Source organism: Epargyreus clarus, unplaced genomic scaffold (assembly GCF_041222505.1).
Source record: "Epargyreus clarus isolate Ecla_fem2 unplaced genomic scaffold, WU_Ecla_fem_2.2 ptg000022l, whole genome shotgun sequence".
Lineage (NCBI taxonomy): Eukaryota > Metazoa > Arthropoda > Insecta > Lepidoptera > Hesperiidae > Epargyreus > Epargyreus clarus.
The window spans coordinates 2,744,469-2,846,180 of record NW_027332229.1 but is presented as its reverse complement, the minus strand read 5'-3'; the positions used below and the strand labels follow the sequence as shown (position 1 = coordinate 2,846,180).

The 101,712-nt window shown below is 36.7% G+C and overlaps 4 protein-coding genes across 4 annotated transcripts; 2 read left to right on the top strand and 2 right to left on the bottom strand.

The window, feature by feature from the left end:
* Positions 1-1,296: 1,296 nt before the first annotated feature.
* On the top strand, positions 1,297-78,256 carry LOC140751218 (uncharacterized). The gene is made up of 7 exons (XM_073085081.1): positions 1,297-1,311; positions 3,553-3,651; positions 4,178-4,356; positions 51,067-51,459; positions 54,013-54,234; positions 58,486-58,710; positions 77,838-78,256. Exons 1-7 carry the CDS (start codon positions 1,297-1,299, stop codon positions 78,028-78,030), a joined length of 1,326 nt encoding a protein of 441 aa, XP_072941182.1. The 3' UTR covers positions 78,031-78,256.
* A 7,513-nt stretch (positions 78,257-85,769) lies between these two features.
* Positions 85,770-90,363, bottom strand: LOC140751317 (uncharacterized). The gene is made up of 4 exons (XM_073085225.1): positions 89,471-90,363; positions 87,827-87,960; positions 86,979-87,090; positions 85,770-86,507 (listed from the first exon to the last, which is right to left on the bottom strand). The coding sequence occupies exons 1-4, from the start codon at positions 90,278-90,280 to the stop codon at positions 86,283-86,285; spliced, it is 1,281 nt and encodes a 426-aa protein (XP_072941326.1). The 5' UTR covers positions 90,281-90,363; the 3' UTR covers positions 85,770-86,282.
* A 3,060-nt stretch (positions 90,364-93,423) lies between these two features.
* Nop60B (dyskerin pseudouridine synthase 1 Nop60B) lies at positions 93,424-95,517 on the bottom strand. Its single transcript, XM_073085286.1, has one exon. The coding sequence runs from the start codon at positions 95,313-95,315 to the stop codon at positions 93,813-93,815; it is 1,503 nt and encodes a 500-aa protein (XP_072941387.1). The 5' UTR covers positions 95,316-95,517; the 3' UTR covers positions 93,424-93,812.
* A 366-nt stretch (positions 95,518-95,883) lies between these two features.
* Positions 95,884-97,591, top strand: Rpb8 (DNA-directed RNA polymerases I, II, and III subunit Rpb8). The gene is made up of 2 exons (XM_073085259.1): positions 95,884-96,299; positions 97,361-97,591. Exons 1-2 carry the CDS (start codon positions 96,007-96,009, stop codon positions 97,518-97,520), a joined length of 453 nt encoding a protein of 150 aa, XP_072941360.1. The 5' UTR covers positions 95,884-96,006; the 3' UTR covers positions 97,521-97,591.
* The last annotated feature ends 4,121 nt before the right edge of the window (positions 97,592-101,712 follow it).

The window sequence follows — 101,712 nt, the reverse complement described above, 5'->3', positions numbered from 1 at the left end:
CTTAGTCCTCAGAGGTAGCGGCGCATCTGTGACCGACCTCAGGTAGGAATATCTAATCCTATCTGAGGTTGATTACATGGCCATGGGCGGCAGTAGCAACTTACCATCAGGTGGACTGTATGCTCGTCTGCTACTCCTTTATTATAACAAAAAATATATTTGCAAAATGTCGATCGAATGTGTGGCGGAATTTATTCTACTCGCATTACTTCTTATGTGATAGTATTTTAACATTGGAAACATTACGATTATATTTATTCTCCTTAATTAGATCACGTTATCATAAAGTTACGTAAATGCACCAATCTTTTTCTAGACTAGATAAGAGATGTTTTATCTGTGACAAAATGTGTAAACAATTTAAGAGATTTTTGAAGGAAACTACCACTATACTTTAGCCACTTACCATCAGGTGGACTGTACGCTCGTCTGCTACTCCTATATTATAAAAAAAAAATGTGAGCCGTCACGGGACGCCTGGCAGATGTGAAACATCGACATTATTTTGTAAAAGTAATATGCAGAAAAGAACATATTGTGATAGGAACTAAATATATCATAATGATAAAATAAAATATTACGTTTTTTTTCCAGATAACGATGACTATTTATTGAATAAACATTTATTTTCATTAAATACAAAAATTTAGGAATTTATTTCAAATCGTGACTACTTAATTCGTTTAATCAGGAAGAGAATCGCACAGTCGATTGCGCATGGCGACGCGTCGCCACATCATACACACTACTGCATATAGACTATATATATATACCATCGTATAGCGTCGCGACGCGTCGCCACGGCATGCGTCGCCACGCCAGAAATCGGTTTTACGTGCGGCTATAGATGTTTCACATCAAAAACTTTTCGGACGTTTGGGAAAAATGCTTTGTAATATAGGAGTAGCAGGCTAGCATGCAGTCCACCTGGTAAGTGGGTATTACCGCCAGTAATGGCCTGTAATTAACTTCAGATTTGAATTGATTCCCATCTGAGGTCGGCCACAAAAGCGCCAATACACCTGCTGCAATGTCGCAGAAAAGTATGCCTCCCTTACCACACCTTAAAATAACAAGCAGAACAAATCAGAAATAGGTGTGGCGGTGGTGTCGCGAGAGTCGAACAGTGTTCTATCATCGTTCAAAATAATGAGTGATTTTGTACAAAACCGATAGATACCTACCTAATGGTCAAGATAGAAATATTGCAAGATTTGCAGAAAAAAATAAAGGTACCTATATGAGACGTGTAATTAGGGTTCCGTACCCAAAGGGTAAAAACGGAACCCTATTACTATGACTTCGCTGTCGGTCCGTCTGTCACAGGGCTATATCTCCGGAACCATAATAGATAGACACTTGATTTTTTTACAGGGGATGCATTACGGTGGCCGCTATAACAACAAATACTAAAAATGGCGTTGGGACAAAATACCTAGGTGTTATTGAAAATTTACGTATCATTCATCATCACCCCAACGCCATCTATTGTTGTGTCATATAACTAAGTATTGTTAAAATTGTGAAATGAATAAAAATAAGAATAAAATAATGAACATTTGGTGGTACGGAAGCCTCCATGTGCGAGTTCGACTCGTACTTGGCGAATCATTTTTAAGATCGTGAGTTCTTAAAATTAGAATACACAAAATTCGAGGCCCCATTACAAAGAATTTAACAGAAAAGCATTTCAATTATCAAAAGTTGAACGTAATTCTTTAGTGTGGTGAAAGCCAATATTTTCGCCTATCCGGGGCCCCTGAATTTGGGGCCCTGGGCGTGGGCCCCTTTACGAATAGAGTATTTTATATTCCCTTCACAAGCTCCACTTATAACCGGTTAGAGAAACAATATAAGTTGAGCGCAATTAAAATAGATGTTTAAATTTAGCAGCCCTGTACTAAAGTTATTTGCTCGATCTAGAAATAAGATAGCCTAAACAGCAATACTGTGCAATGAATATTTTATTACATGCCTATATTATTTCGAATTGCAAATAGTTTTGAGTTTCTATGTCTTTTAATCGACTTCTGAAAGAAAAGACGTATTTTATGATATAGGAATAACAGACGAGCACGCAGTCCACCTGACGGTATTATCAAAGAAAACAGACTAGTATGCATCTATCTTACGGTGGTTAACTGTGATCAACCCTAGATAAGATTAGATTACTACCTGAGGTTGGTATATGCGCCGCTACTTCTGGATTGATCTGGAAAGCCTCGGAAAAGTCTGTCTCCCTTACCACACCCTTCAAACCAGAACACAGCAGCGCTTATGTTGTAAGTTGGAAATTTGATAATTTAGCAAGGCAGCAATTGTCGTCAAGTATAAAACATAAATAGGCAAAAATTGGCTAACATTGATTATTTGACATTTTCCAAGCAATAGTTATATTTCGAACTTTAATAAGCAAAAATTGGCTAACATTTATTATACAAGCAATTTTCTTTTCCTTAAATCCAAAGCAGTGTAAAGATTCTACACTGGTCTGGAAATCAGCTGTATTTATTTTAGAAATGTTGGTCTGTCTGAACTTGGGTTCAGACTAACCCGCATACTACTACCACTTCTAAAGTTTTCTATCTTTTTATTTTAGCGTAGTAAATTTACAGAGGGTTTTAACTTCTCAGAGATCAGTATATCCTAACTAACATTATTAATGCTAAAGTGAGTTTGTTTGTTACACTTTCACGCCTTAACTACATAACCGATTGTCATCAAATTTTGTGGACACGTTGTCAGGGATTCAGAAAAAGACATAGGTTTTTGTCCTAGGTATAGATAAATATTGTCCCTGTAGTATCGGGACTAGAATAGGGCTACGGTATCCCCTGCCTGTCGTAAGAGGCGACCAAAAGGGAGCTTCTGGGGTCGTGGGTGCCAAGAGTGGGAGCTCGAACCGCCCGGCCAACGGCCACGGGAAGGACGGCGGTATGTGTGGTCGCATACCGTCGTACGCACCAGACGGAACGGTGAGCGATAAGCTCACCTGGGCGGAGCCCGACGGGGCAATGCGCTAAGAGGACTCCGGTTGCGTTCCTTTGGAGATCCCGGAGTCCTCTACGCAGCGCTGAGGATGGCCACCGGGGGGTTACCTATTTTATTTATTTAAATTACTTCTAAGGGGTTATAAAGTTTTACCGCTTTAAGTGCCTCAGCTTTTTTCTATAAACATTAAACGTGTCAAGTACTTGCCGTAAAAAAGACTAATAAAGTTTAAAAATTAAAACCACACTAAAATCGCACAAGGAAAATAGTTTAATCCTGATTCCTGACGACCTTGATGAGGTGAATGGGATAAAATTATTTAAATCGTGTATTGTCATCGGTTCTTGATAATTGTTAAATTTTTTTAATTAATCGGGCCGTTTAAAGTGGGTAAAAATCGAGTTCAAAGATTCCGTTACATACATACAGGTCAAGCTAATAAAAGCGTGTTAAAGAGGAGTTAAATTTTAGTTTTATATTATGTTATGGCTAGCACAAAGTTGCGGAAAATAACTAATTTTTAATCAAATAGCCCTATTAACTAATTTATTTTCATTTCAGATCAAAAATGGAGCTGAAATCGCCGAAAACGAAGAAAAAATCGCCAACTCGAGTCATATGTTGGAAGAAGATGCTGCGTACACACATCCTTCTGCTACTGTTGCTAGGGACTTCCACATGCCATGATGATTACCTAGACTTTGAATTAGGAACGAACAGTTCAAATTTGGAACACAGGTTACGACATAAACAAAGTGTTGCCAGTACTCTCAGTGATATCCGGTATTTGAGGCGCCATTTCGGCGAAGTTAACTTTGTGGTGAAAGACTTTCTTGTGGACGGTGAGATTGAGAATCGCGTGCATTTTAACGGAGTCACTGCGAAGGAGACGTTTGTCGGGGTTAATGGGTAAGTTTGTTTTGTAATTTTCATAGAACTACTACTAAGTAATTTTTGCGCACACACATACACATGCACGCAAGCATACACACACACGCGCACTCAAACACACATACACACATACTTTGACTCGCTGAAACACACACAGAGAGAGAGAGAGACACATGCAAGCACAAACACACACAAGCAAACACACAAACAGACGAACACGCACAAACACGAACGTGATCATACACACACACGCACACACACACGCAAGCACACACACCGATCAATATCTTGGAAGAACGTAACATTACGACATAAACAAAGTGTTGCCAGTACTCTGAGTGATATCCGGTATTTGAGGCGCCATTTCGGCGAAGTTAACTTTGTGGTGAAAGACTTTCTTGTGGACGGTGAGGTTGAGAACCGCGTGCATTTTAACGGAGTCACTGCGAAGGAGACGTTTGTCGGGGTTAATGGGTGAGTTTGAATGTGTTATGTAATTTTCGTAGAACTAGGACTAAGTCATTTTTGCGCACATACACACACAGACGCACACACACACACACATACACACAGACGCATAAAAGCATACACATAAACACGCGCAAACACAAACAGACGGACACATATTAACACGAACGCGGTCATACATACACACACACAGACTCGCGCATACACACACACACACACACAGACTCGCGCATACACACACACAGAGAGAGAAAGAGACCCGCGCATACACACACACCCACGCACGCTCGTTCACATCCACACGCTCAGACACACATAGGCACACCCACAGGCACATACACACATGCACACGCAACACACTCACGCGCCCGGACACTAACACACATGCGCTCACACAGAGAGACACTAAAACAGCCACACACACACACACTTCTTCGTTATTTTTTTAAAATATTTAATTGTAAATTATGACGTTATAATGTATTATTTATATAGGATATAAGATCGTAATGTCGGCATTTTTTTTAAGTATTACGTTTCAATGGGGCCCCAAATTTTCATCCGCACAGGGGCCCCGTATTATTTAAAACGAATAATTACTGACTCTATAATCAACTTTCTACTTTTATAGTATTAAAAAGTTTTCAAAACCATTGAACGGATGTTACAATCTCGGATCATTTCAATTCTGTAACCGTGTCCGGTATATATCTGTCGGCAGTTTGTACGTCTGTCCGTAAACAAGGTAATGTTACGCCATGGTGAAGCAATGGATATATTTAAACGGGTATAAAGTTGTACAGAATTGTAATTACTATAAAAATTGTAAAAGCTATATTGACATTCCAACAGATTTCAGGTCTGTGGTTAAAAACCTCACATTTTTTTATTTTTTTTATTTAATATAGGAGTAGCAGACGAGCATGCAGTCTACCTGATGGTAAGTGGCTACTGCCGCCCATGGACATCTGTAATCAACCCCAGATAGGATTAGATATTCCTACCTGAGGTCGGCCACAGATGCGCCACTACCCCTGAGGACTAAGCTGGAACGTCTCGGACAGTTATTATTAGGGTGAATAGGTGTGACGGTGATGCCGGAGTCGAATCACGAAAAATAGCTTTAATAACGTATATATAATAACGTATAACATTATAAATTAATAATCAGCTTTAAACAATTTTTGCCTATATACAAAATTTGTCGACTTATAGGCAATGTTTATCAAAATTTGCGAAAATTGATTAAAAAATATTATTACCAATAGACTCTAAAGTAGAAAAGAATAGAGTTTATTTACTATTTTGCAATTAAAGACTACATTTAGATAAAATTTCGGGTAAAACCTGTGCTAGGTTTACTACTCGTATATCTACACTAATATTATAAAGAGGAAAACTTTGTTTATTTGGTTGAAATGAATAGGCTCAAAAACTACTGGACCGATTTTAAAAATTGTTTCACCATTCGAAAGCTACATTATCCACGAGTAACATAGGCTATATTTTATATGAAATATATTTGATAAATAGATTTTGAGGCGGTACAAAGTTTGCCGGGTCAGCTAGTTATAAATAAATATTGTCTCAGATATTTTTCTCGAAATGTATCTTATTATAATTCAGCCCACAATATCTGTCTTTGCCGGCTAATCCCATATTCAGATCACATCTGGCTACAGATCCAAAAACTGTACACGAATGTTTAGTCTGTAAGTGACAATTTTTGAGAATTCTAGTTTGAAAATTCGGACAAGAATTACAATTTACATGTAGGTATTGTATAGAACAGTGATAGCATAGTGGTTAAGAAACTCGGTCTCTTGATCGAGGATTCCAAGATACAAATCTCAGACTCACCTCACCTCAGTATCACCTCTGATTTTTCAGTTATGTGCGTATTAGAAATTATAAAATGAAATATATTTATTTTATATAGGCCAACGGCGGCACTTACAAATTGTCAGTTACAATATTTTCTTATACTACTACCGGATTGGAACGCCACATCTACTGAGAAGATCCGGTAAGAAACTCAGTGGGTTGGTCTTTTTTAATTTTAATTTTTTTTTCTCTTTTTCCCTTTTTTTTAAATGCCATTATTTTTACATATAATTAATAAAGCATTAGCTCCAATTAATTATCACTTGATTGAATGGTGAAGGAAAACATCGTGAAAACTTACGCGCATGAAAGTTTTTGAAAAAATGTCAAAAGGTGTGTGAAGTCTACCAATACGCATTTGGCCAGCGCGATAAATGATTAATTGACCAAAAACCATCGTACAATAAGTTCAAAATTTAGGCCGAAATCCCTGGAACACGGATTGTTCGAAATCAGTTAATTATTTTTTAATTAAGCTCGCTAGTTTATAAATACACGTTACATTTACAATTGAACAAATCGAATCTAATTGTAGAGAGATTTGTGACAGAAATAACTGAGACGACATCTTGTCTCGTCTCAGCTACCGGAGATAATAAAAGATTGGTGCACACATACATAGTCGAAGGCGCTGCGGCACCACCGCCACACCTATCTTTGCCTATTAACAGCAGAGTTAAGCGCTGCTGTGTTCTGGTTTGAAGGGTGTGGTAAGGGACATACTTTTCCGAGGCGTTCCAGGTTAGTCCTCAGGAGTAGCGGCGCAACGTGGCCGACTTCAAGAAGGAATCCTAATACTAATCTCAGCTGGAATTGATCACATATGTCAATGGGCGAACATCCCGTACACCACTTATAAGTTACTAGCTGACCCGGCAATTGTGTTTCCATATAAAAAAAAAATGTTAAGGGTGAACAACCCTTATCACTTAGGGGTATGAAAAATAGATAGTCGATTCTCAGACATGAATATGCATATATTTGGTGAAAATCGGTAAAGCCGTTTCGGAGGAGTACGGTAACTAACATTGTGACACGAGAATTTTATATATAAGATAATATGTTAATGACCCATTAGTAAATGTTTGTATATAGTCAATGTATGCAACATTGTAACAGCTATTGTATCTATCTGTGATCATCTTAAAATAGTTCCTGACTTTTACACTCAGTTGCCAAGTGGAAACTGAATTCTTGTCATTAATATATCTAGTTTTTAGGGTTCCGTACTCAAAGAAAAAATCGGAAAAAGCAAAATAATAATAATAACTTTTTATTTCGAGAGACTGATGACTCATGTGGAAACGTTCCTGAGGTACCTGAGCACTATGACATGGGGCTCTACAAGGTGTAAAGAACTCTCCTTCTACGCCGGCGATGCATTGGCGACTCCTCTGGTGTTGCAAATGACCATAGGCGGCGGTGACTGCTTTCCACCAGGTAGCCCGTCTGCCATATCGTTAAGTTAAATTAAAAAAAAGTCGGAACCTAATACGACGCCTCCGCTGTCTGTCCGTCTGACTGGTTGTCACAGGGCTCTATCTCTTTACCGTAACAGATAGGAATCAAAATTTGGCCGATTTTTAAAGAGTATGTATAACGGTCACCGCTTCAACAAATACGAAAAATAAAACTTTATTTAAACAAATTTATACTCAACCGTATAAATGGGGGTCGCCATAGGTATAACAAACCCTTTTTTGAACGGTATAGGTAGGCAGGTCAAATTTTCACAATGCAATTACTTCGATAGTTGCTATGATGCCAAATACTGAATGTAAAAAAATGTCTGAGATGTCACACATAAGTCGAATCCTATACTCGGCCTGCCCACTCTCCGAGCGCTACGGTCTATAGCAAAAGTGTCGTGAGGATTTTTCGTGACGCTCGCCTAGCCCCCTTACCCAGCGTATAGATAAGGAACTTCGTTCAAAAAATAAATGAAAATTTCGTGGTACGGGACCCTCTATGTGCTTTTGACTCGCATTTGGCTAATTATTATAATATAGACGTAATACGTAGTAAACAAATAGGTATGCAGTCCAGCTGATGAAGTAGCCAATGCCGTATGGACATCTGTAATAAACCCAGATAAGATTAGGGTCCTACCTGAGGTCGGCCACGGTGTTGCTACCCCTGAGGACTAAGCTGGAACGCCTCGGAAAAGTATGTCTCTCTTACCACACTTCAAACCAGACCACAGCAGCGCTTGACACTGCTGTTATACCAGAAATAGGTGTGGCGGTGGTGCCAGAGTCGAACCATAAGGTTCTACCACCTACAAAATTCAATATAAGAATTTGATTTGGTTATGTAGCCAATAACAGCAGTGTTAAGCGTTTTTGTAATCTCAATTTTGAATTTCTTTGAGTATTCTTACAAATTATAGTAATATATTTAATGCTTATTTTGTAAAATTGCCGCATAAATAGCATAGATTAGTAAAGATTACTCACTCCTAACAAGCAAATGCACCCAGTTTTGAGAATAGAAATAGTTGCGTAGAAAAGGTTCTGCCACGTCTCCGTGCTAAAATATTTGAAATAATTATTTATTTATTATGTAAATTACGCAGTATTAGTTAATTATTCGTAAAATTTCTCTAAAAATGTTTTTATTTGTCAAGAATTCAAAAAAAGAACTTACTAATAACCCGTTTGTGGATTCATTCAATTTCAAGGCGGCGAAGTATCTTTACTAATCTATGGCTATACTATTTGCATTCCAAGTTCTTATTTTGTGAAAAGCAGGGAAAAATATAACCAAAATATAAAGGTGATATGACTAAAATCGAGGGAAATTAGAAACTAAATATAGATGTGATGGAACTAAAAACGGAAGCGTGTATCAATACACTTCGATCTTTGCACCGTATAAAAACAATTGCATAATACTTCGCGCCAAAAATAACGCGCGACGCCGCGTTGCAACTAGCGACATCTGTTAAGAAATGTTGATAATGGATTTGTTTTGCGCGGTTTCTTTAATACTAGCTGACCCGGCAAACTTTGTACCGCCTCAAAATCTATTTATCAAATATATTTCATATAAAATATAGCCTATGTTACTCGTGGATAATGTTGCTTTCGAATGGTGAAAGAATTTTTAAAATCGGTCCAGTAGTTTTTGAGCATATTCATTATTAGCTGACATCTATTTTCGTGTTTGAAAAATATTAAAAAAATGTAGATTTTACTCGTGGATAATGTAGCTTTCGAATGGTGAAAGAATTTTTAAAATCGGTCCAGTAGTTTTTGAGCATATTCATTATTAGCTGACATCTATTTTCGTGTTTGAAAAATATTAAAAAAATGTAGATTTTACTCGTGGATAATGTAGCTTTCGAATGGTGAAAGAATTTTTAAAATCGGTCCAGTAGTTTTTGAGCATATTCATTACTAGCTGACCCGGCAAAAATGTACCGCCTCAAAATCTATTTATCAAATATATTTCATATAATATATAGCCTCATTTACTCGTGGATAATGTTGCTTTCGAATGGTGAAAGAATTTTTAAAATCGGTCCAGTAGTTTTTGAGCATATTCATTATTAGCTGACATCTATTTTCGTGTTTGAAAAATATTAAAAAATGTAGTTTTTAGAGCATTTTCGAATGAAACAATATTTCTTCGTACTTTTTCTTCGATTTCGTGTTATTTTTGCACCACTTTACTGCGCATGTCGGCATTATTCCGCATAAATTACACCACTCAGCCATTTTGCCATTTGTGACTTTCTTCAATTACAAGGAGATATCTATACTTACCTATGAACATAGATTAGTAAAGATTACTCACTCCTAACTAGAAAATGTGCCCAGTTTTGAGAATTTAAATACTTGCGTAAAAAAGTTTTGCCACGTCTCCGTGCTAAAATATCCCTAAAATATTTGAAATAATTATTTATTTATTATGTAAATTCATGTAAATTACGCAGTATTAGTTATATATTCGTAAATTTGCTCTAAAAATGTTTTTATTTGTCAAGAATTCAAAAAAAGAACTTACGATAATAAGCCATTTGTGGCTTCATTCAATTTCAAGGCGGCAAAGTATCTTTACTAATCTATGCCTAATATTATAAATACTATTGAGTATATTTGCTACACTTTTACTGTAATTATATGTTTTATCTTCTTTTGAACCGCTGACAACGTAGATAGAAAATACAAAAAAATCATTTTTTTTATAATATAGGAGTAGCAGACGACCATGCAGTCCACCTGATGGTAATTGGCTACTGCCGCCCGTGGACATCTTTAGTTAACCCCAGATAGGATTAGATATTCCTACCTGAGGTCGGCCACAGATGCGCTGCTACCCTTGAGGACTAAACTGGAACGCCTCGGATAAGTATGTCCTCTTACCACACTTTAAACCAGAACACAGCAGCGCTTAACACTGCTGTTATAAAAGAAATGGGTGTGGCGGTGGTGCCGCCGGAGCCGAACCACAGAGTTCTACCACCTTCAAAAGTCAGTCATCAATCACCCTTCAACCGAAACGCAGAACTGCTTCACGCTTGAAATAGTGTGACGGTGGTACCTGAGCGCTATGGGGCTTTTGAAGAGGGTTGCAAAAAGAGTTTTCCTCCGAAGCCGGCGATGCATTGGCGACTCCTCTGATGTTGCAAATGACCATAGGCGACGGTGACTGCTTTCCACCAGGTAACCCGTCTGCCTTATCGTTAGGTATAAATATAGTAACAGTGATAGCCTAGTGGTTAAGAAACTCGGCCTCTCGATCGAGGGGCCCGAGGTTCCAATCCCAGGCACCTCTGATTTTTCAAAGTTATGTGCGCATTAGAAATTAATTATCACTTGCTAAACAGTGAAGGAAAACCGTGAGGAAACCTGCATACCCGAGAGATTTATAAAAAAAAAAGAAATCTCGAAAGTATGTGAAGTCTACCAATACGCACTTGGCCAGCGCGGTGGACTATGGCCTGATCCTTCTTACTCTGAGAGAAGATCCGTGCCCAGCAGTGGGACAGTAATGGGTTGATGAAGATAATAAATATAAAAAAAAACCTTATAGGTCCACGCCCAGCCGTGGGATTAAACAGTAATATTAGAATTTGAGTGTACTTCAACAAGAGATAAAGTGTTGTATGCATTTGTTTAGCTCGCTCATTCTGGGATGTAAAGGGCCTTGCACATAGGGTTGGTAGGCCTAAAATAATAAATTTATATTAAAACGAAAAAAGTTTCGAAATGAAGCGTTTTTATTTTTTATGTTTTCTCAAACGATACCATATCATAGGAGTGCGTAAATAATTGATACAGCACGAGTCGAACTCGCACATGTAGGGTTCCGTACCACCAGATTTTTAGGGTTCCGTACCCCAATGGTAAAAATGGAACCCTATTACTAAAACTTCGCTGTCTGTCCGTCTGTCACAGGGGTTTTTTTTTATAATATAGGAGTAGCAGACGAGCATGCAGTCCACCTGCTGGTAAGTGGCTACGGCCGCCCATGGACATCTGTAATCAACCCTAGATAGGATTAGATATTCCTACCTGAGGTCGGCCACAGATGCGCCGCTACCCCTAAGGACTAAGCAGGAACGCCTCGGAAAAGTCTGTCTCCCTTACCACACCCTTCAAAACAGAACACAGCAGCGCTTAACGCTGCTATTATAAGGCAGAAATAGATGTGGCGGTGGTGCCGCCGGAGTCGAACCACAAAGGGTTCTACCACCTTAAAAAAAATGGAATCCTATTACTAAGACTTCGCTGTCTGTTCGTCTGTCACAGGGTATTATAATAAAAACAAATAAGAACCATAAAACATATTTTAATATAGTTATTTTAAGTTGTTTACGTATCATTCAGCATCACCCCAACGCCATCTATTGTTGTCTCATATAACTAAGTATTGTTTAAAATAATAAAATGAATAAAAATAAGTAAAAAATAATGAACATTTGGTGGTACGGAAGTCTCCATGTGCGAGTTTGACTCGTACTTGGCGATTTTTTGATGTGAAACATCTATAGCCGCACGTAAAACCGATTTCTGGCGTGGCGACGCATGCCGTGGCGTATCGCCACGCGTCGCCACGCTATACGATGGTATATATATACAGTCTATATGCAGTAGTGTGTACGGTGTGGCGTCGCGTCGCCATGCGCAAAAATCGTATTTATTTTATCATTATGACATATTTAGTTCCTATCACAATATGTTCTTTTCTGCATATAACTTTTACGAAATAATGTCGATGTTTCACATCTGCCAGGCGTCCCGTGACGGCTCACATTGTTTTTTTTATTTGTTTTAGTATTTGAAAAAAAACAGCTATAGCTTAGGTTAACTGGTATGAAATTCAGTAGCAAGATAAGAAAATGTTCTTAAAACTCTATTATGTTACGATATATTGTATTGATGGTTAAATAAAATATAGTTCAAAAAACTAAAAAACACGCTTTTATGATAAAATTAACTAAAAAGTAGAAAATCTAAATGAATCTAGGAATCAATTAAGGAAGAGTAAATAGTATAATTGTGAAATAAATCTACAAAGTTTGAACGAAATCTGGCCGTTTAAAGTGGGTCAAAATCGCGCCCAAAGAAGTCGGTTACAAACATACAAACAAACATACAGGTGAAGCTAATAAAAAGCGTGTAAAATTGATTTATTTTATATACGAGGACCCCTATTATTAACTTTTAATTGAGTGTTTGTTATATCGGCCATAGACAAGGGATGCGACCTAATCGATATATCGATCCTCAAATATCGATAATATCAAAAGTTTCAACCGATATTATGTATAATTCAAGATTTTTGCAATAATTACATATGACGTGCTTTTCGCCGACATATTTCAAAGATTATTAATTTTGAACTTTTGTCCGTCAACTTATATATAAAAAACATAATTTTTTTGCAATCGATATTTCTATTTTTTCGATATGACATACCGGCTACCGATAGTAATTCAATGTCGTTAAAAATATCGATATTTTTAAATCAATACCATTGAAATTTGGATTTAAATTTCGAAATGTCATCACATCCCTAAGCTGTGCCCTACTGTGGGCTAAGATCCCCTGCCCATCAGTGGGCAACGCATTACACAACCCACACCTGACAGCCCTACATAAGTACAGTTGCACTCTTTCAGAATCACTCAAAAGGCGAGTCTTCAGTGAATATGGAACAAAACGGAGCTCTCTTCTAAATTAACGTTCTTTTTATAATTAAAGCAGTTTAATTAAAGCATTTATTCAGTATTAAACGTGAAACTAATTATACTTTAATAATTATACATAGTTTAAAAACTAAAAACCACGCTAAAATCGCACACGGAAAATCGTTAATCCTAATTCCTGACGATCCTGATGAGAAGAATGGGATAAAATTATTAAAATCGTGTATTGTCATCGGTTCTTGATAATTGTTCAAATCAATTCAAATTCAATTTTCAATCAATCGGACCGTTCAAAGTGGGTAAAAATCGAGTTCAAAGATTCAGTAACATACATACATACAGGACAAGCTAATAAAAAGGAAACTAAGGTAGAACTCTGTGGTTCGACTCTGGCGGCACCACTGCCACACCTATTTCTGTTATAACAGTAGTGTTAAAGCGCTGCTGTGTTCTGGTTTGAAGGGTGTGGTAAGACATACTTTTTCGAGGAGGAACTCCTTAATATTAATCCTCAGGGGCAGCAATACTATGGCCGACCTCAGGTAGGAAGCTAATCTTATCTGGGATTGATTATAGATGTCTGAGCGTGAGTAGCCACCATCAGATGGACTGTATACTCGTTTGCTATTTCGATATTATAATAAATAATAGTTTAAAAAAACTAAAAAAATACACTTTTTATAGAAAATCCAACTAAAAAATAGAAAATATTTTTTTTTAAATTTGAATTAAGAATAGTGTAAATAAGATAAAAATATTTTTTATTGTAAAAAAAGCGTGGGGTGCTTTTTAAGATATTATCAAAATGATAATACTTCTACAATATCTATCAATAAAATATTTATAACTATTGACACCATGCACCCCACGCTTTTTTTACAATAAAAAATATTTTTATCTTATTTACACTATTCTTAATTCAAATTTAAAAAAAAATATTTTCTATTTTTTAGTTGGATTTTCTATAAAAAGTGTATTTTTTTAGTTTTTTTAAACTATTATTTATTTTTCATTTTTTGGTCGAATTTTTTATAAAAGCGTATTTTTTAGTTTTTTTTAACTATTATTTATTTTTCATTTTTTAGTGATTATTTTAGCGATTATTTTAACGATTATTACGTAGCGTATTATCAAGTTTATCTTTCGAATCAGCATCAGCACCTTTGCTTAGCAGTGCAAAAATGAATATTGGGTCATTGTTTAACACAGCTGTATGAAGTGGTGTTTTACATTGGTGTTTATTTTTATTGTTAACGTGAAAATCCCAGAGGAGTTGTTGAATGACATCCGAATTGCCAATGCTAACTGCTTTCTTTCATAATTTATACCATATCCCAGGTCCTCTATCTTGGATAAAAGTAATCACGGAAAAAGGATGACAGAGCATCTTTTAAAAACAGGCGCTGATGGCAATACTCAAGAGAAAAACGGTCAACTGCTTTACATCTAGCCATTTCAAAAGGACGTCGACCAATCATCAATTTAATATTACAGCATGATGATGTTAATATCAAAAATAATTCTAGAATTTCTTCTCTTTGTGTTGCTGCTGCCTGCAGAGATTTTAAAACTGTTAGTAGTTTAATTAATTTTACAGCTCGGGTTAATAATATAAGTTGTGACTATGACGATGAGCTGAAATCATATATGCCTTTACATTTGGCAGCAAGCAATGGGAACAATGAAATAGTGGAAATCTTGTTAAAGGAAGGTGCAGATGTTGAAGTGCTGAATGAATAAGGATGATGAGACACCGCTTCATGATGCTATTAACAACGGACGCGTCGAAGTTGAGGTCAGGTCAGGTCAGGTCAGGTCAGGTCAGGTCAGGTCAGGTCAGGTCAGGTCAGGTCAGGTCAGGTTAGGTTAGTTTAGGTGATCGGCGCGCCTGGTAGATTCCTTTATTGGTCTTAACGCAGACCTTCCGGGTCTCAGGAAAACAAAAATCGCTGATCCTGATTATCCTAGTAAGGATAACGGGTCAGAATGTTTAAAATATTGAATTGTCATCGGTCCTTAATAAGTATGCCAAATTTCAAGTTAATCCGACGTTTTGAAGGGGGTTAAAATCATGTTCAAAGATTCCGTTACATACTAACATACCAACATACATACGTCTGAAGCTAATAAAAGCGTATTAAAAATAGTTACTTATATAATACTAGCTGACCTGGCAAACGTTGTGTTGCCATATAAATAAAACGATGTTAAGGATGAACAACCCTTATCACTTAGGGGTATGAAAAATAGATAGTAGCCGATTCTCAGACCTACTGAATATGTATATAAAATTTGGTGAAAATCGGTAAAGCCGTTTCGGAGGAGTAACGTAACTAACATTGTGACACGAAAATTTTATATATAAGATTTCGCTTTCGCTTATGTAATAATGTCTTTTAATTAGGCTCTATTGTTCTATAACGTCTAGAAAGAAGAATGCCCATTCTTGGTACTGATTTTTCTCATGCGTCAAAATGAAAGTAATATTAAAATTATTTTTTGATTTTTTTACATATTTTGTCGATCAGAATAGTTTCTTTGAACAGGGGATTCCATTTAAGATAAAATAAGACGAAATGTTGATTGTTGTTCTTAAAAATTAAAATGGCGGTATTTTATACTCGGAATTCATTATTTTAGGTTTTTAGGATTATTTTAGATTTTGTTTACCTACTACCTTTTAAAGTAAATGAAATATGTCAATTGAACTACATTATAGGTACCTACTATCAGTTAAAACCGACCATCAATCTATTGTCGGATATTTTCGATTTTGAGGTTATGTAACATTTCGGTAAATAACTTCAGAACCCGGGTGCTGGTTTAAAAAATAATTATTGGAGGTAGTATTTGCTTAATTATACATCGTCCACAACAAGTTTCAATTTGATGCAACTCTGGACGGCGGTCCATACTTTCATGGGCATTGTCCTTTGAATAAAATCATACTTAGCGTTGAGGTCGAAAATATTACGTAACTTAAGAAATTTTAATATTCACCCACTTTATGTCAACTATTTCGTAATTATTATATTATAATGTTTATAATATATTTATGATTAACAAACAAAAAATATGTGACATTTTAGAACATTTATTTTTAGTTTTTATTGTTACAGTGACCATAACAATACACAATGTTAAAGTTTAAATGTCTATCTATTACGGTTCCAGAGATAGAGCCCTGTGACAGACGGACAGACAGCGGAGGCTTAGTAATAGGGTTCCATTTTTACCCTTTGGGTACGGAACCCTAAAAACATATAATTATGTACCTAATTACGTAAACAGATGGCTATATAAGTACGTTAATATATTAAGAATGCGGGAAAAAGTTCAATTTATTATTTTAAAGAAAGTTGGTAGAACTCTGTTCGACTTCGGTGGCACCACCGCCACACCTATTTCTGTTATAACAGCAGTGTAGTGCTGCTGTGTTCTGGTTTGAAGTGTGGTAAGGGAGACGTTATCCGAAGTGTTCCAGCTTAGTCCTCAGGGGTAGCGGCGCATCTGTGGTCGACCTCAGGTAAGAATATCTTATTCTGTCTCACTGATACGGCAGTAGCCACTTACCATCAGGTGGAGCATGTTCGTCTGCTACTCCTATATTATAAAAAAAGGAATATCATACCTGGGGTTGATTACAGATGTCCATGGGCGGCAGTAGCCACTTACCATCAGGTGGAGCATGCTCGTCTGCTACTCCTATATTATAAAAAAAGGAATATCATACCTGGGGTTCATTACAGATGTCCATGGGCGGCAGTAGCCACTTACCATCAGGTGGAGCATGTTCGTCTGCTACTCCTATATTATAAAAAAAGGAATATCATACCTGGGGTTGATTACAGATGTCCATGGGCGGCAGTAGCCACTTACCATCAGGTGGAGCATGCTCGTCTGCTGCTCCTATATTATAAAAAAAAGAAATATCTAATCCTATCTGGGGTTGATTACAGGTGTCCATGGGCGGCAGTAGCCACTTACCATCAGGTGGAGCATGCTCGTCTGCTACTCCTATATTATAAAAAAAAGAAATATCTTATCCTATCTGGGGTTGATTACTGATCTATACGGCAGTAGCCACTTACCACCAGGTGGAGCATACTCGTCTGCTCCTATATTTTAAACACACGTAAAGATACGCCCCATATCACAGTCACTGCGCAAACACAATAGTGTGCGAAACTGACGTAAGGGTGCAGCCCTTTTCTGAATATTGTAGCTACGCAGGGTTGAAGATTTCTGACTTTTAGGCTTTTTCATAAAGATTATGGGGTTCGAGTCCCAGGTAATGTTTGGAAGTTATGTACGTGAATTTTATTAATTAGAAGTCCAGGGTTCAATTCCAAATCATTGATTTTTTAAGATATGTCTGTGACTCTATATTTTTACTAACTATTAAGTTAAGATTAAAATCTACTTCGCAACAATCCGCTACAAATATGTATGATGGTATATATTTTAAACCATGCAGTATGTACCTCCCTTACACAAAGGATGCGTGCAGATGCAAAAATTAAAAATATACACCACCATACATACCACCACCAACACGTGTTTCGCTCCAAAACGGAGCATCATCAGGGTAAGTTGACTCTACGATGGTTAATCGTTAAGAAAAGAAACGCCTGGTACAATTAACTATTTTACTAACTAGTCTATTCCTTTTTTTTTTGGGGGGAAACCTTCAAAAGGTACCCGGTGCCGTGGGAGCTACGCAGGTTTATGTGGGATTCTTACCGCACTAAAACCCCCCCGGTGGCCGTCCTCGGCGCTGCGTAGAGGGCTCCGGGATCTCCAAAGGAACGCAACCGGAGTCCTCTTAGCGCGTAACTAGTCTATTCCTAGGCTACATATTTTCGTAATTATGCACGTTAGACATTATTTTCTATTTGCGTAATGGTGAAGCAAATTTCCTACCTGAGGTCGGTATGCCACTACCCCTGAACACTAAGCTGGAACGGCTCAAAAAGTATGTCTCCCTTACCACACCCTTCAAACCAGAACACGGCAGCGCTTAACACTGCTGTTATGAGGCAGATAGGTGTGATTGTGGTGCTCCCGGAGTCGAACCGCAGACGGTTCTACCACCTTCAAATGTACGTCACATCCTTACGATTAAATAAGTCAAAACAAAAATCAATGGGTTGCACTCCGGGAGTGTCGGCAGAAGAACTTTCGAAATCTATAATAAACTAGTGGTGCGGCTTCGCCCCCGTTTAAAAGAAGATAATATGACATACTAACATACATAAAACTGAAAATTCGGACCTTCATTGCAACGAAAGTGGCACCATCTGGCGAAAATTGGTCGTACCAACTCTGGAACCTTCGTGGGCTCATGCACAACAACTTTGCTAAAGATCATCACTTGATCAAATGCATAGTTTACGATTCAATCCTTACTAATATCGATTAAAACAATCGATTTTTTTGGTACAAAAGATCGATTCTCTTATTAATAGATCTTAGATCGCCATCCCTAGTTCCCGTGGGCTTTCCGGGATAAAAACTACCCTATGTCCGTTCTCGGGTCTCAGACTATCTTTGTTCAACATTTCATTAAAATCGGTTCAGTGGTTTAGGCGTGAAGAAGAGACAACCAGACAGACAGACAGACAGAGTTACTTTCGGATTTATAATATTAGTAAGGATAAAAAATTTAGATGACACCCATTATTTTCTATTCCATTGTTTTATTTCGATCACCATATATTTTTCTATGCTGACATCGGATGACAACTTTACTTTTGCAGTTTGCTTTGCCGTCTCACGAATTTTATATCAGGGGTGTTACTACCATCTCTTAAAACAATGTTATTTTAACCATACTTTTACTTTTTTGCAGGATTTTTTTTTTATGCAAATTTTGTCAATTTCAGTTAGATTTATACAATGGATAGACGAAAAATTAAGAATTTTCAACTGTGTATGATGAATATTTTACTGTTTTAAGGAGGAAATAAAACTTTCCTGAACTAGGAACTAGAACTAACACGTGATCCTAGCGCGAGTTTAACATTTTTACCCATCACAAAAGTGCACAACGCCACTAAAAGATACACTTCAAAATGTACGCGTCGAATAGCTATCCTCTCTTTAGGAAGTCGGTTAAAAAGCGACTCTACCTTTTTTGAGGCAAATTGTAGTTTTATCCTGTTTGTTTTAAATAAGTGTATACTCAAGTGAGAATAAAATTATTTTCCTTCCTTGAACTTTATTATATTTCCTCATTATTTAGTATCAACGTTGACAGTAATATTATTAAATGCGTTGTAAATACCGAAATGATAATTTCGTTTGAATACCTACTGTCCTTCTGGGCACGGGTCTCCTCTCAGAATGAGAAGGATTAGGCCATAGTCCGCCGCGCTGGCCAAGTGCGTATTTGTAGACTTCACATACCTTTGAGAACTTTTTTAAAGATCAGTTATGTAGATTTCCTTGCGACGTGCCCTTCACCGTTTAATCAAGTGATAATTAATTTCTAACTTAACATAATATAACTTAATATAACATAACTTTGAACAATCAGATTTGGTGCCTAATTCAAACTTCACACCCCTAAATAGAAAAACCGAGTTTTTACCACTAGGCTATCACTGCTTTTATATTTGCAAAGAAGAAATTAATTTATTTTAAGAATTATTATTGCAGAGTATATTAATATAACATGTTTTCAGCTAGACCATATTTTTATTTAGCTCTATTTTAAAGGCCGCAAACGGTCAATTATATTGTGCAATATTGCGAATTTTGCGTTTATGCTTCCAGTAAATGAGTATGCAAAGGTTTTAAGCTGCTAGAACCAGTTCTTATACGGTGAAGGAAAACTTCGTAAGGAAACTTAAAATATCTTGCAAAGCTTTTCAAAGGTATGTGAAGTCTACCAATACGCACTTGGCCAGCGCGGTGGACTATGGCCTAATCCTTCTCATTCTGAGAGGAGACCCGTGCCCAGCAGTGGGTCAGTAATGGGTTGATGATCATGAATGAATGAATTAAGTGATAATTAAGTGTGGCGGTGGTGATAAAGTGAAGATAGAGCTTTAGTTGTGACGTCACAAAACCCAAAGTACAAGATGAAATTTTAAATAAAGTATTAGTTGTGACGTCACAAAAATCAAACTTGATCGCAATTTTACATGCCATTTAAGTTGTGACGTCACAAAATCAAAATCAAAAAGTGCGGTATTGTGCATGCATGCACCGCTTGCAAAATTTTATACATACTAAGTTGTGACGTCACAAACATCAAAATCAAAAATTGCGGTATTGTGCATGCATGCACCGCTTGCGAAATATTACACATACTAAGTTGTGACGTCACAAAATCAAAATCAAAAAGTGCGCTATTATGCATGCATGCACCGCTTGCGAAATATTACACAGGCTTTAAGTTGTGACGTCACAAAATCAAAATCAAAAAGTGCGCTATTAAGCATGCATGCACCGCTTGCGAAATTTGACACATACTAAGTTGTGACGTCACAAACATCAAAATCAAAAAGTGCGGTATTGTGCATGCATGCACCGCTTGCGAAATTTTTGAACAAACTTTAAGTTGTGACGTCACAAAATAAAAATCAAAAAGTGCGGTATTATGCATGCATGCACCGCTTGCGACCGGGGTCGCGGGAACCGGTCCCACCTGTTCTGGTGGCACCGAATCGCGTGATTAATTGCCACTCAGTTGTGACGTGTAGGGAATGCTGAGGATGTGGAATTTACATATTTTACTAAGAAACCTTTTTAATATTAATTGTTTGTATAATAGAATAGAATACACTTTATTGCACACTTTAGAATTTAACAGTAGTATAATCTATATAAATGACTGTTTATAAAATTATCGCGTGCTTAAAGGTAAAAGGGCCTATAACAAACGTAAAAATTTTTTACGTTTCAGATAATTTCAAACCGAATGGCAAAAAAAAAAATTTTTATGTGCCCTTTCAGCATAAATCCCTATTAACCCTTAGCTATAGGACCTTTTACCTTTAAGCACGCGTTATATTGTCCGTGACTTGTTAATATTGCAATATTAAATGTATACCTAACATTGCAGGTAGGTGACGTAAATAGAAGTATTTACGTCACCTACCTGAGAATCGAACCCGGAACCGTTCTAGTGCATTGTACGGGTCGTTTCACTTCTATATTACACACTTCAAAGTTAAAATGCAGCGCTTTTGTCAAATCTCCATAAGTGTGCATCCGGTCTAAGGCGCTTGTTTCATCGTAAAGCGATAGCGAGGAAGTATTCGTTGTGACGTCACAGATATCAGTGTTAAATAAAAAGTGCAGATAGAGCTTTAGTTGTGACGTCACAAAACCCAAAGTACTAGATGACATTTATACATCTGTTTCAAACGATTATTTGTTGTGACACTAGCACCCTCGTCGGTCAATGTCAAAAAGATCAAGTGTATTTTTATAGTATAGAAAAAAGTAGCAGACGAGCATGCCACTTGGTAGTAAGTGGCTATGGGCGCCCAAGGACATGTGAAATCAAGCCCAGATAAGATTACCTATATTCCTCCTTATTGTCCCTGTGGTTCCGGGACCAAAATAGGGCTACGGTATCCCCTACCTGTCGTAAGAGGGGACTATAAGGGGGCTTCCGGGGTTGTGGGCGGCAAGAGTGGGAGCTCGAACCGCCTGGCCAGCGACTGCGGCATGTGAAGGCAAGCTGTTGTACACACCAGAGGATGTGGCGAGCTTATGTTCACCTGGGCAGAGCCCAATGGGGCAACACGCTTAGAGGGCTCTGGATGCGTTCCCTGGAGATCCCGGGAGTCCTCAACGCAGTGCCGAAAACGGCCACCGGGGGGATTTTATTGCGGTAAGAATCCCACATAACGCCGTGTCGCTCCCACGGCATAGGGAATTTTGAAGGCTTCCCCCTCGTAAACAAAAGAAAAAGAAGAAGAAAGCTGTTCCGAGACCACAGAGAAATTCGTGAGAAAAGCTAACATGCCTGAGAGTAAAAAATAATTCTCAAAGGTGTTTGGCCAGCGCGGCGGACTATGGCCTATTCCTTCCCTCTTCAAGATATTCATAAGAAGATCTCTCGTTGAGGATATAAACCCTCAAACAGCGCAATATTCTCGCTCATAGTAGAACAAGGGCTTTCCCTCGCATCTCATCACTTAGGCCGTCCCTATGAAGGGTTTAAGAATGCATTCTAGCTTATATCTGTTGTTACAAATAAATATATATGCCTATAGTTAAGCTGTTTTTTAGATTTGTTGCCCAATGTTGGACTGTAGTTCCGGGACCAGAGGCTACGGTTTCCTCTGCCTGTCGTAAGAGGCGAGTAAAAGGGGGCTTCCGGGTTGCGGGCGGCAAGAGTGGGAGCTCAAACCGCCCGGACAGCGACCCCGGGAGGGACGGCGGTATGAGTGGTCGCATACCGTCGTGTACAACAGACGGTGTGGCGAGCGACATGCTCACCTGGACGGAGCCAGACGGGGCAACGCGCTAAAAGGACTCCGGTTGCGTTCCTTTGGAGATCCCGGAGTTCTTTACGCAGCGCCAAGGACGGCCACCGGGGGGTTTTAGTACGGTAAGAATCCGACATAACTCTGTGTCGCTCCCACAGCACCTTTCGAAGGTTTCCCCCTCTAAAACAAAAAAATAAATAAAAAGGCGTGATGTGTAATATTGGTTTTTCGGGGCCCCTCTTATGTCGGGTGCCTTAGGAACGGGGCCCCTGCGCTTATGAATGTACATACTTTAACAGTTAGTTATAAAAGGTATATAAAATTTAAATTAGATAAATTATGGTATTAATTTTCATTATGATAACCATTTTGAAAATTCAAAATGCGGCTAAGTTTCCAAGTTTCGGCTTTAGTCGGCAGTCCTCAAGAATGCCTCTGAATTATATTCAACTTTCAAAATGTAACAGCAACAAAACGAACCTAATTCGAATTTAAAAATCGATTAGTATAACATCAAAAAAGCTACCTGTAAAGGTAGAAAAACTATTTTTAATTGTATCGTATAAGATTTACGGTTCAAATGAAGGTGTCAGTGAAAATATATTATTAATTAAAAGTTCAAAAAGAATGGTATCCATTCCATTAGTAGGTGTCAATTATTTGAACGATAATGAATCGATTTATGATTCCCACTCAGCCAGACACGCAGGGCTGTGTATGCCCTTTCATATCTGTAGTAGTTTTGTGTTTTTGTTGATTTATCTGTGTGATTATTTGAAAGGTTTATTTTATGTAAATAATAAATGCTACTTGAGGGTCTGGCCCTCTGATTTAGAATAGCGTGAACTACCGCCGAGAAACTTGACGAATAACGATGAATTATGATCATTTATAAAAGCAGTGATAGCCTAGTGACTAAGAAACGCGGCCTCCGGATCAAGAGGTCCGAGGTTCAAATCCCAGGCACGCATGCACCTCTGATTTTTCAAAGTTATGTGCGTATTAGAAATTAATACACACTTGCTAAACTGTGAAGGAAAAAATCGTGAGGAACCCTGAGAGATTTATAAAAAAAAAAATGTGAGCCGTCACGGGACGCCTGGCAGATGTGAAACATCGACATTATTTTGTAAAAGTAATATGCAGAAAAGAACATATTGTGATAGGAACTAAATATGTCATAATGATAAAATAAAATATTACGATTTTTTTCCAGATAACGATGACTATTTATTGAATAAACATTTATTTTCATTAAATACAAAAATTTACGAATTTATTTCAAATCGTGATTACTTAATTCGTTTAATCAGTGACTTCGGTGATAGTTATTGCGCATGGCGACGCGTCGCCACACCGTACACACTACTGCATATAGACTGTATATATATACCATCGTATAGCGTGGCATGCGGCATGTAGCGTGGCATGCGTCGCCACGCCAGAAATCGGTTTTACGTGCGGCTATAGATGTTTCACATCAAAAACTCAAAGGTATGTGAAGTCTACCAATACGCACTTGGCCAGCGCGGTGGACTATGGCCTAATCCTTCTCATTCTAAGAGGAGACCCGTGCCCAGCAGTGGGACAGTAATGGGTTGATGATGAACTATAGTAAATAAATCTCTCATATAGTGGTAACCCTACAGAATTCTTAACTCGCTCCCACACTTGCCAGAACAATTCTTTCTCTAAAGATTCGTTCAAAGCAATGCGTTTGTACTTTGTTAATTTAATTTGCCTTATTAGTTAATATGTATGTAAAATCTTATTTTTTTATCATTCTTAATATAAATATACTTAATTAAGTTTAAAGAAATAAGTCGATAATAAGATACTAATGTTAACATGTTTCGAAGGTGGTAGAACCCTTTGTGGTTTGACTCCGGCGGCACCACCGCCACACCTATTTCTGCCTAATAACAGCGGCGTTGGGCGCTGCTGTGTTCCGGTTTGAGTGTGGTAAGGGAGACATGCTTTTCCGAGGCGTTCCAGCTTAGTCCTCAGGGGTAGCGGCGCATCTGTGACCAACCTCAGGTAGGAATATCTAATCCTATGTGGGGTTGATTATAGAAGTCCATGGGCGGCAGTAGCCACTTACCATCAGGTGGACTGCATGCTCGTCTGCTACTCCTATATTATAATAAAAAATATATATACAGGGTGAATTTTTGAAACGGGCCTTCATGGCGAAATCCCAAACTATAAGGATAAGCGAAAAACGCTTAAAGGAGTTACGAGGCCGATTTTGAAAAAACTAAAACTGCATCATTACTTTTTCAAAATATTTTCAAAAAAAAACGTGCAGTTCATTTAAAACTAACTAAACACTACTTCTTTAATCTTAATAGGTGTAACAGTTCTTAATAGATTTAAGAATTGAATAAAAAGATAGAAAGTTAACCTCGAAATTTTGAAAAATTCCAAACAGAAACTCCAGATATATATTATACTAGGTGACCCGGCAAACGTTGTGTTGCCATATAAATAAAAAAATGTTAAGGGTGAGCAACCCTTACCACTAAGGGGTATGAAAAATAGATAGTAGCCGATTCTCAGACCTACTAAATATCCTACTAAATATATATAAAATTTGGTCAAAATCGGTAAAGCCGTTTCGGAGGAGTACGGTAACTAACATTGTGACACGAGAATTTTATTAGAAGATGTACTTTAAGTTATCTGTTATATGATAACTTAATTCCTGACTATTTCTGTTGACTAATTTGAAACTATGTGGAGTTTCAATGATAGATACTCAAATAAAAATAAATTTAAAATTCTTCGAAAATAAAACAATTACCTATTTTTATAGAGGAAAATTTTGTAGATTTTTTGCTTTTACTTATGGAAATTACCTCTGACAGTATATTATAACAACATTTATTAAAATAATTAACACGGAAGAAATATAATAAACAAGAATAATAAATAATTAAATTAATTGCTTACGTTAATTAACGATATTTTTGTTAAAAAACTGTTATTTATGTTTGTTACGTGATACTTATTTATTTAAATCTATCTACCTTATAGAACAATTAGGTAAATAATTTTAAGGTGGTAGAGCCGTTAGTAGGTCGACTCCGGTACCACCACCGCTATGCATATATGACGCTATATTTCCTGATATGATCAATAAAAGAAATGTATAGTGTATCACAATACAAGATACAAATCAAATCATTTTTTTTATTCAAAATAAGTTCTTTACAGATATATATGTTTAATGTCAATACAACTACCACCACTTCACAAGGTGTTTCGTTATGGAAAAGAAACGGCGAAAGAAACTCCATAACACACATCTTTAAAAAAAAATGTTTTTTACAATGTCAACTTAACGTAATGGTACATGTGGAGCTGGGGCTAATTCAGACCACACCGTTTTGTCAGTCAAATAATCACTGTTTATAGTACGCTTTTTTACATAGCGTTTGTTTAACGACATGTTTGATTTTTTTTTACAGTTAGAGTAAGAGATATTTTTTATAAATATTTCAACTATAAATATTTTCTCTAATATTCATACAATAATGACAGCCCATAAAAAGTCAATCATCTCTCTCGCCTCGCCTCGCCTCACCTCGCCTCGCCTCACCTCGCCTCACCTCGCCTCGCCTCACCTCACCTGACCTCACCTCATCACGCCCATCTGTCATCGCACTCTACTCTGTAAAAAATTAAAGTGTCCATCTATTACGTTTCAGGAGATAGAACCCAGTGACAGACGGACAGATGAACAGACAGCGGAGGCTTAGTAATAGGTTTCCGTTTTTACCCTTTGGTTACGAAACCCTAAAAAAAGAAGTGTGGGGGCCCCTTTTTGTGGCCCCAGGATAGTAACCCCGCTTACACCAATGAGGCCCCGGTTATAGATATCTATCTAGACGTGATAAATTCAAAATCGCTCCCGCTCCCAATCCGCGTCGCTTTAGCCGGCAAGTGAAAGTGGCAATGACGACGCATTATCCCAAATTCGCTTGCAATTACAATAACTCATTTAACTATGAGTGGTACTCGATTGGAACTACCGTTAAATTTAACTATCATTTGACCTCTATTTTAATCGTATGTTGATTTCGTAAAGTAAACAAGCATGCAATACGGGGCCCCCGAGAGACAGGGGCCCCATGTGTTCGTGTTAAATGTTATTCACAATTTCATTAACATTCTTAGGTCGCAGTTATCGGGACATAATCGTTCCATAGTCCTCAGGGGTAGCGGCGCATCTTTGGCCGACCTCAGGTAGGAATATCTAACCCTACCTGGGGTTGATTACAGATGTCCATGGGCGGCAGTAGCCACTTACAGTCAGGTGGACTGCATGCTCGTCTGCTACTCCTATATTATAAACAAACCTAAAGGGTACGGAACCCTATTATTATGCCTCCAATGTCTGACCGTCTGTCACGGGGTTATATCTCTTGAGCCATAATATCATAGATAGATACTTGTTTTGTCTTACTTGCTGGCAAAAGCTGGTTACTCTTAGGTTCTCTGTACCTACCCTTAGTATGAGTTTTTACGTTTTTTACAAAAAAAGACTGTTTTTTTATTTGCTTAAGTATTTCCCATACATTTCCAATCGGTTCTGATACAGTCCGCTAGGGGCGCTGATTGGAAATGTATGGGCAAATACGTCATTTTTATAAAAAAGTAAGAACTCATACTAAGGGTACTGAACATGTGATATTCCTGCGCTTTTATCTTAGCATTCTAAGCATTCTAATCTGTCAAAAGATTTAAATTCTGAATATATTATTCGACATGACATTTCCTGTCAGAACTTTCTGATTTTAATTAAATTTGTTCTCGTCGGTCGAAAACCGGCCACATGTGTGTAACCTATTAGTTTACGGCGTTTCTCTATCTCACCATCATCAACCCATTACTGTCCCACTGCTGGGCACGGGTCTCCTCAGAATGAGAAAGATTAGGCCATAGTTCACCGCGCTTGCCAAGTGCGTACTGGTAGACTTTACATCAGTTTGAGATTTTTTTTTAATCTTTTAGGTATGTTTTCCTTCACCATATAAGCAAATGATAATTAATTTGTAATACGCACATAATTTTGAAAAATCAGACGTGCCTGGGATTTGAACCTCGGACCTCTCGATCGGGAGGCCGAGTTTCTTAACCACTAGGCTATCACTGCGTATACTACTCTGTCTGCACTCTAGGATCAAAATCCTTTGTCCTTCTACCTCCGGGACCAGAATAGGGTTACGGTATCTCCTGCCTGTCGTAAGAGGCGACTAAAAGGGGGCTTCTGGGGTTGCGGGCGGCAAGAGTGGGAGTTCGAACCGTCCAGCACGCGACCCCGGGAAGGACGGCGGTATGTGTGGCCGCATACCGTCGTAAACACCAGACGGTGTGTCAGCGCCTGGACTCACTTGGGCGGAGCCTGATGGCAACACGTTCAGAGGACGCGGTTGCGTTCCGTTGGAGATCCCGGAGTCCTCTTCGCAGCGGTGAGGATGGCCACCGTTTTGTGCGGTAAAATCCCACATAACCCCGTGCCGCTCGCACGACACCCCGGGTATCTTTTGAAGGTTTCCCCCTCGTCAAGGGGCGGTGGTGCCGGAAATTATGCCATAGAAGCATAACTTACAATAGACAAGTAATTTCAGGCCGACAAACGTCAGCTCTTTCAAAAATAATGAGATATTTAGTCTCAAAAATGATGTCCCTTCATAAGACAACGTGTACGTATTTGTTGAGCATGTTAGCCCATGACGCTCAATTTATATATTCTACAACAACAAGTCGTTACCGTGTTTCAGGGGACATGGTACGCCATCTCGTGTCTTCTTTGAAAGTGATGTGGAGGCAGTGTTCTCGTACGAAAATAAATGAAATAGAGTTGCCCACTAATATCGGTATATGACACAAAAATAAACAATATTCAATCTAGGCGACTTTTTTTTTCTTGATTTGATTGACCTATTTTTCACAGATTATTTCGTGACGAGCTTTCGATTTAGTAAACTGTGTTCATCCCAAAATAGTTCTAAATTATCAGGAATGTCTTAATTTGTAAACAATTTCTTAAAATTCGCCACTCTGCATCAAAGATCGGTAAAAAATCAGTATAATTTACATTCTCTAAATTTTTTTAACAAAAAATACAACCGACTTCTATGTCACTACAAAGTAAAAAATAATTGAAATAAATGTTGATTTAGTACATATATCTGAAGTCGGCGCTCAATATATTTCGTTGTGTGATGTGTCTGTGTCCCGTGCCAGACACAGCGCAAACATTTGAACACATGTTTGAACACAGTGAAGCACGGTTATTTGAGTATTTGTTCAAAGCTTGCTTCAAATATTTGCACTTTGCCATTTGGTGTCGATTTTCCGAACGTACATCAAAGCGATCAAACTTCAAGTATGTGTGGAGTCTGCTACGCATGCGCGTCCAGTTGCTAGGAGACCATGACATGAGTGACAGGATAAAAAAATAACCAAATAATTTTTAAAATGTGTGGGCAAAGTCTTTGTTCAAATATTTGTTAATATCTGGCACGGGCCTGTAACATTACATTGAGTAAAAACGGAGAGTAATGTAACTATTACATTGAAGAATGTTGCCTGGGACGGCATGAGCACCTTCGTAGAAGGTTGGTTACAGATGTTCGTATATTAAAATTCGTGGGCACTTGAACCTAATCAAAAACATCATCTTGTTTATGCATAAAAGGGAAAAATAATGTTCCATTTACTCGACCGTGGAGAGTAATGTGTTTCGATCATATACAGGGTGAATTTTTCAAACGGGCCTTCAGGGCCAAATCCGAAATTGTAAGCATTAGCGAAAAATGCTGAAAGGAGTTACGAGGCCGATTTTGATAAAAACTAAAACTGAATTGCTTTTTTTAAATATCTTTTTCCCTAGCCGGGAATCGACCGAGTTCATCTGATAGTGTCGCTTATAAGGATCAAATTATATGTCTCTTTATTTGGCACATCCTACAGTGCAAACGGATTTTTGACATATGAGGTGTCATTGAATTCGTCTAAATTGTGGGAGTGACAGAATACATACATTACTTTTCTCCCTTTTCAGTTTCTTTTTTACACGCTTTTTATTAGCTTCACCTGTATGTTTGTTTGTATGTTTGTAACCGACTTCTTTGGGCGCGATTTTGACCCACTTTAAACGGCCAGATTTCGTTCAAACTTTGTAGATTTATTTCACAATTATACTATTTACTGTTCCTTAATTGATTCCTAGATTCATTTAGATTTTCTACTTTTTAGTTAATTTTATCATAAAAGCGTGTTTTTTAGTTTTTTGAACTATATTTATTATTTTAAATCGGTTTTTTATATTTTATTTTTCTATTTTTTTGTAATAATAACTAACCAAAAATAATTTCTTCTATCCACATAAAATTTTCTATGATGTTTAACCATAAACAAGCAATCATAGACAATATTTTCTTTTATCTCTTTGGTTTAGAACACTGGATCGCTAATTGCTAAATGGAAATGTACACGCGATATGGCAATTGGTTGTTTAAACGAATTAAATTGGCGGCATTCTTGTATGAAATCTCTGTCTGTATTTGTCTTTGCGTATTATTGTGGAGGCTAATGTTTTTCGAGCGTATGTATTTTTGCATAATATCCATTCGTTCTTTGATACTTACGAGTAAAATGGCGCTTTTATAATAATCTTACAGGAAAAGTTTTTTCCCGGATTGACGAGGGTAATGTTTTTCGAGCATATGTTTGTACTTATTTATGTATGTTTTTTTTTATAATATAAGAGTAGCAGACGAGCATGCAGTCCACCTGACTGTAAGTGGCTACTGCCGCCCATGGACATCTGTAATTAACCCCAGATAGGATTAGATATTCCTACCTGAGGTCGGCCACAGGTGCGCCGCTACCCCTGAGGACTAAGCTGGAACGCCTCGGAAATGTATGTCTCCCGTACCACACCCTTCAAACCGGAACACAGCAGCGCCTAACACTGCTGTTATAAGACAGAAATAGGTGTGGCGGTGGTGCCGCCGGAGTCGAACCACAAAGGGTTCTACCACCTTCAGAATGTATGTCTCATTCTGTGGCACACCCTAAAGCCCAAACGGGTTCAAAAGATTAGACCTACCTAAAAACATTACCCTCTGCAGTCGGCTAAAAATATCTCAGACTTCATCAGTAGGTCCAAATTATCCACTGTTTTTCAAGAAAAATTCTTCTACCTCATAAAATTGTCTATGATTGAGATTATTAAAACCATAAACAATCAAAGACAATATTTTCACTTTTATCTCTTTGGTTAATGTCTAACATCGGATCGCTAATTGCTTAATTGAGATTTACACGCAATGACATAGATGAATTGGTCATTGAAATATCTTAAATGCCCACCATTTCATTCATTCCTCCTATTACCGGAGTAAATACAAATTTCCTATTGCGTCTTTACCCTAAAGGCACATGGGCCCGTACCCGGGGCCCCCGACGTAAGAGGGGCCCCGAAAACACAATAAACTCGTAATATTTCTAAATTAAAGTGCATTCATCATTCACCAAATTAGAAGTTTGACTTTTTAGGTCGGATTTGTTTTTTTCCTTATATCCAAACTAGCGAAAGTGAGTTTTATTGCTATTCTTTTACGCCCTACCTATTAAACCGATTTCCATGAAATTTTTTACACACGTGTTCCAGGGTCCAGAAAAGGACATAGGGTACCTTTTATCCCGGAAAAAGTAATGATCCCGAGGGATAGATAAAAACAATTATTGTTATAGACCCCTGAACGCGAGCGGAGACGCGGGTAAATGCTAGTGTATTTATAAAATTCAAACGAACATTACCGGAATAAATGCAATGTTTCAATTCCGTTTGCTCTAAGGTAACAGTGGCCCATGCCTAAGGGCCCCTGACGTAAGAGGGGCCCTAAAAACCAATAAACTCGTAAGATTATTAAATTAAAATGATGCTAAATGCTCATTAACAAAATTTTTATTGACTTTCTAGGTGGCCGAATATTTATTTTTCCTTAATTTATTTGTTATCCAAAATCCAAAAGCAAATCAGAAAAACATTATACGTTTTTCCATCCCTACGTAGTCTAGAGTAGGTTCACAGCTAATTCTAGTCTAACTTTCGTCAATTCGCAACAAGATTAGAGGACGGCTCCATTTGCGGCGGCCATTTCGGCTCAAACGTCAAACTTACAAAATGGATTCCGCGCTCCCGTGGGATTTCAGTATTGTCTCTGTTTTGCTAATTGTATTAACTTTGCCTTGTAAATCTGGTGATGTATGCTTAAACTATGTTTAGGCTTAGTGACTGTGTTTAAACTTTTATCATTTCATAATTGAAGGTAGTGAATGAAGGTAGAACTTTGTGGTGTGACTCCGGCGGCACCACCGCCATATCTATTTCCTCATAACAGCAGTGTTAATCGCTGCTGTGTTCTGGTTAGAAGGGTGTAAGGGAGACATACTTTTCCGAGGCGTTCCAGCTTAGTCTTCAGGGGTAGCGGTGCACGTGTGGCCGACCTTAGGTAGGAATATCGAATACTATCTGGGATGGATTACAGATGTCCATGTGCGGCAGCTTACCATTAGGTGGAGCATGCTCGTCTGCTACTCCTATATTATAAAAAAAAATATCCTAACTAATATTACGAGTGTGAGTTTGTTGCACTTTCACGCCTTACCGATTGTCATTAAATTTTGTACACACGTTGTCAGGGGTTCAGTAAAGGACATAGGGTACTTTATTTCGAAAAATAATAGCGTTTCTAAGGGATAGATGAAAACCTCTGATTACGTGCGAAGCCGCGGGTGAGAGCTAGTATTTTTAATAAAAGCGTATGTATATCCAATTTTAGGTCTTAATAAGGAGCCGATATTTTTGTTTTTGAATTAATTTGGTGCTTCTTTTTACATCATCATCAACCCATTACTGTCCCGCTGGGCACGGGTGTCCTCTCAGAATGAGAAGGATTAGGCCATAGTCCACCGCGCTGGCCAAGTGCGTATTGGTAGACTTCACATACCTTTGAAATTTTGTTTTTTAATTTTCAGGTATGATTTTTTCACACAAATGTTTTACGGATTGTTATCTCTGCTATCAATATCTAAAGTCAATAGAGAATGCAATGCTTTAGCAAAGCCGAGATCATTCAACTATAGAAAAAGTTGCACAAAAAAGTCGTGGCTACTCGGGTACTTAAAATGACGCTTTTGTAATCTTGTAAGTAACGTTTTTCGAGTGTATGTATGTTTTGTTTTTAATATAAGAGAAGCAGATGTTGCAGTCCACCTGATGGTATAGTTCGCGCCAACCTGCTAGTCCGCTCTGAAGTTGTTGCGACCAGGTTAGGTACCTGGGATGTCACATCGATCGCTCGCTGCACATGGTGCCTCAGGTGAACCACGTCATTCACCAGGCCCGTGCTGCACGGGCGATGCTCCGACCGGTGTTGTCATCTCAGCTGCCGACATCCACCAAACTAAGGGTGTACAAGACGTACATCCGATCCCGGTTAACCTACGCGGCGCCTGCATGGTACGCGTTGGTGGCAAAGTCGAACCGCAAACGTATCCAAGCGCAGCAGAACCAGGCCCTACGTGCTATCGTGGGTGCCGGTCGCTACGTGCGGAACGATGTGGTGGCGCGTGACCTCAGGGTTCCGACCGTCGAGGAGTTCGTGAGGACGCTGTCGGTGCGAATGTTCGCGAAAGCCGACAACGGCCCACACTCCCACCTGAGGGGCATCGCGCCGCTTCACGCTCGTCCTCCTGACGGGCGCCCGCTCCCTAGGGAGCTCATGGGCTAGGATCCCCAGAACATCTAGGGGAGTCCGTCAACCCCACCCGGGGCAGCGCGAAGACCGCCAGCCACCCCCCCCCCCCCACAATTATATCCGAAAGTCCGCCTAACGGCGGAACATAGCACCGGGGGCAGTCGACCCCTTGAGAATTGCCCGGGTAAAGAGGGAGACCTCGAGACCCGTACACCCCACTCCTGGAGGCCCCCCAGGCCACAGAGTAGGACGCCCACTTTGCTTGCTTGCTTGCGACCAGGTGCGACCAGAATATCAATAACATGAACACCTACTTTTCCGAGGCATTCCAGCTTAGTCCTCAGGGCTAGTGGCGCATCTTTGGCCGACTTAGTAGGAATCTAATGTCTAGGGTTGATTATAGTTATACATCAGAAAATCAATCAAAAATCAAAATCAAAAGAAAAGAAAAAGAAATACATGGACAGTAGCCACTTATACTCCGCGTAAAACTGCTAGTCCGCTCTAAATATAGAAACGAATCGCGTCGTCATAGCAAATTGTATGACTACACCTGCTCTCAGCTTCAGAGCGGACTAGTACTTTGGCAGGGACTATATTATTAACTATTATTATTACTATGTAACCAAAGTGTCACAAACCATTTAATAAAGTTACTATTAAGTTATTAACTAGTCATCAAACAATGTGATTACAAACAATGTGGTTACATCAAACGGTATCGTATACCGCTAGACCCTGACATTCCACACCGATATATAACACTGACACTGATGTTAACAAGACATTAACATAGTTAGTTAACTTACGTTTTAACTTAACTTTTACACATAAAAAAAACTAAATAGGTAATATTATTTAAGGGTAGAACTCTAGACCTATTTTAGCCTAATAACAGTGTTAATGCTGCTGTGTTCTGGTTTGAAGGGTGTGGTAAGGGGGACATACTTTTCCGAGTTCCAACTTAGTCCTCAGGGGTAGCGGCGACTCTGTGGTCTACTTCTAGTAGGAATCTAATCTTATCTGGGGTTGATTACAGATGTCCTTGGGCCAAATGCCACTTACTATGCTACCACCTACCATGCATGCTCGTCTACTACTAAAGTGCTATTATTTTTCAAAGTTATGTGCGTATTAGAAATTAATTATCACTTGCTTCAACGGTGAAGGAAAACGTCGTGAGAACTGCATACTTGCGAGATTTATAAAAAAACTCTAAGATGTGTGAAGTCTAACACACTTCACCAGCGCGGTGGACTATGGCCTAATCCTTCTCATTCTAAAAGGACCCGTGCCCAGCGAGACAGTAATTTTATTGACAAACTAGTTGACCCGGCAAACTTTGTACCGCCTCAAAATCTATTTATCAATTATATTTCATATAAAATATAGCCTATGTTACTCATGGATAATGTAGCTTTCGAATGGTGAAAGAATTTTTAAAATCGGTCCAGTAGCTTTTGAGCCTATTCATTACAATCAAACAAACAAAGTTTTCCTCTTCATAATATTAGTATAGATAACCTGCGCAGGAGTGGAACCAAATACAGCAGCATTTTAGCCACCATCCTACGGTACTGTGACGGTACAGTGACTGCTACTTTTTTCACCATTATATGAATCACTACCGGAGATAAAAAACAACTGAGTGACCGAATTTAATCATCTTCTTCGGTTTTTGTTCGAATACTTTCTCGGTTTGGAGTTTTTATATGATACTACTATTTTGGAGTTATTTCTGGTTACGCGTCAAAAATACACCGAAGGTCGCTATACCATAGAGCAGCGTTTCCCAACCTTTTACAGTCCACGGACCCTTAGGAAATCAAGCACAGTTTCAGTTTCAGTTCACGGACCCCCTTTATAAAATAAACAGCAAAAAAAACGGATTATCACGGAGTATTTATTTTAGTTATTACAGATACAAAAAAAAAACAAATACAGAAGGTAATTATAACTGTTTATTATGAAAAATATGAAGGTTGGTGTTGCTTTTTTGGTGTATTTGTATTTGTTTTTTGTACAAACAAGAGTAGAGAATGCCTTTTCACGTTGGTATGTGGTTGAAAAAAGCAGTAAAGCGGCCCTTTTTCCTTTAATGAGTGATTTGTGTAAGGTCCACAGATGACACCGCGGACCCCCATACATAAACTCGCGGACCCCCGGGGGTCCGCGGACCACAGGTTGGGAAACGCGGCCATAGAGCACTAATAAATAATTTTTGAAAAATCCTTAAAAGTAGAGATTGATAACTAGTATTTAATTACATGCCTCAGCAGCAGTGATAGGCTAGTGTTTAAAAAACTTGGCCTCCCGATCGAGGGGTCCGAGGTTCAAATCCCAGGCACGACGCACCTCTAATTTTTCAAAGTTGTGTTATTAAAAAATTATAATATACACCACCATACATACCACCACCTAGGTGGTGGTTAGGTATTAGTGGTAAGTATGGTGATGTATATTTTTAATTTTTTGCATCTGCACGCATCCTTTGTGGGAGGGAGGGTGGCGCATACTGCATGGTTTTAAAAAATACCATCATACATATTTGTAGCGGATTGTTGCGAAATAGTTTTAATCTTAACTTAATAATAATCATTTGCTTAAACGGCGAAGGAAAACATCATGAGGGAACCTGCATACCCGAGAAATTAAAAAAAAAAGTTTTCAAAGGTATGTGAAGCCTACCAATTCGCAGCGCGGTGGAATATGGCCAAATCCTTCTCATTCTGAGAGGAGACCCGTGCGCCGCAGTGGGACAGTAATGGGTTGATAATAATAGAAGTTTATTACTGTTTTATTTTCCGTGTTGAAGTACTGGTATTATTTAAACACTGTGCTAAGCATCTCAGAGTAGCAGAGTGCATAATGCAGTAAGCAGTGGACCACAGCCCCTAATCTTTATTGCCGCGACCGCGTCCCAGACGGATTGTAGCGCGAACACTTACATTGTACTACTTACGATTTATAATGTTACTAGAGTTATTTACTTAGGATTTTGCCTTCAAAATAGCTTACTAGATGAGCACAAAGAAAATATTCTTTAATATTCATGCCCCATGGAACTAAAAATGGTCGGAAAGCTTATAATTAATAAGTCAGTCATATTTAAAAAATATATATATAAAAATTTGTTAGTCATCGATTGTAAATAAATGTTTTTTTTTTATCTTATATGTTGTTGTTATTTGTTAATATTATCTTTGATAAAACGTCAAGATTCAACAAATATTCACAACGACAAATTCAGACTGCAACAATAACAACATATAAGTATTTGTTTGAAACAGAGTGCATAATGCAGTAAGCAGTGGACCACAGCCCCTAATCTTTATTGCCGCGACCGCGTCCCAGACGGATTGTAGCGCGAACACTTTCATTGTACTACTTAGTTACTCGTACTTAGTTACTTTACTTAGCGCTCATTCATAAATTACGTATTCACTATTCCCCATTCCGTATGAATTACAAGCTCTTACGGCCTTACGCAGTCCGAGGTTCAAATCCCATACAGATTTGGTAGTCTGGTAGTTTTTTAAATAATTGGCCAATTGGAAGTCTAACTCGCACGTGGACGGTTTTGTACCACCGAAATTTTATTTCTTTTTTATTTTTAGTATTTGTTGTTATAAAAGCAACTATTATACATACTCTGTTAAAAAATCAAGTGTCTATCTACTATGGTCCCAGAGATAGAGCCCTGTGACTGAATACTAAAAATAAAATAAATTTGAATATTAAAGTCGAAAATACAACAAATCGGTATTTTTCGGCATTTTTCGATCTAACTGTTAAATACGGTTTAAACCGTACAAGGGAGACGGATGAAATTTTTACAATTCGTTTACTACTAACTGGTATTATAATAAATACAAATAAGAACCATAAATTATATTTTAATATAGTTATTTTAATTTTATTATACGTTTTTTACGTATCATTCATCATCACCCCAACGCCATCTTTTGTTGTAAGTATTGTTGAAAATAATAAAATGAATAAAAATAAGTAAAAAATAATGAATGGTGGTACGGAAGCCTCCATGTGCGAGTTCGACTCGTACTTGGCGAATTATTGATTTTTAAAGGAGACCCGTGCCCAGCTTAGGGACAATAATGGTTTAATGATAATAATATAATGAAGGTGGTAGAACCCTTTGTGGTTCGACTCCGGCGGCACCACCGCCACACCGATTTCTGCCTAATAACAGCAGTGTTAGGCGCTGCTGTGTTCCGTTTTGAAGGGTGTGGTAAGGGAGACATACTTTTCCGAGGCGTTCCAGCTTGGTCCTCATGGGTAGCGGCGCATCTGTGGCCGACCTCAGGTAGGAATATCTAATCCTATCTGGGGTTGATTACAGATGTCCATGGCCGGCAGTAGCCACTTACCATCAGGTGAGCTGTATGCTCGTCTGCTACTCCTTTAATATAAAAAAAACCCTGTACCCAATTCGACTTTTGTATAATTACACTTCTTTATTTTCATTTTGAATATTACCGCCGAAACGTGTATTACCTGTCATGGCGCGCGCATGACGTCAGTAATGACAACCAAACGTCAGTTATAGATACTGACGTCATCCCATGTTTGAGATCACGTGGTAAGAAGCGAAAATTATAGTTCATTTATTTTATTATTATAAATACAAGTTAAATGTATGCGATTTACTAGTTTAATAATTTTAGGAGTTTTAATGTGTAGAACTATAAAAAACATAATTTGTATTGATTATCAATCAGTGTTTACACCCAAATATAGTCCTGTTAATGGACTTTCTACTGTATTTTAATTCCTCTAGGTTCGAATTAAAAACGGCAGGTGTGACCATAGATATGAGAATGTCAAAGATACAAAATGTCAGAATGAATTCATGACCGAAATTGATTTGCGCATGTGTGGCAATAATAAAATTGATATATATTAATTTGACATTACATCTAACTATGAAATATATGTAAGTATTTATTGATAGTAAGACAAATTAGTATCTGTAATAAATGTGTATGGGACCAATTAATATGATATTACGCCCATTATTGCTTAAACTTTGTGAAATAAACTTAATGATGAAATAAACTTTGTGAAATTGTGTTTTCTTGTAAAAATTTCCAGAATTTGACAATAGAGCACAATAGAGCAAGCCAATTTTGTAATAAAAATCAGCACTAAAATTAAGCCTATTAATTTTACTAAAATATAATAATTATAGTTTAAAAACTAAAAACCACGCTAAAATCGCACAAGAAAAATTGTTAATCCTGATACCTGACGATCCTGATGAGGTGAATGGTATAAAATTATTTAAATCGTGTATTGTCATCGGTTCTTGATAATTGTTCAAAATTTTAAATTAATTGGACCGTTCAAAGTGAGTGAAAATCGAGTTCAAAGATTCCGTTACATACATACATACAGGTCCAGCTAATAAAAGCGTGGTAAAACACCCTGTAGCCGGGGGTGCTTAAGGCCAATTCAAAAACAAATTGACACGACATTACTTTTCTAGACATCTCTTTCTCTCTAGTAGATTGTTTATATGGGTTCACATATCGCTTTCTCAGTATTTCTTGCTCTTACCGTCTATGGGTATATAGTGTTACCATGGATAAATCTATAGGGGTGACCATAGACATAGAATGTCATATAAGTGGGTGTTGCCATCATTTGGGCTTTTATCTCATTGGGCATACTTATCTACGTTTGATTACATTCAAAGGAGACAGATGGCGCTCTCTAAATCCTGAAACACGCTAACGACTTGTGTTCGTAGAAGGTATAAGAGGGTGGTACATTTGTATTGAATTTATTTATAGGTGACTGTAACTCAGGGTAATCTTTACGCTATTTTTGACAACGCCTCCTTGAGGTGTTTATTGGTACATGGTCAGGTCGGAGGTACCCACTTCTGCCTAACAGCAGTGTTAAGCGCTGCTGTGGTCTGGTTTGAAGGGTGTGGTAAGGGAGACATACTTATCCGAGGCATTCCAAAGTCCTCAGGGTAGCGACGCATCTGTGGCCGACCTCAGGTAGGAATCTAATCCTATCTGGGGTGATTACAGATGTCCATAGCGGGAGTAGCCACTTACCATCAGGAGGACTGCATCGTTTGCAATTTAAATTAAAAATATCAAGTAGCGATTAAATTTCATAAAACTATGAATATTTTTAAAGGCTTAAATAATATATTGACAACCGATTTAAATGCAATATATAGAGTGGAGCAAAATTAATCACCCGATTTTGTTTTTGAATAACTTTTGTACTGAATAAAAAAAGTGATTTTGAGAATTAGAAATCTTTACCAGGGAGCTTTATTCAGGGAGCTTTTTTTGCTAATTAGAAAATATGATATCTGTCAAGTGTCTTCCAGCGTTGACACAAATTTGCGTCCGTTTTATGTATTTTCCATGACTTTCCTTAAGATTTCCCGGCGGTAACACTGCATTCCAGTCGAATATTCTTCTTAAGTACCAACTGTACCTATCTTATATATAAAATTCTCGTGTCACAATGTTAGTTACCGTACTCCTCCGAAACGGCTTTACTGATTTTCACCAAATTTTGTATGGATATTCAGTAGGTCTGAGAATCGACTACTATCTATTTTTCATACCCCTAAGTGATAAGGGTTGTTCATTCTTAACATTTTTTGTTTAAATGGCAACACAACGTTTGTCGGGTCAGCTAGTATCTATTAATTTAATTTTAAAACTTTCTCAGAATATTTATATAGGATTTCTTTTTGCCGTCTCTTTAATTTATTTGCAATATAATAAGTACAATATCGATAAAACATTAAATTATATTGTTGCGTCAAGATAGTCATCGCTACATAGGAAGAAAGAAACACTTGGAAGAAGCATTGCAACTTAAATAATACCTCATCATCATCATCAACCCATTACTGTCCCACTACTAGGCACGGGTCTCCTCTCAGAATGAGAGGGATTAGGCCATAGTCCACCGCGCTGGCCAAGTGCGAATTGGTAGACTTCACATACCTCTGAGAACATTTTTTAAGATCTCTCAGATATGAAGGTTTCCTCACGATGTTTTCCTTCACCGTTTAACCTAGTGATAATTAATTTCTAATACGCACATAACTTTGAAAAACTTTACGTGCCAGGGATTTGAACCTCGGACTACTAGATCAAGAGGCCGAGTTTCTTGACCACTAGGCTATCACTGCTAATAAAAAGTACATAATAACTACCAATACTACGTAAGACTAAGTTGGAAAGCCTCGGAAAAAATTCTCCCTTACCACACCCTTCGAAGCAGAAAATAGCAGCACTTAACACTGCTGTTATAACAGAAATAGGTGTGGCGGTGTTGCCCGCGAACCACATTCTCTACCCCTTCAAAATTTACTATGATGCCGCCTAAACGGTCAATTATATTGTGCAATATTACGAATTGTGCAATATTATTGACTATTTAGGGTTAATATTGAAAACTGCGAAATTTTGCGCGAATTAAATTTTTCTTGCTCTATATTTTTTATTGCCGTATAGGTATTGCGCAATATTTTTCTATATCAATACTTATTTCCGGCTTAACACGAAACCATTGTGCAACTCGTATTATTGCGCAATATAATTGCACGTTTGGATTCAGATCTTATTATAAGAAGTATTGTACAATGTTATTGTAGGTCTATTATTATAGGGGCTGCCTAACAGGAAGTAATAATAATTATACCGAGGGTTATTTACTTTCCATTCGTACACTAGATGGCGCTCGCAAAAACCCTGAAACGCGCTAACAACATGTTCACGTAGATTGTATAAGAGCGGGCTCTGAAGTAGTGAGGTCGTGTGAAACCCGTTTTTAAAAAATCGGTCCAGTAGTTTTTACTATTTTTGAAAGTGCTGCCTTAAGGTGCCTTCGGGTGCTTAATGGTCAGCATAAGAGTTGCTGTAGGAGAATTAGGGATGTCCGAAATGAAAAAATATCGATATCGGCGTCGATATATCGAGGAAAAATATCGATGTTTGTCGTACGGATACGAAATTTGTGGTCTTTCGTACCTACGAGATTTTGAAATTTGAAATAAAAGATGGTATAGGGAAGTCCGAAGTGAAATAATTTTCGGTATAAATTATAATATCAAAAAATATAACTTTTTTCATAATTTTCGATATTGGATATTTTGTATCGATATATCGCATCAAAATATATCGGCAAAAAAAACAATTTATCGAATTAAAATATCGATATTTTTTCAACATCCCTAACGAGATTTCTCGTAGTAATACGAGATATATAGTGTTTCGTACGTCTACAGTTGGGAACCCTGTTTAGAACAGTGAGAGTTTATGTAAAAGAAAACATCTACAGTTGTCAACCCTGTTTACAGTGTTGCCAATTTAGCGTCATTTTCCTTTGTTGGTAGAAAATAAAAATGATAACTTTTGTATAAAGCGCTTATTCAATTAGCATCAGTATTGCCAGTGTTAATGAATAATGCGGCGCAGTGTTGCAAATTTAGTGACTTTGTCGGCTAGAACTGGTGTCTTTGGACTTTTGGAAAAAATTGAGGCTAATTTTCCTTTGTTGTACGAAAATAGAAATGACAACTTTTGCATAAAGCTTGTACATACTCAGCATCAGTATTGCCAGTGTTCATTTAGCGCAGTGTGTTCATTAACCAAAAATGACGTCATTCGCGCCCCGTTAGCGTATCAGACAAGATGGCCGACTGCAGTATTTTGTACTTTTATTTAATTGAAAATATAATAAATTTTAAAGTTTTGTTGAGAATTCTTTCAATATATTGTGTTTTCTTAAAACATTTATTCTTTAATTTTTTAATACTGTCATCATGCAATTATCTGTGTTTTAAATTGTCATAATTATTACTTGAATCCAACATTTTTTTCTTCATCTTTTATTTCTTTCGACGTTTTTACCTGGGTACGGTACACAAAAAAGCTACCAAATTGCTGTCCATAGCTGTTTTTAGTAGCTGGCAACAATCTCCGTTGCATAGCGACAATAATTATATATTATTTTCAATAGATGGCGCTAACATACCTCTGAAACACGCTAACGACATGTTCTTGGAGACTGTATAAGAGCTCGATAAAACTTGTAGTTTATCAAGATATACAAAAATACAATCCAGTTTACTTATTACAATTACAACGACAACGACGTGTTAATCTATTTTTGACAGTGTAGCCCGTCAGGGCTGCCAGAATTGAGTTATGACTGGCCGTTTGTCCACCGTCGTCACGGTCCCGTGACGTCACCGAGACAAACGGAGACGTCACTGAGACAAACGGAGACGTCACCGAGACAAACGGAGACGTCACCGAGACAAACGGAGACGTCACCGAGATTATTCCGGGCCGATTTTAATATGACGTGACGGTATAGTTTTGTCCACCGCGACCGATATCGTCGGTTTACATAACCCCTTCGCCCCCACGACACTGGGTACCTTGTAAAGGTTTCCCCCTTATTAAAAAAAAGGCTTGGTATTGGTTAGGTTAGGTTGGACCATAAAATAAAATAGAAAACTAACCGAGTAGGGCGCGGCAGCGCTCTGCGAGCGGGTGGCTGTTTGTCCACTGCACCGACACCGAGCCGATACCGAGAACGAGATTATTTCGGGCCGATTTTAATATGACGTGACGGCGATAGTTTGCCCACCGCGTCCGATATCGTCGGTTTAGTTTGTTCCAGCTGTCACTCGTGTGACGGCGGTGTATGGACAAGTTCCAATGTGTTTTATATTGCCGGCACATCGGCCCGTCGAAATTTATAAAGTTCAAACATACCTTACCGGGGAAGGTATGCAATTTTAAGTTGTAGATTAGATGTAGTCCTGTCCCTGTAGTTCCGGGACTAGAATAGGGCTACGGTAACTCCTGCCTGTCGTAAGAGGTGACTAAAAGGGGGCTTCCGGGGTTGCGGGCGGCAAGAGTGGGAGCTCGAACCGTCCAGTAAGCCATCCCGGGAAGGACGGCGGTATGTGTGGTCGCATACCGTCGTAAACACCAGATGGTGCAGGAGGAGCAAACGCTCTCCCAGGGCAGAGCCCGATCGGGGCATCGCGCTTGGAGGACTCCGGTTGTGTTCCCTCGGAGATCCCGGAGTTCTCCAAGAAGCGTTGAGGACGACCACCGGGGGGGGGGGGTAATTGCGGTAAAATCCCACATAAGGCGTCGCTCCCACGTCGTCGGGTACCTTTTGAAGGTTTCCCCCTCGTAAACAAAAAAAAAAGGTATAAAATCACTTAATAATATTTAAAACAACTGAAAAAAGTCGAAATAATTTTTCGATTATTATTAAGATTTAATTTCAATGGAAACAATTGAGAAATATCAATAATTTCTAATAACTTAAATACTTAACATAGATTAGTAAAGATTACTCACTCCTAACAAGAAAATGTACCCAGTTTTGAGAATTGAAATAGTTGCGTAAAAAAGTTTTGCCACGTCTCCGTGCTAAAATGTCCCTAAAATATATGAAATAATTATTTATTTCTTATGTAAATTACACAGTATTAGTTATTTATTTGTAAATTTTCTCTAAAAATGTTTTTATTTGTCAAGAATTCAAAAAAAGAACTTACTAATAAGCCGTTTGTGGCTTCATTCAATTTCAAGGCGGCGAAGTATCTTTACTAATCTATGCTTAACTCTATCAAAATAACACTACATCGCGCCAAAAGTTCTGTCATTAAATATTCTTTTTAAACCGACCCTCGATAGTTGCCATAATTACATTATGAATTGCGAAGCATAGAGACGATAGAGTGCTCTATGCATCCCTCTGATATTATATTTTTTTTAAAACATTCTGTCAGTCTAATTCTATCATTTTGTTGTTATTGTACTAACAACTGGGCAGGGGTTCCTTCTCAAAAGAGTGAAGGCCATTGAATAAAGGAAAAGTAGACTTTACACATTTTTAGAACTTTTTAAAAATCTCTCAGGCTTCCTCACGACGTTTTCCTTTACCGCTAAAACGAGTTGCAATTTATTTCCACTAAGCCCATCGAATAATTAGAGCCTGTGATTCAAACTTGGACTCGCGGGTTTTAGCCTGAATTTTGTACATACCACAGCTTAAAATATTTATAAACTAGCTGACCCGGCAAACTTTGTACCGCCTCAAAATCTATATTTCAAATATATTCATATAAAATACAGCCTAAGTTACTCGTGGATAATGTAGCTTTCGAATGGTGAAAGAATTTTTAAAATCGGTCCAGTAGTTTTTGAGCCTATTCATTACAATCAAACAAACAAACAAAGTTTTCCTCTTTATAATATTAGTATAGATGTATGTATTAACACGTCAGATACCAAGACATTACGCAGTAGGGTCGTCCCCTAACCCGAAGCAATCACGGTTCATTTAACAATTCTGTTGCGCCATTATTTTTCTATTGACATCCCTATTTCGTACTGGCATGCACGAAATTTTGTGAAATAAAAATAAAATAAAACTAATTTTTTGCCCGCGGCTTCGCCCGCGTTTAAAAGAAAATAATATAACATACCTACTAACATACATAAAACTGAAAAGTCGTACCTTCAACTTTGTTAAAAATCATCACTTGATCAAATGCAGTTAAATGTAGTTTACGATTCAATCCTTACTAATATCGATTAAAATAATCGATGTTTTCGGTCCAAAACATCGATTCTCCGATTAATCGATCTTAGATCGCCATCGCCTAGTTCCCGTGGGATTTCCAAGATGAAAACTATCCTATGTCCTTTCTCGGGTCTCAGACTATCTTTGTACAAAATTTCATTAAAATCGGTTCAGTGGTTTAGGCGTGAAGAAGAGACAACCAGACAGACAGACAGACAGACAGAGTTACTTTCAGATTTATAATATTAGTAAGGATAATTTAGCGTTAAAGTTGGTTGGACAACCAAGGTTGTTTTGGACGTCTCGACTGTTGTACAGCTGCGATTGAGTATGCCTATTAACAGTGTTGCTAAGAAAATTGTGTCTGAAAAAACAGGTCTGTGATTTTAAATTAATATTTTATGTAGAAAAAGCCTAAACACTTTTAATTCCGTGTTAAATTACAATCAAAGAGTATTAAAGATTGGGAACTTATCTTATATTACTATCCTCGCGCTTCTTTATTTTAATACAAATTCTTTAATTACTATTTTCAAAACATATACATAGTAGGGAACTGAAGCAACTGTCCCTGTAGTCCCGGGACTAGAATAGGACTACGGTATCCCCTGCCTGTCGTAAGAGGCGACTAAAAGAGGGCTTCCGGGGTTGCGGGCGGCAAGAGTGGGAGCTCGAACCGTCCAGCAAGCGACCCCGGGAAGGACGGCGGTATGTGTGGTCGCATGCTGTCGTAAACACCGGGTGTGCGAGAGAAAGTTCTCACCCAGGGCATAGCCTAATAGGGGCATCGCACTTCCAGGACTCCAGTTGTGTTCTATCAGAGATCCTGGAGTTCTCCACCAAGCGCTGAGGACGGCCATCTGGGTTTAGTGCGGTAAAAATCGCACATAACCCAACGACGCTCGCTACGGCGTCGGGTACTTTTTGAAGGTTTCCCTCTGAACTTCCTCCCGTGAACAGAAGGGTACGAAATAACACTTCTCTACATGACTACACCCTACAAAAGGGTGGCATCCCTATGCACTTAATGTATCTGTAGCCCGCTAATTGCCACATGTAACTGATATTTTAATCTGATTCCGATATACGAATCTGGGGTTATGCGGGGCGGCCATTTTGGTCAACGGCCATTTTGTTGTATGTGACATTTAATTTCTTTTTTTAATTTAGTAGTTTAATGATATTTCGTTTATTTTTTTTAAGTAGTAGTATAGTCCGCGTAAAACTAGTAGTCCGCTCTGAATATAGAAATGATGACTACACCTGCTCGCAACAACTTCAGAGTGGACTAGCAGTTTTTGAGGAAACCTAAATAAGAAAAGATTTTCATAAAATTCTTAGTGTCAAAATGATAGACTTTTATCATTTTGATTTTTTTCCATCGCTTTTTTTCAGATTATTCTGATTTTTAACACGCTTTTATTAGCTTGGGTTGTATGTATGTATGTAACTATGTAACGGAATCTTTGAACTCAATTTCTATCCACTTTGAACGTTCAGATTAATTCAAAATTTTGAATAATTATCAAAAACCGATGACTACACCTGCTCGCAACAACTTCAGAGTGGACTAACAGTTTGGCGCGCTCATACAGTTGTTTCTATGGTGATTTGTTTAGGAAACCTAAATAAGAACAGTTTTTCATAAAATTCCATGGACCATGGCCACGGCCATGGACATCTGTCATCAACCCCAGATAAGATAAGAGTACTACCTTAGATTGGCAACAAATACGCTATTCCTGACGACTAAGCTGGAACGCCTCGGAGAACCTCGGAAAAGTATGTCCCCCATACCACACCCTTCAAACCAGAACACGGCAGCGCATAACACTGCTGCTATAACAGAAAAGGTGTGGCGGTGCTGCCGGAGTCGAACCACAAAGAATTCTACTTTTAAATGTTATCTGATGTTAGTACATAATATTAAAAAAAAATGTGAGCCGTCACGGGACGCCTGGCAGATGTGAAACATCGACATTATTTTGTAAAAGTAATATGCAGAAAAGAACATATTGTGATAGGAACTAAATATGTCATAATGATAAAATAAAATATTACGATTGCGCATGGCGACGCGTCGCCACACCGTACACACTACTGCATATAGACTGTATATATATATATATACCATCGTATAACGTGGCGACGCGTCGTCACGGCAGAAATCGGTTTTACGTGCGGCTATAGATTTTTCACATCAAAACGAGCCACCACAAAACCAAATTCACTTTTTGACTTAAAAGTTTGCACCCTTATTTGCTGAGGGCAAACCCTTTAAGACGCTTTTCGTATTTATTCTACGGCGTATTTATTTTTAAGCTTAAACAGTCAATGGGAAGGATTCTTTTACTATCTTATATATAAAATTCTCGTGTCACAATGTTAGTTACCGTACTCCTCCGAAACGACTTTACCGATTTTCACCAAATTTTATATGCATATTCAGTACGTCTGAAAATCGGCTACTATCTATTTTTCATACCAGCTATTTCTGTTATACCAGCAGCGCTTAACACTGCTGGTATAACAGAAATAGGTGTGGCGGTGGTTCCGCCGTCGAACCACAGAGGGTTCTACCTTCAACCAACCGAGTATCCAAATTGTACTTAGCCCTTTACTTAAAGTAACCCCTAGAACGCCTCGGAACATAGCACATTCCACGAGTATATTTATACTAATATTATAAAGAGGAAAACTTTGTTTGTTTGATTGTAATGAATAGGCTCAAAAACTACTGGACCGATTTTAAAAATACTTTCACCATTCGAAAGCTACATTATCCACGAGTAACATAGGCTATATTTTATATGAAATATATTTGATAAATAGATTTTGAGGCGGTACAAAGTTTGCCGGGTCAGCTAGTCTATCATAAGACAAACCGGATCGTATTAAGCATGAAATATTTGAAATCATTGCCAAAATCTAGCACAATTAAATTATTATTGTGTTTCCGCTTCTAATGTTTTCATACGTAATACTTGGCAGGTTGACAAAGTATTAATAACGAGATATTATTATCTATTGTTTATTAACAGATATTATAGAGCTGCATAACCATAATCAAAAGTATCGGATATCTTTTCTCTATATCATCATCATCATCAACCCATTACTGTCCCACTGCTGGGCACGGGTCTCTCAGAATGAGAAGGATTAGGCCATAGTCCATCGCGCTGGACAAGTACGTATTGATAGACTTCACAAACCTTTGAAAACTTTTTTTTTTGTAAGATTCCTGTCTCTTCTCCGTTTAAGCTAGTTAAATAATGACTAATACGCACATAATGACAAAAATCGATTTATTTTTATTTTCATTCATAGCTGCCATAGAAATGCATTGTGAAAATTTGAAGTGTTTTGAACAGTTCAATATATTAAACGAAAATTGCCAAAAAATATGGTTTATTTTACGGCAACCCCATTTATTTTGAACCTTTTTTATTTTTATATACTTGGTGTTCTTTTCATGATGTTATTTTTATTATAATAAGTTCCCATTTACATAGTCCCTGGCTGGTACAGTCCGCGTAAAACTGCTAGTCCGCTCCGAATATAGAAATGAATCGCGTCGCCATAGCAAATTGTATGACTACACCTGCTCGCAACTTCAGAGCGGACTAGCAGTTTGGCGCGAACTATACCTAACAGTTAATTAATTACTAATTGTATGTAAAAATGATGGCATTAAAAAAGAGAATAATTATTATTAAAAAAAAAACCAAACCCACTGAGTTTCTTACCGGATCTTCTCAGTAGAGGTCGCGTTCCGATCCGGTAGTAGTTTAAGAAAAATATTGTACCTGACAATTTGTAAGTGCCGTCGTTGGTTTACACAAAATAAATATACACATTTCATTTCATTTCATCATTTCATTTCATTTCAGTTGTAAATTGGTCGAAATAGTTTTATTATTTCCATTGGGAGTTAAAATTCTTCTTGACCCCATAATCCCTGAGCAAATGTGACAATTGACAATAGAATTGACAACTAATTCAGACCCTTTTAAATACACCCTCTGCAACCACCCCTTGTTGTAACGGATATGGGTACAAGACACCCAATTGAACCTGTCATTGTCATGGTCTTTTCAATATTTAATCTGTGACCGAGTTATATTTTAACATGCTTTTATTAGCTTGGGTTGTGTCTATCTATGTATGTAACGGAATCTTTGAACTCGATTTTTAACAACTTTGAACGGTCCGATTAGTTTAAAATTTTGTACAATTATGAAGATTTTACATAATACTAGCTGATCCGGCAAACGATGTGTTGCCAAAAAAAAATGTTTAGGGTGAACAACCCTTATCACTTAGAGGTATGAAAAATAGGGCGATTCTCAGATCTACTGAATATGCATATAAAATTTGGGGAAAATCGGTAAAGCCAAGGCCAAGTACGTATTGTTAGACTTCACATACTAAAACATTTTTTTTAAGATTTCTCAGCTATGCAGGTTTCCTCACGATGTTTTCCTTCGCCGTTGAAGCAAGTGATAATTAATTTCTAATACGCACATAACTTTGAATTCAGAGTGCAAATCCCAGGGATTTGAACCTCGGTAAGAAGGTGGTAGAACCCTTTGTGGTTCGACTCCGGCGACACCACGGCCACACCTATTTCTGCCTAATAATAGCAGTGTTAGGCGCTGCTACGAGTATGTTCCGGTTTGAAGGGGTGGTAAGGGAGACAGACTTTTCCGAGGCGTTCCAGCTTAGTCCTCAGGGGTAGCAGCGCTTCTGTGGCCGACCTCAGGTCTGGTTCAGATAGGAATATCTATTCTTATCTGGGGTTGATTACAGATGTCCATGGGCGGCAGTAGCCACTTACCATCAGGTGGACTGCATGCTCGTCTGCTACTCCTACATTATAAGTTTCTACTACATTATAAGGCCGAGTTTCTTAACTACTAAGCTTTTACTGCTGTAGCAATTGAATGGCATTCCATAACTAACTAGGTTATAGGCACCCCTTGTCACGGATAAATAATAATTGATATGTTGTCCACAGATATTGACAGGTTGAATTGAGTGTCCCTATAATATCTTGTTTGGTGTGAACAGCGAAGCAGGACTTGGTCAAACACGAGAAATAAAAATAATAAAACAGCGGATGTGACGTCAGATCCAGAAAATAAGAATTTTGGGTGTTGTTTCTGTGTCTATACGTACATAAAATTTTACAAACGCAATGACGTCACGCGTCAGACTACTTTTTTTTGCGCACAATTTTTTTCTAGCTTATATTTTTAAATACTATATTTCGTCAAATTAAATGTTACCAGCTCAGCTAGGGCCGTAATTCATCGTAATACAATGTTGAAAGCAAAGAAAGAGTACCGTTATTACGATAAACTTTCCAATCGGTAATGAGAACACAGTTTAGGCGTTGCTTTGTTTAGAGCAATTAATTTGTCTTTCGATAAATAATGGTTGATTTGGTACGTTTCTCAATTTTAATATTTAACGGGCTCTCACGATACGCGGTTTTTTATAATATAGGAGTAGCAGACGAGCATGCAGGTCTGATGCATCATTGTAAGTCCGCGCCAAACTGCTAGTCCACTCTGAAGTTGTTGCGAGCAGGTGTAGTCATACAATTTGCTATGGCGACGCGATTCATTTCTATATACAGAGCGGACTAGCAGTTTTATGCGGACTACATCATTCTCTTGATGACGTCATTTTAAATTCAATATGGCGGAAAAACTATTTTTAGGGGTACCTATGATACATAAAAACATCTGAAACGAAAACGAAAAACAAAATAAAAGTAACTCAAAAACTACTTAAAAACTTCATTAATATAAATTTATTTTTGTTACAGAAGCGGCCTGAAACTCCGTCAGCTGACAGATGGCCGCCATCTTGTCCAAGTAATCTACACGTCAGAGGGCGTTATCCAAGACTGCGAATATATTACAGAGAAAAAATCTGCCAAAAACTTTCTCAGAACATTACGAAAAGAGTTGAAACTTGCGTTGGACGAGGAAAGTTTTAGGATATCACAGAAAGTACAAGATAGCCCCGAAGAAGAGCGGTACGTCCGCCATTTTGGGAACATGACGTTTCACTTGTTACAAGGGGGTGAAAAACTGCCGCCAGATGTCGCTACATGGTTTAATTATGACAGATTAAAAACAGAATGCATGGAACGGCATCGAGAGATGACGTACATGATGGAACTTAAAAATAAAGTCGGCGAAAATACTCTTGCCAGGTAAAAACTAGATATTTAATAAATATAGGTAAGAAGTTATGCTTCTTTGGCGTATTAATAACGACACGACTATTACATCATGCTTTTTTTAATAAAATATTTTAGTTCTAGACCTACTTCGGTGGGAGCCTTTCATGCAAAATTTGCAATATGTAGCCAAGTTCATGGTCGATTTTATTTGTCAGTTTTTGTCAAACAATTACTCTCATTTTTCCCATACGCTTTAAAAGAAGTATAACTTTCGACATATACATTTTGTATAGCACTACGCACTTTGCATTTTCATGTCTAAATTTTACCATTAAATTCCTGCGAACGTCAATGCAACGACCTCTATGTCTCTAAACATTATCATTTGTAAATAACAAATATATGTTTCGTAATAGGTAAAATGGAAATAAATTTAACTTTAATGTTGATAAAAAATAAATTAACACGTTTATTATTTTTTCAATCATCAATGACGTCATAAAATACCCTTATGTATAAGGTAGAATATTGCCCAAATTTTAAAAGAAGTGTAACTTGGTTTCCACTGGGGTGTGGGGTATTCTGCCTAAATCTTCAGAAATACCTTTCATGGATTATAATTAAACAAATCTGAAGGATATTAATTAAAATAACATACAATAGCTTATTTAGACATTGTATCTTTGGATACAAAACTGCGGCTGCGTTGTAACGTATGGGCCAATACGATTTCCTAGTTCTGACACAATCCGCTAGGGGCGCTGATTGGAATTTGTATGGGCAAATACGTAAACGAATACCAACAGTCATATTTGTCGAAACGTAAAATCTCATGGTAAGGGTACAGAACAATGTTTAATTAAAATCATTGGCCTGAAATCATATGAAAATATATTTGTGTACAGGTACTATAATACTACGCATAGATACTGAGAGACTGCTCAGTAGCGTCCTCTATAACTTTATGACATAACATCCGACAGCACTATGGATAAATTTACACTCCTACTTCGTCTATGGAGAATATATGTATATTAGTAAAATACTTGATTACCAGTACATAAATTATGATATGAAATACTCGATATAATGTAAAACGCGTCTTGTTACTTGAAATAAATATATATTATGATGTAACTCACTTGAATAATACAAATGTTATCGCGGCTCAGTAGCGACCTCTACATGTTTGAACCGACCCGTATCTGGTTATTCAAACAACATTCTAGTTCTCATATTGCCTTTAAAATCACATCAATCATTACCATTCTTTCACTGTGAACTAATTATCTTTTCTATTTTATTTCTACGCTCATTACTATCACACACATCCATCTTCATTATGCATTTTAAGTTAATAGTCATGCTTCCGTCATTCATAATTCATAAAATCTGTTGGGAAAGGTAGCACAGATAAATTATATATTTGAAATCGAGACAACTGGTAGGTTTAAAGGTGGTAGAACCCTCTAGTAGTAGTAGATCGACTCCGGTGGCACCACCGCCAGCAGTGTTAAGCTGCTGTGTTCTGGTTTGAAGGGTGTGGTAAGGGAGACTTAATATGTACTTTTCCGATGAAGAGAGTCTAGGAGAGGCGACAACGAAAGAGGGAAAAAAACCGCCAGTTTGAACTTACTTAGATGCACTTTTGTATATTATTTCGCGGCGTTCTTCTTCAGCTCATTTCTTCAGCTTAAGAGTTTTCATCTCGGTCCTACGGTATTTAAATTTGGTTGCAAACAAGTTAAAATTGTTTTTACAAAAATGCCAAAAGAATGTCCTTTTACAAAAATCGGTCACCGCACAAGTCTACCATGTAATTCCTGGGTTCAAGTGTGTAATTAATTGGGTTCTGTGTCAAAAAATTATAGCTTACAAAAACTAGAAAAATCCGCCATTTTGACCATACCACGCCATTTCGTGTAGAGCACGTCATGGTCACGTATGGTGATCTAATGATGAAAATCGCTGAAGCCTGTTTTAAAAACATGCCAAAATAAATATCGTTTTCGACAAATGTCAATACACAACGTTTATGCAAAAGTTTCTGGGTTCGAGTCCTGGGGTGTGAACAGTGTTTTAACTTAAAGCACTTAAAAAATGTACTCCACAAAAATCGGAAAAAAAAGAAAAATACGCCATTTTGAATTGACTTGGACGCCATTTACTTTTACTGGGTTCATACATGTTGCATTTATTGGGTTCATACATGCTTTAGAGTTTTTGCTTCGATGCTAGAGAATTTTAGCTAGTTTCGTTGAAACGGCCTAAAATAGAAAATCAATATAGCTTGTTTTAAAAAATACCAAAAAAGAATGTCTTTTTTGATAAATTGATAATTTTTCACGCTATTATTTGTCACCACATCGATGTGCCTCGTAAAAGGTGCTGGGTTCGAGTCCTGGGATGTAATTTGGGTATTCTAAAATAAATAATTGGTGTACAAAAATCGAAAAAAAAGAAGAAACAATCCGCCATTTTGTACTGACGAGGACGCCATTTCGTACCACCTCAAACAGAATATCCACAAGAATAAAAAAAACATCCGCCATTTTGTACTGACTTGGACGCCATTTCGCATAGGTCGCGGCGTTCCTTACGGGAGAATTTCATAATGCCGGGCACGAAGTGGTGCGGGGCTGGGCAGCTGGCGGAGCGGTACAGCGAGCTGGGGCCCGATAGGGCCGAGGACCGCTGCTGTAGGGCCCACGATAACTGCGGACTGAACATCGGCGCGTTTAAGCGCAGGTTCGGCCTGTTCAACTTTAGGCCCTTCACGCTCTCGCACTGCCGATGCGATAGGAGGTTGGTTTTTGTTTTTTGTTTCTTTTGTTTTTTCTTTTTCGTATTTCATTTTAGAAGTGCTGAAAAGTGGCACTTTTTAATTTCGAATATATTTATTTTTTATTAATTTAAGAGTGCTTAAAATAGCACTGAAATAAACACTTATTCATTCTTTTATTTTTTTAAGTGCTTAAGAAGTGGCACTTTTTATTTTTAATTTAAACAGTGTATAAAATAACGCTGGCTTTTCTGTTCTTTTTTCTTTTTTAAATTATATTGCGCAAAAGTGATTTGATAAGTAGGTTACTTCTTTCAGAGAATTTAGATAAACTGGTTCTTCTAGGGTAGATTAACTAAAGTGACAACGACATGTCGCATTAGTCCGAATCCATCATAATCTTATTCAGAGCCTTAGGAAACCCCTAAGATTAATTCCTATTCAGGGCCGTTAAATGTTTTTTGAGAAGTAACCTTGGTTAATTATGAGTTGTGTCTGAGTCCACACTATAACTGCGGACTGAACATCGGCGCGTTTAAGCGCAGGTTCGGGCTGTTCAACTTTAGGCCCTTCACGCTCTCGCACTGCCGATGCGATAGGAGGTTGGTTTTTGTTTTATTTATTTATTTTGTCTTTTTTCTTGCTTAAGCAGTAATTCGTGCTACTGCTGAGGCTATAGAAGGTAGGTTTTTGTTATATATGTATATATTTCTTTATTTATTTTAATTTCTACTCGTATTTTAGACATTTTTGTGTCTAAAAAAGGGAACGTTGTTTATTGTTTTTTTAATAGGGGGTGGATTTTTTTTGTCTATTTATTTTATAAAAAAGTGTTCTTGGTTACTTGTTTGGACGTGTTTATATTGTATGTGAAACTATATCTTGTTTTAGATTAGATAAACTAAAGTTTCATTTTTGTTTTTTTGTTGCTTAAGCAGTAACCCATGTTACTCCTGAGACTATAGGTTTTATTTTTGTTATTTACGTATCTATTTTTTATCCTATTTTAGACACTTGTGTCTATTTCAGACACTTTTGTGTTTATAAAAGATTTTTTTTTTGTTATTTTTGTATTAGATGGCCGATCCGTAGAAGTCGGTTTTTGTTTCGTTCGTTTTCTTTTTGAAGTGCTTAAAATAATCAATTTAATTTAAGTTTAAAATTGACATTTAAATGCCGATTTTTTTTTGTCAAAACATCGGATAGAATCATTATAAATAACAGGTGTAACTAGTCGAATTTCGATCTTAGATAGGTGAAAATAGAATAGCTTTATCCTTCACTAGCTGGACCGGCAAACTTGTACCGCCTCAAAATCTATTTATCAAATAAATTTCATATAAAATATAGCCTATGTTACTCGTGGATAATGTAGCTTTCGAATGGTGAAAGAATTTTAAAAATCGGTCCAGAAGTTTTTGAGCCTATTCATTACAATCAAACAAACAAACAAAGTGTTCCTCTTTATAATATTAGTATAGATAACTGGATTAAAGAAGAAAGACTCATATTGTTTTTTTTCTAAGACTAGGCCTATACTAACAAACTTACTAAAAACGAACTCCAGATTCTTAAACTAACACGGCGCCATCTACCGCTCTAAGATCCGAATTCCGAGTACAGATAACAATTAAGATACCCTCAGAATTTTAATTGCGGTGCTCCATCATAAACTTTATGTCCACATCGTTATTAGCCGTATCCGAGAACTTAATGCAGATGTTATGTTTGTTTTATTGTTTCTTTCTTATTTTCTTTCTTTTAATTTAAAGGTTTTTTTAAGATTGAAGATCGTAATGATCATCTTTAAGCAACTTCATACAGAATTATAAAATACTAGTAACCCGCCCGCGCTTCGCACGGGTAGAATAAATGTCTATTATTTTTTTCGTAGTGAGCTATCAGCTTTTTGGAGGTGGTAGAACCCTTTGTGGTTAGTCTTCGTCGGCACCACCGCCACACCTATTTCTGTTATAACAGCAGTATTAAGCGCTGCTGTTTTGTAGTTCCAAAGGTGTAAGGGAGACATACTTTTCCGGGGCGTTCCAGATTAGTCATGTTGGTACCTTACCTGACCTGATTAGTTTTATCAGTCTACCTTTACGGGGTTGATTACAAATGTCCATGGGCGGCAGTAGCCACTTACGATCAGGTGGACTGCATGCTCGACTACTATTCCTTTATTATAAAAAGAATGTGGTATTCCATCATAAACTTTATGTCCACATTATTAGCCGTATCCGAGAACTTAATGCAGATGTTATGTTTGTTTTATTGTTTCTTTCTTATTTTCTTTCTTTTGATTAAGTTTTTTTTTAGATTGAAGTAAATGATGGTAATGATCATCTTTAAGCAACTTTATACAGAATTATAAAATACTAGTAACCCGCCCGCGCTTCGCAGGGGTAGAAAAGAATAAATGTCTATTATTTTTTTCGTAGTGAGCTATCAGCTTTAAAGGTGGTAGAACCCTTGGTGGTTAGTCTCCATCGGCACCACCGCCACACCTATTTCTGTTATAACAGTAGTATTAAGCGCTGCTGTTTTGTAGATTGAAGGGGAGACATACTTTTCCGGGGCGTTCCAGATTAGTCATGTTGGTATTACCTTACCTGACCTGATTAGTTTTATCAGTCTACCTTTACGGGGTTGATTACACATGTCCATGGGCGGCAGTAGCCACTTACGATCAGGTGGACTGCATCCTTATCTGCTACTCTCATATTATAAAAAAATCTAATAAAAAGTTTTTTTTTACTTAGTACAATTTGTATTCCTAATTATTTGAATTTAACACTTAACAGAGAAAGTTACTTTGAACCTTACTTATCAATTAACTTACTATTACATACACGCAGTAAAACGATAAACCGAGATCTATGGATCATTTACGTTAGCAGCCATCTTAGATAGGGATGCGAGTTGAAGTATCGATGTAAATATCGATTTATGTCTAACGTCTTATTTTTTTGTTGACGAGGGGGAAACCTTCAACAGGTACCCGGTGCCGTGGAAGCGATACATCTATTTCATCGATAAACTGATACTATCGAAAATTACTACGCGATGTTATCGATACATTGATAAAAAAATAGTCTTCGCTTACAAATATAAAAAAAAAAAATATTATTTTTTTACTCACTTAGGACTACCATTTTTACCACGACTTACTTATAATAAAACTTTGTATAAAAAAATTACGAAATTTTTATTTTTTTCAAATAACGTCATTTTAAATCTTTGAAGATTTGATTTGATTTTTTTTTTCAATATGATACCTAATATCATATTGCCAATGTTTTTTACATCCATATTTGAGGTATGATATTATCGATATCTTGGTATCGCATCCCTAATCTTAGATTTATTACGCGTTCGGATGTATGATGGATTTACGGCGATCCGCGCCATCGAAATTTTATTATTTTACGCAACTATATCGTTGGTGGTCTAATCTTACGTTCAAAATTGGAAGAGGTTGAGACAACGTTGGCATTATGTCCGTTAAAGTTAAAAAAAAAGTATTAAGTTTCAAATAACTCAAAAAAAAACAACGGAAGCAGTCGTAGATTTTACGTTTTCTGATACCTGAAACGTTATGTACGTTACAAAATTTAAAAAATTGTGGTCAAAGATTCCGTTACATACAAACATTTAGGTCAAGCTAAAACTAACAATCACGCTATAACAGTTATTGAGACTAAAAAAGCAATAATTGTTGCAATCTAGTAACTTTGCGATGAACTTTCTCTAAGGCGCTCAAACAATATCGCCTCGAAAATCGTTAATCCTGAGGATGTTGATAAGGACAATGGTACAAAATTATTAAAATTGTATACTGTCATCGGTTTTTGATAATTCTTCAAAATTTTGAATTAAACTGAACGTTCAAAGTGGATAGAAATTAGGTTCAAAGATTCCGTTACATAGTTACATACATACATATAACCCTAGCTAATAAAAGCGTGTTAAAAAATCGTAATGATTAAAAAAGTTGTAAGAGGTCGCATCAAAGGCGTTACGTTTTAAAATGAAGAGAGGTTAATGCATTGACGTTAGCATTTTACATCAATGGCTGAAAATAAAAAAAACAAAAGTAAGTACCTACTTTGCATAATGAAAAAAAAATAAGATTGACGTTGGCATCAACATATCAACGCCTATAAAATTAAAAAAAACATCAAAGTAAGTAAACAAAGCATTGCATTGACGTTGGCACAAACTAAACCTTCCCACAAAAAAAAAGGAAAAATTCAAAAATCGAACGCTCACAGAAAAAAGCGCGACGCGATGGAGTTGCTCCGGGTCCCCGGTACGAAGTGGTGCGGCAAGGGGTTCTCTGCCACGCACTACTCGCAGCTCGGCGGCTACACGAGGACGGATAGGTGTTGCCGGGTCCACGACCTGAGATGCCCCTTCTGGATTGGCGGTATGGAGAAGAAGTACGGGCTCTATAACTGGCGGGTGAACACGCTTATGCACTGCCGCTGCGATGAAAGGTAACAACAGGAATTAGAAAATTAGAATTAGTTAGAAACCTAAATGGGTAATAGAAATTAGTAATGAGAAAATTAGAGCACATAGTTTGGGTATGTACGGTAGGCATAGATTAGTAAAGATTACTCATTCCTAACAAGAAAATGTAACCAGTTTTGACAGTTGAAATTTTCACTGTCAACTATTTTCGTGTTTCGTGTAGTTTTTAGAACATTTACGAATAAAACGATATTTCTCTGCACTTTTGTCTTCGATTTCGTGTTGTTTTTGCACCACTTAACTGCACATGTCGGCATTGTTCCGCGTTAAATTACACCACGACAGTCGGAGACGTAATGGGAAAACAGTCAGCCCTCTTACATGTGTCAGCTATTTAATGTCTTCCTTCAATTACATGGCGGTGAGATATCTTTACTTATCTGTGACGGTAGGCATAATATGCACATATTATGTGAACTGAACCCTACCGCCAATTCACATTATAGTCCGTGCGCTGTAGCATGGTATAGTCTGCGCCAAACTTCTAGTCCGCTTTGAAGTTGTTGCGCGAAGTGTAGTCAGATAGTAGTAGTATAGTAGTAAGTGTGGTCGAACACAACATAAGATTTATTTTTTTCAGATCACAATTTACACGTCACATTAAATTAACGAAAAAACAAAAAAAAACCTGGGGAAATTAAAATATCAAGCATGCTGGCAACAAATAACCGTTTTCAAAAACCGCCAAATGCACAGAAAAGTTTGTCGGACTATAAATTTGTCGAAATTAAATGTCGATAAAGATTTGCGCCTTAGGTATAGTCCGCGCCAAAATGCTAGTCCGCTCTGAAGTTGTTCACAATTCAATACACGCTTTATATTAGCTTCACTTGTATGTTTGTCAGTGAGTAACTCCGTTTTTCAGTAGAAAGAAATCAACATACATCTTTATCTTACCCTGCATGTATGAAAGAATGAAATAGAATACTTTCTACTTTTTATTATCATAAAAGCGTGTTTTTTTAGTTTTTTGAACTATATTTATTTCTATATTCAGAGCGGACTAGCAGTTTCACACGGACTATAGCAATGTAGAAAGTATAATACTATCAAGGCTAATAAAATAATTATAATTGACGCATAAAATTAATCGTAAAATATCCAAGCGATCTCCATTAATCATTAAATTGTAAAACTGTTAATTAATTAAGAAATGCCTATGTGACAATTAAAAAATAATATTTTATTATTAATTACAATTTCGGTGTTTTATTTTCATAATTAATTAGTGTGCATGTGTAGCGGTAATGTTTGTGTGTTTGTTTTGCTGTAATACTATATTTAGTGGGAGATCAATAACCATACGTAAGAAATAAATACAGAGAGATTTGTAACACATCCTCTATTTATAAAAATGAATGTCTTTTTTTTATAATATAGGAGTAGCAGACGAGCATGCAATCCACCTGATGGTAAGTGGCTACTGCCGCCCATGGGCATCTGTAATTAACCCTAGGATTAGATATTCCTACCTAAGGTCGGCCATAGATGCGCCGTTTACCCCTGAGAACTAAGTTGGAACGCCTCGGAAAAATCTGTCTCCCGTACAACCGGAACACAGCAGCGCTTAACACTGCTGTTATGAGGCAGAAATAGGTGTGCCGCCGGAGTCGAACCACAAAAGGTTCTACCACCTTCAAATGTTCAAATGTCTGTATGTCCTTTATAGAATCCTATACTATACATTTATTTGAACATATGATGATCTTTAGCAAAGTTGTTGTCCATGAGCCCACGAAGGTTTCTGAGGTACGACCAATTTTCGACAGATGGTGCCACTGTCATTCCAATGAAGGTACACATTTTCAGTTATATGTATGTCATGTAATTTTTTTTATAACGCGGGCGAAACCGCGGGCTCTACTAGTATAGGTATATTTTTTATAACATTAAAATAGCCAACGAGCATGCAGTCCACCTGATGGTAAGCGGTCACTGCTGTCTAACGTCAACCCATTACTGTCCCACTGCTGGGCACAAGTTTCCTCATACAATGAGAGAGGCAAGGCTATAGTCCACCGCACTGGCCAAGTACGAATTGACAGACTTCACACACCTTTGACAACTGTCCCCATGACGTTTTTGTAAATAATAATTAATTAATAACACGCACATAACTTTAAAACAGTCTGGGTTCAGAATTTTAGACCACCCGATGGAGCATGAGAGGCCAAATTATCACTAGGGTAGGCTTTACTACTGATTTTCTCTACTTTGACGAATCCAACGACATCTCATATGTCAAGATCCGTCAAGCCATTTGGGCTGCAGCATACCAAAGAATGAGACTCTGTATTCGTCATCATCAACCCATTATTGTCCCACTGGGCACGGGTCTCCTCTTAGAAGGAAAAGGATTAGGCCATAGTCCACAGCTGGCCAAGTGCGTATTGGTAGACTTCACATACCTTTGAAATTTTTTGTTTACAAATCTCTCAGGTATGCAGGTTTCCTCGCGATGTTTTCCTTCCCCGTTTTAGCAAGTGATAATTAACTTCTAATTTAACCAGAGATGCGTGCCTGAGATTTGAACTTCGGACCCCTCGATCGAGAGATCGATTCTTAACCACTAGGCTATCCCATCCCCCTGCATTCCGATAAAGGTTACCTCAAATCCTGTTTTCAAAATAAAGGAAATTATATCTAAAATGTTGATTCCTTATAAAACGTATCTTGAAAGTCCTCACATTAATAGACCCATCTTCTTGATGACCCAACTAAAAAACATATAAAATAAATGGTCTGTAAATGAAATAGAAAAAATAAAATAATGCATCACTTCCCTGTCGCCGACAAGATAAGCGCATCGGTTTGGGACAGAGACGTGAATGGAGACGGTGGTTATAAAATAATTATAGTTCAAAAAACTAAAAAACACGCTTTTATGATAAAATCAACTAAAAAGTAGAAAATAATTTTCAATCTAAGAATCAATTAAGGAACTGTAAATAGTATAATTGTAGTACACTTTTTCCACAATTATACTATTTACTGTTCCTTAATTGATTCTTAGATTGAAAATTATTTTCTACTTTTTAGTTGATTTTATCATAAAAGCGTGTTTTTTAGTTTTTTGAACTATAATTATTTATTAATTTTTAGTATTTCTCGTTATAGCGACCACCATTATTCATCGTTTGTAAAAAAATCAAGATTTAAGAGATAAAGCCCAACGACAGACGAACAGACCGCAGAGGGTTTCGTTTTAACCTTTGAGTACGGAATCCTAAAAATCATTCTACAAGAGCGCATTATAGATATGTTTCAGAACATTTGAGTTATAGGGAAATAACATTATTATTTTCTAAACTAAAAATCACGATATAAAAGTTACGCCTATTGAAACTAAATAGCAATAATTATTTGCAATCTAAAGTTGCGATGAACTTTGCTGAAGGTGTTTGAAAAATCTCGCCTCGAAAATCGTTAATCCAGAGGATGTTGATAAGGACAATGGTACAAAACTATTAATGTTTAAAATATTGAATTGTCATCGGTCCTTAATAAGTATGCCAAATTTCGAGTTAATCCGACGTTTTGAAGGGGGTTAAAATCATGTTCAAAGATTCCGTCACATACTAACATACCAACATACCAACATACATACGTCTGAAGCTAATAAAAGCGTGTTAATAAATAGTAGTGACACGGGTCTTTACTCGCGTAGGGATGGCGTTTCTTTCCGAAAAAGATCGATTCAAATGGAAGTGTGATAAATCGATTCACAAAAAAAATGGAAATAAAGAATAGATTCTCAAAAATCGAATTTTAATTATTTAGGATGGCATATCGAATCACTGAATCGATCCCATTACTGGAGATCGATTAAAATTACATTGTTTTATGTCCAAAAGACCGATTCTTCGATTAATCGATCTCAGATCGCCAACCCTACTCCCGTTAAGAAATTCCATTAGGTCTTCAACGTAATAAAAATAAAACCCTTTGTGGTTCAACTTTGGCACCACCGTCTCACCTGTTTCTGTCCTAAAATAGCAGTGCTAAGCACTGCTATGTTTCGGATTTAAGGATGTGGTGAGTGACATATCTATAGAATAGCAGGACTTTTAAAATGCCATGGGCCACCGCTTAAAAGTGACCAACAATGTGTATAAGTCAGCGAACAATAAATCTCTTTATATGCTTGTAGGTATGAGCATGAATAAAACGAGTCGCCAGGACCAAACAATCACAAAATCACGTATTCGTGAGCGGAAATAATATTAAATAACTCATTTAAGAATAGCATTTAAAAAACATGAATAATACTTATATTATTTTTGTAATGAATAATAATTTTATAACTAAATCCCACTCCACAGAACCGCTGTTCCGATGGACAATTACAAAAAGTCCGATACTATCTCGCGTACCTCCTAATTGCTGTCTATAAATTAGTTTGGTCTGCAACGATATCCGTTTGAAACAAGACTATATGGAGACGACTGGAATTTATTGAAAATATTTTTTCTTTTGTTTTTTTTTCTATAATATTTTTAATATATATTTTTTTCTATAATAGCAGACGAGCATGCAGTCCCGCTGATGGTAAGTGGCTACTGCCGTATGGACAAATGTAATCAACCCCAGATAGGATTAGATTCGTACCTAATGTCGGCCACAGATGCGCCAATACCCTGGAGGACTAAGCTGGAACGCCTCGGAAAGGTATGTCTCCTTAACCACACGCTTCAAACCAGAACACAGCAGCGCTTAACACTGCTGTTGTAACAGAAATAGGTGTGGCGGTGGTGCCGGAGTCGAACCACAAGGGGTTCTACCACCAAACATTGATAAGGTCACAAGGTACAAGTCACACACTTCCACTGAAACGCAAAAACTATTTCACGCTAGAAATAGTTGTGACTGTAGTACCTTCTCAGTTTCTATACCGGTTCTACTACCTTTCAAAATCTTTTCCTTTTCTCCTTGTAGCTATTCCAGCTATTAAAGGCAAAAATAACCACCAATTACTGAGAGATACTTTATCTACCTCTTAATTAAACATTAAAATGTCCCCTCAAAATATCGTATGAATCTCGAAAATTGGTATTGTTCCTGCGCACTCAATTTTCAATATCTTCACGCCTTCATAACTTTGAGAGGCACTAAATTCGTCTCGTGTTTTTCAAGCACGACAACTTGACACTACGACGCCATTTTGCGCCGCGATGTTCGGAATTCAAAAATCGCGCGCGCGGTTCACTGCGCGCGTAATGGCGTGTGAACCATAGACTAAACAGGTGTCAATTTACTTTTTTTAATGAAACTGTATAAGTGAAGGTTTTGATGTTTTATTTTTATCCTTTATAATTTTGCTTTTAAAAAGATAGTTTGAAAAATTAAGGGAGAAGATCACTATTCTATTTTCATTACTTTGAGTCGCATTTTTTTGTATACGTATCTACCTATTCATATACATTGTATCTATTGACACAAAAAATATATATTAATGTGTGAGAAATAATGTGTAAATGTAATATTAGTATTCGGTTTTCGAAGAACCAGTTTCAGTCAGTTGAAAAGCTATTTAAAACTATTTATTTACAAAATCAATAAAAATAAACGTCAAATAAAAAACATCCCTATTTATAATTTCCCAAGCATAACAAAGAAACGAAAATGGCATCCCTGTTCGCGCGAAAACCGCTGTCATAGCTGTCAGCGCCATCGCCGCCATCTTGCCGTTATCGGTACGCTTGGCAGGATTTATAATGTGTGAATAATGCGCTGAGGTTAAATACGTGGCTGACAATACATAAATTATGAACGTCAAAATAAAATGGGGATTCTTTGTGATAGTTCGCTGTTTAGTCAATCGGAAGCCTATTGTGTGGCTTTGTGACTTTATAATGCTTCGAGGTTGTGATCTTATTTTAATGTATTTGGCGCACTAGGTTACTTAGTCAAGGCTTCTAATATTTTCTCAAGGGAAGGGTGCGTCAATTAATTACGTGATTTTGGCAATTACGTGATAATTGTCAAAATAATTTGAAGGTGGTAGAACCCTTTGTGGTTCGACTCCGGCGGCACCACCGCCACACCTATTTCTACCTAATAACTGCAGTGTTAGGTGCTGCTGTGTTCCGGTTTGAAGGGTGTGTAAGGGAGAAAGACTTTTCCGAGGCATTCCAGCTTAGTCCTCAGGGGTAGCGGCGCATCTGTGGCGGACCTCAGGTAGGAATATCTAATCCTATCTGGGGTTTATTACAGATGTCCATGGGCGGCAGTAGCCACTTACCATCAGGTGGACGGCATGCTCGTCTGCTACTCTTATATTATAAAAAAAAAAGAAAAAAAAAATTACGTGCTATTTTCTGTGAATCTTATCTCTGATGCGTCAATGGATGAAATTTAGCCCAAATCTAGCCGTCGTCCTATTTGAGATTTGTCGTTCATTTTCCCCATAGACTTAGAATTTTTTCGCTAATGCTTTTCCCCTTAATCGCACATGAGATTGTTTGAAAATTCATTTTTTTAGTGTTTGTTTAATACTTTTGTTGGGTAATTTATCCCATTTTTTCGCAATTTTAGACAGTTTCTTGTGGAAAAAAATGGATATCCACATTTTCCAAGACCACTTTCTGTATTTATTCCCCCTTCCCCTTTAAATGTTTTACTTAAATAATGGATTCCCTCAAACCCTAAACTCTAAAACATCCTAATTATAAAGCTATGAATTCGAAAAAGTGTTCAAATGGCGGACTTTTTGTAATTTACTCTAGACCTTTTTATTTCCCTCTCGCTCCTTTTCTATAAAGTGTGAGCAAGAAGCATACAAAAGTAACTATTTTGAATTAAATTATTTAAAGAAACAAGTTTTTATCCCTCTAGATAAAATCAAAGATCGGTCCATTCGATATAACATTTCCGACAATCATTACTGTAAAAAGCTAATAAAAGGCTAATAAAAAGCTCTATGGTGCTTTGAATCTTCTTCTCCATAACGAAACACCTTGTGAAGTGGTGGTAGTTGTATTGACATTCAAAAAGTGCTCTGTAAAGAACCTATTTTGAATAAAAAAAATTGATTTGATTGGATATGGTTGAATTGTGATTTAATAGATTAGGGTGAATTGGTTATATTTTTTTGTTAATTTTTTTTTTATAATATGAGAGTAGCAGACGAGCATGCAGTCCACCTGATGGTAAGTGACTACTGCCGCCCATGGACATCTGTAATCAACCCCAGATAGGATTAGATATTCCTACCTGAGGTCGGCCACAGATGCGCCGCTACCCCTGAGGACTAAGCTGGAACGCCTCGGAAAAGTCTATCTCCCTTACCACACCCTTCAAACCGGAACACAGCTGCGAAAATTTTACAATGTTATTTTTACAATGTATGCGATAGCCCCTATAATAGTAAATACTAAAAATAAAAAAAGTTATTTAAAAACCGATATTTTCCGTTCCAAGTATTGAAATTCAAGTGTCTATCTATTACGGTTCAAGAGATAGAGCCCTGTGACGGACAGACAGCGGAGGCTTAGTAATTAGGTTCTGTTTTACCCTTTGGGAACGGATCCCTAAAAATAATAAGTTACTTAAGACTTAAGTCGAAGGTAGAACCTTTGTGGTTCGACTCCGGCGGCACAACCGCCACAGCTATTTCTGCCTTATAACAGCAGTGTTTATAGCTGCTGTGTTTTGGTTTGAAAGGTGTGGTTAGAGAACATACTTTTCCGAGGCGTTCCAGCTTAGTCCTCAGGGGTAGCGGCGCATCTGTGGCCGACCTTAGGTAGGAATATCTAATCCTATCTGGGTTGGATTACAGATGTCCATGGGCGGCAGTAGCCACTTACCATCAGGTGGACTGTATGCTCGTCTGCTACTATTATATTATAAAAAAGTCATGTAACTCTACTTTTTAACCGACGTCCTAAAGAAGATCTATTCGTCGCGTTTATATAATTTTTCAGCGATATTTCGCGGACACTATTGTATGCGGCTAGTTTCACAGCGGGTCCCATTACGTGGAAACTAGAGAAAATTTGAAAATTTTCTCTAGTTTTCCCGGAAAATCTGAAAAATCCGATTTCATATACATTTAAATAACTCTGGTATTGCTTAACCATTCTCAGTTTTCTTTTTTCATTTTTAGAATAAAATACCCAAACTTATTTTTACATTTCTGCAACCATCTAATGAGAAACTTATAGCCATGTTAGGTTTTCCGCATTCTATACCAAATAACAAACAATGCTAAGTATGTTTAGATTGTTTAGTTTAAGCCTAAATAGGTAGATATTGACATCCTAAGCTGTTAGTGTTAAAACATGCTACTTAGACACAGTTATACTGTTTGGTAAAACTAACTTTACAAATACTGAAGTGTAAACTTACTTAAGTCTTAACTCTCGGCTAATCATCATCTTTAAGTTTTAGCTTCCTGATTTTTTCTTGATTACTTTGACTGCCAAATCTCCCACTCCACGGGAATAAATTTGGAAATGTATATCGAATTTTATATGAGGACAGAATAAAATTAACGTCCAATGTATTTATTTTATTTAAGAAAGTAAGTTTTATATTTTATATTGATAAAAATTGATAAAAGTTGTATATTGACAGATTTCTGATAGAAAAGTTTAGTAATCTGTTTAATAACAATAATTTATTGTGATTGGTTATTGTGTTAGGCAACTCAGTCTAGCATTAAATTTCAAATTTAAATATATTAAATTTCAATGATTCATTTTTTTTATGTCTTGACAAATTTTTAATCATTTATGTTTTAATTTATTTATCTTAACTATGTTTTTTTCTTCTCTTCATATTGTTCTGTTGATATAAATAATTAATTATACTTTAAATTCGTGATATTAGAGTTTTTATAGACTGTAGTTATGATAATACTACTCCTACTAGCTATGTTACTCGCTTTCTGTATTGGCATGCTGTCTTCACCTATAATTGTAATGACACTTCCTCTTTTCTCTGTATTTCTGATTGGTGTACATTAATGTTGGTTACCTAATATGAGGTGTCGTTGGATTCGTCTAAATTGTGGGAGTGGCATAAGCTATCTTTTAAGCAATACGATTATTTATAATAATTCTCTAGTTGTTTTCTAATTGATAAACTCATATTGATATTACAACGTTTTTACTTCTCGTACCTATGTACCTACATATTAATACATCATTTAAATTATCGGCAGACGATCGAGATTTAAGTTTAAATATTTATTCGGCAATTTATTTAACGAATTATTCGACAAACCTCGACAAACACTACCCTCTACACACTAAAACACAGCACTTTACTACAAAACGAAACAAAGACCTTATAGGGGCGTTGAGAAATTTGCACCAATCAATGTACCATTTTCCTTTACGGATTTCTCACTATTGACCAAAGAAATAAAACAGTAGCTGACCAGCACTTCGGCTAACGACTCAAAAAAAACAACTTAAGACCGTTTGGGGTTGCAAATCCTGCTAAGACCCGTATTTGGGTGTAACTAAGCCACTTATGCTTAGGGTAGGGTGGGGTGGGCTGTCGATATTTGTTGTCGATAAATGTGGTTTAGGTAGCTAGCTACCTTAGTAGTTGAGATTGGTCTTTCGAGGAAGTTCGAGGTTCGAATCTCAGGTACTGATTTTTACCACGCTTTTATTAGTTTGACCAAAGTTAGATTTTAGGCAATTATTGCCTAGAAAAATTCGATTTTGGCTAGGCAAAAATTTGGTTCAGATTATTATTACAATATCACTTAAAGTATAGTTCGCGCCAAACTTCTAGTCCGCTCTGAAGTTGTTGCGAGCAGGTATACTCCTACAATGCTACGGCGACGCGATTCATTCCTATATTCAGAGCGGACTAGCAGTTTTACGCGGACTACAACAAAGTTTCATTTTTGAAAATAATCTCAACATTCGAACTTTGCTAGGCAAAAATTTGATTCAGATTAAATTATTGAGTACAGTACTTAAAGTATTACTACTACTTATAAGTAAACTATATTATTCTCAATGGTTCTGCAGAAGGAGCTGCTTACCAAATATACCAAGTAGTCTTGCCAACTTGCCATAATGTTAATTATACTGCATTTCTAGTTTCTGATGTATGGAACGATTTACATGGAATTATATCAGTAAAAGACATTTTAGTTCAGTAGCGTAGTGTTGGGGGCCCCAGCATATTAGTTGGGGCCCCCAAAATATTTTTATTTTACTTAATTTTGAAGTGAAAACTTGTTTAACTTTTGTGATGTGTTTTTCCCGGTAAGTGCGCACTGTTTAAGTGAAAATGTATATAATACTAGTGGTGCCGGCGGCTTCGCCCGCATTTTAAAGAAATAATATGACATACATAAAACGGAAAATTTGTACCTGCATTGGAATGACAGCGGTGCCATTGTCGAAAATTGGTCTTACCAACTCCCAAACTCTCGTGGGCTCTTGGACAACATCTTTGCTAAAGACCATCACTTGATCAAATGCATAGTTTCCGATTCTATAACTACTTACGAATTAAAAATTAATTAAAAAAACCTTTTCCCACGGACTAAATTGTGAATCTAAACAATTCTCAAATCCCCTTGAATACACACAACAAATTTCATCAAAATCAGTCCAGTCGTTTAGGAGGAGTTCAGTGACATACACACGCACATAAGAAGTATATATATATATATATATATATATATATAAAGATTTAACACAGTTACACATACGGGGCCCTGTATCATTGATACGGCGGTATAAGTAGACAGGAGGAATATTAACATCCCCGAGTTGTTACCAATTGGTTGCTTAGAAAACCTATATGTCAAACGTCAATCCATCCAATAGGTGTATGAAAGATTTGTATGGAAAAAAATAAAGCTACATAAATATTGGTTTTAATAAATATATTTTAAGACATATTTTAATTCTAATTTTTATCCCAATTTTAATAAGTATTGCACGACTCATGATGCGAAGCATCAGAGAGTGCTTTACGATCGAAAAATTTTTTTCGCTTCATTTTGGCGGCTATTTTTATTATTATAGCCTTGATAGTTCACGGAATCAAGATATTTTGCATACTATTGTCGAGATAATTTAATGGAGATTAATTCCATACTTTTTAAAAATTGATTAACTGCAATAGAATTGAAAAAAAAACACCAAAATAGGTCAAAAAATTTTCCTGTCCGTCATGTGTGAAACCTGAAAACACTGTAACTTGTGAAAAAATCCATCATTTGAATTTTTTTTTTTTTTTTAAATTCTAATCGACGATTGTAGGTCACTGAATGCGTATGATTAATTAATTCAGTGTCGTTTAATTGCAATTAATAAAAAACGAAAACTACAAGACTGTATATCTATAGATATTATGTACATTTATTCCACCAGGGGCGCTTGTGCAGTACCTTCTTCCTACTACAGCTGTTTTTTCGGCAATTAATTTTGAACGACTTAAGTTTTTTTTTTGTTATATTTCATAATTAAATAAGCATTATGAGTCGTGCACTTTTGGATTTTCCAAACTTTTTGAAATTTAAATTCAAATTATTTAATTGCTAGAACACAGATATTGTTATTAGACAGAAATTATGTACATACTACAGTCCAGTGTGATTTACCTGTATAAGGTTTGCAAATACATCATCATCATCTACCCCTTACCGTCCCACTGCTGGGCACGGATCTCCTCCCGTAATGAGAAGGATTAGGCCATAGTCCACCGCGCTGGCCAAGTGCGTATTGGTAGACTTCACATACCTGTGAAAACTTTTTTAAGATTCCTCAGGTATACAGGTTTCCTCACGATGTTTTCCTTCGCCGTTTAAGCAAGTGACAATTAACTTCTAATTCTTATTTTTAAACCCTGAGTCTGAAACATTAAAATAAATAATATTGTATCTATCGATTTAAATCTATGTATATTTATCGTATAAGGTATCGATATCCGCATACCATCTCTAGAGTTGACCGCGACTTTGCCAAATGGAGAAATAGCAAAAATGGTGCTAAGAAACCAATGCACACAAAGAAATTGTACATTGTAAGATTAATTGCCTTAATTAATATATAATGGTGCATTTCGAAGAATCCTTTGTGGTTCGACTCCGGCGGCACCACCGCAACACCTATTTCTGTTATAACAGCAGTGTTAAGCGCTGTATTCTGGTTTGAAGGGTGTAGTAAGGGAGACATACTGTTTCGAGGCGTTCCAGCTTAATCCTCAGGGGAAGCGGCGAAGTGACCGACCTCTGGTAGGAATCTAATCCTATCTGGGGTTGATTACAGATGTCCATGTGCGGCAGTGGCTACTTACTATCAGGTGGACTGCATGCTCGTCTGCTACTCCTATATTATAAAAAAATGTATAACAGTAGTTAAAACTAGTGGTTGAAAACTCCGCCTCGAGAACGAGGGGTCCATTATTGTCCCACTGCTGGGCACGGGTCTCCTCACAGAATGAGAGGGATTAGGCCATAGTCCACCGCGCTGGTCAAGTGCGTATTGGTAGACTTCACATACCTGTGAAAACTTTTTATGATTTCTTAGGTATGCAGGTTTCCTTCACCGTTTAAGCAAGTGATAACTGGACGTAGTTATGCAAAATGGATCGAACCCACAAAAACCGTTAGATTTTTTATTTTGAAATATACAGATACCAACCATAATTAAGCGATGTAACTTGGACTAAAATACCTATTTTCTCAAAAGCTAGTTTTTGTGGTTGGATCTATTTTGCATAACTACGTCCAATTAATTTCTAATACGCACATAACTTCGAAAAATCAGAGGTGCCTGGGATTTGAACCTCGGACCCTTCGAACGAGAGGTCGAGTTTCTTAAACACTAGGCTTTACTTATATTAAAAGATTGATTACGTAGTTATTATTAAACTAGCATAAAATAAAAAAATAGTGCTACTATTGTTTATTACGCCATCTATCATCATGTTTCCGAAACAATTTAATTCCAAAAAGTCCGATAGATGGCGTTATACAAGTGCCTGAAACGCGCTAACGAGTGTACGACGTAGATTGTATAAAGGGCCTGAAAAATATTATTGATTCTGCTACACGATTGTCTTGCAGGCAACGTGACCACTTAACATCGTATTTTTTCTACAGCAAACGGCGTGAAACCCGATTGCTTATAATGCTTTAGAAGGTTTGAGGTAGAGATGGGTAAAGGTGCGCAAAATATATCACTAAAGTCAAAAGTGAAAAGACAGAGATATGAGAGATATATCTTTTGAACTCAGTGATATATATCACTCTTTTAGCTCACTAGCTCACTTTAGCTCAGTAGCTCTGTAACGATATAAGCGACATTTTATATCAGTATTTCAGAGAATCAGATCAAAATGTTTTGACAGCATTTTTGATTCCTATAATTAATACAAAACTGGCAAGAAATTATATGTTAATTTCTCAGCCAACACTATTTGTATATCCCTGTTTTCATATTAGTTTTAGCAAAGAAAAAATATTTTAAATTAGTGTTTAATACGTAATGCATTTGACTCAAATCAGACTCTCTCAGTCAATCGCTCATTTGACTCACAACTCATTCGCCAGCGAGTATAAAACTGTTGAGTTGAAGAAGATCTTATATCCGGAATCGTATGGTCCTATGAACTCAACCATGTGACGCGGATATAAAGATATAATTCAAAATCGTCGGAGTTGATGAGTGATTAGCTCTTTGGTGAAGATATATATCTTTTATATCACCCACTCGCGAGCTACTCAATTCTATTTTGAAGTAGAGATGGGTTGTACTATGTAAATTTGGGACTAGGTATGCCTGTTCCCTAGTATTTAAAATTAAAATACGTGATCCAGAAACCTGTTCCACCTAGTCCCATAAAGTCTCATTAGTTAGTACAATTTGGTTTGGACTATGTACATATTAAAAGTTGGACTAGGTCCGACCTAGTCCGGTAAAATACCTAGTCCCTGAACCTGTTCCAGTATAAACGCCTCACCTCTAGTGGTAAGGGAGACATACTTATCCGAGGCGTTCCAGCTTAGTTCCAGAAGTAGCGGCGCATCTATGAGCGATGTCTGGTAGAAGAATATATAATCCTTTCTGGGGTTGATTATATATGTCCATGGGCGGCAGTAGCCACTTACCATCAGGTGGACTGCATGCTCGTCTGCTATTCCTATATTATAAAAAAAATGCATTTATGTCAGTCCGTGCTGCCCAAACGGCTTGACAGATTTTAACATATGATTATATTTTTAAAATAGAATTGTTTTTTTTTTATCACTTTGTTGTAAGTGAACTAAACTCGAATTTCCGTTACATTTTCCACTACCTCTATTTATTCTGCCCAGTGCATACAAAGGGCCCTCGGCTCGTTAGCGAAGGGCTTTGTCAGCTTCTACTAATCCGAACTCGATACAAACGTTAAGAAACAAACGCTCAAAGGTTCTTTGTGGTTTATTTCGATTAATGATCGGTTTTGCGAGTGTAGTGTATATGTACCTATGTATGTATGTATGTATGTATGTATGTATGTGCGTGTGTATGTATGTGTCTATAGGAAGGCGGTATTGCCGCATATTGTTATTTGCTTAGTTATAGTCCGCTCCAAACTGCTAGTCCGCTCTGAAGTTGTTGCGATCAGGTGTGATACAATTTGCTATGGCGACGCGATTCATTTATATATTCAGAGCGGACTAGCAGTTTGTTTTATGGTGTCCAGCCATTAAATATAATATAGGAGTAGCAGACGAACATGCAGTCCACCTGATGGTAAGTGGCTACTGCCGCCCATGGACATCTGTAATCAACCCCAGATAAAATTAGATTCCTATCCAAAGTCAGCCACAGATGCATTTCTACATTTGAGGACTAAGCTGGAAAGCCTCGGAAAAGTATATCTCCCTAGTCTCCCTACTACACCCTTTCCTAAGATCGACCACAGATGCGCCGCTACTTCTGAGAGCTAAGTCGGTAAAGGATCTCCCTTACCACACCCTTCAAACCAGAACACAGCAGCTTAACACTGCTGTTATGACAGAAATAGGTGTGGCGGTGGTGCCGGAGTCGAACCACAGGATTCTACTTACAAATTCAATAATTTATCTTTAACAAGCTATACTGGTCGGTTTTGGCGTGACATTCCAGAAATACCCAGACATTAAGGCGTTTCGTTTCAAGGAATCATTCTTCGATTCTTATTTTGGAATTCCAAAGTTTATCGATTTGCTAAACTGTTGCAAGATTTATATGAATATTTTAAGCTACTTTGATGCTGCGATTTAGTGTAAAATTTAGGTTTTCTCATTTTGTGTGTTAACTTTAGTCACTTTTAACATCATGATGTCTTGTGTATTGAAATTGATTATCATTTGCTAAACGGCGAAGGAAAACATCGTGAGGAAACCTGCGTACCTGACAGATTTATAAAATAAAAATAATCTCAAAGGTATGTGAAGTCTACCAATACGCACTTGGCCAGCGCGGTGGACTATGACCTAATCCTTCTCATTATGAGAGGAGACACGTGCCCAGCAGTGGGACAGTGATGGGTTAATGATCATGATTCCAGTAAAGATAATTTGTGTTATATGAGATGCTTCAAGGCAATACATTAGGCCCCATTTTATTTTTGGTATTGGTAGAATTTTACATACTTTTGAGATTTATTTCTATAAATCTCTCAGATATGCAGGTTTCCTCGCGATGATTTCCTTCACCGTTTAACCAAGTGATAATTAATTTCTAATAGGCACATTATTTTGAAAAATCAGAGGTGCCTAGGATTTGAACTTCGGACCCCTCGATGGAGAGGCCGAGTTTCTTAACCACTAGGCTATCACTGTTACTGGAATATTGATCTAGAATCGTTACTTTCTATTTGAGAAGCATTACTTTAGATAGAGATAGTATCAGCCGTTTCAAGTTTACTTATAAGGACTGGTAGAGACTATGTCAAATGCTTTCGATGGATCTAAGAATATAGAATATAGGTTGATTTAAAGATGTTTTCGATAGGTAAGGAAAGAAAAGAGTCTACTTTTTACTAATTTAAGTATATTGAGGCTCGTTATTAATAATCGATCTATCGAAAGATAGAAAGACAGTTTATAGTAGGAAATAGTTAATAACTAACTTCTGAAATCAATCCGAAATGGAATCAAACGTACAGCCGTATGAAATTTTGAATGGAAATCTTAAGGGGGGGGGGGGGGGGAAGAGGCGTCCGCCCCGGGCCTTCGATCCTGGGGAATGAAATTAAATTTAATGAAATATATTTATTTTGTATAGGCCAACGACGGCACTTACAAATTGTCAGTCTCAATATTTTTCTTAAACTACTACCGGATCGGAACGCGACCTCTACTGAGAAGATCCGGTAAGAAACTCAGTAGGTTTGTCTCTTTTTTTTTATAAAAATTATTCTCTTTTTTTTAATGCCATCATTTTTAAATGTAATTAATAAAGCATTAGCTCCAGTATCTTGCTTTACATTTATCTAAAAAAGAAGTTTGTACAGCAAGATACGCTACACTTTGACATTTTTTAATTAATTTGGCTGTTTTATCATCAATATAAACAGAAGTTTTTTAATAAGCTTTACGACGAAGTTTGATTTTGATTATTATAACCAAAATATTGTTTAATAATTATTATATGTTTTATTCCGATAATAAATTTATAACTAAATAACAAGAAATTATTAAAGCTAAAATATATACAAATTATTTCTAATTAACAATATATACAATCAAGAGTAAAAAAGATAAAATCATAGATTTTTGCACATGCGTTTCATAAATAACGTAAATGGACACTCAGAAATGAAATCAATAAAATGTGTACCTATTAAAGGAGACAAATATTTTGGTCTTGCATATCTACACTAATATTATAAAGAGGAAAACTTTGTTTGTTTGTTTGATTGTAATGAATAGGCTCAAAAACTGCTGGACCGATTTTAAAAATTCTTTCACCATTCGAAAGCTACATTATCCACGAGTAACAAAGGCTATATTTTATATGAAATATATTTGATAAATAGATTTTGAGGCTGTACAAAATTTGCCGGGTCAGCCAGTAAAAAATAAACTGTTCTTTAGGAACAGATGGCTCAAAAATAAACCACCACGATTGAGAAAAATGCTGACAAAATACGCGATAAAATTTCAATAAAATCGACAGTTAGTAAGAGTACATACTCAACCATTTATTTTATGTGGACCATAAAGACTTCTATAAAAGCTGCAGTTGAGTAATAATCTGTGCCATAATTTTCACAGATAAAGTAAGATCAAATGGCGGGAACTTCGTATGGAATAAAAATGTCTTTTTTTATGAAAATTAAAAATAAATATAGTTCAAAAAACTAAAAAATACGCTTTTGTCATAAATCAACTAAAGAGTAGAAAATAATTTTCTATCTGGGATTCAATTAAGGAACAGTAAATGGTATAAATGTGAAAAAAGCGTGGGATGCTCTCGTATTTATCAGTTTTCGAAAAGCGCCCCACACTTTTTCCACAATTATATTATTTACTGTTCCTTAATTGATTCCTAGATTGAAAAATATTTTCTACTTTTTAGTTGATTTTATCATAAAAGCGTGTTTTTTAGTTTTTTGTACTATATTTATTTTATTAATTTTTAGTATTTGTTGTTATAGCGGCCACCATGTTTCAGAAAAAATGAGTTATAGGGAAATAACATTATTATTTTCATAACGGTACAGTCCGCGTAATACTAGTCAACTTCAGAGCGGACTAGCAGTTTGGCGCAGACTATAATAGGGTCCCGTTTTTACCCTTTGGGCACGGAACCCTAAAACACATTGTTAATATTTTTACAACATTGATATTAAATTCGAATAGCAATCTGCCATTCCCTTAGACATTTTCGCTTGCACACATTCCCAACAATAACTGACCGCTAACAGCGGTGCCACACATCATTCAACTTTATGATGTTTTAAATCGTAAATTGCCGCCAAAACGCCATTTTGACGTTTTAATGTTTTCCTTTCGTGCCTTTTGCAAAGTAAGCTCAGATTATATAAATATATATCTATCTATACTAATATTATAAAGAGGCAAAGTTTGTTTGTTTGTTTGTTTGGTTGTAATGAATAGGCTCAAAAACTACTGGACCGATTTTAAAATTTCTTTCACCATTCGAAAGCTACATTATCCACGAGTAACATAAGCTATATTTTATATGAAATATATTTGATAAATAGATTTTGAGGCTGTACAAAGTTTGCCGGATCAGCTAGTGAAGCAATAATAGTTGGCGTCATTTGTGTATGTTTCTCGTTTAAATCAGTGTAAAAGAATAGAAATGTCGCGATTTTGAATTACAATTTTTATTATGATAATTTATATTAACATAAGTTAGTTACGAACGAAATGCTTTGAGTTTTTTTTTATTATATATAGTCCGCGCCAAAGTGCTAGTCCATCCGAAGTTGTTGCGAGCAGGTGTAGTTGCAATTTGCTATGGCAACGCTTCATTTCTATATTCAGAGCGGACTAGCAGTTTTATGCGGACTATACCTACTGACCGTAGTGCGGTCGGACGACCAAAATTATCTTGGTATGTGGTCAGGTAGACGACCAAATTTGCAATTGAATACTACTTTGGTAAATAGCGTTCCTACCTTTGGAAAAAAAATAAACAGTTTTCAGGAGTCATAATAATCAAAAATATTTTATTTAATACGAAATATATTTTTGTTTTTAATTAATTTATATAAAATTTTATATTTGTGTATACTCTTATCTTTCTTACCTTACATAAACTAAAAACTAAATTAGATTTATTTATTAATTCTTTAAAATAATTGACAGTGTATAATTAATTCTATCTTGACTGTGTTACAATAGATATAATTATTACTATTAATTTAAAAATATTTGTTTAATAATGATAAAGATATTTCGGTGTTAAAAAATAAAATTGTAAATATTATATTGCAATACCCTAGCAGGGTGCATGCTTGCACTATATTTAATTAGACCTATGATAATAAGCATGAGCAATAAAGAATTTGAATTTGAATTTGATTTAAATATGTGTTTTCTTTAATTCACAGATACAACCATAATTGTTATTTTTTCATAATTTAATATTTTTTTCATAATTTTCAGGTTTCGCGCATGCCTCAAACTGGCGGACACGTCAGTCTCAAACATGGTGGGGAAACTGTTCTTCAATGTTATCCAAACAAAGTGCTTCGTATTAAAACCGGTGAAGATCTGCACACAACGGTCTTGGTGGGGAAAATGCTTACGACGGGATAAAGTGAGACAAGCTTTCTTAAGAGATAACTTGTCTTATTAGCTCTCTTTTGCTTAAACGTGGTCAAAGTTACTTTAGAATTTATGATTGTATGATACTTAACTATTTAAGACTTAAGATTTTCGGAATGAACTTACTTGGCTGTATAATTAAAATATTGTTGATGTAGGCGATTGAAATACTTAATATTGTTACTTAAGTTTTGTATATACTTGGCTGTATGGTTGAAACCACTGGTCTGAACTCTGAAGAAAGATATACATCGCAGCATCTTCGCATTCAAATAAAACAATCTTGGCTGTATGATCATAATTATTTATTGAAACTATTGTTATAAAAAAAACTTTTCACACAGACCACAGACTAAGTTCAAAATAGTAGTTCGGACCAAGTTGCATGTTGGTTGTGTCAATGTTGGTTTTTGCGTCTGTTGGTTAATGCTCTAATATTTACGCTAATCATTACAATTCGCGGTAAAAATCGATTAATAATAATTTCTTTTTACATATTTCTGACTAAATTATTGTGACAATTTCAGTATAGAATATGTAGATACATAATATAAAATCTAATACGTATGTATTTTACGGGAATGCAGTATTTATCTAATGTAATAACTAATAAGCTATGGGTCTTATCTGCTTATGGGAAATGAATATAATTTTATTCTGATAATATTTCCTCATAAGAAAATTATTTATGATTTTACTGGTACTTAAAATAAAGTTTTTTAATCATATATATGAATAAGAAAGATTTATCAGATTATGTTTGATATAGGGTTTTTACAGAAAATATCCCAGTGACTCGATTTTGTTTGTAATGTCAATTTTATATGATGATTTGATGAAAGATAATAAAGTTTGGAAAATCCAAAAGTGCACGACTCATAATGCTCATTTAATTATGAAATATAAAAAAAAAAAAAACTTAAGTCGTTCAAAATTAATTGCCGAAAAAACAGCTGTAGTAGGAAGAAGGTACTGCACAAGCGCCCCTGGTGGAATAAATGTACATAATATCTATAGATATACAGTCTTGTAGTTTTTTTTTTTATTAATTGCAATTAAACGACACTGAATTAATTAATCATTCGCATTCAGTGACCTACAATCGTCGATTAGAATTTTTAAAATTTTTTTTTAACTCAAATGATGGATTTTTTCACAAGTTATAGTGTTTTCAGGTTTCACACATGACGGACAGGAAAATTTTTTGACCTATTTTGGTGTTTTTTTCCAATTCTATTGCAGTAAATCAATTTTTAAAAAGTATGGAATTAATCTCCATTAAATTATCTCGACAATAGTATGCAAAATATCTTGATTCCGTGAACTATCAAGGCTATAATAATAAAAATAGCCGCCAAAATGAAGCGAAAAAAATTTTTCGATCGTAAAGCACTCTCTGATGCTTCGCATCATGAGTCGTGCAATAAACTTTCCCGCCAATTTCCTTGATGATCTAAGGAGCGGCCATTTTGCACTTATATGCAACGTTCAAAAATCTAGGTCTATAAGAGGAAGCTTATAGCCCTAGATTTTTTTGAACTTTGCAGATAAGTATAAAAAGTTTTAAAAAATCTGCGGATTTTCCTTTTAAAATTAATAATATATTAAACAGAGTTATATTTCAATTTTTTTTACTGTTAAAAAGGAAAATATACCTCCATTACAATAATTTTATCCAGTGATTATTTATTTTATTTTTACATTTATTTTTTGTCTATAATAAATTTTCCGTTGTATTATTTTATAATAAATCATACGGTAAATGTAAAAAGGTATGTTTCCAGTAAATACAGTTACGATAATAATATTTAATTATTGTAAATAATTGTATAGTATGTCAATATTTCGATGTGTAGACTTTAGACTAATGTTTCATAGATGGCGTTGATAATTTATTTTGTTGTATAGTCCGCGCCAAACTGCTAGTCCGCTCTGAAGTTGTTGCGAGCTGGTGTAGTACATTTTGTTATGGCGACGCGACTCATTTCTATATTCAAAGCGGACTAGCAGTTTGACGCGGACTATAAGATGTTCCTTATCGTGTAGATGGAATAAATGTAACTAAGTCTTAGATGAGTAAAATACATAGATTGATCACTCCTAACAATAAAGTGTAAACAGTTTTGATAATTGAAATAGTTGCGTAAATAAAGTGTTGCCACGTCTCCGTGCTAAAATGTCCCTGAAATGTTTGAAATTTTTTTTTATTACGTAAATTACGCAGTATTATTGATTCATACGTATTTTTTCTATAATCAAAATAATAAAAGACCCTTTTGTGGCTTCATTCAATTTCAAGGCGGTGAAGTATCTTTCTATTTTACTTATCAAAACTGTAAGTATTGACTTACAAGTGTATGGGTATGGGTCTAACTAAAACATTATATTATTAATATCATGCAGTCCATCTGGTGGTAAATAGTTACTGCAGATCATACATCTTCAAAAGTGGAAGAACACGTTGGTTCGACTCCAGCGGCACCACCGCCACACCTATTTTATAACCGCCACGCCTCATAACAGTAGCATTACCATGAGTTTACAAAAGCATTACTCGCTAGCGACTGCGTAAAATAAATGTATGAAAAATTGTACAGCGCCTCTGGTGGTTACTCGTAGAAGTAAAATCCGTAGTGACGTAACTCGATACGTAAAAAACCTATCGAAATCAAATCGCTAGCGAATGTCATTATGATCTATTGCCATACAAATTCGGTCCCATGAGTCATTATTTGACAGACGTTGTCAAGAAATACCGTAACGATAGTAGTTATGTTATTCACTAGCAAAATGACAATAGTTTTCTATTTACAATTTCTATAGTGGCGTTTCTATGCCAACTCATGGTAGTGCTACTGCAGTGTTAAGCGTCAACGTAAGGGTGGTGAGCAGGAAATTCGGGTCTCGAGGGTACCCTCTTTGCCCGGGCAGATTCTCAGGTGGTCAAATGCCCCCTGGATTTATAATATTTATTCATAATAATATAATGTTATTAAAAACATTATAATATAATGAACAAGTATCAAAAATGGACCAACCCCACTGTTAAGTGGGTGGTTCGGTACTTGTCGCGTCGTTACCGAGCGGACGCTGTTGTTAAGCGCTGCTGTTCTGGTTTGACATACTTTTACGAGGCATTCCAGCCTAGTCCTAAGAGATATGCGCATATGTAGCCGACCTCAGGTAGGAATCTAATCTTATCTTGGGTTGATTACAGATGTCCACGTACGTGCAAAATGTGGAATGAACTTCCTCCTGAGGTATTCCCTCAGGACTATGACATGGGGCTCTTCAAGAGGGGTGTAATAAGAGCTCTCCTTCAAAGCCGGCGATGCATTGGCGACTCCTCTGGTGTTGCAAATGTCCATAGGCGACGGTGACTGCTTTCCACCAGGTAGCCCGTCTGCCTTATCGTTAGGTTACATATTAAAAAAAAAAGAAACGGCAGTAGCCACTTGCCATCACGAGGACTGCATGTTCTTTTGCTAGCTTATCTCATAAAAAAGATTCTTCATAACGGTATTTAAGTGATTACTTATTTTTTTTATTGTTTATTATTTCTGGAATTACTACTAGACCCAAATATTCTGTACTAAGTCAATGCAATAAGTAAGAATGTAATTTATAGTATTATAAGTACAACCATTAAAATATTTATCATACATTTAAAAAGTGACACTATTATGAGAAAACCGTTAAAATTTTGAATAAAAAATAACCGACACAAAAATAAAATGTAATGTTTATTTTCATATTTATGATCGGTAGTATATAAAATTTAGACTATGGTCTTGCTATTGTGTAGTTACATTGTTGTCAAAACAAATTATAACTCATGATTTTTCCGAATACTGTCTGAAAACACTTGCAAACAGCGCGCGATCCCAGCATATTGGCTCACAGGGGTAATTTTGTTAAATTAGCCCACTTTTTTTCTAACTGCAGTATTTATTGTATAGTTCGACATATGCGATCTGCTACCCCATGGCAGAGAGGAATCTATGTAGGTTTCTCCACGAAAAAAAAACTAACCAAGGACGACCTTTTTTTTTTCTCGATGGGGAAACCTTCAAAAGGTACCCGACGACGTGGGAGCGACGCCGGGTTATGTGGGACTTTTACCGCACTAAAACCCCCCCGGTGGCCGTCCTAAACGCTTGTTGGAGAACTCCGGGATCTCCAACGGAACACAACCGGAGCCCTCCAAGCGCGATGCCCAACGGACTCTATCCTGGGGGAGCAGTTTTCGCTCCTCCCACACCATGTAGTGTTTACGACGGTATGCGACACATACCGCCGTCCTTCCCGGGGTCGCTTGCTGGACGGTTCGAGCTCCCACTCTTGCCACCCGCAACCCCGGAAGCCCCCTTTTAGTCGCCTCCTACGACAGGCAGGGGATACCGTAGCCCTATTCTAGTCCCGGAACTACAGGGACAAAACCAAGTACAACCTGGACTCGAAGGTGATCCCCCTGGGACCGCGCCAGACTATCGACTTTCGGCAATATGTGCTCAAGAATGTCCGAATATCAAGAGGTATAAAACTAATAAGTACTACTACTGTGGCGAACCATTTGCAGTTTTTTGTTCATGTCCATAACTGTAATTATAAGGCTGACCGCCTAATGGCTATTATCATGAGCAATAGTTGCGTAAGCAACCACTTTGTTGCTTAAGCACCTAAGCAGTTGATCTGCTATTTAGAAATCTCTTTGAGCGACCGACAAGCGATACATTTTTGAGTTTATTCTAAAAAAATTGTCAACATTCGATTGCCTACGCGTCTGTATAAATGTATAATAAGCGACTAAATAGTCGCCGAACAAGTCTTGAGTCGCGTACGTCGGTTATTAATATGCAATTTATCCAGGGCTTTCGACATTTGGACAATGGGCATGATGACAGTATTAAAAAATCGAAGAATAAATGATTTACTTAGAAACAATATGTTGAAAGCATTCTCAAAAATAGCCTAGTTTTAATAAAAACCTTAGGATTAATTATATTTTCAATAAAATAATGCAGTCGGCCATCTTGTCTAAAACGCTAATCGGGGCGAAATTATGTCATTTTTTAGGCGTGTCACCGTATTGCTTGAACTTTTGTATGGGATATTGAAGCGTGACGTCACTCGCGGACGCCACGACACCCTTGAGCGTTTTCGCGCTTAATTCAAAATTTGTTTTAAAAATGCTAATATTTCCGTTAATACTGAATTTATTGCCGAAATAATACGATTTTTGGAATCAGTAGACATATACCTACATTATAGAAGGGGACTTCAAAATTTGTCATCATGCCCATTACTTACTATAAATTGTCGATCTTTGGTAGGCAACATATGGATAGATTGAGTATCAATAACGGGCATTAATCGCTAAAACTACCAGTTGCTCAAGCCATAGTAGCCAATGAGTCATCATCATCAACCCATTACTGTCCCACTGCTGGGCACGGGTCTCCTCTCAGAATGTGAAGAATAGGTCATAGTCCACCGCGCTTGCCAAGTGCCGATGAATGATCAGCATAATTTGTACCTGTTGTTTTTTGGACATATTTTTTATTTAGTACTCGACTCGACGTCTCTTTAGATCAATGGTTATCTTATTCAACTTCTTCTAGAAGAATAACTCAGTGGTTGTAAAAAGATTATGTATTGATATAGTTTAAGTAAGGTAAACTGGGGTAAGATCAACACTGGAATAAAATCATTTGACGAAATTTTCAGATTAATTTGATAATATCATATATGTATATTTTCTAAATATGATGTTACTTGTATAAATAATGTGTGTGTATACTAATGCACGTATAGTCCGCGTAAAACTGCTAGTCCGCTTTGAATATAGAAATGAATCGCGTCGCCATAGCAAATTGTATGACTACACCTGCTCGCAACAACTTCAGAGCCGACTAGCAGTTTGGCGCGGTCTATAAAGTCTTCTGTGCCGAAGTTTCACTCCAAAATATCTCAAATTACTCTACAATTTTAGTCAGTGCCGCTCTTACCCCAACTTACCCTAATTAGCGGTTAAAAAATCGAAGTTCCTGTATTTGACAATATTTGTGTAGTTATAACGTGAATGTGGATTTATTGATGTCTATAGTACGTAAAAATAAGGCTCCTAATAAGAATATAGTCTTCTGTACATTTAACTTTGTGATTTCATCTAAATGCCTTCCTTCTTCAACAGTCGTAGAGACCGCTCCAAACTTCTAGTCTGCTCTGAATATAGAAACGAGTCGCGTCGCAACAGCAAATTGTAGATATTAGCGGGACGAAGACAGCGAAGGCACCCTCCGCTGCCCGCTCACGCCAGTGTTGCGTCAGTGTGTCCTTACTGGTGCTACGGAGTATATGCTTGTAGTTGTGTTCGACCGCATTGGCTCTGTCTTCCCCTGCGTGCAACAACTTCAGAGCGGACTAGAAACTTGGCGCGGACTATACCACGAAGAATCCATTGTAATTATACTGGACATAACTATGTTTTTGTTTATTTTTTGTGATCATCCTAAATAAACATTGCACCGGAGAAAATAAATGATATTTGAAATTTTGTGAAGTGCCGACAAAGTTTTCTGTGCGTGTGGCAGGGGCGCCACTGGCCATCATAATGTTGCTAGGTTGTGCAAACTACTTAAGAAATGGGAAGTTTTAAACGCTATATTTATTCATATTTAATTTATTATTACGAATCTCAAAAAAAATGTATTAAATTATTAATTTATTGACAAATACCATAAGTTCTAGTTTTTAAGTTTATTTTATGGAATTAACTCAAACAAAACTAAAAAAATACCTATGGAAATTAAAGATTCGTTCATGTAGCTGAGAACAAATTATTTTTCCGAAAGCTACCACACGCACAGTTAAATTCGTTGGACTATAGAACTGTTTTTAAAGCAGATTTAGTCCAACTTAGACCTCAGAGGTAGAAACTCTGTAACCGATTTTAAGAACTAGTTGATCTATTCGAAGTTCAGGTTTTTTTTATTTATAGGAGTAGCAGACGAGCATGCACTCCACTAGATGGTAAAGCTACGGCCGCCCATGGACATCTGTAATCAAGCCCAGATAAAATTAGATTCCCACGTTAGGTCGGGAATAGTTGCGCTTGCTACCCCTGAGGACTAAGCTGGAACGCCTCGGAAAAGTATGTCTCCCTTACCACATGTTACGGTATAAATTACCAATGAAGGCAAGGACTAATTTTAAAAAATAATGAGGCCGGAATTCTGAGCTTTTCATTGCAAAATATGTTACCTAAAGCAATAAATGTATGTACTATGTAGACAGATGATAAAATATTAATTGACATGTCAAAGCAATAAGATAGATAATAAATATGTATTTAAAGTGGTATTACGTGTTTTCTTCATCCTTATGTTACAATGTTGGACATGAATACTATAATAATCTTTTGGAGAGAAATAAACATTAGTGCAAATAGTAATAGTGCAATTTTCTTCAGCACCTTGAGTTCAATTTGCATTTCTTTTATAAAAAACAAAAACATTTATATTATTCCAATTATCTTTTAATTGCAAAAAAATATAATATTCGGCCTATAAATATTCGATATAATAAAATCAATTCCTTCATTGTAAAAATATATAATTTCAGTGTACAAATTCACACGTTAGCGCTTAATATATGAGTTTGTCATAGATTAGTAAAGAAACTTCGCCGCCTTGAAATTGAATGAAGCCACAAACGGCTTATTTGTAAGTTCTTTTTTTGAATTCTTGACAAATAAAAACATTTTTAGAGAAAATTTACGAATAAATAACTAATACTGCGTAATTTACATAATAAACAAATAATTATTTCAAATATTTTAGGGACATTTTAGCACGGAGACATGGCAAAACTTTTTTACGCAACTATTTCAATTGTCAGAACTGGTTACGTTTTCTTGTTAGGAGTGAGTAACCTTTACTAATCTATGGAGTTTGTACTGGATCAGTCTGTTTCAAGTTCTGTTTTAGGATATCTGCGTGTTTTCTTGCCGCGTGGCGTTGTAAACCTTTCTTGCGGGAGTAGATGGCACCACAGAGAGTACACTTTTTCAATATGAGAAAATCTTAATATGACAAAACAAATTTCCACAGATTAAAACAGATTCCCGCCAATTAACAACATTTTTTTTGTATAAAAGACAAAACCATATTTATATTATTCAAATTATATTTTAATTGTAAAAAATATGATATTCAGCCTATAAATATTCGATATAATAAAATAATTCCTTTATTGTATTTAAATTTAAGCATACATATTCATTCACACATTAGCGCCTAATATCTGAGTTTGTACTGGATCAGTCTGTTTCAAGTTCTGTTTTAGGATATCTGCGTGTTTTCTCGCGGAGTGACGTTGCAACCCTTTCTTACGGGAGTAGATGGCGCCACAGAGCGTACACTGGTGTTTCTGGGCCGGCGCATGGGCCGATGCTATGTGCTCCGCTAGGCTTATCTTGTATCCAAACTTCTTGCTGCAAATTGCGCACTGGAAAAATAAATACATACTTATAATTATTTAGATGTAGACACAGACATCTTTACTAATATTATAAATCCGAAAGTACTCCGTCTGTCTGTCTGTCTGGTTGTCTCTTCTTCACGCCCAAACCACTGAACCGATTTTAATGAAATTTTGTACAAAGATAGTCTGAGACCCGAGAAAGGATATAGGATAGTTTTTATCCCGGAAGTCCCATGGAAACTAGGGATGGCGATTTAAGAACGATTAATCGGAGAATCGATTTTTTGGACCCAAAACATCGATTATTTTAATCGATATTAGTAAGGATTGAATCGTAAACTATGCACTTGATCAAGTGATGATCCTTAGCAAAGTTGAAGGTACGAATTTTCAGTTTTATGTATGTTAGTATGTTATATTATTTTCTTTTAAACGCGGGCGAAGCCGCGGGCAAAAACTAGTTACTTATATTACATGTCGTAATAACAATATTACCTCGAACTGCTTGATGCCCAGGTGTCGCCTGCGGTGCGCCCGCAGGTTGGAGCTGGACACGCACCGCTGTGGACACACATCGCACTTGTAAGGCCGCTCGCCCGTGTGTTTTCTGCAATAAAGTTAACAACATTATTAATCCTTAAAACTGTTAGGGAGCATCCATTAGTTACGTGAGATGTTTTTAGCGATTTTCCGAAACCCCCCGAATAGGTGAGATGTCGACAGATCCGCCTCAACCCCCTCCCCTCTCCTAAAATCACGTAATATTTTTCAAGGTCTGTTTCAAGTGTCAATGCATTAGATTGATTTAAAAAATCTCGACTCGACAGAAAATCGACTCACCCCCATATAAATGCGCCAAATACATGGTGGGAAATCCTCCCCTACAAAAACTCTCAACATGTTGCAAAACTCCGAACTGAGACTGTCGGAGCGCAGCCGCTGCCCGGGCGTGATTATCCAGGCTACAGGAAGATCTCAATGTTCTGATTGCATTGGCCAAATACGAATTGGGAAACCACTCACATAATTTTGATCTATTTAGGATTCTGTATCCAAAGGATTTAAAACAGGGCCTGATCTGTCTTTCTTGCTGCTGCCCATGGACATCGGCAATTAACCCCAGACAAGACTAGATTCCCACCTAATGTCGGCCACAGATGCACTGCTACTCCTGAACACAAGGCTTAAATGCCTCGGAAAAGCATGCCTCACATACTAGACACTTCAAACCAGAACACAGCAGCGCTTAACACTACTGTTATAACAGAAATAGGTGTGGCGGTGGTGCCGCCGGAGTCGAACCACAGAGAGCTCTACCACCTTTAAATGTAATTAAATTTTACCTCAAATGTACATTAAGTGATGATTTCTGGACAAAGCGAAGGTTGCAGTACGAGCACTCATGTCTTTTCACCCCCATGTGGATCATTATGTGTTTCTGGAGATAGTCCTGCCGGAGGAAGACATTCCCACAAGTCTGAAATGAGAATAATAGGTATTTTTTATAATATAGGAGTAGCAGACGAGCATGTAGTCTACCTGATGGTGAAAGGCTACTGCCGTGTACAAACATCTGTAATCAGCATTGATAATATTACATTTATAGTATGATTTATAGTATGTATGATATTTGAAGGTGGTAGAACCCTCTGTGGTTCGACTCCGGCGGCACCACCGCCACACCTATTTCTACCTAATAACAGCAGTGTTAGGTGCTGCTGTGTTCCGGTTTGAAGGGTGTGGTAAGGGAGACAGACTTTTCCGAGGCGTTCCAGCTTAGTCCTCAGGGGTAGCGGCGCATCTGTGGCCGACCTCAGGTAGGAATATCTAATCCTATCTGGGGTTGATTACAGATGTCCATGGGCGGCAATAGCCACTTACCATCAGGTGGACTGCATGCTCGTCTGCTACTCCTATATAAAAAAAAAAAAAAAAAAATTGTCGTATGATTTTATAGTATCAATAATATTAGATTTCATACTATAAAGCACCCACAGATTTCTATCTGACCTTGGCCATAGATGTGCCGCTACCCCTGAGGACTAAGCAGGAATGGGTATGAAAGTATGTCTCGGTTACCACACTCTTCAAACCAGAACACAGCAGCGCTTAACACTGCTGTTATAACAGAAATAGGTGTGGTTGTGGTGCTGCTGGAGTCGAACCACAGCAGGTTCTATCACCTTTAAAGTCCACCTGTGTAAGTTAGATGTTATCCACACCATTCCACAAAAATGCAAGAACTTAACAGTGTGTCAGTGTGATTCTAACATCATTTCAATAAATGTGACAATGGTAAAGTCCACTCCAAACTTCTAGTCTGCTTTGAAGTTGTTGCAAGCAGGGATAGTCAGACATACAATACATACAACTACAAGCATATACTCCGTAACAACAGTAAGGGCACACTAACACAGTTATGTACCCGTGGACGAGAGCAGGCAACGTCGGGGGTCAGACACGTGTTGGGGGGCCGCTCTGTTTTTGTCCCGCTAATATGTATTTGCTGTTGCGACGCGACTAAATATCCAGAGCAGACTAGAAGTTTGGCATAAACTCTACGTCCCTGGTCATACCCTTGATTTTACCATTTTTTTTTTTATTACACTTTATTGACCAATAAAAATGTAGTGGTACAATAGGCGGACTTAATGCTAAGTAGCATTTTCTACCAGTCAACCTTAAGGATGTGCAGAAAATATAAAGGCGGCGCAAGATACCTGTTAATGTTAATAATTGAAAGAAGAGAAAGAGAAAAAAAAGAATAAAAAAAAAAGAATAGAAGGATAGAAAGATAAAGTCAAACATGAGAATATAAAGAAAAGAGAGAGAAAAAAAGGACATGTAAATAGATATATAACAATTAAATAGTTAACTATGATAAACAAAGAGCAAATATAAAATGTAATTATTTAAGTTTATGACTTTACCATTACCATTTATGACTGACTTATAATTGTTAAAGTAGATTCTAATACAAACCTCACCTCACATACAAAATGATTGTCAATAGAATCATGTGTAGACATATGATCTTTCAAATCATCTTTAGTTTTGTACGACGCATCACATTTCCTGCATTTAAATATGTTTTCTGAGCTCTCTACCACATCACTCTCCTTCCCCGCATGATACCGCATATGCGCTTCATACAACTTACGGACGGGGAGGAATCGACTGCATATGGGACACTTGTAACCTTCTTTCAATGCTTTACAGAAATTAGTTTCATGACTCGTACGTGTTCGAGTATTTTTGAACCTTTTTTCACAACCGAAGCATTTGTATAGGCCATTTTCGATGCCATGGCACTCTGAGTTGTGGTTTTTGAAGTTAGTGGTATCGTCGAATTGTGAACAGCAAATAAAACAGTAGTTTTCCGATTTTGATTTTTTTCCTTTTAATTTCGCTTTGAACTTTTTTGTTTTCGAATTTGTGTCTTTATCGTCGAAATCGGTGTCAAATTCGTTCTTTACTTCATTCTTAACGTCTGTTAAACCTTTATTTAAAATATCACGTAATTTACAATCGGCGTCTTTGCAAAAAGTTTTGAACGTGTAAAACTTTTTTAATAGCTCAAAGCATTGATCACAGATTCTATTCGGGTAATTATCACACAATTCCAAATTCAAACAGTCCTTTATTATGTCTACCACCTCGATTTTAACTCCGTTCAAGTTTATGGTGTTATTAACGATTTCTGTATACGAGTTTTTCTTCCAGCAAAGTCTACAAACATCGCCTTGTAAGAAATATTCGTACGATTTGATTAAAAGCGTATTTACTGTGAATTCCATAAGAAAATTTTGGAATTAAAAAGTAATATTATAGACGAGTTATTTACAAAACAATATCAATGACATCGATACAAATATAAACAAATTTGAGAAAATGACATATATATATTTTTTTAATGGTGTTTTACGGCTTTGGCCTTTCAGCCTACACTGACATAATATGTGAGGCACTTTACTTCAGTTATGTGCTACTTTACTTTAGTCTGATGTAAGTCCTCAGAATAATTAAAATATTTACTCTGAGCTATATTCTCATATTTGGTATGCTGGTGAAGAACTTACAAGAGCGTAAAATAATGAGCACACTTATCTTTTTTATAGTTAACGATTTTTTTTGAAATAGTTCTAGCGATTTTAAATAAAGCGGATAGAAAAAATGCTTCTCTATTATACGCTCTAATTTTAAAGATGGTAGGGCAAATCTAAGAGTATAGTAATGGGCAAATATGATACGCTCGAGGAGGTACAAACTTCCCAATGCCTCTATTTCTAGCATGAAGCAGTTCTGCTTTTTGGTGAAGTGCCACAATATTATTTCCATAGCTATATAGCATGCTAACTGACCCGGCAAACTTTGTACCGCCCTAAAATCTATTTATCAAATATATTTCATATAAAATGTAGCCTATGTTACTCGCGGATAATGTAGCTTTCGAATGGTGAAAGAATTTTTAAAATCAGTCCAGTTGTTTTTGAACCTATTCATTACAATCAAACAAAGTTTTCCTCTTTATAATATTATTATTAGTATAGAAGTATAGATTAGCTACGTATCGGCATTTGATAAGTATTTTATTAATGTAAGGTATCGGCAGAGACTTGAATATAATGTTTAAATATTGAGGCTTTATCTTACTAATGTTAAAAAATAGTTTGGAGTGTAAGGTCAAAAACTTAAATATAAAAATAAAACAGCACTTTGTTAGACGATTTTTAATGTCGACAAACATTAATCTTACATCTATAAACCTTTAACTTATACGAACTTAATCTAAAACATTTATAAAAAAAAAATGCTACTGTTCTCACTGACACAACTCGACATGAAGAATGTTATAACCCGTAAAATTCTAATTTTAATGTAGTAACGTTACTAGAACGTAATTTTACAAGAAATGACTTAAGCACTTTTGTCACAGTTCATTATTTTTCAATATTTTTAGTATTCTTTCAATAAAAATGTAATAAAAACGACTTTCGTAAGAGCGGGAGTTAGAAATACCGCTATTTTTATTACAATCTTATTCGAATCATTTTATTTTGACATTTTTTTTAAATGCTGAATACACTAATAAAAAAGGTAATTTTGAGTAATAGCGCTTATAGTCTCCGTATTATCGATATTACCCCACTTTACCTTCATTAGGGAAATACAATACCACAGACATATAGACAGACATACATACATACGGATTTAACATACACCATACCATATGAGCGTTAAAACTAAAATAAAAACTTACAAAAATGTATTCTGTAATCTTAAAAAACATTCAATCATTCAAAATCAAGAAATCTACACTTGCGTTTACATATGTGACAAATTTTGGCCGATTTTTTAATATAGAGAAACTACAATATAGAGAAATAGTTATATACATTGTATTATTAAATTTCCCCGCACTAAAATCTTTATAATCTGTCCCGAGCCTGTGAAAATAACTTCCAAAATTAGAAGCCACAAACCTAGTAAAGTCCGCGTAAACTGCTAGTCCGCTCCGAATATAGAAATGAATCGCGTCGCCATAGCAAATTGTATGACTACACCTGCTCGCAACAACTTCAGAGCGGACTAGCAGTTTGGCGCGGCCTATACCCATTCTCATGGAAAGAAATAATTAAAGAGAAGATTAAAAAGAGAAACAATTTAAAAATGTTGACCGTAATTCTTAGCAGATAAGTGTCGTGGAAACGAATATATTGGCCTTTTGGGACCCTTGGTGCGGAACCCCTTATGCCCTTCGTGTAGACGCTATGCGCGGGTCAACCTGTAATTATTTATCTCTTCTCATTGTCTTCAGTATAATGAATATATAGAAATTATTTACTTTGATAGTGGTTTTTAAGTGCCCTCATTTTGATTTATGGGCCCCACGCTAGCTTTATCCAGCACTGATTGATACCTAACTTTATAATAATCTTAAACTCTCTTGATTTTTCTTTATTACAACATCAAGTTTGTCTTGGACATTCGAATTCACTTATTTAAGTTGCTTATATACCTAAAGTCTAGAGTATATACCTATTTTAGAATAAAATCCCTAGATTTTTCAATAAGAAACATATAATTTGACAAAAAAATCGTTCATCATCAAAAAAACTGTAAGAACTTCTAATAATTCTTATGATTACCATACCGGTCTAGATTTTCCGGCTTCTACCCCGGCGAGGTAAACATCTCAATTATGACAGAATCGTAATATAAGAGCGTAAATTTTATATTTATTTTAACGAATTTACTGGCCATTGGTGTAGATTTGACCATAATCATTTCAAAATCTGTTTATTTTTCTGATAACACTACAGTACGTAGCTACCTAACAAGTCATATAAAATATAAAAAAAATAGGTACCAATATGTTTAATCTTAATCTATATAAAATATAGATATTTCTATACATAGGTATAGCATATACATCAATAGTGTTGTAATGTGGCCAGTATTATGTAATATATGTATATATTTTGAAGCTGTGAGTGTGTCCTACAAAGACAAAGTAAAAAACTGCATATATTTACCATATTTAGGTAAAAATTGTATTTTAACTTCATGTTTAAACATTGAGTAGTATAACTATAAAGCAGTGTTTTTCAAACTTCATAATAACATGACCCCTTGCTATTAAATAAAGTATATGTTAAATTTTGCAATCTGCTTCTGTTAGTTATTTCTATTGTATTTTATTGTATTACAAATATTAAATCTGTATATTTTTTATTTAAAGTCATAATTAGAACTCATTTTAATACATAAGGGAGATATACTTTTATGAGGCATTACAGCTTAGTTCTCAGGGGTAGCGGCGCATCTGTGGACGACCTCATGTAGGAATCAAAATTTATCTGGAATTGATTATATAGCCCATGGGCGGCAGTAGCCACTTACCATCAGTTGGACTGCATGCTCGTCTTCTACTGCTATATTATAAAAAAAACATACTTAAATCTCAAACAGACATATTTTATATTGATTAATAAGTAGCCTTTAATAACATTTTGTTGTTTAAAATATGTTTATTCACTTCAAATTTCCCTTTTCTCTTTTTAAGCAACCTTCTTATAGAGACTTTGCGACCCCCCAGGGGGTCAGGATCAAACACTTTGAAAAACACTGCAATAATTTGTAAAATCATGTTACACATATATTGTATGTTATCATATTGTTATATCATGGCAAATGACTTATATAACAAGTTTGATTGAAATTTAAACATAGGAAAGTGACAATTACAGATTTGATTGAAGATTGCCACTTAATACAGAGTAAATCTTAAAGTAATCTATATCATAAGTCCTTCTTAACTAAAACACATCACTCATCCTCCTTCTCCTGATGCTTATCTTTTTTCTTCTTTTTCTTTTTTTCTTTTCTTACTGAATCGTCTCCTGCTTCTGCTTCTTCCGCCGGCGCTTCTGTTGCTTCTGTTGCTTCCTCATCACGCTTCTTTTTCTTTTTCTTCTTCTCTGATTTCACTTCAACCGAGTTGTTAGGGTCATCAGCATTTGCTGTGCTGGCTGTCCTCTTCCTACCAGCCTCATCAGGTTCCCCATTCTCCGACTTGTCCTTGTAGTCTACATAACTGTTTAGCCATTCTTTTGGAGTGTTCTCATTAGGTTTGCCATGTTTGTCCAATTTTCCTTGCTGTATCAGGATTTTCTTTTGAGCTGCTTTCGGACCCAGGCCCCATTTCCTTGGGTATGTATCACGTTCCATTATAACTCGTTTGAGCTTCGCTGCAACCCCGTGGTCACAGGATGCGATTGTTGACGTGGTCATAAGCGCTACGGCTAACGCAACAGCCTCACCTTTTGTGGTGACTATGACGATCTCCTGATCGACTTCGATACCATCCTCGTATCTCAAAATACCAGGTACGAGGACTTTGGCTCCGTAGCAGACCGCATTGACAGCACTGTCCTTTATAAAGATCCTCTTATGAGCAATCAGTAACCCTTCTAAAGGTTTGATTACTCGACGAAGATAGGTCTCATCTTTGTGGTTTTCGTATGCCCATTGAGCATCTAAGATGTCATGCATCGTGACCATTCCTTCCTTCTCTCCCTGGATACCAGACCGGACTCGACGGAGCTCGATCATCTGGCCTCCTACTCCAAGCATCAGACCTAAGTGGACACACATAGTCCGGATATATGAACCGGCTTCGCAGCTTACCCAGAAGACTCCAATGTTTCTCTCTTGGTCATAGTCGAGTAGTTTACTGTCGTAAACAGTACGAACACGCAGTTGTCGTTTCACAGCGGATATGAGTGGTGGACGCTGGAACAACGCTCCTCGCAGCTTCTCCAGCCCTTGGGTGACTTTGTGAAGACTATCCACAGCTGAGTGCAAGTTGAAAACAGCTACATACTCCTTACCAGCGTTCTGTTGCGACTTCACGAGCCGTGTGGCGCGGTCGATGCACACGATCAAGCAGCCAGTGACCTTAGGGTCCAGGGTACCGGAGTGACCGGTCTTTTCCACTTTTAAAATGCGTTTTATCCACGATACTACCTCATGGGAGCTCGGGTTGCTTGGTTTGTCGACGTTTATGAAACCACATTTAATATATTCGGATATTGGACGCTTTAACGGCGAGTTACCAAAAGGCAACGGGGTATAATGATTAGTGCGCACATTCAATCTATCGAATCCTTTTAACAGTAACGGCCAGTACATAGTATCGAGCTTCGAGACATTTTCAGATGGCTCGATTTTGAAGTCTCCCAGCTTCTGAAACGTACCCAACGAGACCGCATCCTTTGATTTTTTCTTCTTTTTCTCCAATACATCAGTGCCCGGCACAACTTCAGCCATTTTTAATTCTAACTATTTCTATTTGTTTTGTATCACTTAACACTTAAGTTCTCGCACATGTAATATTTGTTGTAAGTTGTTTTCGGTGGATTCACGCGTTTACCAAAACACGTGCAATTACATGACGCAGTGAGGTTAAGTTGGTCGGCTTCCGAAATGTTGCCGTGCCGTGGTTTTTTTGTTTCGTTTATACATCTGTATTCCGTAATCAATATTCGACAATTCGGATACTCGTACTAATACATTTTCATTTCATTTCACTAAAATAATACTATGATGAATAAAAACATTAATTATAATTATTTGACAATATTATGTATTCAAATCTAATCTTTTTGTTCATTGTTATTTTCTTATGCTTTTTTGTGAAAAGGTAACAAAAGATTTTCTTTTCACTACATTTATCTTCTACACAAATGAAGATTAAATGGATACAATTTGTTATTTTTATACGAAATACAATAGTTTTAACAATTTTAACGTGATAATAATTATTGTTAATGATTCGTTGCTATCTGTGTTATCGTAAAAAATGTTGAAGCGTTGAAGGTTGTCAAAGTCAACTTATCAAGTTGTGATCTTGTCAAAATTGCATTGTGATTGTGAAGAGCGTGGAAATCCGCGCGGTATTTTGTTTTTAAAAACTATACAAACTTTATTATTGTGCGCTATAAATTAAAAAAGCAAAAACATGGCGGGAGTTCTGTTCGAAGATATTTTCAACGTAAAAGACATGGATCCCGAGGGAAAAAAGTTCGACCGAGTGAGTCGTTTGCACTGTGAATCAGAATCGTTCAAAATGGATTTAATTTTGGACATAAACTCGTGGATATATCCTATGGAGTTAGGAGATAAGTTTCGATTGGTGTTAGCGACGACTTTGAGAGAGAATGGTTATCCTGATGGCGGCGAATGGAACCCTCTAGAAACTGAAGGGAACAGAGCTGATAGTTTTGAATATGTTATGTCTGGAAAGGTTTATAGGTTAGATTTATATTTTTTTATAGAAAGAAGTTGATAGAAGTCTTTAAAAGGTTTTCAACTGGTTTTGGTGGCTGCTCATGTTGCTAGAGAAATATTTACAAAAATAGTTGTAAAAAGACAAATTTAAATTATGTTTGAAAGGTGGTGGAAGTAGTAGCGTTCATTTAGGGAGGTATTGTCCGCGCCATACTGCTAATCCGCTCTGAAGTTGTTGCGAGCAGGTGAAGTCATACAATTTGCTACGGCGACGCAATTCATTTCTATGTTCAGAGCGGACTAGCAGTTTACGCGGTCTATACTAGGCACCCATGTCACATCTATTTCAAGCTCGAAGCAGTTCCATGTCTTGGTGGAAGGGTGGATGCTGGCTGACTTACATAAAAGCTGACCATATTAATCCCCAAGTAAATGTAACAAATCTGTGGTTGGATTTATATAAAGCCTTTTTGATGTGAAACATCTATAGCCGCACGTAAAACCGATTTCTGGCGTGGAGACGCATGTTTATATATACAGTCTATATGCAGTAGTGTGTACGGTGTGGCGACGAGTCGCCATGCGCAATCGTAATATTTTATTTTATCATTATGACATATTTAGTTCCTATCACAATATGTTCTTTTCTGCATATTACTTTTACAAAATAATGTCGATGTTTCACATCTGCCAGGCGTCCCGTGATGGCTCACATTTTTTTTTCTATGTATAGTTGGGTATAGTGCATGCTCTATAGGATGCATGCTCTTTTTCAATTGCATAAAAAAATATTGATAAAGCCACTTTAGTAGTCTTTTTAACCAATTAAAAAAAAAGTTTCTTTATTCCACAACTATGTATTTAAGTTTGTTTGTATGTCCATGACTTTTACAAAAAAATTACTGATCCAATTTGAATAGAGTATTTGGTTTTTAAATATTTTTTCTAATTTTAAAATGACATGCAATTGTAACTTAAGGTTAAGTGAGTTAATTTTTTTTTAATCTCCTGTTATCCTGCAATCTGTCTGTCAAGGCAAAGAGTTAAAATAATTTAGAAAAATATTTTTTTTATCTTAATTACAGGATAGAGGGAGATGAAGCAGCGATGGAGCCGGCATCAAGATTAGCAGCCTATGTGTCCTTCGGAGGGCTTCTAATGCGGCTACAGGGAGATGCTAACAACTTGCACGGCTTCGAAGTGGACCAGCATATGTACTTGTTGATGAAGAAGTTGGCTTTCTAATGTTTAAGTTTAGTTTTAAGTAGTATAAGTTATATGTATGAAGTTAATAAATTTCAATTTTAAATATAAAATAGTGTTTAGTTTAATGAAAGTCTTTTGATAAGCGATTCGAAGGATTAGTAAAAGAGCAAGTATATGACTGACACTGATATGAGGTATTTTAAGGAAAATTTTATCAATTACTAGCTGACCCGGCAAATGTTGTGTTGCCGTATAAATAAAAAAATGCTAAGGGTGAACAACCCTTATCACTTAGGGGTATGAAAAATAGATAGTAGCCAATTCTCAGACCTACTGAATATGCATATAAAATTTGGTGATAATCGGTAAAGCCGTTTCGGAGGAGTATGGTAACTAACATTGTGTCACGAGAATTTTATATATAAGATTTTGCATACTTCCATGGGCGCCGTCGGAATTATTTTCAGGCGTAGGTGTTTGGGCCATAGCGCGTAGTATCAAAATTGTCTTACATACATAAGAGGCGGACTAAGCTCTTCGGAGGACCGAGATGGAAAGTATAAGCCAATATAAGGCTTTGAGTCTAAAAAGTTATTGTATTTTACAAACTTGGTGACCTTTTTTTCATTGACTATTTCATAGATTAGTCCAGACGAGCCCTTTTTCGCTAATATATTTGCTTTATTAGATTGAGATTTTTTTATTTTTACAGCTAAAAAGGTTATCAATTCCAAACATGTGTATGATTTTATTTAAATAGGCATATTTAATAATAATATGGATCAATTTTCACATGCAATAACACGGATAAAATAAATAATGATTAATAATTTAAAATATTTAATTTAATTCATTTTGAATTTTATAAGTAATTTTATATTGATGTGCCTCCGGAGAACATACAGCATTGCTATGAAGAAGCTGTGTGTACTTTGTATAATCTGTGGGTAGAATATTTATCTGGTATTTTTAGTTCTAACTTTTGACACCAGAGGTCGCCAGCAAGTCTACGCGGGAACCGCCGCCATTTTAAATTGTCTTAGCGTTTTGTACTTTCGTCGGGAGACTTTCGGGCTCCGAAAATACAGTATATATATAATTTCTGTTGTGTACAATCCGAAATTATAAGAGAAATAGTTTGACTAGTTTCTTAATTACTTACATCTTTTCATAAGTGGAAAGTGAAATATTAAATAATTATAGTCGAAAGTTACAAAATCGCCTTAAATCTCACTACTGAAATTTCCGCTAATAATCCCAATGGTGATAACGCGGACCGAGTGGTGGAAATTAGCCGGTGAGAGGGAAACAACACGCGGGAGATTCAAGAGTCGGAGATTGAGTTTGTTCGAGAGTTCGAGACTCGATGACGAGCGCCCTCGAGAGCAGCGATTGGTTTTAAAGGTAACCGTTGACCCTCGGGTCAACGCGTTATTCTACCAGGTCAGTGTTCTCACCATAGATTAGTAAAGATTACTCACTCCTTACAAGAAAAAGTACCCAGTTTTGAGAATTGAAAGTTGCGTAAAAAAGTTTTGCCACGTCTCCGTGCTAAAATGTCCCTAAAATATTTGAAAGAATTACTTATTTATTATGTAAATTACGCAGTATTAGCTATTTATTCGTAAATTTTCTCTAAAAATGTTTTTATTTGTCAAGAATTCTTACTAATAAGTCTTACTAATAAGACATTTGTGGCTTCATTCAATTTCAAGGCGGCGAAGTATCTTTACTAATCTATGGTTCTTACATGTCTTCTAATGCAGTTTATAATGCTTGCTAAGGTAGTAGCATGAGATGAAATGGGGAGCTACCGGAAATTTTGAAATTATTATTATTTTGGTTAAAACTTCGACTACGAAGTCCAAAGCGCTTTACTTAGGCCTTGTCGGACATAGTAGCAAAGGAATTAAAGTAGATTAGACAAGAACTACCTTAACCATAAATTAATTGATCCAAATTTTATTCCTCCTTCTTGGAGATATGTTTCCTACGTTAAAGTATTAAACCTACGGGTCCTACGTAAACTGGTGCAAGTGCGTTTTCACAACTTTACAGTAGAGCGATTTGAATGTTCTAATGCGTGTACCTTTAACATTATTCAACGTACATAGTTAAAATTTTAAAATGGTATAATTGAATGAAAACTTTTGAAAAAAAAACTGCATACTAAAGTTACACGCATTAGAACATACAAATCGCTCTACTGTAAAGTTGTGAAAACGCACTTGCACCAGTTTACGTAGGACCCGTCGAAACGATACCGATCGCGTAACCTGGTTTACTGCTTTGCTCTTACGGAACAAGTGTTGGTCGCGTTTACTAATACCTCTGCGCCAAAAATAATTATTGTGAATCGGGTTCATACTAATCCAACAAAACGAAATCCAAATAATTTGATGATTTTAAAAATTACTGAAACTGTCGTTAAGACAACTTTGTCGTTCAAGTTGTCACAATGGATTTTATAAGTCATTTGAGGATAAAGGGCCTAATGTGAGAAATAAACAACTTTAATTTCGGGAACTTCAAATAAACATAATATCCAGGCTGCGCTTCCAAACATTTCTGTTTGACAAAACTGTAATAACTTCACTTGTTAGCTCCCGGAGGGAATTTTCTTTGGTATTCTGATGCTTGGGGAATCCTGTATGGTTCTATCCCGGAGACGTAGCTGCCGGGCGTGTTTTTTTGTCTGGTGACTGCAGTGTTGTGCGCTTCTGTGCTTTGTTTGGGTGACGTGATGATGGAAAGGAGCTTGCCGAAGCGTTTCCTACACTGACATTGTGACTATGGCGCACCTCGAGGGGCATTTTGGTGTTTGTGGCTGATTGCAGGTGTTTGTGAGCAGCGGTAGCTGCTTGACGTCACATGGCCTGCACGCTCACTTACTGCTTCACTATTACCTGACTGAGTTCAGAAATGGGCGACTATAGAGGTTTCTACACCAATGATAAACACTTGGTGCTACCAAGTTTATAATGTTAACAATATCACGTTGCCGAATACCTTATGTTTTTCTTCAAACGAATTTGATCATTCGAAACTGGTTTTAATTCATTTATTTATTTATTGTTTAATGTTAAGAAGAACGGTTATGCACCAATTACACTTATTAACAATCATTATAAATACATTTCTATAGACAGATTAAAATAAATTATATAAATTCATAATGTCGATGTTAATTATAATAAAAAAAAAAAATAAAAAAAATGTCACTTAGTCTCACTTAGTAAGTCAGGAGCATCGATCATCCCTCTGTACATTTTGAATGCAGTTACTAATTGATCGTTCGCTCTTCTGGTCTTAAGCGAGCTATAACCAAGACATCCCAGGAGGAATGTCGTGGGTTACATCAATGGGTGTTACGTGTGTAAAGGTATCTTAGAAATGCTTTCTGAACCTTCTCAAGTAGTAGCTCGTAGAAAGACTCGAAAGGCTCGTAGAAAGATTTAAAATAATATGACATCAACCAGACTTCTCCTTATGTGTTCAGTGATCCGGGATCTCTGATGTCAACACGTGCTACAACCTTTAACCAGAAAAACGCCTTATTTCGACTCCAAGCCTTTTCTGCGGAAGGAAAGCAACAGATTGTAACGTCCAGGATTCTTTTTGAGAATCCACTGTGTTTGTAAAAATAAAACATTTTCAAATAATTTATCATACCTCAACGTCAGGTAATGATAGATCTTCTGTCGGGCTGAGTGGTCATGCCGGGAAGCAACCGTACTCTGTCAGGAAATCATCATATCTTGACGACTTGCGGAACCAGCTTCACATACTGTAATTGAGAATTGGTACCGCACAGTTCTTAGGGATCAAGACAAACTCTTCTCCGTGTGATATAGATTTGTAGAACCTTCTTTAAAAATAGCTAAATAATGAACGAATGAATTGATGTTGCTTGCTTCTTACTCGTTCGGGGCAATATGAAATTATCTAAGACAATTTACAATAATTATTGTAAATTGATACGACTTCCTAAAAATAGTGAATAAAAATTATTTTCTAAGACATTGACTTCAAGTTCTTTTAAAGATTACTTGTTAATAAATTATTATTATAAAATTGCACATTTATCCGATTCATCATAGCGTTGTATAATTTCATTCACCAGCAGATAACAAACACGTCTTCATAGCAATGCTGTATGTTTTCCGGAGGCACATCAATATAACGGTTTTACATGAGAGGGAAAATATACAGCATTGAAAGAAAGAAAGAA

Coding starts and splice junctions, on each gene's coding strand:
- Nop60B (XM_073085286.1), bottom strand. CDS start 95,315: ATGGCTGAAGTTGTGCCGGGCACTGATGTATTGGAGAAAAAGAAGAAA.
- LOC140751218 (XM_073085081.1), top strand. Junction 51,460..54,012: donor GGCGAAAATACTCTTGCCAG/GTAAAAACTAGA, acceptor CATTTCGCATAG/GTCGCGGCGTTCCTTACGGG. Junction 58,711..77,837: donor CACTGCCGCTGCGATGAAAG/GTAACAACAGGA, acceptor CATAATTTTCAG/GTTTCGCGCATGCCTCAAAC.
- Rpb8 (XM_073085259.1), top strand. CDS start 96,007: ATGGCGGGAGTTCTGTTCGAAGATATTTTCAACGTAAAAGACATGGAT. Junction 96,300..97,360: donor ATGTCTGGAAAGGTTTATAG/GTTAGATTTATA, acceptor TCTTAATTACAG/GATAGAGGGAGATGAAGCAG.
- LOC140751317 (XM_073085225.1), bottom strand. CDS start 90,280: ATGGAATTCACAGTAAATACGCTTTTAATCAAATCGTACGAATATTTC. Junction 87,091..87,826: donor TCACTTAATGTACATTTGAG/GTAAAATTTAAT, acceptor ACTTTATTGCAG/AAAACACACGGGCGAGCGGC. Junction 86,508..86,978: donor TGGGCATCAAGCAGTTCGAG/GTAATATTGTTA, acceptor TTATTTTTCCAG/TGCGCAATTTGCAGCAAGAA.